Source organism: Camelus dromedarius, chromosome 8, assembly GCF_036321535.1.
Source record: "Camelus dromedarius isolate mCamDro1 chromosome 8, mCamDro1.pat, whole genome shotgun sequence".
In the NCBI taxonomy this organism is placed as follows: Eukaryota; Metazoa; Chordata; class Mammalia; order Artiodactyla; family Camelidae; genus Camelus; species Camelus dromedarius.
The window spans coordinates 12,314,227-12,458,405 of record NC_087443.1 but is presented as its reverse complement, the minus strand read 5'-3'; positions in this window follow the sequence as shown (position 1 = coordinate 12,458,405).

Below are 144,179 nucleotides of genomic sequence, written 5' to 3'. Positions count from 1 at the left end.
TCATCTAGGAAAAAGGGAACCGTATGCAGGAGAAACTATTACTCTGGTTTCTCAGTCTGTTTCCTAGTGCCAGTTTGAAGTTATTGCAGTTTTCACTGTAAAAAAGTGTTGGAGCTACTACCTCCCCATATATATGTATGGAGTGTAGTTTTCAACTGAAAAGGAACATTGTGTTCCAAATAATCCAGTTGAAGTACGGCTTTCACACACACATGTCTCTCAGAACTGAGCATGTGGAGAGACGTTCGCTCATCTAGCACAACGGGAACGGGTTGCAGGAGATACTTTTACACTGGTATCTCAGTTTGTTTAATAGTGCCGGTTTGAAGTTCGTGCAGTTTTCACTGTAAAATAGATTTGGAGCTAGTAACTCCCCATATATATGTATGGAGTGTAGTTTGCAACTGAAAAGGAACTTTGTGTTCCCAACAATCTAGGTCAAGGACGGCTTTCACACACACTTATCTCTCAGAACTGAGCATGTGGAGAGACGTTCGTTCATCTAGCATAAAGGGAACGGGTTGCAGGGGAAACTTTTACTCTGGTTTCTCAGTTTGTTTCCTAGTGCCGTTTTGAAGTTCCTGCAGTTTTCACTGTAAAACCGAGTTGGAGCTAGTACTTCCCCATATAAATGTATGTATTGTAGTTTGCTACTGAAAAGGAACTTTGTGTTCCCAACAATCTAGGTGAAGGACGGCTTACACACACAATAGTCTCTCCGAACTCAGAATGTAGATAGACGTTCGTTCATCTAGCACAAAGGAAACTGTATGCAGGTGAAACTTTTACTCTGGTTTCTCAGTCTGTTTCCTAGTGCCGATTTGAAATTCCTGCAGTTTTCACTGTAAAAAAGGTTTGGAGCTAGTTCCTCCCCATATATATGTATGGAGTGTAGTTTGCAACTGAAAAGGAACTTTGTGTTCCCAACATTCTAGTTGAAGGACAGCTTTCACACACAATTATCTCTCAGAACTTAGCATGTGGAGAGACGTCCGTTCATCTAGAACAAAGGGTACGGGTTGCAGCGGAAACTTTTACTCAGGTTTCTCAGTGTGTTTCTTAGTGCCGGTTTGAAGTTCCTGCAGTTTTCACTGTAAAACCGAGGTGGAGCTACTACCTCCCCATATATATGTAAGGAGTGTATTTGGCAACTGAAAAGGAACTTTGTGTTCCCAAAAATCTAGGTAAAGAACGGCTTTCACACACACATTTCTCTCAGAACTGAGCATGTGGAGAGACGTTCGTTCATCTAGCACAAACAGAAAGGGATGCTGGAAAAATTTTTACTCTGTTTTCTCAGTCTGCTTCCTAGTGCCGGTTTGAAGTTCCTGCATGTTTCAATGTAAAACCAAATTGTAGCTTGTACCTCCACATATATATGTATGGATTTTAGTTTGCAACTGAAAAAGAACTTTGTGTTCCGAACAAGCTAGGTTAAGGACGGCATTCACACACACTAATCTCTCAGAACTGAGCATTTGGAGAGACGTTCGTTTATCTAGCAGAAAGGGAACGGTTGCAGGAGAAACTTTTACTCTGGTTTCTCAGTCTGTTTCCTAGTGCCGGTTTGAAGTTCCTGCAGTTTTCACTGTAAAACAGGGTTGGAGCAAGTACCTCCCCATATATAAGTATGGAGTGCAGTTTGCAACTAAAAAGGAACTTTGTATTCCAAACAGAGTAGGTGTAGTATGGCTTTCACACACACTAATCTCTCAGAACTGAGCATGTGGAGAGACGTTCGTTCATCTAGCTCAAAGGGAACGGGTAGCAGGATAAAATTTTCCTCTGGTTTCTCAGTCTGTTTCCTAGTGCCGGTTTGAATTTCCTGCAGTTTTCAGTGTAAAATCGTGTTGTAGTTAGTACCTCCCCATATATATGTATGGAATGTAGTTGGCCACTGAAAAGAAACTTTGTGTTCCCAACAATCTAGGTGAAGGACGGCTTCCACATGCAATTATCTCTCAGAACTGAGCATGTGGAGAGACGTTCGTTCATCTAGCACAAAGGGAACGGGATGCAGGAGAAACTTTTACTCTGGTTTCTCAGTCTGTATCCTAGTGCCGGTTTGAAGTTCCTGCATTTTTCACTGTAAAACCGAGTTGGAGCTAGTACATCCCCATATATATTTATGGAGTGTAGTTTGCAACTGAAAAGGAGCTTTTTATTCCCAACAAGCTAGGTGAATTATGGCTTTCACACGCACATATCTCTCAGAATTCATCATGAGGAGAGACTTTCGTTCATCTAGCACAAAGGGAACGGGTTGCAGGAGAAAATTTTACTCTGGTTTCTCAGTCTGTTTCCTAGTGCCGGGTTGAAGATCCTGCAGTTTTCACTGTAAAACCGAGTTGGAGCTAGTACCTCCCCATATATATGTATGGAGTTTAATTTGCAACTGAAAAGGAACTTTGTGTTCCCAACAACCTGGGTGAAGGGCGGCTTTCAACACACTTATCTCTCAGAACTGGGCATGTGGAGAAACGTTCGTTCATCTAGCACAAATGGAACAGGTGTCAGGAGAAACTTTTTCTCTGGTTTCTCTGTTTCCTAGTGCCGGTTTGGAGTTCCTGAAGTTTTCACTGTAAAATCGATTTGGAGCTAGTACCTCCCCATATATATGTATGCAGTGTGTTTTGCAACTGAAAAGGAACTTTGTGTTCCCAACAAGCTAGATGAAGGACGGCTTTCACACACACTTTCCTCTCAGAACTGAGCATGTGGAGAGACGTTCATTCATCTAGCAGAAAGGGAATGGTATGCAGGGGAATCTTTTACTCTGGATTCTCAGTCTTTTTACTAGTTCCGGTTTCAAGATCCTGCCGTTTTATCTGTAAAATCGAGATGGAGATAGTAACTAGCCATATATATGTTTGGAGTGTAGTTTGCAACTGGAAAGGAACTTTGGGTTCCCAACAAGATAGTTGAAGGACTGCTTTCACACACACTTATCTCTTAGAACTGAGCATGTGGAGAGACGTTCGTTCATCTAGCAGAAAGGGAAGTCGTTGCAGGAGAAACTTTTTCTCTGGTTTCTAAGTCTGTTTCCTAGTGCCGGGTTGATGTTCTTGCAGTTTTCACTGTAAAACAGGGTTGGATCTAGGACCTCCCCATATATATTTATGGAGTGTTGTTTACAACTGAAAAGGAACTTTGTGTTCCCAACAAGCTAGGTGAAGGACGGCTTTCACACACACATATCTCTCAGAACTGACAATGTGGAGAGAAGTTCGTTCATCTAGCACAAAGGGAAAGGTTTGTACAAGAAATTTTTACTCTGGTTTCTCAGTGTGTTTCATAGTCACGGTTTGATGTTCCTGCAATTTTCACTGTAATAACTTGTTGGAGATCGTACATCCCCATATATATTTATGGAGTGTAGTTTGCAACTGAATAGGAACTTTGTGTTCCCAACAAGCTATTTGAAGGACGGCTTTCACACACACATATTTCTCAGAACTGAGCATGTGTAGAGACTTTCGTTCATCTAGCACAAAGGGTACGGGTTGCAGGGAAACCTTTTACTGTGGTTTCTCAGTCTGTTTCCTAGTGTCGGTTTGAAGATCCTGCAGTTTTCACTGTAAAATCGAGTTGGAGCTAGTACCTCCCCATATATATGTATGGAGTGTAGTTTGCAACTGAAAAGGAACTTTGTGTTCACAACAATCTATGTGAATGACGGCTTTCACACACACTTATTTCTCAGAACTGAGCATGTGGAGATACGTTCGTTCATCTAGCACAAAGGGAACGGTTTGCAGGAGAACATTTTACTGTGGTTTTTCAGTCTGTTTCCTAGTGCCGGTATGAAGTTCCTGGATTTTTCACTGTAAAACAGAGGTGGATCTAGTATCTCCCCATATATATGTATGGAGTCTAGTTTGCAACTGAAAAGGAACATTTTGTTCCAACAAACTTGGTGAATTACGGCATTCTCACACAATTATTTCTCAGATCTGAGCATGTGGAGAGACGTTCGTACATCTAGCACAAAAAGAAAGGGTTGCAGGAGAAACTTTTACTCTGGTTTCTCAGTCTGTTTCCTAGTGCCAGATTGAATTTCCTGACGTTTTCAATGTAAAAAACTTTTGGAGAATGTACTTCCACTTATATATATATGGATGGTAGTTTGCAACTGAAAAGTAAATATGTGTTCCCAACAAGCTAGGTGAAGAACGGTTTTAACACACAGTTAAGTCTCAAAACTGAGCATGTGGTGAGACGTTCGTTCATCTAGCACAAAGGGAACGGGTTGCAGGAGAAACTTTTACTCTGGTTTCTCAGTCTGTTTCCTAGTGCCGGTTTGATGTTCCTTCAGTTTTCAGTGTAAAACCGAGTTGGAACAAGTACAACCCCATATATATATATGGAGTGTAGTTTGCAAATGAAAAGGAAATTTGTGTTCCCAAGAAGCTAAGTGAAGAACGGCTTTCACACACAATTATCTCTCAGAACTGAGCATGTGGGGAGACTTTCGTTCATCTAGCAGAAATTGAAAGGTTTGCAGGAGAAACATTTACTCTGGTTTCTCAGTCTGTATGCATGTGCCACTGTGAATTTCCTGCATTTTTCACAGTAAAACCGATTTGGAAGTACTACCTAACCATATATATGTATGCATTTTATTTTGCAACTGAAAAGGAAGTTTGTTTTCCCAACAAGCTAGGTGAATTACGGCTTTCACACACAATTATTTCTCAGATCTAGGCATGTAGAGAAACGATCGTTCATCTCGCATAAATGGAACGGGTTGCATGAGAAACTTTTACTCTGGTTTCTCAGTCTGTTTCCTAGTGCCGGTTGAATTTCCTGCAGTATTCAATATAAAACCGAGTTGGAGCTTGTACCTCCCCATATATATTTATGGAGTGTAGTTCTCAAATGGAAAGGAACTTTGTGTTCCCAACAAGCTAGTTGTAGGACGGCTTTCACACACACATATGTCTCAGAACTGAGCATGTGGAGAGACGTTCATTCATCTAGCACAAAGGGAACGATTTGCAGGGAAAGTTTTACTCTGGTTTCTCAGTCTGTTTCCTAGTGCCTGTTTGAATTTCCTTCTGTTTTCACTGTAAAACCGAGTTTGAGCTAGTACCTCCCCATATATATATATGGATTGTAGTTTGCAACTGAAAAGGAACTTTGTATTCCCAACAATTTACGTGAAGGACGGCTTTCACACACACTTATCTCTCAGAACTGAGCATGTGGAGAGACATTCATTCATCCAGCACAAAGGGAAAGATTTGCAGGGGAAACTTTTACTCTGCTTTTTCATTCTGTTTCCGTGTGCCGTTTGAAGTACCTGCATTTTTCACTGTAAAAGCGAGTTGGGTCTAGTACCTCCCTATATATATGTATGGAATGTAGTTTCCAACTGAAAAGGAATTTTGTCTTCCCAACAAGCTAGGTGAAGAACGGCTTTCAGACACACTTATCTCGCAGAATGAGCATGTGGAGAGACGTTCGTTCATCTAGCACAAAGGGACAGGGTGGCAGGAGTAACTTTTACTCTGGTTTCTCAGTCTGTTTCCTAGTGCCGTTATGAAGTTCCTGCAGTTTTCACTGTAGAATCGAGTTGGAGCTAGTACCTCCCCATATATATGTATGGAATGTAGTTTGCAACAGGAAAGGAACTTTGTGTTCCCAACAAGCTAAGTGAAGGACAGCTTTCACAAAAACTTATCTCTCAGAACTGAGCATGTGTAGAGACTTTCGTTCATCTAGCACAATGGGAACGGGTTGCAGGAGAAACTTTTACTCTGGTGTCTCAGTCTGTTTATTAGTTCCGGTTTGAAGTTCTTGCAGTTTTCACTGTAAAACCGAGTTGGAGCTAGTACATCCCAATATATATGTATGGAGTGTAGTATGCCACTGAAAGGAACTTTGTATTCCCAACAACTTAGGTGAAGTAAGTCTTTCACAAACAATTGTCTCTCAGAACTGAGCATGTGGGGAGACGTTCGTTCATCTAACAAACAGGGAAATATTGCAGGAGAAAATTTTACTCTGGTTTTTCAGTCTGTTTCCTTTTGCCGGTTTGAAGTTTCTGCAGTTTTCACTGAAAAACAGAGTTGGAGCTAGTACTTCCAAATATAAATTTATGGATTGTAGTTTGAAAATGGAAAGGAACTTTGTGTTCCCAACAAGCTAGGTGAAGGAAAGCTTTCTCACACAATTATCTCTCAGAACAGAGCATGTGGAGAGACGTTCGTTCATTTAGCACAAAGGGAACGGTTTGCAGGAGAATCTTTTACTGTGGTTTTTCAGTCTGTTTCCTAGTGCCGGTATGAAGTTCCTAGATTTTTCACTGTAAAACCGAGGTGGATCTAGTATCTCCCCATATATATGTATGGATTGTAGTTTGCAACAGAATAGGATCTTTGTGTTCACAACAATCTATGTGAATGATGGCTTTCACACACACTTATCTCTTAGAACTGAGAATGTGGAGAGACGTTCGTTCATCTAGCATTACGGGAAAGGTTTGCAGGGGAAACTTTTACTCTGATTTCTCAGTCTGTTTCCTAGTGCTTGTTTCAAGTTCCTGCCGTTTTCTCTGTAAAACCGAGTTGGAGCTTGTACCTACAAATATATATGTATGGAATGTAGTTTGCAAATGAAGAGGAACTTTGTGTTCCCAAAAATCTAGGTGAAGGACGGCTTTCACACACACTTGTCTCTCAGAACCTATCATGTGGAGAGACGTCCGTTCATCTAGCACAAAGGGAACGGGTTGCAGGAGAAACATTTACTCTGGTTTCTCAGTCTGTTTCCTAGTGCCGGTTTGAAGTTCCCGCACTTTTCAATTTAAAACAGGGTTGGATCAAGTACCTCCCCATATATATATGTATGGAGTGTAGTTTGCAACTAAAAATGAACATTGTATTCCCAACAGGGTAGGTGTAGTATGGCTTTCACACACAATTATTTCTCAGAACTGAGCATGTGGAGAGACGTTCGTTCATCTAGCACAAAGGGAACGGGCTGCAGGAGAAACTTTTACTCTGGTTTCTCAGTCTGTTTCCTAGTGCCGGTTTGAAGTTCCTGCAGTATTCACTGTAAAACCGAGTTGGAGCTTGTACCTCCCCATATATATGTATGGAGTGTAGTTTGCAACTGAAAAGGAACTTTGTAGTCATAACAAGCTAGGTGAAGTATGGCTTTCACACGCACATATCTCTCAGAACTCAGCATTTGGATAGACATTCGTTCATCTAGCACAAAGTGAACGGTTTGCAGGAGAAACTTTTACTCTGGTTTCTCAGTCTGTTTCCTAGTGCCGGTTTGAAGTTCCTGCAGTTTTCACTGTAAAAATGAGTTGGAGCTAGTACCTCCCCATATATATGTATGGAGTGTAGTTTGCAACTGAAAAGGAACTTTGTAGTCATAACAAGCTATGTGAAGTATGGCTTTCACACGCACATATCTCTCAGAACTCAGCATTTGGATAGACATTCGTTCATCTAGCACAAAGTGAACGGTTTGCAGGTGAAACTTTTACTCTGGTTTCTCAGTCTGTTTCCTAGTGCCGGTTTGTAGTTCCTGCATTTTTCACTGTAAAACCGAGTTTGAGCTAGTACTTCCCCATATATATTTATGGAGTGCAGTTTACAACTGAAAAGGAACTTTGTGTTCCCAACAATCGAGGTGAAGGACGGCTTTCAAACACACTTATCTCTCAGAACTGAGCATGTGGAGAGACTTTCGTTCATCAAGAAAATAGGGAACGGGTTGCAGGAGAAACTTTTACTCTGGTTTCTCAGTATGTTTCCTAGTGCCGATTTGTAGTTCCTGCAGTTTTCACTGTAAAAACGAGTTGGAGCTAGTACCTCCCCATATATATGTATGGAGTGTAGTTTGCAACTGAAAAGGAACTTTGTGTTCCCAACAATCTAGGTGAAGGACGGCTTTCACAAACTCTTATCTCTCAGAACTGGGCATGTGGAGTGACGTTCGTTCATCTAGCACAATGGGAACAGGTTGCAGTGGAAACTTTTTCTCTGGTCTCTCAGTCTGTTTCCTAGTGCAGTTTTGGAGTTCTTGCAGTTTTCACTGTAAAACCGAGTTGGAGCTAGTACATCCCCATAGATATGTAGGGAGTGTTGTTGGCAACTGTAAAGGAATTTTGTGTTCCCAACATTCTAATTGAAGGACGGCTTTCACACACACTTATCTCTCAGAACTGAGCATGTGGAGAGACGTTCTTTCATCTAGCACAAACTGAACGGGTTGCAGGAAAACTTTACTCTGGTTTCTAATTGTGTTTCTTAGTGCCGGTTTGAAGTTCCTGCAGTTTTCACTGTAAAACAGAGTTGGAGCTAGTACCTCCCCATACATATGTATGGAGTGCAGTTTGCAACTGAAAAGGAACTTTGTTTTCCCAACAATGTGGGTGAAGGACGGCTTTCACACACACTTATCTCTCAGAACTGAGCATGTGGAGAGACGTTCGTTCATCTAGCACAAATGGAACGGTTTGCAGGAGAAACTTTTTCTCTCGTTTCTCAGTCTGTTTCCTAGTGCCGGTTTGAAGTTCCTGCAGTTTTAACTGTAAAACAGAGTTGGAGCTCTTACCACCCCATATATAAGTATGGAGTGTAGTTTGCTACTGAAAAGGAACTTTGTGTTCCCAAAAACCTAGGTGAAGGACGGCTTTCACACACACTAATCTCTCAGAACTGAGCAAGTGGAGAGACTTTCGTTCATGTAGCACAAAGGGAACGGGTTGCTGGAGAAACTTTTACTCTGGTTTCTCAGTGTGTTTCCTAGTGCCGGTTTAAATTTCCTGCAGTTTTCACGGTAAAAACGTGTTGGAGACAGTACCACCCCATATATATGTATGGAGTGCAGTTTGCAACTGAAAAGGTACTTTGTGTTCCCAAAAAGCTAGGTGAAGTTCGGCTTTAACACACACATATCTCTCAGAACTGAGCATGTGGAGAGACGTTCGTTCATCTAGCATTACGGGAAACGTTTGCAGGAGAAACTTTTACTGTGGTTTCTCAGTCTGTTTCCTAGTGCCGGTATGAAGTTCCTGGAATTTTCACTGTAAAACCGAGTTGGAACCAGTACCTCCCCATATATATTTATTGTGTGTAGTTTGCAACTGAAAAGGAACTTTGTGTTCCCAACAAGCTAGGTGAAGGACGGCATTCACACACAATTATCTCTCAGATCTGAGCATGTGGAGAGACGTTCGTTCATCTAACACAAGGGAAAGATTGCAGGAGAAAATTTTACTCTGTTTTTTCAGCCTGTTTCCTAGTTCCGGTTTGAAGTTCCTGCAGTTTTCACTGTAAAACCGAGTTGCAGCTAGAACCTCCCCATATATATGTATGGACTGTAGTTTGAAAATGTAAAGGAACTTTGTGTTCCCAACAATCTAGGTGAAGGACGGCTTTCACACACACTATTCTCTCAGAACTGAGCATGAGGAGAGACTTTCTTTCATCTAGCAAAAAGGGAACGGGTTGCAGGAGAAACTATTACTCTGGTTTCTCAGTGTGTTTCCTAGTGCCGGATTGAAGTTCCTGCCGTTGTCACTGTAAAAAAGATTTGGAGCACTTACCTCCCCATATATATGTATGGAGTGTATTTTGCACCTGAAAAGGAACTTTGTGTTCCAAACAAGCTAGGTGAAGGACGGCTTTCACACACATATATCTCTCAGAACTGAGCATGTGTAGAGACGTTCGTTCATCTAGCCCAAAGGGAAAGGGTTGCAGGGGAACCTTTTAATGTGGTCTCTCAGTGTGTCTCCTAGTGCCGGTTTGAAATTCCTGCAGGTTTCAGTGTAAAATCGTGTTGCAGATAGTACCTCCCCATATATATGTATGGAGTGTAGTTTGCAACTGAAAAGGTACTTTGTGTTCCCAACAAGCTAGGTGAAGATCGGCTTTAACACACACATATCTCTCAGAACTGAGCATGTGGAGAGACGTTCGTTCATCTAGCATTACGGGAAAAGTTTGCAGGTGAAACTTTTATTCTGGTTTCTCAGTCTGTATCCTAGGGCCGGTTTGAATTTCCTGCAGTTTTCACTGTAAAACCGAGTTGGAGCTAGTACCTCCCCATATATATCTATGCAGTGTACTTTTCAAATGGAAAGGAAGTTTCTGTTCCCAACAAGCTAGGTGAAGGACGGCTTTCACACACAATCATCTCTCAGAACAGATCATGTTGGGAGACGTTCGTTCATCTAGCACAAATGGAACGGTTTGCAGGAGAAACTTTTAATCTCGTTTCTCAGTCTGTTTCCTAGTGCCGGTTTGAAGTTCCTGCAATTTTCACTGTAAAACAGTGTTTGAGCTCTTACCTCCCCATATATATATATGGAGTGTAGTTTGCTACTGAAAAGGAACTTTGTGTTCCCAAAAAGCTAGGTGTAGGACGGCTTTCACACACACTAATCTCTCAGAACTGAGCAAGTGGAGAGACTTTCGTTCATGTAGCAAAAAGGGAACGGGTTGCAGGGAAACTTTTACTCTGTTTTGTCAGTCTGTTTCCTAGTGCCGGTTTGAAGTTCCTACATTTTTCACTGTAAATACCAGTTGGATCTTGTACCTCCCCATATATATGTATGGAGTGTAGTTTGCAACTGAAAAGGAACTTTGTTTTCCCAACAATCTAGGTGAAGGACGGCTTTCACACAGACATATCTCTCAGAACTGAGCATGTGTAGAGAAGTTCGTTCATCTAGCAAAAAGGGTACGGATTGCAGGGAAACTTTACTCTGGTTTATCAGTCTGTTTCCTAGGGCCGGTTTGAAGTTCCTGCAGTTTACACTGTAAAACCGAGTTGGAGCTAGTACCTCCCCAAATATATATGTATGGAGTATAGTTTGCAACTGAAAAGGGACTTTGTGTTCCCTTCAAGTTTGGAGAAGGACGGCTTTCACACACACATATCTCTCAGAACTGAGCATGTGTAGAGACTTTCGTTCATCTAACACAATGGGAACGGGTTGCAGGAGAAACCTTTACTGTGGTTTCTCAGTCTCTTTCCTAGTGCCGGTTTGAAGATCCTGCAGTTTTCACTGTAAAACCGAGTTGGAGGTAGTACCTCCCCATATATATGTAAGTAGTGTAGTTTGCAACTGAAAAGTAACTTTGTGTTCCCAACAAGCAACGTGAACAACGGCATTTACCCACAATTTTTTCTCATAACTGAACATGTGGAGAGACGTTCGTTCATCTAGCACAAAAGGAACGTGTTGCTGGAGAAACTTTTACTCTGGTTTCTCAGTGTGTTTCCTAGTGCCGGTTTAAATTTCCTGCAGTTTTCACTGTAAAACCGAGTTGGAGCTAGTACCTCCCCATATATATGTATAGAGTGCAGTTTGCAACTGAAAATGTACTTTGTGTTCCCAACAAGCTAGGTGAAGATCGGCTTTAACACACACATATATCTCAGAACTGATCATGTGGAGAGACGTATGTTCATCTAGCATTACGGGAAAAGTTTGCAGGAGAAACTTTTAGTCTGGTTTCTCAGTCTGTATCCTAGGGCCGGTTTGAATTTCCTGCAGTTTTCACTGTAAAACCGAGTTGGAGCTAGTACCTCCCCATATATATCTATGCAGTGTAGTTTGCAAATGGAAAGGAAGTTTGTGTTCCCAACAAGCTAGGTGAAGTACGGCTTTCACACACAATCATCTCTCAGAACATAACATGTTGGGAGACGTTCGTTCATCTAGCACAAATGGAAAGGTTTGCAGGAGAACCTTTTACTGTGGTTTCTCAGTCTGTTTCCTAGTGCCGGTATGAAGTTCCTGGAATTTTCACTGTAAAACCGGGTTGGAACTAGTACCTCCCCGTATATATTTATTGAGTGTAGTTTGCAACTGAAAAGGAACTTTGTATTCCCAACAAGCTAGTTGAAGGACGGCATTTACACACAATTATCTCTCAGATCTGAGCATGTAGAGAGACGTTCGTTCATCTAACACAAGGGAAAGTTTGCAGGAGAAAATTTTACTCTGTTTTTTCAGTCTGTTTCCTAGTGCCGGTTTGAAGTTCCTGCAGTTTTCACTGTAAAACCGAGTTCTAGCTAGAACCTCCCCATATATATGTGTGGATTGTAGTTTGAAAATGGAAAGGAACTTTGTGTTCCCAAAAATCTAGGTGAAGGACGGCTTTCACACACACTATTCTCTCAGAACTGAGCATTTGGAGAGACTTTCTTTCATCTAGCAAAAAGGGAACGGGTTGCAGGAGAAACTATTACTCTGGTTTCTCAGTGTGTTTCCTAGTGCCGGATTGAAGTTCCTGCCGTTTTCACTGTAAAAAATATTTGGAGCACTTACCTCCCCATATATATGTATGGAGTGTATTTTGCACCTGAAAAGGTACTTTGTGTTCGCAACAAGCTTGGTGAAGGACTGCTTTCACACACATATATCTCTCAGAACTGAGCATGTGTAGAGACGTTCGTGCATCTAGCCCAAAGGGAACGGGTTGCAGGGGAATCTTTTACTGTGGTCTCTCAGTGTGTCTCCTAGTGCCGGTTTGAATTTCCTGCAGGTTTCAGTGTAAAACCGTGTTGGAGCTAGTACCTCCCCATATATATGTAAGGAGTGTTGTTTGCAAGTCAAAAGTAACTTTGTGTTCCCAACAAGCAACGTGAAGAACGGCATTTACCCACAATTATTTCTCATAACTCAACATGTGGAGAGACGTTCGTTCATCTAGCACAAAGGGAACGGGTCGCTGGAGAAACTTTTACTCTGGTTTCTCAGTGTGTTTCCTAGTGCCAGTTTAAAGTTCCTGCAGTTTTCACTGTAAACCCGAGTTGGAGCTAGTACCTCCCCATATATATTTATGGAGTGCAGTTTGCAACTGAAAATGTACTTTGTGTTCCCAACAAGCTAGATGAAGATCGGCTTTAACACACACATATCTCTCAGAACTGATCATGTGGAGAGACGTACGTTCATCTTGCATTACGGGAAAAGTTTGCAGGAGAAACTTTTAGTCTGGTTTCTCAGTCTGTATCCTAGGGCCGGTTTGAATTTCCTGCAGTTTTCACTGTAAAACCGAGTTGGAGCTAGTACCTCCCCATATATATCTATGCAGTGTAGTTTGCAAATGGAAAGGAAGTTTGTGTTCCCAACAAGCTAGGTGAAGTACGGCTTTCACACACAATCATCTCTCAGAACGGAGCATGTTGGGAGACTTTCGTTCATCTAGCACAAATGGAACGGTTTGCAGGAGAACCTTTTACTGTGGTTTCTCAGTCTGTTTCCTAGTGCCGGTATGAAAATCCTGGAGTTTTCACTGTAAAACCGAGTTGGAGCTAGTACCTCCCCATATATATTTATGGAGTGTAGTTTGCAACTGAAAAGGAACTTTGTGTTCCCAACAAGCTAGGTGAAGGACGGCATTCACACACACTTATCTCTCAGATCTGAGCATGTGGAGAGATGTTCGTTCATCTAACACAAGGGAAAGTTTGCAGGAGAAAATTTTACTCTGTTTTTTCAGTCTGTTTCCTACTGCAGGTTTGAGGTTCCTGCAGTTTTCACTGTAAAACCGAGTTGGAGCTAGAACTTCCCCATATATATGTATGGATTTTAGTTTGAAAATGGAAAGGAACTTTGTGTTCCCAACAATCTAGGTGAAGGACGGCTTTCACACACACTATAGTCTCAGAACTGAGCATGTGGAGAGACTTTCGTTCATCTAGCAAAAAGGGAATGGGTTGCAGGAGAAACTATTACTCTTGTTTCTCAGTGTGTTTCCTAGTGCCGGATTGAAGTTCCTGCCGTTTTCACTGTAAAAAAGATTTGGGCACTTACCTCCCCATATATATGTATGGAGTGTATTTGGCACCTGAAAAGGAACTTTGTGTTCCCAACAAGCTAGGTGAAGGACGGCTTTCACACACATATATCTCTCAGAACTGAGCATGTGTAGAGACGTTCGTTCATCTAGCCCAAAGGGAACGGGTTGCAGGGGAAACTTTTACTGTGGTTTCTCAGTCTGTTTCCTAGTGCCGGTTTGAAGTTCCTGCAGTTTTCACTGTAAAACCGAGTTGGAGCTTGTACCTCCCCATATATATGTATGGAGAGTAGTATGCAACTGAAAGGAACTTTGTATTCCCAACAAGCTAGGTGAAGGACGGCTTTCACACACAATTAACTCTCAGAACTGAGCATGTGGAGAGACGTTCTTTCATCTAGCAAAAATGGAACGGGTTGCAGGAAAAACTTTTACTCTTGTTTCTCAGTCTGTTTCCTAGGTCCGGTTTGAAGTTCCTGCCGATTTCACTGTAAAAAAGAGTTGGAGCTCTTTCCTCCCCATATATATGTATGGAGTGTATTTTGCAACTGAAAAGGAACTTTGTGATCCTACCAAGTTAGGTGAAGAACGGCATTTACCCACAATTTTTTCTCATAACTGAACATGTGGAGAGACGTTCGTTCATCTAGCACAAAGGGAACGGGTTGCTGGAGAAACTTTTACTCTGGTTTCTCAGTGTGTTTCCTAGTGCCGGTTTAAATTTCCTGCAGTTTTCACGGTAAAAACGTGTTGGAGACAGTACCACCCCATATATATGTATGGAGTGCAGTTTGCAACTGAAAAGGTACTTTGTGTTCCCAAAAAGCTAGGTGAAGTTCGGCTTTAACACACACATATCTCTCAGAACTGAGCATGTGGAGAGACGTTCGTTCATCTAGCATTACGGGAAACGTTTGCAGGAGATACTTTTACTGTGGTTTCTCAGTCTGTTTCCTAGTGCCGGTATGAAGTTCCTGGAATTTTCACTGTAAAACCGAGTTGGAACCAGTACCTCCCCATATATATTTATTGTGTGTAGTTTGCAACTGAAAAGGAACTTTGTGTTCCCAACAAGCTAGGTGAAGGACGGCATTCACACACAATTATCTCTCAGATCTGAGCATGTGGAGAGACGTTCGTTCATCTAACACAAGGGAAAGATTGCAGGAGAAAATTTTACTCTGTTTTTTCAGCCTGTTTCCTAGTGCCGGTTTGAAGTTCCTGCAGTTTTCACTGTAAAACCGAGTTGCAGCTAGAACCTCCCCATATATATGTATGGACTGTAGTTTGAAAATGTAAAGGAACTTTGTGTTCCCAACAATCTAGGTGAAGGACGGCTTTGACACACACTATTCTCTCAGAACTGAGCATGAGGAGAGACTTTCTTTCATCTAGCAAAAAGGGAACGGGTTGCAGGAGAAACTATTACTCTGGTTTCTCAGTGTGTTTCCTAGTGCCGGATTGAAGTTCCTGCCGTTGTCACTGTAAAAAAGATTTGGAGCACTTACATCCCCATATATATGTATGGAGTGTATTTTGCACCTGAAAAGGAACTTTGTGTTCCAAACAAGCTAGGTGAAGGACGGCTTTCACACACATATATCTCTCAGAACTGAGCATGTGTAGAGACGTTCGTTCATCTAGCCCAAAGGGAAAGGGTTGCAGGGGAACCTTTTAATGTGGTCTCTCAGTGTGTCTCCTAGTGCCGGTTTGAAATTCCTGCAGGTTTCAGTGTAAAATCGTGTTGGAGATAGTACCTCCCCATATATATGTATGGAGTCAGTTTGCAACTGAAAAGGTACTTTGTGTTCCCAACAAGCTAGGTGAAGATCGGCTTTAACACACACATATCTCTCAGAACTGAGCATGTGGAGAGACGTTCGTTCATCTAGCATTACGGGAAAAGTTTGCAGGTGAAACTTTTATTCTGGTTTCTCAGTCTGTATCCTAGTGCCGGTTTGAATTTCCTGCAGGTTTCAGTGTAAAACCATGTTGGATCTAGTACCTCCCCATATATATGTAAGGAGTGTTGTTTGCAAGTCAAAAGTAACTTTGTGTTCCCAACAAGCAACGTGAAGAACGGCATTTACCCACAATTATTTCTCATAACTGAACATGTGGAGAGACGTTCGTTCATCTAGCACAAAGGGAACGGGTCGCTGGAGAAACTTTTACTCTGGTTTCTCAGTGTGTTTCCTAGTGCCAGTTTAAAGTTCCTGCAGTTTTCACTGTAAACCCGAGTTGGAGCTAGTACCTCCCCATATATATTTATGGAGTGCAGTTTGCAACTGAAAATGTACTTTGTGTTCCCAACAAGCTAGGTGAAGTTCGGCTTTAACACACACATATCTCTCAGAACTGATCATGTGGAGAGACGTACGTTCATCTTGCATTACGGGAAAAGTTTGCAGGAGAAACTTTTAGTCTGGTTTCTCAGTCTGTATCCTAGGGCCGGTTTGAATTTCCTGCAGTTTTCACTGTAAAACCGAGTTGGAGCTAGTACCTCCCCATATATATCTATGCAGTGTAGTTTGCAAATGAAAAGGAAGTTTGTGTTCCCAACAAGCTAGGTGAAGTACGGCTTTCACACACAATCATCTCTCAGAACGGAGCATGTTGGGAGACGTTCGTTCATCTAGCACAAATGGAACGGTTTGCAGGAGAACCTTTTACTGTGGTTTCTCAGTCTGTTTCCTAGTGCCGGTATGAAAATCCTGGAGTTTTCACTGTAAAACCGAGTTGGAGCTAGTACCTCCCCATATATATTTATGGAGTGTAGTTTGCAACTGAAAAGGAACTTTGTGTTCCCAACAAGCTAGGTGAAGGACGGCATTCACACACACTTATCTCTCAGATCTGAGCATGTGGAGAGATGTTCGTTCATCTAACACAAGGGAAAGTTTGCAGGAGAAAATTTTACTCTGTTTTTTCAGTCTGTTTCCTACTGCAGGTTTGAGGTTCCTGCAGTTTTCACTGTAAAACCGAGTTGGAGCTAGAACTTCCCCATATATATGTATGGATTTTAGTTTGATAATGGAAAGGAACTTTGTGTTCCCAACAATCTAGGTGAAGGACGGCTTTCACACACACTATAGTCTCAGAACTGAGCATGTGGAGAGACTTTCGTTCATCTAGCAAAAAGGGAACGGGTTGCAGGAGAAACTATTACTCTTGTTTCTCAGTGTGTTTCCTAGTGCCGGATTGAAGTTCCTGCCGTTTTCACTGTAAAAAAGATTTGGGCACTTACCTCCCCATATATATGTATGGAGTGTATTTGGCACCTGAAAAGGAACTTTGTGTTCCCAACAAGCTAGGTGAAGGACGGCTTTCACACACATATATCTCTCAGAACTGAGCATGTGTAGAGACGTTCGTTCATCTAGCCCAAAGGGAACGGGTAGCAGGGGAACCTTTTACTGTGGTTTCTCAGTCTGTTTCCTAGTGCCGGTTTGAAGTTCCTGCAGTTTTCACTGTAAAACCGAGTTGGAGCTTGTACCTCCCCATATATATGTATGGAGAGTAGTATGCAACTGAAAGGAACTTTGTATTCCCAACAAGCTAGGTGAAGGACGGCTTTCACACACAATTAACTCTCAGAACTGAGCATGTGGAGAGACGTTCTTTCATCTAGCAAAAATGGAACGGGTTGCAGGAAAAACTTTTACTCTGGTTTCTCAGTCTGTTTCCTAGGTCCGGTTTGAAGTTCCTGCCGATTTCACTGTAAAAAAGAGTTGGAGCTCTTTCCTCCCCATATATATGTATGGAGTGTATTTTGCAACTGAAAAGGAACTTTGTGATCCTACCAAGCTAGGTGAAGAACGGCATTTACCCACAATTTTTTCTCATAACTGAACATGTGGAGAGACGTTCGTTCATCTAGCACAAAGGGAACGGGTTGCTGGAGAAACTTTTACTCTGGTTCCTCAGTGTGTTTCCTAGTGCCGGTTTAAAGTTCCTGCAGTTTTCACTGTAAAACCGAGTTGGAGCTAGTACCTCCCCATATATATGTATGGAGTGCAGTTTGCAACTGAAAATGTAATTTGTGTTCCCAACAAGCTAGGTGAAGATCGGCTTTAACACACACATATCTCTCAGAACTGATCATGTGGAGAGACGAACGTTCATCTAGCATTACGGGAAAAGTTTGCAGGAGAAACTTTTAGTCTGGTTTCTCAGTCTGTATCATAGTGCCGGTTTGAATTTCCTGCAGTTTTCACTGTAAAACGGTGTTGGAGCTAGTACCTACCCATATATAAGTAGGGATTGTAGTTTGCAACTGAAAAGGAACTTTGTATTCCCAACAAGCTAGGTGTAGTATGGCTTTCACACACACTTATCTCTCAGAACTGAGCATGTGGAGAGACGTTCGTTCATCTAGCACAAAGGGAACGGGTTGAAGGAGAAACTTTTTCTCTGGTTTCTCAGTCTGTTTCCTAGATCCGTTTTGAAGTTCTTGCAGTTTTCACTGTAAAATCGAGTTGGAGCTAGTACATCCCATTATATATGTATGGATTGTAGTATGCCACTGAAAGTAACTTAGTATTCCCAACAAGCTAGATGAAGTACGGCTTTCACACACAATAATCTCTCAGAACTGAGCATGTGGTGGGACCTTCGTTTATATAGCACAAAGGGAAATGGTTGCAGGGGAAACTTTTACTCTGGTTTCTCAGTGTGTTTCCTAGTGCCGGTTTGAATTTCCTGCATTTTTCACTGTAAAACAGAGGTGGAGCTAGTACCTCCCCATATATATGTATGGAGTGTAGTTTGCAATTGGAAAGGAACATTGTGTTCCCAACAAGCTAGTTGAAGGACGGCTTTCACACACACTGATCTCTCAGAAGTGAGCATGTGGAGAGACGTTCGTTAATCTAGCCCCAAGAACGGGTTGCAGGAGAAACTTTTAGTCTGTGTTCTCAGTCTGTATCCAAGGGCCGGTTTGAATTTCCTGCAGTTTTCACTTTAAAACCGAGTTGGAGCTAGTACATCCCCATATATATGTATGGAGTGTAGTTTGCAAATGGAAAGGAAGTTTGTGTTCCCAACAAGCTAGGTGAAGGACGGCTTTCACAAACACTTATCTCTCAGAACTGGGCATGTGGAGTGACGTTCGTTCATCTTGCACAAAGGGAACGGGTTGCAGGAGAAACTTTTTCTCTGGTTTCTCAGTCTGTTTCCTAGATCCGTTTTGATGTTCTTGCAGTTTTCACTGTAAAATCGAGTTGGAGCTAGTACATCCCATTATATATGTATGGATTGTAGTATGCCACTGAAAGGAACTTAGTATTCCCAACAAGCTAGATGAAGTACGGCTTTCACACACAATAATCTCTCAGAACTGAGCATGTGGTGGGACCTTCGTTTATATAGCACAAAGGGAAAGGGTTGCAGGGGAAACTTTTACTCTGGTTTCTCAGTGTGTTTCCTAGTGCCGGTTTGAAGTTCCTGCATTTTTCACTGTAAAACAGAGGTGGAGCTAGTACCTCCCCATATATATGTATGGAGTGTAGTTTGCAATTGGAAAGGAACATTGTGTTCCCAACAAGCTAGTTGAAGGACGGCTTTCACACACACTGATCTCTCAGAAGTGAGCATGTGGAGAGACGTTCGTTAATCTAGCCCAAAGAACGGGTTGCAGGAGAAACTTTTAGTCTGTGTTCTCAGTCTGTATCCAAGGGCCGGTTTGAATTTCCTGCAGTTTTCACTTTAAAACCGAGTTGGAGCTAGTACATCCCCATATATATGTATGGAGTGTAGTTTGCAAATGGAAAGGAAGTTTGTGTTCCCAACAAGCTAGGTGAAGGACGGCTTTCACAAACACTTATCTCTCAGAACTGGGCATGTGGAGTGACGTTCGTTCATGTAGCACAATGGGAACAGGTTGCAGGGGAAACTTTTTCTCTGGTCTCTCAGTCTGTTTCCTAGTGCAGTTTTGGAGTTCTTGCAGTTTTCACTGTAAAACCGAGTTGGAGCTAGTACATCCCCATAGATATGTAGGGAGTGTTGTTGGCAACTGTAAAGGAATTTTGTGTTCCCAACATTCTAATTGAAGCACGGCTTTCACACACACTTATCTCTCAGAACTGAGCATGTGGAGAGACGTTCTTTCATCTAGCACAAAGGGAACGGGTTGCAGGAAAAACTTTACTCTGGTTTCTAATTGTGTTTCTTAGTGCCGGTTTGAAGTTCCTGCAGTTTTCACTGTAAAACAGAGTTGGAGCTAGTACCTCCCCATACATATGTATGGAGTGCAGTTTGCAACTGAAAAGGAACTTTGTTTTCCCAACAATGTGGGTGAAGGACGGCTTTCACACACACTTATCTCTCAGAACTGAGCATGTGGAGAGACGTTCGTTCATCAAGCATTACGGGAAACGTTTGCAGGAGAAACTTTTACTGTGGATTCTCAGTCTGTTTCCTAGTGCCGGTATGAAGTTCCTGGAATTTTCACTGTAAAACCGAGTTGGAACCAGTACCTCCCCATATATATTTATTTTGTGTAGTTTGCAACTGAAAAGGAACTTTGTGTTCCCAACAAGCTAGGTGAAGGACGGCATTCACACACAATTATCTCTCAGATCTGAGCATGTGGAGAGACGTTCGTTCATCTAACACAAGGGAAAGATTGCAGGAGATAATTTTACTCTGTTTTTTCAGTCTGTTTCCTAGTGCCGGTTTGAAGTTCCTGCAGTTTTCACTGTAAAACCGAGTTGGAGCTAGAACCTCCCCATATATATGTATGGATTGTAGTTTGAAAATGTAAAGGAACTTTGTGTTCCCAACAATCTAGGTGAAGGACGGCTTTCACACACACTATTCTCTCAGAACTGAGCATGAGGAGAGACTTTCTTTCATCTAGCAAAAAGGGAACGGGTTGCAGGAGAAACTATTACTCTGGTTTCTCAGTGTGTTTCCTAGTGCCGGATTGAAGTTCCTGCCGTTGTCACTGTAAAAAAGATTTGGAGCACTTACTTCCCCATATATATGTATGGAGTGTATTTTGCACCTGAAAAGGAACTTTGTGTTCCAAACAAGCTAGGTGAAGGACGGCTTCCACACACATATATCTCTCAGAACTGAGCATGTGTAGAGACGTTCGTTCATCTAGCCCAAAGGGAACGGGTTGCAGGGGAACTTTTAATGTGGTCTCTCAGTGTGTCTCCTAGTGCCGGTTTGAAATTCCTGCAGGTTTCAGTGTAAAATCGTGTTGGAGATAGTACCTCCCCATATATATGTATGGAGTGCAGTTTGCAACTGAAAAGGTACTTTGTGTTCCCAACAAGCTAGGTGAAGATCGGCTTTAACACACACATATCTCTCAGAACTGAGCTTGTGGAGAGACGTTCGTTCATTTAGCATTACGGGAAAAGTTTGCAGGTGAAACTTTTAGTCTGGTTTCTCAGTCTGTATCCTAGGGCCGGTTTGAATTTCCTGCAGTTTTCACTGTAAAACCGAGTTGGATCTAGTACCTCCCCATATATATCTATGCAGTGTACTTTGCAAATGGAAAGGAAGTTTCTGTTCCCAACAAGCTAGGTGAAGGACGGCTTTCACACACAATCATCTCTCAGAACAGATCATGATGGGAGACGTTCGTTCATCTAGCACAAGTGAAACGGTTTGCAGGAGAAACTTTTAATCTCGTTTCTCAGTCTGTTTCCTAGTGCCGGTTTGAAGTTCCTGCAGTTTTCACTGTAAAACCGAGTTGGAGCTAGTCCATCCCAATGTATATGTATGGAGTGTAGTATGCCACTGAAAGGAACTTTGTATTCCGAACAAGCTAGGTGAAGTACGGCTTTCACACACAATTATCTCTCAGAACTGAGCATGTGGAGAGACGTTCGTTCATCTAACAAACAGGGAAAGTTTGCAGGAGAAAATTTTACTCTGGTTTCTCAGTCTGTTTCCTAGTGCCGGTTTGAAGATCCTGCAGTTTTCACTGTAAAACCGAGTTGGAGCTAGTACCTCCCCATATGTATGTATGGATTGTAGTTTGCAACAGAATAGGATGTTTGTGTTCATAACAATCTATGTGAATTACGGCTTTCACACACACTTATCTCTTAGAACTGAGCATGTGGAGAGACGTTCGTTCATGTAGCACAACGGGAAAGTTTTGCAGGGGAAACTTTTGCTCTGGTCTCTCAGTGTGTCTCCTAGTGCCGGTTTGAAGATCCTGCAGGTTTCACTGTAAAACCGAGTTGGAGCTAGTACTTCCCCATATATATGTAAGGAGTGCAGTTTGCAACTGAAAAGGATCTTTGTGTTCCCAACAATTTAGGTGAAGGGCGGCTTTCACACACACTTATCTCTCAGAATTGAGCATGAGGAGAGACGTTCGTTCATCTAGCACAAAGGGAACGAGTTGCAGGAGAAACTATTTCTCTGCATTCTCAGTCTGTTTCCTAGTTCCGGTTTGAAGTTCTTGCAGTTTTCACTGTAAAACCGAGTTGGAGCTAGTCCATCCCAATGTATATGTATGGAGTGTAGTATGCCACTGAAAGGAACTTTGTATTCCGAAAAAGCTAGGTGAAGTACGGCTTGCACACACAATTATCTCTCAGAACTGAGCATGTGGAGAGACTTTCGTTCATCTAACAAACAGGGAAAGTTTGCAGGAGAAAATTTTACTCTGGTTTCTCAGTCTGTTTCCTAGTGCCGGATTGAAGTTCCTGCAGTTTTCACTGAAAAACAGAGTTGGAGCTTGTACCTCCCCATATATATGTATGGATTGTAGTTTGAAAATGGAAAGGATCTTTGTGTTCCCAACAAGCTAGGTGAAGGAAAGCTTTCTCACAAAATTATCTCTCAGAACAGAGCATGTGGAGAGACGTTCATTCATTTAGCACAAAGGGAACGGTTTGCAGTAGAAACTTTTACCGTGGTTTTTCATTCTGGTTCCTAGTGAGGGTATGAAGTTCCTGGATATTTCACTGTAAAAACGAGGTGGATCTAGTATCTCCCCAAATATATGTATGGAGTGTAGTTTGCAACTGAAAAGGAACTTTGTGTTCCCAACAAGCTAGGTGAAGTACGGCTTTCACACACATTTATCTCTCAGAACTTAGCAAGGGGAGAGACGTTCGTACATATAGCACAAAAAGAAAGGGTTGCAGGAGAAATTTTACTCTGGTTTCTGAGTCTGTTTCCTACTGCCAGATTGAAGTTCCTGAAGTTTTCAATGTAAAAAACTTTTGGAGATTGTACTTCCACATATATATGTATGGATTGTTGTTTGCAACTGAAAAGGAAGTTTGTTTCCCAACAAGCTAGGTGAATTACGGCTTTCACACACAATTATTTCTCACATCTAGGCATGTAGAGAAACGATCCTTCATCTCGCATAAATGGAATGGGTTGCATGGGTAACTTTTACTCTGGTTTCTCTGTCTGTTTCCTAGTGCCGGTTTGAAGTTCCTGCAGTATTCAATGTAAATCCTAGATGGAGCTTGTACCTCCCAATATATATTTATGGAGTGTAGTTTTCAAATGGAAAGGAACTTTGTGTTCCCAACAAGCTAGGTGAAGGACGGCTTTCACACAAACTTATGTCTCAGAACTGAGCATGTGGAGAGACGTTCATTCATCTAGCACATATGGAACGATTTGCAGGGAAAGTTTTACTGTGGTTTCTCAGTCTGTTTCCTAGTGCCTGTTTGAATTTCCTGCTGTTTTCACTGTAAAACCGAGTTGGAGCTAGAACCTCCCCATATATATTTATGGAGTGTACTTTTCAACAGAAAAGGAACTTTGTCTTCCTAACAACTTACGTGAAGTACGGCTTTCACACACACTTAACTCTCAGAACTGAGCATGTGGAGAGACATTCATTCATCCAGCACAAAGGGAAAGGTTTGCAGGGGAATCTTTTACTCTGCTTTTTCATTCTGTTTCCGTGTGCCGTTTGAAGTTCCTGCAGTTTTCAATGTAAAAGCGAGTTGGAGCTAGTACCTTCCTATATATATGTATGGAATGTAGTTTCCAACTGAAAAGGAACTTTGTCTTCCCAACAAGCTAGGTGAAGAACGGCTTTCAGACACACTTATCTCTCAGAACTGAGCATGTGTAGGGACGTTCGTTCGTCTAGCACAAAGGGACCGGGAGGCAGGAGAAACTTTTACTCTGGTTTCTCAATCTGTTTCCTAGTGCCGTTATGAAGTTCCTGCAGTTTTCACTGTAGAACCGAGTTGGAGCTAGTACCTCCCCATATATATTTATGGAGTGTAGTTGGCAACACGAAAGGAACTTTGTGTTCCCAACAAGCTAAGTGAAGGACAGCTTTCACACAAACTTATCTCTTAGAACTGAGCATGTGGAGAGACGTTCGTTCATCTAACTCAAATGGAACGGATTGCAGGAGAAATTTAAGTCTGGTTTCTCAGACTGTATCCTAGGGCCGGTTTGAATTTCCTGCAGTTTTCACTGTAAAACCGAGTTGGAGCTAGTACCCCAACATATATATATATGGAGTGTAGTTTGCAAATGGAAAGGAAGTTTGTGTTCCCAACAAGCTAGTTGAAGGACGGCTTTCACCCACACTCATCTCTCAGAACAGAGTATGTTGGGAGACGTTCGTTCTTCTAGCACAAATGGAACGGTTTGCAGGAGAACCTTTTACTGTTGTTTCTCAGTCTGTTTCCTAGTGCCGGTATGAAGTTCCTGGAGTTTTCACTGTAAAACCGAGTTGGAGCTTGTACCTCCCCATATATATTATGGAGTGTAGTTTGCAACTGAAAGGAACTTCGTGTTCCCAGCAAGCTAGGTGATGGACGGCATTCACACACACTTATCTCTCAGAACTGAGCATGTGGAGAGACGTTCGTTCATCTAACACAAGGGAAAGTTTGCAGGAGAAACTTTTACTCTGGTTTCTCAGTCTGTTTCCTAGGGCCGGTTTGAAGTTCCTGCCGTTTACACTGTAAAAAAATTTGGAGCACTTACCTCCCCATATATATGTATGGAGGGTATTTTGCAACTGAAAAGGAACTTTGTGTTCCCAACATTCTAGGTGAAGGACGGCTTTCACACACACATATTTCTCAGAACTGAGCATGTGTAGAGACGTTCGTTCATCTAGCATAAAGAGAACGGTTTGCAGGAGAAACTTTTACTCTGGTTTCACAATCTGTTTCCTAGTGCCGGGTTGAAGTTCCTGCAGTTTTCACTGTAAAACTGATTTGGGCTTGTACCTCCCCATATATATGTATGGATTGTAGATTGCAACTGAAAAGGAACTTTGTGTTCGCAACAATCTACGTGTAGGACGGCTTTCAAACACACTTATCTCTCAGAACTGAGCATGTGTAGAGACGTTCGTTCATCTAGCACAAAGAGTATGGGTTGCAGGGAAACTTTTACTCTGGTTTCTCAGTCTGTTTCCTAGTGCCGGTTTGAAGTTCCTGCAGTTTTCACTGTAAAACCGAGTTGGAGCTAGTACCTCCCCAAATATATATGTATGGAGTGTAGTTTGCAACTGAAAAGGAACTTTGTGTTCCCAACAATCTAGGTGAAGTACGGCTTTCACACACACTAATCTCTCAGAAATGAGCATGTGGAGAGACTTTTGTTCATCTAGCAAAAGAGAACGGGTTGCAGGAGAAAATATTACTCTGGTTTCTCAGTGTGTTTCCTAGGGCCGGATTGAAGTTCCTGCAATTTTCACTGTAAAACAGATTTGGAGCTAGTACCTCCCCATATATATGTAAGGAGTGCAGTTTGCAACTGAAAAGGATCTTTGTGTTCCCAACAATTTAGGTGAAGGGCGGCTTTCACACACACTTATCTCTCAGAATTGAGCATGAGGAGAGACGTTCGTTCATCTAGCACAAATGGAACGGAATACAGGAGAAACTTTTACTCTTGTTTCTTAGACTGTTTCCTAGGGCCGGTTTGAAGTTCCTGCCGTTGTCACTGTAAAAAAGATTTGGAGCACTTACTTCCCCATATATATGTATGGAGTGTATTTTGCACCTGAAAAGGAACTTTGTGTTCCAAACAAGCTAGGTGAAGGACGGCTTCCACACACATATATCTCTCAGAACTGAGCATGTGTAGAGACGTTCGTTCATCTAGCCCAAAGGGAACGGGTTGCAGGGGAACTTTTAATGTGGTCTCTCAGTGTGTCTCCTAGTGCCGGTTTGAAATTCCTGCAGGTTTCAGTGTAAAATCGTGTTGGAGATAGTACCTCCCCATATATATGTATGGAGTGCAGTTTGCAACTGAAAAGGTACTTTGTGTTCCCAACAAGCTAGGTGAAGATCGGCTTTAACACACACATATCTCTCAGAACTGAGCTTGTGGAGAGACGTTCGTTCATTTAGCATTACGGGAAAAGTTTGCAGGTGAAACTTTTAGTCTGGTTTCTCAGTCTGTATCCTAGGGCCGGTTTGAATTTCCTGCAGTTTTCACTGTAAAACCGAGTTGGATCTAGTACCTCCCCATATATATCTATGCAGTGTACTTTGCAAATGGAAAGGAAGTTTCTGTTCCCAACAAGCTAGGTGAAGGACGGCTTTCACACACAATCATCTCTCAGAACAGATCATGATGGGAGACGTTCGTTCATCTAGCACAAATGAAACGGTTTGCAGGAGAAACTTTTAATCTCGTTTCTCAGTCTGTTTCCTAGTGCCGGTTTGAAGTTCCTGCAGTTTTCACTGTAAAACCGAGTTGGAGCTAGTCCATCCCAATGTATATGTATGGAGTGTAGTATGCCACTGAAAGGAACTTTGTATTCCGAACAAGCTAGGTGAAGTACGGCTTTCACACACAATTATCTCTCAGAACTGAGCATGTGGAGAGACGTTCGTTCATCTAACAAACAGGGAAAGTTTGCAGGAGAAAATTTTACTCTGGTTTCTCAGTCTGTTTCCTAGTGCCGGTTTGAAGATCCTGCAGTTTTCACTGTAAAACCGAGTTGGAGCTAGTACCTCCCCATATGTATGTATGGATTGTAGTTTGCAACAGAATAGGATGTTTGTGTTCATAACAATCTATGTGAATTACGGCTTTCACACACACTTATCTCTTAGAACTGAGCATGTGGAGAGACGTTCGTTCATGTAGCACAACGGGAAAGTTTTGCAGGGGAAACTTTTGCTCTGGTCTCTCAGTGTGTCTCCTAGTGCCGGTTTGAAGATCCTGCAGGTTTCACTGTAAAACCGAGTTGGAGCTAGTACTTCCCCATATATATGTAAGGAGTGCAGTTTGCAACTGAAAAGGATCTTTGTGTTCCCAACAATTTAGGTGAAGGGCGGCTTTCACACACACTTATCTCTCAGAATTGAGCATGAGGAGAGACGTTCGTTCATCTAGCACAAAGGGAACGAGTTGCAGGAGAAACTATTTCTCTGCATTCTCAGTCTGTTTCCTAGTTCCGGTTTGAAGTTCTTGCAGTTTTCACTGTAAAACCGAGTTGGAGCTAGTCCATCCCAATGTATATGTATGGAGTGTAGTATGCCACTGAAAGGAACTTTGTATTCCGAAAAAGCTAGGTGAAGTACGGCTTGCACACACAATTATCTCTCAGAACTGAGCATGTGGAGAGACTTTCGTTCATCTAACAAACAGGGAAAGTTTGCAGGAGAAAATTTTACTCTGGTTTCTCAGTCTGTTTCCTAGTGCCGGATTGAAGTTCCTGCAGTTTTCACTGAAAAACAGAGTTGGAGCTTGTACCTCCCCATATATATGTATGGATTGTAGTTTGAAAATGGAAAGGATCTTTGTGTTCCCAACAAGCTAGGTGAAGGAAAGCTTTCTCACAAAATTATCTCTCAGAACAGAGCATGTGGAGAGACGTTCATTCATTTAGCACAAAGGGAACGGTTTGCAGTAGAAACTTTTACCGTGGTTTTTCATTCTGGTTCCTAGTGAGGGTATGAAGTTCCTGGATATTTCACTGTAAAAACGAGGTGGATCTAGTATCTCCCCAAATATATGTATGGAGTGTAGTTTGCAACTGAAAAGGAACTTTGTGTTCCCAACAAGCTAGGTGAAGTACGGCTTTCACACACATTTATCTCTCAGAACTTAGCAAGGGGAGAGACGTTCGTACATATAGCACAAAAAGAAAGGGTTGCAGGAGAAATTTTACTCTGGTTTCTGAGTCTGTTTCCTACTGCCAGATTGAAGTTCCTGAAGTTTTCAATGTAAAAAACTTTTGGAGATTGTACTTCCACATATATATGTATGGATTGTTGTTTGCAACTGAAAAGGAAGTTTGTTTCCCAACAAGCTAGGTGAATTACGGCTTTCACACACAATTATTTCTCACATCTAGGCATGTAGAGAAACGATCCTTCATCTCGCATAAATGGAATGGGTTGCATGGGTAACTTTTACTCTGGTTTCTCTGTCTGTTTCCTAGTGCCGGTTTGAAGTTCCTGCAGTATTCAATGTAAATCCTAGATGGAGCTTGTACCTCCCAATATATATTTATGGAGTGTAGTTTTCAAATGGAAAGGAACTTTGTGTTCCCAACAAGCTAGGTGAAGGACGGCTTTCACACAAACTTATGTCTCAGAACTGAGCATGTGGAGAGACGTTCATTCATCTAGCACATATGGAACGATTTGCAGGGAAAGTTTTACTGTGGTTTCTCAGTCTGTTTCCTAGTGCCTGTTTGAATTTCCTGCTGTTTTCACTGTAAAACCGAGTTGGAGCTAGAACCTCCCCATATATATTTATGGAGTGTACTTTTCAACAGAAAAGGAACTTTGTCTTCCTAACAACTTACGTGAAGTACGGCTTTCACACACACTTAACTCTCAGAACTGAGCATGTGGAGAGACATTCATTCATCCAGCACAAAGGGAAAGGTTTGCAGGGGAATCTTTTACTCTGCTTTTTCATTCTGTTTCCGTGTGCCGTTTGAAGTTCCTGCAGTTTTCAATGTAAAAGCGAGTTGGAGCTAGTACCTTCCTATATATATGTATGGAATGTAGTTTCCAACTGAAAAGGAACTTTGTCTTCCCAACAAGCTAGGTGAAGAACGGCTTTCAGACACACTTATCTCTCAGAACTGAGCATGTGTAGGGACGTTCGTTCGTCTAGCACAAAGGGACCGGGAGGCAGGAGAAACTTTTACTCTGGTTTCTCAATCTGTTTCCTAGTGCCGTTATGAAGTTCCTGCAGTTTTCACTGTAGAACCGAGTTGGAGCTAGTACCTCCCCATATATATTTATGGAGTGTAGTTGGCAACACGAAAGGAACTTTGTGTTCCCAACAAGCTAAGTGAAGGACAGCTTTCACACAAACTTATCTCTTAGAACTGAGCATGTGGAGAGACGTTCGTTCATCTAACTCAAATGGAACGGATTGCAGGAGAAATTTAAGTCTGGTTTCTCAGACTGTATCCTAGGGCCGGTTTGAATTTCCTGCAGTTTTCACTGTAAAACCGAGTTGGAGCTAGTACCCCAACATATATATATATGGAGTGTAGTTTGCAAATGGAAAGGAAGTTTGTGTTCCCAACAAGCTAGTTGAAGGACGGCTTTCACCCACACTCATCTCTCAGAACAGAGTATGTTGGGAGACGTTCGTTCTTCTAGCACAAATGGAACGGTTTGCAGGAGAACCTTTTACTGTTGTTTCTCAGTCTGTTTCCTAGTGCCGGTATGAAGTTCCTGGAGTTTTCACTGTAAAACCGAGTTGGAGCTTGTACCTCCCCATATATATTATGGAGTGTAGTTTGCAACTGAAAGGAACTTCGTGTTCCCAGCAAGCTAGGTGATGGACGGCATTCACACACACTTATCTCTCAGAACTGAGCATGTGGAGAGACGTTCGTTCATCTAACACAAGGGAAAGTTTGCAGGAGAAACTTTTACTCTGGTTTCTCAGTCTGTTTCCTAGGGCCGGTTTGAAGTTCCTGCCGTTTACACTGTAAAAAAATTTGGAGCACTTACCTCCCCATATATATGTATGGAGGGTATTTTGCAACTGAAAAGGAACTTTGTGTTCCCAACATTCTAGGTGAAGGACGGCTTTCACACACACATATTTCTCAGAACTGAGCATGTGTAGAGACGTTCGTTCATCTAGCATAAAGAGAACGGTTTGCAGGAGAAACTTTTACTCTGGTTTCACAATCTGTTTCCTAGTGCCGGGTTGAAGTTCCTGCAGTTTTCACTGTAAAACTGATTTGGGCTTGTACCTCCCCATATATATGTATGGATTGTAGATTGCAACTGAAAAGGAACTTTGTGTTCGCAACAATCTACGTGTAGGACGGCTTTCAAACACACTTATCTCTCAGAACTGAGCATGTGTAGAGACGTTCGTTCATCTAGCACAAAGAGTATGGGTTGCAGGGAAACTTTTACTCTGGTTTCTCAGTCTGTTTCCTAGTGCCGGTTTGAAGTTCCTGCAGTTTTCACTGTAAAACCGAGTTGGAGCTAGTACCTCCCCAAATATATATGTATGGAGTGTAGTTTGCAACTGAAAAGGAACTTTGTGTTCCCAACAATCTAGGTGAAGTACGGCTTTCACACACACTAATCTCTCAGAAATGAGCATGTGGAGAGACTTTTGTTCATCTAGCAAAAGAGAACGGGTTGCAGGAGAAAATATTACTCTGGTTTCTCAGTGTGTTTCCTAGGGCCGGATTGAAGTTCCTGCAATTTTCACTGTAAAACAGATTTGGAGCTAGTACCTCCCCATATATATGTAAGGAGTGCAGTTTGCAACTGAAAAGGATCTTTGTGTTCCCAACAATTTAGGTGAAGGGCGGCTTTCACACACACTTATCTCTCAGAATTGAGCATGAGGAGAGACGTTCGTTCATCTAGCACAAATGGAACGGAATACAGGAGAAACTTTTACTCTTGTTTCTTAGACTGTTTCCTAGGGCCGGTTTGAAGTTCCTGCCGTTTTCACTGTAAAAAAGTGTTGGAGCTCTTTCCTCCCCATATATATGTATGGAGTGTATTTTGCAAATGAAAAGGAACTTTGTGTTCCCAGCAAACTAGGTGAAGGACGGCTTTGAAACACACATATCTCTCAGAACTTAGCATGTGTAGAGACTTTCGTTCATCTAGCACAATGGGAACGGGTTGCAGGAGAAAATTTTACTCTGGTTTCTCAGTCTGTTTCCTAGTGCCGGTTTGAATTTCCTGCAGTTTTCACTGTAAAACCGAGTTGGAGCTAGTACCTCCCCATATGTATGTATGGATTGTAGTTTGCAACAGAATAGGATGTTTGTGTTCATAACAATCTATGTGAATTACGGCTTTCACACACACTTATCTCTTAGAACTGAGCATGTGGAGAGACGTTCGTTCATGTAGCACAACGGGAAAGTTTTGCAGGGGAAACTTTTGCCCTGGTCTCTCAGTGTGTCTCCTAGTGCCGGTTTGAAGATCCTGCAGGTTTCACTGTAAAACCGAGTTGGAGCTAGTACTTCCCCATATATATGTATGGAGGGTAGTTTGGAACTGAAAAGGAACTTTGTGTTCCCAACAATCTAGGTGAAGGACGGCTTTCACACACACTTATCTCTCAGAACTGAGCATGTGGAGAGACGTTCGTTCATCTAGCACAAGGGAACGGGTTGCAAGAGAAACTTTATCTCTGGATTCTCAGTCTGTTTCCTAGTGCCGGTTTGAAGTTCCTGCAGTTTTCACTGTAAAACCGATTTGGAGCTAGTACCTCCCCATATATATGTATGGAGTGTAGTTTGCAATTGGAAAGAAACATTGTGTTCAAAACAAGCTAGTTGAAGGACGGCTTTCACGCACACTGATCTCTCAGAAGTGAGCATGTGGAGAGACGTTCGTTCATCTAGCCCAAAGAACGGGTTGCAGGAGAAACTTTTAGTCTGTTTTCTCTGTCTGTATCCTAGGGCCGGTTTGAATTTCCTGCAGTTTTCACTGTAAAACCGAGTTGGAGCTAGTACCCCCCCATATATATATATGGAGTGTAGTTTGCAAATGGAAAGGAAGTTTGTGTTCCCAACAAGCTAGTTGAAGGACGGCTTTCACACACACTCATCTCTCAGAACAGAGTATGTTGGGAGACGGTCGTTGTTCTAGCACAAATGGAACGGTTTGCAGGGGTAACTTTTACTGTGGTTTCTCAGTCTGTTTCCTAGTGCCGGTATGAAGTTCCTGGAGTTTTCACTTTAAACCGAGTTGGAGCTAGTACCTCCCCATATATATTTATGGAGTGTAGTTTGCAACTGAAAGGAACTTCGTGTTCCCAACAAGCTAGGTGAAGGACGGCATTCACACACACTTATCTCTCAAAACTGAGCATGTGGAGAGACGTTCGTTCATCTAACACAAGGGAAAGTTTGCAGGAGAAAATTTTACTCTGGTTTTTGAGTCTGTTTCCAAGTGCCGATTTGAAGTTCCTGCAGTTTTCACTGTAATACCGAGGTGGAGCTTGTACCTCCCAATATATGTGTATGGAGTGTAGTTTGCAACTGAAAAGAACTTTGTTTTCCCAACAAGCTAGGTGAAGGACGGCTTTCACACACAATTATCTCTCAGAAGTGAGCATGTGGAGAGACGTTCGTTCATCTAGCACAAAGGGAACGGGTTGCAGGGGAAACTTTTTCTCTGGATTCTCAGTCTGTTTTCTAGTTCCGGTTTGAAGTTCTTGCAGTTTTCACTGTAAAACATAGTTGGAGCTAGTACATCCCAATATATATGTATGGAGTGTTGTATGCCACTGAAAGACACTTTGTATTCCCAACAAGCTAGGTGAAGTACGGCTTTCACACACAATTATCTCTCAGAACTGAGCATGTGTGGAGACTTTCGTTCATCTAACAAACAGGGAAAGTTTGCAGGAGAAAATTTTACGCTGGTTTTTCAGTCTGTTTCCTAGTGCCGGTTTGAATTTCCTGCAGATTTCACTGAAAAACAGAGTTGGAGCTAGTTCCTCCCCACATATATGTATGGAGTGTAGTTTGAAAATGGAAAGGAACTTTGTGTTCCCAACAAGCTAGGTGAAGGAAAGCTTTCTCACACAATTATCTCTCAGAACAGAGCATGTGGAGAGACGTTCGTTCATTTATCACAAATGGAACGGTTTGCAGGAGAATCTTTTACTGTGGTTTTTCAGTCTGTTTCCTAGTGCCGGTATGAAGTACCTGGATTTTTCACTGTAAAACCGAGTTGGATCTACTATCTCCCCATAAATATGTATGGAGTGTAGTTTGCAACTGAAAAGGAACTTTGTTTTCCCAACAAGCTAGTTGAAGTACGGCTTTCACACAAAGTTATCTCTCAGAAATGAGCATGTGGAGAGACGTTCGTTCATCTAGCACAAAGGGAACGGTTTGCAGGAGAAATTTTTCTCTTGTTTCTCACTCTGTTTCCAAGTTCCGGTTTGAAGTTCTTGCAGTTTTCACTGTAAAAACGAGTTGGAACAATTACATCCCAATATATATGTATGGATTGTAGTATGCCACTGAAAGGAACTTTGAATTCCCAACAAGCTAGGTGAAGTACGGCTTGCACACACAATTATCTCTCAGAACTGAGCATGTGGAGAGACGTTCGTTCATCTAACAAACAGGGAAATTTTGCAGGAGAAAATTTTACTCTGGTTTCTCAGTCTGTTTCCTAGTGCCGGTCTGAAGTTCCTGCAGTTTTCACTGAAAAACAGAGTTGGAGCTATTACCTCCCCATATATATGTATGGAGTGTAGTTTGAAAATGGAAAGGAACTTTGTGTTCCCAACAAGCTAGGTGAAGGAAAGCTTTCTCACACACTTATCTCTCAGAAATGAGCATGTGGAGAGACGTTCGTTCATCTAGCACAAAGGGAACGGTTTGCAGGAGAAACTTTTTCTCTGGATTCTCAGTCTTTTTCCAAGTTCCGGTTTGAAGTTCCTGCATTTTCACTGTAAAATCGAGTTGGATTTAGTACCTCCCCATATATATGTATGGAGTCTAGTTTGCAACTTAAAAGGAACATTGTGTTCCCTACAAACTGGGTGAATTACGGCATTCTCACACAATTATTTCTCAGATCTGAGCATGTGGAGAGACGTTCGTACATCTAGCACAAAAAGAAAGGGTTGCAGGAGAAACTTTTACTCTGGTTTCTCAGTCTGTTTCCTAGTGCCAGATTGATGTTCCTGAAGTTTTCAATGTAAAAAACTTTTGGAGAATATACTTCATCATATATATGTATGGATGGTAGTTTGCAACTGAAAAGGAAATATGTGTTCCAAACAAGCTAGGTGAAGAACGGTTTAAACACAGGGTTAACTCTCAAAACTGAGCATGTGGTCAGACGTTCGTTCGTCTAGCACAAAGGGAACGGTTTGCAGGAGAAACTTTTACTCTGGTTTCTCAGTCTGTTTCCTAGTGCAGATTTGAAGTTTCTGCAGTTTTCACTGTAAAACCGAGTTGGTGCTTGTACCTCCCCATATATATGTATGGAGTGTAGTGTGCAACTGAAAGGAACTTTGTATTCCCAACAAGCTAGGTGAAGGACGGCTTTCACACACAATTATCTCTCAGAAGTGAGCATGTGGAGAGACGTTCGTTCATCTAGCACAAAGGGAACGGGTTGCAGGGGAAACTTTTTCTCTGGATTCTCAGTCTGTTTCCTAGTTCCGGTTTGAAGTTCTTGCAGTTTTCACTGTAAAACGTAGTTGGAGCTAGTACATCCCAATATATATGTATGGAGTGTTGTATGCCACTGAAAGACACTTTGTATTCCCAACAAGCTAGGTGAAGTACGGCTTTCACACACAATTATCTCTCAGAACTGAGCATGTGTGGAGACTTTCGTTCATCTAACAAACAGGGAAAGTTTGCAGGAGAAAATTTTACGCTGGTTTTTCAGTCTGTTTCCTAGTGCCGGTTTGAATTTCCTGCAGATTTCACTGAAAAACAGAGTTGGAGCTAGTTCCTCCCCACATATATGTATGGAGTGTAGTTTGAAAATGGAAAGGAACTTTGTGTTCCCAACAAGCTAGGTGAAGGAAAGCTTTCTCACACAATTATCTCTCAGAACAGAGCATGTGGAGAGACGTTCGTTCATTTATCACAAATGGAACGGTTTGCAGGAGAATCTTTTACTGTGGTTTTTCAGTCTGTTTCCTAGTGCCGATATGAAGTACCTGGATTTTTCACTGTAAAACCGAGTTGGATCTACTATCTCCCCATAAATATGTATGGAGTGTAGTTTGCAACTGAAAAGGAACTTTGTTTTCCCAACAAGCTAGTTGAAGTACGGCTTTCACACACAGTTATCTCTCAGAAATGAGCATGTGGAGAGACGTTCGTTCATCTAGCACAAAGGGAAGGGTTTGCAGGAGAAATTTTTCTCTTGTTTCTCACTCTGTTTCCAAGTTCCGGTTTGAAGTTCTTGCAGTTTTCACTGTAAAAACGAGTTGGAACAATTACATCCCAATATATATGTATGGATTGTAGTATGCCACTGAAAGGAACTTTGAATTCCCAACAAGCTAGGTGAAGTACGGCTTGCACACACAATTATCTCTCAGAACTGAGCATGTGGAGAGACGTTCGTTCATCTAACAAACAGGGAAAGTTTGCAGGAGAAAATTTTACTCTGGTTTCTCAGTCTGTTTCCTAGTGCCGGTCTGAAGTTCCTGCAGTTTTCACTGAAAAACAGAGTTGGAGCTATTACCTCCCCATATATATGTATGGAGTGTAGTTTGAAAATGGAAAGGAACTTTGTGTTCCCAACAAGCTAGGTGAAGGAAAGCTTTCTCACACACTTATCTCTCCGAAATGAGCATGTGGAGAGACGTTCGTTCATCTAGCACAAAGGGAACGGTTTGCAGGAGAAACTTTTTCTCTGGATTCTCAGTCTTTTTCCAAGTTCCGGTTTGAAGTTCCTGCATTTTCACTGTAAAATCGAGTTGGATTTAGTACCTCCCCATATATATGTATGGAGTCTAGTTTGCAACTGAAAAGGAACATTGTGTTCCCTACAAACTGGGTGAATTACGGCATTCTCACACAATTATTTCTCAGATCTGAGCATGTGGAGAGACGTTCGTACATCTAGCACAAAAAGAAAGGGTTGCAGGAGAAACTTTTACTCTGGTTTCTCAGTCTGTTTCCTAGTGCCAGATTGAAGTTCCTGAAGTTTTCAATGAAAAAAACTTTTGGAGAATATACTTCATCATATATATGTATGGATTGTAGTTTGCAACTGAAAAGGAAATATGTGTTCCAAACAAGCTAGGTGAAGAACGGTTTAAACACAGGGTTAACTCTCAAAACTGAGCATGTGGTCAGACGTTCGTTCGTCTAGCACAAAGGGAACGTTTTGCAGGAGAAACTTTTACTCTGGTTTCTCAGTCTGTTTCCTAGTGCAGATTTGAAGTTTCTGCAGTTTTCACTGTAAAACCGAGTTGGTGCTTGTACCTCCCCATATATATGTATGGAGTGTAGTTTGCAACTGAAAGGAACTTTGTATTCCCAACAAGCTAGGTGAAGGACGGCTTTCACACACAATTATCTCTCAGAAGTGAACATGTGGAGAGACGTTCGTTCATCTAGCACAAAGGGAACGAGTTGCAGGAGAAACTTTTTCTCTGCATTCTCAGTCTGTTTCCTAGTTCCGGTTTGAAGTTCTTGCAGTTTTCACTGTAAAACCGAGTTGGAGCTAGTCCATCCCAATGTATATGTATGGAGTGTAGTATGCCACTGAAAGGAACTTTGTATTCCGAACAAGCTAGGTGAAGTACGGCTTTCACACACAATTATCTCTCAGAACTGAGCATGTGGAGAGACGTTCGTTCATCTAACAAACAGGGAAAGTTTGCAGGAGAAAATTTTACTCTGGTTTCTCAGTCTGTTTCCTAGTGCCGGATTGAAGTTCCTGCAGTTTTCACTGAAAAACAGAGTTGGAGCTTGTACCTCCCCATATATATGTATGGAGTGTAGTTTGAAAATGGAAAGGATCTTTGTGTTCCCAACAAGCTAGGTGAAGGAAAGCTTTCTCACAAAATTATCTCTCAGAACAGAGCATGTGGAGAGACGTTCGTTCATTTAGCACAAAGGGAACGGTTTGCAGTAGAAACTTTTACCGTGGTTTTTCATTCTGGTTCCTAGTGAGGGTATGAAGTTCCTGGATATTTCACTGTAAAAACGAGGTGGATCTAGTATCTCCCCAAATATATGTATGGAGTGTCGTTTGCAACTGAAAAGGAACTTTGTGTTCCCAACAAGCTAGGTGAAGTACGGCTTTCACACACATTTATCTCTCAGAACTTAGCAAGGGGAGAGACTTTCGTACATATAGCACAAAAAGAAAGGGTTGCAGGAGAAATTTTACTCTGGTTTCTGAGTCTGTTTCCTACTTCCAGATTGAAGTTCCTGAAGTTTTCAATGTAAAAAACTTTTGGAGATTGTACTTCCACATATATATGTATGGATTGTTGTTTGCAACTGAAAAGGAAGTTTGTTTTCCCAACAAGCTAGGTGAATTACGGCTTTCACACACAATTATTTCTCACATCTAGGCATGTAGAGAAACGATCCTTCATCTCGCATAAATGGAACGGGTTGCATGGGTCACTTTTACTCTGGTTTCTCTGTCTGTTTCCTAGTGCCGGTTTGAAGTTCCTGCAGTATTCAATGTAAATCCTAGATGGAGCTTGTACCTCCCCATATATATTTATGGAGTGTAGTTTTCAAATGGAAAGGAACTTTGTGTTCCCAACAAGCTAGGTGAAGGACGGCTTTCACACAAACTTATGTCTCAGAACTGAGCATGTGGAGAGACGTTCATTCATCTAGCACATATGGAACGATTTGCAGGGAAAGTTTTACTCTGGTTTCTCAGTCTGTTTCCTAGTGCCTGTTTGAATTTCCTGCTGTTTTCACTGTAAAACCGAGTTGGAGCTAGTACCTCCCCATATATATTTATGGAGGGTACTTTTCAACAGAAAAGGAACTTTGTCTTCCTAACAACTTACGTGAAGTACGGCTTTCACACACACTTAACTCTCAGAACTGAGCATGTGGAGAGACATTCATTCATCCAGCACAAAGGGAAAGGTTTGCAGGGGAATCTTTTACTCTGCTTTTTCATTCTGTTTCCGTGTGCCGTTTGAAGTTCCTGCAGTTTTCAATGTAAAAGCGAGTTGGAGCTAGTACCTTCCTATATATATGTATGGAATGTAGTTTCCAACTGAAAAGGAACTTTGTCTTCCCAACAAGCTAGGTGAAGAACGGCTTTCAGACACACTTATCTCTCAGAACTGAGCATGTGTAGGGACGTTCGTTCATCTAGCACAAATGGACCGGGAGGCAGGAGAAACTTTTACTCTGGTTTCTCAATCTGTTTCCTAGTGCCGTTATGAAGTTCCTGCAGTTTTCACTGTAGAACCGTGTTGGAGCTAGTACCTCCCCATATATATTTATGGAGTGTAGTTGGCAACAGGAAAGGAACTTTGTGTTCCCAACAAGCTAAGTGAAGGACAGCTTTCACACAAACTTATCTCTTAGAACTGAGCATGTGAAGAGACGTTCGTTCATCTAACTCAAATGGAACGGATTGCAGGAGAAATTTAAGTCTGGTTTCTTAGTCTGTATCCTAGGGCCGGTTTGAATTTCCTGCAGTTTTCACTGTAAAACCGAGTTGGAGCTAGTACCCCAACATATATATATATGGAGTGTAGTTTGCAAATGGAAAGGAAGTTTGTGTTCCCAACAAGCTAGTTGAAGGACGGCTTTCACACACACTCATCTCTCAGAACAGAGTATGTTGGGAGACGTTCGTTCTTCTAGCACAAATGGAACGGTTTGCAGGAGAACCTTTTACTGTTGTTTCTCAGTCTGTTTCCTAGTGCCGGTATGAAGTTCCTGGAGTTTTCACTGTAAAACCGAGTTGGAGCTTGTACCTCCCCATATATATTATGGAGTGTAGTTTGCAACTGAAAGGAACTTCGTGTTCCCAGCAAGCTAGGTGAAGGACGGCATTCACACACACTTATCTCTCAGAACTGAGCATGTGGAGAGACGTTCGTTCATCTAACACAAGGGAAAGTTTGCAGGAGAAACTTTTACTCTGGTTTCTCAGTCTGTTTCCTAGGGCCAGTTTGAAGTTCCTGCCGTTTACACTGTAAAAAAATTTGGAGCACTTACCTCCCCATATATATGTATGGAGGGTATTTGCAACTGAAAAGGACTTTGTGTTCCCAACATTCTAGGTGAAGGACGGCTTTCACACACACATATTTCTCAGAACTGAGCATGTGTAGAGACGTTCGTTCATCTAGCATAAAGAGAACGGTTTGCAGGAGAAACTTTTACTCTGGTTTCACAATCTGTTTCCTAGTGCCGGGTTGAAGTTCCTGCAGTTTTCACTGTAAAACTGATTTGGGCTTGTACCTCCCCATATATATTTATGGATTGTAGATTGCAACTGAAAAGGAACTTTGTGTTCCCAACAATCTACGTGAAGGACGGCTTTCAAACACACTTATCTCTCAGAACTGAGCATGTGTAGAGACGTTCGTTCATCTAGCACAAAGAGTATGGGTTGCAGGGAAACTTTTACTCTGGTTTCTCAGTCTGTTTCCTAGTGCCGGTTTGAAGTTCCTGCAGTTTTCACTGTAAAACCGAGTTGGAGCTAGTACCTCCCCAAATATATATGTATGGAGTGTAGTTTGCAACTGAAAAGGAACTTTGTGTTCCCAACAATCTAGGTGAAGGACGGCTTTCACACACACTAATCTCTCAGAAATGAGCATGTGGAGAGACTTTTGTTCATCTAGCAAAAGAGAACGGGTTGCAGGAGAAAATATTACTCTGGTTTCTCAGTGTGTTTCCTAGGGCCGGATTGAAGTTCCTGCAATTTTCACTGTAAAACAGATTTGGAGCTAGTACCTCCCCATATATATGTAAGGAGTGCAGTTTGCAACTGAAAAGGAACTTTGTGTTCCCAACAATTTAGGTGAAGGGCGGCTTTCACACACACTTATCTCTCAGAATTGAGCATGTGGAGAGACGTTCGTTCATCTAGCACAAATGGAACGGAATACAGGAGAAACTTTTACTCTTGTTTCTTAGACTGTTTCCTAGGGCCGGTTTGAAGTTCCTGCCGTTTTCACTGTAAAAAAGTGTTGGAGCTCTTTCCTCCCCATATATATGTATGGAGTGTATTTTTCAAATGAAAAGGAACTTTGTGTTCCCAGCAAGCTAGGTGAAGGACGGCTTTGAAACACACATATCTCTCAGAACTGAGCATGTGTAGAGACTTTCGTTCATCTAGCACAATGGGAACGGGTTGCAGGAGAAAATTTTACTCTGGTTTCTCAGTCTGTTTCCTAGTGCCGGTTTGAAGATCCTGCAGGTTTCACTGTAAAACCGAGTTGGAGCTAGTACTTCCCCATATATATGTATGGAGGGTAGTTTGGAACTGAAAAGGAACTTTGTGTTCCCAACAATCTAGGTGAAGGACGGCTTTCACACACACTTATATCTCAGAACTGAGCATGTGGAGAGACGTTCGTTCATCTAGCACAAGGGAACGGGTTGCAAGAGAAACTTTATCTCTGGATTCTCAGTCTGTTTCCTAGTGCCGGTTTGAAGTTCCTGCAGTTTTCACTGTAAAACCGAGTTGGAGCTAGTACCTCCCCATATATATGTATGGAGTGTAGTTTGCAATTGGAAAGAAACATTGTGTTCAAAACAAGCTAGTTGAAGGACGGCTTTCACACACACTGATCTCTCAGAAGTGAGCATGTGGAGAGACGTTCGTTCATCTAGCCGAAAGAACGGGTTGCAGCAGAAACTTTTAGTCTGTTTTCTCTGTCTGTATCCTAGGGCCGGTTTGAATTTCCTGCAGTTTTCACTGTAAAACCGAGTTGGAGCTAGTACCCCCCCATATATATATATGGAGTGTAGTTTGCAAATGGAAAGGAAGTTTGTGTTCCCAACAAGCTAGTTGAAGGACGGCTTTCACACACACTCATCTCTCAGAACAGAGTATGTTGGGAGACGTTCGTTGTTCTAGCACAAATGGAACGGTTTGCAGGAGTAACTTTTACTGTGGTTTCTCAGTCTGTTTCCTAGTGCCGGTATGAAGTTCCTGGAGTTTTCACTTTAAACCGAGTTGGAGCTAGTACCTCCCCATATATATTTATGGAGTGTAGTTTGCAACTGAAAGGAACTTCGTGTTCCCAACAAGCTAGGTGAAGGACGGCATTCACACACACTTATCTCTCAAAACTGAGCATGTGGAGAGACGTTCGTTCATCTAACACAAGGGAAAGTTTGCAGGAGAAAATTTTACTCTGGTTTTTGAGTCTGTTTCCTAGTGCCGATTTGAAGTTCCTGCAGTTTTCACTGTAATACCGAGGTGGAGCTTGTACCTCCCAATATATGTGTATGGAGTGTAGTTTGCAACTGAAAAGGAACTTTGTTTTCCCAACAAGCTAGGTGAAGGACGGCTTTCACACACTATTATCTCTCAGAAGTGAGCATGTGGAGAGACGTTCGTTCATCTAGCACAAAGGGAACGGGTTGCAGGAGAAACTTTTTCTCTGGATTCTCAGTCTGTTTCCTAGTTCCGGTTTGAAGTTCTTGCAGTTTTCACTGTAAAACCTAGTTGGAGCTAGTACATCCCAATATATATGTATGGAGTGTTGTATGCCAATGAAAGACACTTTGTATTCCCAACAAGCTAGGTGAAGTACAGCTTTCACACACAATTATCTCTCAGAAATGAGAATGTGGGGAGACTTTCGTTCATCTAACAAACAGGGAAAGTTTGCAGGTGGAAATTTTACGCTGGTTTTTCAGTCTGTTTCCTAGTGCCGGTTTGAATTTCCTGCAGATTTCACTGAAAAACAGAGTTGGAGCTAGTTCCTCCCCATATATATGTATGGAGTGTAGTTTGAAATGGAAAGGAACTTTGTGTTCCCAACAAGCTAGGTGAAGGAAAGCTTTCTCACACAATTATCTCTCAGAACAGAGCATGTGGAGATACGTTCGTTCATTTATCACAAATGGAACGGTTTGCAGGAGAATCTTTTACTGTGGTTTTTCAGTCTGTTTCCTAGTGCCGATATGAAGCACCTGGATTTTTCACTGTAAAACCGAGTTGGATCTACTATCTCCCCATAAATATGTATGGAGTGTAGTTTGCAACTGAAAAGGAACTTTGTTTTCCCAACAAGCTAGTTGAAGTACGGCTTTCACACACAGTTATCTCTCAGAAATGAACATGTGGAGAGACTTTCGTTCATCTAGCACAAAGGGAACGGTTTGCAGGAGAAATTTTTCTCTTGTTTCTCACTCTGTTTCCAAGTTCCGGTTTGAAGTTCTTGCAGATTTCACTGTAAACCCGAGTTGGAACAATTATATCCCAATATATATGTATGGATTGTAGTATGCCACTGAAAGGAACTTTGAATTCCCAACAAGCTAGGTGAAGTACGGCTTGCACACTCAATTATCTCTCAGAACTGAGCATGTGGAGAGACGTTCGTTCATCTAACAAACAGGGAAAGTTTGCAGGAGAAAATTTTACTCTGGTTTCTCAGTCTGTTTCCTTGTGCCGGTCTGAAGTTCCTGCAGTTTTCACTGAAAAACAGAGTTGGAGCTATTACCTCCCCATATATATGTATGGAGTGTAGTTTGAAAATGGAAAGGAACTTTGTGTTCCCAACAAGCTAGGTGAAGGAAAGCTTTCTCACACACTTATCTCTCAGAAATGAGCATGTGGAGAGACGTTCGTTCATCTAGCACAAAGGGAACGGGTTGCAGGAGAAACTTTTTCTCTGGATTCTCAGTCTTTTTCCAAGTTCCGGTTTGAAGTTCCTGCATTTTCACTGTAAAATCGAGTTGGATTTAGTACCTCCCCATATATATGTATGGAGTCTAGTTTGCAACTGAAAAGGAACATTGTGTTCCCTACAAACTGGGTGAATTACGGCATTCTCACACAATTATTTCTCAGATCTGAGCATGTGGAGAGACGTTCGTACATCTAGCACAAAAAGAAAGGGTTGCAGGAGAAACTTTTACTCTGGTTTCTCAGTCTGTTTCCTAGTGCCAGATTGAAGTTCCTGAAGTTTTCAATGTAAAAAACTTTTGGAGAATATACTTCATCATATATATGTATGGATTGTAGTTTGCAACTGAAAAGGAAATATGTCTTCCAAACAAGCTAGGTGAAGAACGGTTTAAACACAGGGTTAACTCTCAAAACTGAGCATGTGGTCAGACGTTCGTTCGTCTAGCACAAAGGGAACGGTTTGCAGGAGAAACTTTTACTCTGCATTCTCAGTCTGTTTCCTAGTTCCGGTTTGAAGTTCTTGCAGTTTTCACTGTAAAACCGAGTTGGAGCTAGTCCATCCCAATGTATATGTATGGAGTGTAGTATGCCACTGAAAGGAACTTTGTATTCCGAACAAGCTAGGCGAAGTACGGCTTGCACACACAATTATCTCTCAGAACTGAGCATGTGGAGAGACGTTCGTTCATCTAACAAACAGGGAAAGTTTGCAGGAGAAAATTTTACTCTGGTTTCTCAGTCTGTTTCCTAGTGCCGGATTGAAGTTCCTGCAGTTTTCACTGAAAAACAGAGTTGGATCTTGTACCTCCCCATATATATGTATGGAGTGTAGTTTGAAAATGGAAAGGATCTTTGTGTTCCCAACAAGCTAGGTGAAGGAAAGCTTTCTCACAAAATTATCTCTCAGAACAGAGCATGTGGAGAGACGTTCGTTCATTTAGCACAAAGGGAACGGTTTGCAGTAGAAACTTTTACCGTGGTTTTTCATTCTGGTTCCTAGTGAGGGTATGAAGTTCCTGGATATTTCACTGTAAAAACGAGGTGGATCTAGTATCTTCCCAAATATATGTATGGAGTGTAGTTTGCAACTGAAAAGGAACTTTGTGTTCCCAACAAGCTAGGTGAAGTACGGCTTTCACACACATTTATCTCTCAGAACTTAGCAAGGGGATAGACGTTCGTACATATAGCACAAAAAGAAAGGGTTGCAGGAGAAATTTTACTCTGGTTTCTGAGTCTGTTTCCTACTGCCAGATTGAAGTTCCTGAAGATTTCAATGTAAAAAACTTTTGGAGATTGTACTTCCACATATATATGTATGGATTGTTGTTTGCAACTTAAAAGGAAGTTTGTTTTCCCAACAAGCTAGGTGAATTACGGCTTTCACACACAATTATTTCTCACATCTAGGCATGTAGAGAAACGATCGTTCATCTCGCATAAATGGAACGGGTTGCATGGGTAACTTTTACTCTGGTTTCTCTGTCTGTTTCCTAGTGCCAGTTTGAAGTTCCTGCAGTATTCAATGTAAATCCTAGATGGAGCTTGTACCTCCCCATATATATTTATGGAGTGTAGTTTTCAAATGGAAAGGAACTTTGTTTTCCCAACAAGCTAGGTGAAGGACGGCTTTCACACAAACTTATGTCTCAGAACTGAGCATGTGGAGAGACGTTCATTCATCTAGCACATATGGAACGATTTGCAGGGAAAGTTTTACTCTGGTTTCTCAGTCTGTTTCCTAGTGCCTGTTTGAATTTCCTGCTGTTTTCACTGTAAAACCGAGTTGGAGCTAGTACCTCCCCATATATATTTATGGAGTGTACTTTTCAACAGAAAAGGAACTTTGTCTTCCTAACAACTTACGTGAAGTACGGCTTTCACACACACTTAACTCTCAGAACTGAGCATGTGGAGAGACATTCATTCATCCAGCACAAAGGGAAAGGTTTGCAGGGGAATCTTTTACTCTGCTTTTTCATTCTGTTTCCGTGTGCCATTTGAAGTTCCTGCAGTTTTCAATGTAAAAGCGAGTTGGAGATAGTACCTTCCTATATATATGTATGGAATGTAGTTTCCAACTGAAAAGGAACTTTGTCTTCCCAACAAGCTAGGTGAAGAACGGCTTTCAGACACACTTATCTCTCAGAACTGAGCATGTGTAGGGACGTTCGTTCATCTAGCACAAAGGGACCGGGAGGCAGGAGAAACTTTTACTCTGGTTTCTCAATCTGTTTCCTAGTGCCGTTATGAAGTTCCTGCAGTTTTCACTGTAGAACCGAGTTGGAGCTAGTACCTCCCCATATATATTTATGGAGTGTAGTTGGCAACACGAAAGGAACTTTGTGTTCCCAACAAGCTAGGTGAAGGACGGCTTTCACACACAATTATCTCTCAGAAGTGAACATGTGGAGAGACGTTCGTTCATCTAGCACAAAGGGAACGAGTTGCAGGAGAAACTTTTTCTCTGCATTCTCAGTCTGTTTCCTAGTTCCGGTTTGAAGTTCTTGCAGTTTTCACTGTAAAACCGAGTTGGAGCTAGTCCATCCCAATGTATATGTATGGAGTGTAGTATGCCACTGAAAGGAACTTTGTATTCCGAACAAGCTAGGTGAAGTACGGCTTTCACACACAATTATCTCTCAGAACTGAGCATGTGGAGAGACGTTCGTTCATCTAACAAACAGGGAAAGTTTGCAGGAGAAAATTTTACTCTGGTTTCTCAGTCTGTTTCCTAGTGCCGGATTGAAGTTCCTGCAGTTTTCACTGAAAAACAGAGTTGGATCTTGTACCTCCCCATATATATGTATGGAGTGTAGTTTGAAAATGGAAAGGATCTTTGTGTTCCCAACAAGCTAGGTGAAGGAAAGCTTTCTCACAAAATTATCTCTCAGAACAGAGCATGTGGAGAGACGTTCGTTCATTTAGCACAAAGGGAACGGTTTGCAGTAGAAACTTTTACCGTGGTTTTTCATTCTGTTTCCTAGTGAGGGTATGAAGTTCCTGGATATTTCACTGTAAAAACGAGGTGGATCTAGTATCTTCCCAAATATATGTATGGAGTGTAGTTTGCAACTGAAAAGGAACTTTGTGTTCCCAACAAGCTAGGTGAAGTACGGCTTTCACACACATTTATCTCTCAGAACTTAGCAAGGGGATAGACGTTCGTACATATAGCACAAAAAGAAAGGGTTGCAGGAGAAATTTTACTCTGGTTTCTGAGTCTGTTTCCTACTGCCAGATTGAAGTTCCTGAAGATTTCAATGTAAAAAACTTTTGGAGATTGTACTTCCACATATATATGTATGGATTGTTGTTTGCAACTTAAAAGGAAGTTTGTTTTCCCAACAAGCTAGGTGAATTATGGCTTTCACACACAATTATTTCTCACATCTAGGCATGTAGAGAAACGATCGTTCATCTCGCATAAATGGAACGGGTTGCATGGGTAACTTTTACTCTGGTTTCTCTGTCTGTTTCCTAGTGCCGGTTTGAAGTTCCTGCAGTATTCAATGTAAATCCTAGATGGAGCTTGTACCTCCCCATATATATTTATGGAGTGTAGTTTTCAAATGGAAAGGAACTTTGTTTTCCCAACAAGCTAGGTGAAGGACGGCTTTCACACAAACTTATGTCTCAGAACTGAGCATGTGGAGAGACGTTCATTCATCTAGCACATATGGAACGATTTGCAGGGAAAGTTTTACTCTGGTTTCTCAGTCTGTTTCCTAGTGCCTGTTTGAATTTCCTGCTGTTTTCACTGTAAAACCGAGTTGGAGCTAGTACCTCCCCATATATATTTATGGAGTGTACTTTTCAACAGAAAAGGAACTTTGTCTTCCTAACAACTTACGTGAAGTACGGCTTTCACACACACTTAACTCTCAGAACTGAGCATGTGGAGAGACATTCATTCATCCAGCACAAAGGGAAAGGTTTGCAGGGGAATCTTTTACTCTGCTTTTTCATTCTGTTTCCGTGTGCCATTTGAAGTTCCTGCAGTTTTCAATGTAAAAGCGAGTTGGAGATAGTACCTTCCTATATATATGTATGGAATGTAGTTTCCAACTGAAAAGGAACTTTGTCTTCCCAACAAGCTAGGTGAAGAACGGCTTTCAGACACACTTATCTCTCAGAACTGAGCATGTGTAGGGACGTTCGTTCATCTAGCACAAAGGGACCGGGAGGCAGGAGAAACTTTTACTCTGGTTTCTCAATCTGTTTCCTAGTGCCGTTATGAAGTTCCTGCAGTTTTCACTGTAGAACCGAGTTGGAGCTAGTACCTCCCCATATATATTTATGGAGTGTAGTTGGCAACACGAAAGGAACTTTGTGTTCCCAACAAGCTAGGTGAAGGACGGCTTTCACACACAATTATCTCTCAGAAGTGAACATGTGGAGAGACGTTCGTTCATCTAGCACAAAGGGAACGAGTTGCAGGAGAAACTTTTTCTCTGCATTCTCAGTCTGTTTCCTAGTTCCGGTTTGAAGTTCTTGCAGTTTTCACTGTAAAACCGAGTTGGAGCTAGTCCATCCCAATGTATATGTATGGAGTGTAGTATGCCACTGAAAGGAACTTTGTATTCCGAACAAGCTAGGTGAAGTACGGCTTTCACACACAATTATCTCTCAGAAATGAGCATGTGGAGAGACGTTCGTTCATCTAACAAACAGGGAAAGTTTGCAGGAGAAAATTTTACTCTGGTTTCTCAGTCTGTTTCCTAGTGCCGGATTGAAGTTCCTGCAGTTTTCACTGAAAAACAGAGTTGGAGCTTGTACCTCCCCATATATATGTATGGAGTGTAGTTTGAAAATGGAAAGGATCTTTGTGTTCCCAACAAGCTAGGTGAAGGAAAGCTTTCTCACAAAATTATCTCTCAGAACAGAGCATGTGGAGAGACGTTCGTTCATTTAGCACAAAGGGAACGGTTTGCAGTAGAAACTTTTACCGTGGTTTTTCATTCTGGTTCCTAGTGAGGGTATGAAGTTCCTGGATATTTCACTGTAAAAACGAGGTGGATCTAGTATCTCCCCAAATATATGTATGGAGTGTCGTTTGCAACTGAAAAGGAACTTTGTGTTCCAAACAAGCTAGGTGAAGTACGGCTTTCACACACATTTATCTCTCAGAACTTAGCAAGGGGAGAGACGTTCGTACATATAGCACAAAAAGAAAGGGTTGCAGGAGAAATTTTACTCTGGTTTCTGAGTCTCTTTCCTACTTCCAGATTGAAGTTCCTGAAGTTTTCAATGTAAAAAACTTTTGGAGATTGTACTTCCACATATATATGTATGGATTGTTGTTTGCAACTGAAAAGGAAGTTTGTTTTCCCAACAAGCTAGGTGAATTACGGCTTTCACACACAATTATTTCTCACATCTAGGCATGTAGAGAAACGATCCTTCATCTCGCATAAATGGAACGGGTTGCATGGGTAACTTTTACTCTGGTTTCTCTGTCTGTTTCCTAGTGCCGGTTTGAAGTTCCTGCAGTATTCAATGTAAATCCTAGATGGAGCTTGTACCTCCCCATATATATTTATGGAGTGTAGTTTTCAAATGGAAAGGAACTTTGTGTTCCCAACAAGCTAGGTGAAGGACGGCTTTCACACAAACTTATGTCTCAGAACTGAGCATGTGGAGAGACGTTCATTCATCTAGCACATATGGAACGATATGCAGGGAAAGTTTTACTCTGGTTTCTCAGTCTGTTTCCTAGTGCCTGTTTGAATTTCCTGCTGTTTTCACTGTAAAACCGAGTTGGAGCTAGTACCTCCCCATATATATTTATGGAGTGTACTTTTCAACAGAAAAGGAACTTTGTCTTCCTAACAACTTACGTGAAGTACGGCTTTCACACACACTTAACTCTCAGAACTGAGCATGTGGAGATACATTCATTCATCCAGCACAAAGGGAAAGGTTTGCAGGGGAATCTTTTACTCTGCTTTTTCATTCTGTTTCCGTGTGCCGTTTGAAGTTCCTGCAGTTTTCAATGTAAAAGCGAGTTGGAGATAGTACCTTCCTATATATATGTATGGAATGTAGTTTCCAACTGAAAAGGAACTTTGTCTTCCCAACAAGCTAGGTGAAGAACGGCTTTCAGACACACTTATCTCTCAGAACTGAGCATGTGTAGGGACGTTCGTTCATCTAGCACAAATGGACCGGGAGGCAGGAGAAACTTTTACTCTGGTTTCTCAATCTGTTTCCTAGTGCCGTTATGAAGTTCCTGCAGTTTTCACTGTAGAACCGAGTTGGAGCTAGTACCTCCCCATATATATTTATGGAGTGTAGTTGGCAACAGGAAAGGAACTTTGTGTTCCCAACAAGCTAAGTGAAGGACAGCTTTCACACAAACTTATCTCTTAGAACTGAGCATGTGAAGAGACGTTCGTTCATCTAACTCAAATGGAACGGATTGCAGGAGAAATTTAAGTCTTGTTTCTCAGTCTGTATCCTAGGGCCGGTTTGAATTTCCTGCAGTTTTCACTGTAAAACCGAGTTGGAGCTAGTACCCCAACATATATATATATGGAGTGTAGTTTGCAAATGGAAAGGAAGTTTGTGTTCCCAACAAGCTAGTTGAAGGACGGCTTTCACACACACTCATCTCTCAGAACAGAGTATGTTGGGAGAAGTTCGTTCTTCTAGCACAAATGGAACGGTTTGCAGGAGAACCTTTTACTGTTGTTTCTCAGTCTGTTTCCTAGTGCCGGTATGAAGTTCCTGGATTTTTCACTGTAAAACCGAGTTGGAGCTTGTACCTCCCCATATATATTATGGAGTGTAGTTTGCAACTGAAAGGAACTTCGTGTTCCCAGCAAGCTAGGTGAAGGACGGCATTCACACACACTTATCTCTCAGAACTGAGCATGTGGAGAGACGTTCGTTCATCTAACACAAGGGAAAGTTTGCAGGAGAAACTTTTACTCTGGTTTCTCAGTCTGTTTCCTAGGGCCAGTTTGAAGTTCCTGCCGTTTACACTGTAAAAAAATTTGGAGCACTTACCTCCCCATATATATGTATGGAGGGTATTTTGCAACTGAAAAGGAACTTTGTGTTCCCAACATTCTAGGTGAAGGACGGCTTTCACACACACATATTTCTCAGAACTGAGCATGTGTAGAGACGTTCGTTCATCTAGCATAAAGAGAACGGTTTGCAGGAGAAACTTTTACTCTGGTTTCACAATCTGTTTCCTAGTGCCGGGTTGAAGTTCCTGCAGTTTTCACTGTAAAACTGATTTGGGCTTGTACCTCCCCATATATATTTATGGATTGTAGATTGCAACTGAAAAGGAACTTTGTGTTCCCAACAATCTACGTGAAGGACGGCTTTCAAACACACTTATCTCTCAGAACTGAGCATGTGTAGAGACGTTCGTTCATCTAGCACAAAGAGTATGGGTTGCAGGGAAACTTTTACTCTGGTTTCTCAGTCTGTTTCCTAGTGCCGGTTTGAAGTTCCTGCAGTTTTCACTGTAAAACCGAGTTGGAGCTAGTACCTCCCCAAATATATATGTATGGAGTGTAGTTTGCAACTGAAAAGGAACTTTGTGTTCCCAACAATCTAGGTGAAGGACGGCTTTCACACACACTAATCTCTCAGAAATGAGCATGTGGAGAGACTTTTGTTCATCTAGCAAAAGAGAACGGGTTGCAGGAGAAAATATTACTCTGGTTTCTCAGTGTGTTTCCTAGGGCCGGATTGAAGTTCCTGCAATTTTCACTGTAAAACAGATTTGGAGCTAGTACCTCCCCATATATATGTAAGGAGTGCAGTTTGCAACTGAAAAGGAACTTTGTGTTCCCAACAATTTAGGTGAAGGGCGGCTTTCACACACACTTATCTCTCAGAATTGAGCATGTGGAGAGACGTTCGTTCATCTAGCACAAATGGAACGGAATACAGGAGAAACTTTTACTCTTGTTTCTTAGACTGTTTCCTAGGGCCGGTTTGAAGTTCCTGCCGTTTTCACTGTAAAAAAGTGTTGGAGCTCTTTCCTCCCCATATATATGTATGGAGTGTATTTTTCAAATGAAAAGGAACTTTGTGTTCCCAGCAAGCTAGGTGAAGGACGGCTTTGAAACACACATATCTCTCAGAACTGAGCATGTGTAGAGACTTTCGTTCATCTAGCACAATGGGAACGGGTTGCAGGAGAAAATTTTACTCTGGTTTCTCAGTCTGTTTCCTAGTGCCGGTTTGAAGATCCTGCAGGTTTCACTGTAAAACCGAGTTGGAGCTAGTACTTCCCCATATATATGTATGGAGGGTAGTTTGGAACTGAAAAGGAACTTTGTGTTCCCAACAATCTAGGTGAAGGACGGCTTTCACACACACTTATATCTCAGAACTGAGCATGTGGAGAGACGTTCGTTCATCTAGCACAAGGGAACGGGTTGCAAGAGAAACTTTATCTCTGGATTCTCAGTCTGTTTCCTAGTGCCGGTTTGAAGTTCCTGCAGTTTTCACTGTAAAACCGAGTTGGAGCTAGTACCTCCCCATATATATGTATGGAGTGTAGTTTGCAATTGGAAAGAAACATTGTGTTCAAAACAAGCTAGTTGAAGGACGGCTTTCACACACACTGATCTCTCAGAAGTGAGCATGTGGAGAGACGTTCGTTCATCTAGCCGAAAGAACGGGTTGCAGCAGAAACTTTTAGTCTGTTTTCTCTGTCTGTATCCTAGGGCCGGTTTGAATTTCCTGCAGTTTTCACTGTAAAACCGAGTTGGAGCTAGTACCCCCCCATATATATATATGGAGTGTAGTTTGCAAATGGAAAGGAAGTTTGTGTTCCCAACAAGCTAGTTGAAGGACGGCTTTCACACACACTCATCTCTCAGAACAGAGTATGTTGGGAGACGTTCGTTGTTCTAGCACAAATGGAACGGTTTGCAGGAGTAACTTTTACTGTGGTTTCTCAGTCTGTTTCCTAGTGCCGGTATGAAGTTCCTGGAGTTTTCACTTTAAACCGAGTTGGAGCTAGTACCTCCCCATATATATTTATGGAGTGTAGTTTGCAACTGAAAGGAACTTCGTGTTCCCAACAAGCTAGGTGAAGGACGGCATTCACACACACTTATCTCTCAAAACTGAGCATGTGGAGAGACGTTCGTTCATCTAACACAAGGGAAAGTTTGCAGGAGAAAATTTTACTCTGGTTTTTGAGTCTGTTTCCTAGTGCCGATTTGAAGTTCCTGCAGTTTTCACTGTAATACCGAGGTGGAGCTTGTACCTCCCAATATATGTGTATGGAGTGTAGTTTGCAACTGAAAAGGAACTTTGTTTTCCCAACAAGCTAGGTGAAGGACGGCTTTCACACACTATTATCTCTCAGAAGTGAGCATGTGGAGAGACGTTCGTTCATCTAGCACAAAGGGAACGGGTTGCAGGAGAAACTTTTTCTCTGGATTCTCAGTCTGTTTCCTAGTTCCGGTTTGAAGTTCTTGCAGTTTTCACTGTAAAACCTAGTTGGAGCTAGTACATCCCAATATATATGTATGGAGTGTTGTATGCCAATGAAAGACACTTTGTATTCCCAACAAGCTAGGTGAAGTACAGCTTTCACACACAATTATCTCTCAGAAATGAGAATGTGGGGAGACTTTCGTTCATCTAACAAACAGGGAAAGTTTGCAGGTGGAAATTTTACGCTGGTTTTTCAGTCTGTTTCCTAGTGCCTGTTTGAATTTCCTGCAGATTTCACTGAAAAACAGAGTTGGAGCTAGTTCCTCCCCATATATATGTATGGAGTGTAGTTTGAAATGGAAAGGAACTTTGTGTTCCCAACAAGCTAGGTGAAGGAAAGCTTTCTCACACAATTATCTCTCAGAACAGAGCATGTGGAGATACGTTCGTTCATTTATCACAAATGGAACGGTTTGCAGGAGAATCTTTTACTGTGGTTTTTCAGTCTGTTTCCTAGTGCCGATATGAAGCACCTGGATTTTTCACTGTAAAACCGAGTTGGATCTACTATCTCCCCATAAATATGTATGGAGTGTAGTTTGCAACTGAAAAGGAACTTTGTTTTCCCAACAAGCTAGTTGAAGTACGGCTTTCACACACAGTTATCTCTCAGAAATGAACATGTGGAGAGACTTTCGTTCATCTAGCACAAAGGGAACGGTTTGCAGGAGAAATTTTTCTCTTGTTTCTCACTCTGTTTCCAAGTTCCGGTTTGAAGTTCTTGCAGATTTCACTGTAAACCCGAGTTGGAACAATTATATCCCAATATATATGTATGGATTGTAGTATGCCACTGAAAGGAACTTTGAATTCCCAACAAGCTAGGTGAAGTACGGCTTGCACACTCAATTATCTCTCAGAACTGAGCATGTGGAGAGACGTTCGTTCATCTAACAAACAGGGAAAGTTTGCAGGAGAAAATTTTACTCTGGTTTCTCAGTCTGTTTCCTTGTGCCGGTCTGAAGTTCCTGCAGTTTTCACTGAAAAACAGAGTTGGAGCTATTACCTCCCCATATATATGTATGGAGTGTAGTTTGAAAATGGAAAGGAACTTTGTGTTCCCAACAAGCTAGGTGAAGGAAAGCTTTCTCACACACTTATCTCTCAGAAATGAGCATGTGGAGAGACGTTCGTTCATCTAGCACAAAGGGAACGGGTTGCAGGAGAAACTTTTTCTCTGGATTCTCAGTCTTTTTCCAAGTTCCGGTTTGAAGTTCCTGCATTTTCACTGTAAAATCGAGTTGGATTTAGTACCTCCCCATATATATGTATGGAGTCTAGTTTGCAACTGAAAAGGAACATTGTGTTCCCTACAAACTGGGTGAATTACGGCATTCTCACACAATTATTTCTCAGATCTGAGCATGTGGAGAGACGTTCGTACATCTAGCACAAAAAGAAAGGGTTGCAGGAGAAACTTTTACTCTGGTTTCTCAGTCTGTTTCCTAGTGCCAGATTGAAGTTCCTGAAGTTTTCAATGTAAAAAACTTTTGGAGAATATACTTCATCATATATATGTATGGATTGTAGTTTGCAACTGAAAAGGAAATATGTCTTCCAAACAAGCTAGGTGAAGAACGGTTTAAACACAGGGTTAACTCTCAAAACTGAGCATGTGGTCAGACGTTCGTTCGTCTAGCACAAAGGGAACGGTTTGCAGGAGAAACTTTTACTCTGCATTCTCAGTCTGTTTCCTAGTTCCGGTTTGAAGTTCTTGCAGTTTTCACTGTAAAACCGAGTTGGAGCTAGTCCATCCCAATGTATATGTATGGAGTGTAGTATGCCACTGAAAGGAACTTTGTATTCCGAACAAGCTAGGCGAAGTACGGCTTGCACACACAATTATCTCTCAGAACTGAGCATGTGGAGAGACGTTCGTTCATCTAACAAACAGGGAAAGTTTGCAGGAGAAAATTTTACTCTGGTTTCTCAGTCTGTTTCCTAGTGCCGGATTGAAGTTCCTGCAGTTTTCACTGAAAAACAGAGTTGGATCTTGTACCTCCCCATATATATGTATGGAGTGTAGTTTGAAAATGGAAAGGATCTTTGTGTTCCCAACAAGCTAGGTGAAGGAAAGCTTTCTCACAAAATTATCTCTCAGAACAGAGCATGTGGAGAGACGTTCGTTCATTTAGCACAAAGGGAACGGTTTGCAGTAGAAACTTTTACCGTGGTTTTTCATTCTGTTTCCTAGTGAGGGTATGAAGTTCCTGGATATTTCACTGTAAAAACGAGGTGGATCTAGTATCTTCCCAAATATATGTATGGAGTGTAGTTTGCAACTGAAAAGGAACTTTGTGTTCCCAACAAGCTAGGTGAAGTACGGCTTTCACACACATTTATCTCTCAGAACTTAGCAAGGGGATAGACGTTCGTACATATAGCACAAAAAGAAAGGGTTGCAGGAGAAATTTTACTCTGGTTTCTGAGTCTGTTTCCTACTGCCAGATTGAAGTTCCTGAAGATTTCAATGTAAAAAACTTTTGGAGATTGTACTTCCACATATATATGTATGGATTGTTGTTTGCAACTTAAAAGGAAGTTTGTTTTCCCAACAAGCTAGGTGAATTACGGCTTTCACACACAATTATTTCTCACATCTAGGCATGTAGAGAAACGATCGTTCATCTCGCATAAATGGAACGGGTTGCATGGGTAACTTTTACTCTGGTTTCTCTGTCTGTTTCCTAGTGCCAGTTTGAAGTTCCTGCAGTATTCAATGTAAATCCTAGATGGAGCTTGTACCTCCCCATATATATTTATGGAGTGTAGTTTTCAAATGGAAAGGAACTTTGTTTTCCCAACAAGCTAGGTGAAGGACGGCTTTCACACAAACTTATGTCTCAGAACTGAGCATGTGGAGAGACGTTCATTCATCTAGCACATATGGAACGATTTGCAGGGAAAGTTTTACTCTGGTTTCTCAGTCTGTTTCCTAGTGCCTGTTTGAATTTCCTGCTGTTTTCACTGTAAAACCGAGTTGGAGCTAGTACCTCCCCATATATATTTATGGAGTGTACTTTTCAACAGAAAAGGAACTTTGTCTTCCTAACAACTTACGTGAAGTACGGCTTTCACACACACTTAACTCTCAGAACTGAGCATGTGGAGAGACATTCATTCATCCAGCACAAAGGGAAAGGTTTGCAGGGGAATCTTTTACTCTGCTTTTTCATTCTGTTTCCGTGTGCCATTTGAAGTTCCTGCAGTTTTCAATGTAAAAGCGAGTTGGAGATAGTACCTTCCTATATATATGTATGGAATGTAGTTTCCAACTGAAAAGGAACTTTGTCTTCCCAACAAGCTAGGTGAAGAACGGCTTTCAGACACACTTATCTCTCAGAACTGAGCATGTGTAGGGACGTTCGTTCATCTAGCACAAAGGGACCGGGAGGCAGGAGAAACTTTTACTCTGGTTTCTCAATCTGTTTCCTAGTGCCGTTATGAAGTTCCTGCAGTTTTCACTGTAGAACCGAGTTGGAGCTAGTACCTCCCCATATATATTTATGGAGTGTAGTTGGCAACACGAAAGGAACTTTGTGTTCCCAACAAGCTAGGTGAAGGACGGCTTTCACACACAATTATCTCTCAGAAGTGAACATGTGGAGAGACGTTCGTTCATCTAGCACAAAGGGAACGAGTTGCAGGAGAAACTTTTTCTCTGGATTCTCAGTCTGTTTCCTAGTTCCGGTTTGAAGTTCTTGCAGTTTTCACTGTAAAACCGAGTTGGAGCTAGTCCATCCCAATGTATATGTATGGAGTGTAGTATGCCACTGAAAGGAACTTTGTATTCCGAACAAGCTAGGTGAAGTACGGCTTTCACACACAATTATCTCTCAGAACTGAGCATGTGGAGAGACGTTCGTTCATCTAACAAACAGGGAAAGTTTGCAGGAGAAAATTTTACTCTGGTTTCTCAGTCTGTTTCCTAGTGCCGGATTGAAGTTCCTGCAGTTTTCACTGAAAAACAGAGTTGGATCTTGTACCTCCCCATATATATGTATGGAGTGTAGTTTGAAAATGGAAAGGATCTTTGTGTTCCCAACAAGCTAGGTGAAGGAAAGCTTTCTCACAAAATTATCTCTCAGAACAGAGCATGTGGAGAGACGTTCGTTCATTTAGCACAAAGGGAACGGTTTGCAGTAGAAACTTTTACCGTGGTTTTTCATTCTGTTTCCTAGTGAGGGTATGAAGTTCCTGGATATTTCACTGTAAAAACGAGGTGGATCTAGTATCTTCCCAAATATATGTATGGAGTGTAGTTTGCAACTGAAAAGGAACTTTGTGTTCCCAACAAGCTAGGTGAAGTACGGCTTTCACACACATTTATCTCTCAGAACTTAGCAAGGGGATAGACGTTCGTACATATAGCACAAAAAGAAAGGGTTGCAGGAGAAATTTTACTCTGGTTTCTGAGTCTGTTTCCTACTGCCAGATTGAAGTTCCTGAAGATTTCAATGTAAAAAACTTTTGGAGATTGTACTTCCACATATATATGTATGGATTGTTGTTTGCAACTTAAAAGGAAGTTTGTTTTCCCAACAAGCTAGGTGAATTATGGCTTTCACACACAATTATTTCTCACATCTAGGCATGTAGAGAAACGATCGTTCATCTCGCATAAATGGAACGGGTTGCATGGGTAACTTTTACTCTGGTTTCTCTGTCTGTTTCCTAGTGCCGGTTTGAAGTTCCTGCAGTATTCAATGTAAATCCTAGATGGAGCTTGTACCTCCCCATATATATTTATGGAGTGTAGTTTTCAAATGGAAAGGAACTTTGTTTTCCCAACAAGCTAGGTGAAGGACGGCTTTCACACAAACTTATGTCTCAGAACTGAGCATGTGGAGAGACGTTCATTCATCTAGCACATATGGAACGATTTGCAGGGAAAGTTTTACTCTGGTTTCTCAGTCTGTTTCCTAGTGCCTGTTTGAATTTCCTGCTGTTTTCACTGTAAAACCGAGTTGGAGCTAGTACCTCCCCATATATATTTATGGAGTGTACTTTTCAACAGAAAAGGAACTTTGTCTTCCTAACAACTTACGTGAAGTACGGCTTTCACACACACTTAACTCTCAGAACTGAGCATGTGGAGAGACATTCATTCATCCAGCACAAAGGGAAAGGTTTGCAGGGGAATCTTTTACTCTGCTTTTTCATTCTGTTTCCGTGTGCCATTTGAAGTTCCTGCAGTTTTCAATGTAAAAGCGAGTTGGAGATAGTACCTTCCTATATATATGTATGGAATGTAGTTTCCAACTGAAAAGGAACTTTGTCTTCCCAACAAGCTAGGTGAAGAACGGCTTTCAGACACACTTATCTCTCAGAACTGAGCATGTGTAGGGACGTTCGTTCATCTAGCACAAAGGGACCGGGAGGCAGGAGAAACTTTTACTCTGGTTTCTCAATCTGTTTCCTAGTGCCGTTATGAAGTTCCTGCAGTTTTCACTGTAGAACCGAGTTGGAGCTAGTACCTCCCCATATATATTTATGGAGTGTAGTTGGCAACACGAAAGGAACTTTGTGTTCCCAACAAGCTAGGTGAAGGACGGCTTTCACACACAATTATCTCTCAGAAGTGAACATGTGGAGAGACGTTCGTTCATCTAGCACAAAGGGAACGAGTTGCAGGAGAAACTTTTTCTCTGCATTCTCAGTCTGTTTCCTAGTTCCGGTTTGAAGTTCTTGCAGTTTTCACTGTAAAACCGAGTTGGAGCTAGTCCATCCCAATGTATATGTATGGAGTGTAGTATGCCACTGAAAGGAACTTTGTATTCCGAACAAGCTAGGTGAAGTACGGCTTTCACACACAATTATCTCTCAGAAATGAGCATGTGGAGAGACGTTCGTTCATCTAACAAACAGGGAAAGTTTGCAGGAGAAAATTTTACTCTGGTTTCTCAGTCTGTTTCCTAGTGCCGGATTGAAGTTCCTGCAGTTTTCACTGAAAAACAGAGTTGGAGCTTGTACCTCCCCATATATATGTATGGAGTGTAGTTTGAAAATGGAAAGGATCTTTGTGTTCCCAACAAGCTAGGTGAAGGAAAGCTTTCTCACAAAATTATCTCTCAGAACAGAGCATGTGGAGAGACGTTCGTTCATTTAGCACAAAGGGAACGGTTTGCAGTAGAAACTTTTACCGTGGTTTTTCATTCTGGTTCCTAGTGAGGGTATGAAGTTCCTGGATATTTCACTGTAAAAACGAGGTGGATCTAGTATCTCCCCAAATATATGTATGGAGTGTCGTTTGCAACTGAAAAGGAACTTTGTGTTCCAAACAAGCTAGGTGAAGTACGGCTTTCACACACATTTATCTCTCAGAACTTAGCAAGGGGAGAGACGTTCGTACATATAGCACAAAAAGAAAGGGTTGCAGGAGAAATTTTACTCTGGTTTCTGAGTCTCTTTCCTACTTCCAGATTGAAGTTCCTGAAGTTTTCAATGTAAAAAACTTTTGGAGATTGTACTTCCACATATATATGTATGGATTGTTGTTTGCAACTGAAAAGGAAGTTTGTTTTCCCAACAAGCTAGGTGAATTACGGCTTTCACACACAATTATTTCTCACATCTAGGCATGTAGAGAAACGATCCTTCATCTCGCATAAATGGAACGGGTTGCATGGGTAACTTTTACTCTGGTTTCTCTGTCTGTTTCCTAGTGCCGGTTTGAAGTTCCTGCAGTATTCAATGTAAATCCTAGATGGAGCTTGTACCTCCCCATATATATTTATGGAGTGTAGTTTTCAAATGGAAAGGAACTTTGTGTTCCCAACAAGCTAGGTGAAGGACGGCTTTCACACAAACTTATGTCTCAGAACTGAGCATGTGGAGAGACGTTCATTCATCTAGCACATATGGAACGATATGCAGGGAAAGTTTTACTCTGGTTTCTCAGTCTGTTTCCTAGTGCCTGTTTGAATTTCCTGCTGTTTTCACTGTAAAACCGAGTTGGAGCTAGTACCTCCCCATATATATTTATGGAGTGTACTTTTCAACAGAAAAGGAACTTTGTCTTCCTAACAACTTACGTGAAGTACGGCTTTCACACACACTTAACTCTCAGAACTGAGCATGTGGAGATACATTCATTCATCCAGCACAAAGGGAAAGGTTTGCAGGGGAATCTTTTACTCTGCTTTTTCATTCTGTTTCCGTGTGCCGTTTGAAGTTCCTGCAGTTTTCAATGTAAAAGCGAGTTGGAGATAGTACCTTCCTATATATATGTATGGAATGTAGTTTCCAACTGAAAAGGAACTTTGTCTTCCCAACAAGCTAGGTGAAGAACGGCTTTCAGACACACTTATCTCTCAGAACTGAGCATGTGTAGGGACGTTCGTTCATCTAGCACAAATGGACCGGGAGGCAGGAGAAACTTTTACTCTGGTTTCTCAATCTGTTTCCTAGTGCCGTTATGAAGTTCCTGCAGTTTTCACTGTAGAACCGAGTTGGAGCTAGTACCTCCCCATATATATTTATGGAGTGTAGTTGGCAACAGGAAAGGAACTTTGTGTTCCCAACAAGCTAAGTGAAGGACAGCTTTCACACAAACTTATCTCTTAGAACTGAGCATGTGAAGAGACGTTCGTTCATCTAACTCAAATGGAACGGATTGCAGGAGAAATTTAAGTCTTGTTTCTCAGTCTGTATCCTAGGGCCGGTTTGAATTTCCTGCAGTTTTCACTGTAAAACCGAGTTGGAGCTAGTACCCCAACATATATATATATGGAGTGTAGTTTGCAAATGGAAAGGAAGTTTGTGTTCCCAACAAGCTAGTTGAAGGACGGCTTTCACACACACTCATCTCTCAGAACAGAGTATGTTGGGAGAAGTTCGTTCTTCTAGCACAAATGGAACGGTTTGCAGGAGAACCTTTTACTGTTGTTTCTCAGTCTGTTTCCTAGTGCCGGTATGAAGTTCCTGGATTTTTCACTGTAAAACCGAGTTGGAGCTTGTACCTCCCCATATATATTATGGAGTGTAGTTTGCAACTGAAAGGAACTTCGTGTTCCCAGCAAGCTAGGTGAAGGACGGCATTCACACACACTTATCTCTCAGAACTGAGCATGTGGAGAGACGTTCGTTCATCTAACACAAGGGAAAGTTTGCAGGAGAAACTTTTACTCTGGTTTCTCAGTCTGTTTCCTAGGGCCAGTTTGAAGTTCCTGCCGTTTACACTGTAAAAAAATTTGGAGCACTTACCTCCCCATATATATGTATGGAGGGTATTTTGCAACTGAAAAGGAACTTTGTGTTCCCAACATTCTAGGTGAAGGACGGCTTTCACACACACATATTTCTCAGAACTGAGCATGTGTAGAGACGTTCGTTCATCTAGCATAAAGAGAACGGTTTGCAGGAGAAACTTTTACTCTGGTTTCACAATCTGTTTCCTAGTGCCGGGTTGAAGTTCCTGCAGTTTTCACTGTAAAACTGATTTGGGCTTGTACCTCCCCATATATATTTATGGATTGTAGATTGCAACTGAAAAGGAACTTTGTGTTCCCAACAATCTACGTGAAGGACGGCTTTCAAACACACTTATCTCTCAGAACTGAGCATGTGTAGAGACGTTCGTTCATCTAGCACAAAGAGTATGGGTTGCAGGGAAACTTTTACTCTGGTTTCTCAGTCTGTTTCCTAGTGCCGGTTTGAAGTTCCTGCAGTTTTCACTGTAAAACCGAGTTGGAGCTAGTACCTCCCCAAATATATATGTATGGAGTGTAGTTTGCAACTGAAAAGGAACTTTGTGTTCCCAACAATCTAGGTGAAGGACGGCTTTCACACACACTAATCTCTCAGAAATGAGCATGTGGAGAGACTTTTGTTCATCTAGCAAAAGAGAACGGGTTGCAGGAGAAAATATTACTCTGGTTTCTCAGTGTGTTTCCTAGGGCCGGATTGAAGTTCCTGCAATTTTCACTGTAAAACAGATTTGGAGCTAGTACCTCCCCATATATATGTAAGGAGTGCAGTTTGCAACTGAAAAGGAACTTTGTGTTCCCAACAATTTAGGTGAAGGGCGGCTTTCACACACACTTATCTCTCAGAATTGAGCATGTGGAGAGACGTTCGTTCATCTAGCACAAATGGAACGGAATACAGGAGAAACTTTTACTCTTGTTTCTTAGACTGTTTCCTAGGGCCGGTTTGAAGTTCCTGCCGTTTTCACTGTAAAAAAGTGTTGGAGCTCTTTCCTCCCCATATATATGTATGGAGTGTATTTTGCAAATAAAAAGGAACTTTGTGTTCCCAGCAAGCTAGGTGAAGGACGGCTTTGAAACACACATATCTCTCAGAACTGAGCATGTGTAGAGACTTTCGTTCATCTAGCACAATGGGAACGGGTTGCAGGAGAAAATTTTACTCTGGTTTCTCAGTCTGTTTCCTAGTGCCGGTTTGAAGATCCTGCAGGTTTCACTGTAAAACCGAGTTGGAGCTAGTACTTCCCCATATATATGTATGGAGTGTAGTTTGGAACTGAAAAGGAACTTTGTGTTCCCAACAATCTAGGTGAAGGACGGCTTTCACACACACTTATCTCTCAGAACTGAGCATGTGGAGAGACGTTCGTTCATCTAGCACAAGGGAACGGGTTGCAAGAGAAACTTTATCTCTGGATTCTCAGTCTGTTTCCTAGTGCCGGTTTGAAGTTCCTGCAGTTTTCACTGTAAAACCGAGTTGGAGCTAGTACCTCCCCATATATATGTATGGAGTGTAGTTTGCAATTGGAAAGAAACATTGTGTTCAAAACAAGCTAGTTGAAGGACGGCTTTCACACACACTGATCTCTCAGAAGTGAGCATGTGGAGAGACGTTCGTTCATCTAGCCCAAAGAAAAGGTTGCAGGAGAAACTTTTAGTCTGTTTTCTCTGTCTGTATCCTAGGGCCGGTTTGAATTTCCTGCAGTTTTCACTGTAAAACCGAGTTGGAGCTAGTACCCCCCCATATATATATATGGAGTGTAGTTTGCAAATGGAAAGGAAGTTTGTGTTCCCAACAAGCTAGTTGAAGGACGGCTTTCACACACACTCATCTCTCAGAACAGAGTATGTTGGGAGACGTTCGTTGTTCTAGCACAAATGGAACGCTTTGCAGGAGTAACTTTTACTGTGGTTTCTCAGTCTGTTTCCTAGTGCCGGTATGAAGTTCCTGGAGTTTTCACTTTAAACCGAGTTGGAGCTAGTACCTCCCCATATATATTTATGGAGTGTAGTTTGCAACTGAAAGGAACTTCGAGTTCCCAACAAGCTAGGTGAAGGACGGCATTCACACACACTTATCTCTCAGAACTGAGCATGTGGAGAGACGTTCGTTCATCTAACAAACAGGGAAAGTTTGCAGGAGAAAATTTTACTCTGGTTTCTCAGTCTGTTTCCTAGTGCCGGTCTGAAGTTCCTGCAGTTTTCACTGAAAAACAGAGTTGGAGCTATTACCTCCCCATATATATGTATGGAGTGTAGTTTGAAAATGGAAAGGAACTTTGTGTTCCCAACAAGCTAGGTGAAGGAAAGCTTTCTCACACACTTATCTCTCAGAAATGAGCATGTGGAGAGACGTTCGTTCATCTAGCACAAAGGGAACGGTTTGCAGGAGAAACTTTTTCTCTGGATTCTCAGTCTTTTTCCAAGTTCCGGTTTGAAGTTCCTGCATTTTCACTGTAAAATCGAGTTGGATTTAGTACCTCCCCATATATATGTATGGAGTCTAGTTTGCAACTTAAAAGGAACATTGTGTTCCCTACAAACTGGGTGAATTACGGCATTCTCACACAATTATTTCTCAGATCTGAGCATGTGGAGAGACGTTCGTACATCTAGCACAAAAAGAAAGGGTTGCAGGAGAAACTTTTACTCTGGTTTCTCAGTCTGTTTCCTAGTGCCAGATTGAAGTTCCTGAAGTTTTCAATGTAAAAAACTTTTGGAGAATATACTTCATCATATATATGTATGGATTGTAGTTTGCAACTGAAAAGGAAATATGTGTTCCAAACAAGCTAGGTGAAGAACGGTTTAAACACAGGGTTAACTCTCAAAACTGAGCATGTGGTCAGACGTTCGTTCGTCTAGCACAAAGGGAACGGTTTGCAGGAGAAACTTTTACTCTGGTTTCTCAGTCTGTTTCCTAGTGCAGATTTGAAGTTTCTGCAGTTTTCACTGTAAAACCGAGTTGGTGCTTGTACCTCCCCATATATATGTATGGAGTGAAGTTTGCAACTGAAAGGAACTTTGTATTCCCAACAAGCTAGGTGAAGGACGGCTTTCACACACAATTATCTCTCAGAAGTGAACATGTGGAGAGACGTTCGTTCATCTAGCACAAAGGGAACGAGTTGCAGGAGAAACTTTTTCTCTGCATTCTCAGTCTGTTTCCTAGTTCCGGTTTGAAGTTCTTGCAGTTTTCACTGTAAAACCGAGTTGGAGCTAGTCCATCCCAATGTATATGTATGGAGTGTAGTATGCCACTGAAAGGAACTTTGTATTCCGAACAAGCTAGGTGAAGTACGGCTTTCACACACAATTATCTCTCAGAAATGAGCATGTGGAGAGACGTTCGTTCATCTAACAAACAGGGAAAGTTTGCAGGAGAAAATTTTACTCTGGTTTCTCAGTCTGTTTCCTAGTGCCGGATTGAAGTTCCTGCAGTTTTCACTGAAAAACAGAGTTGGAGCTTGTACCTCCCCATATATATGTATGGAGTGTAGTTTGAAAATGGAAAGGATCTTTGTGTTCCCAACAAGCTAGGTGAAGGAAAGCTTTCTCACAAAATTATCTCTCAGAACAGAGCATGTGGAGAGACGTTCGTTCATTTAGCACAAAGGTAACGGTTTGCAGTAGAAACTTTTACCGTGGTTTTTCATTCTGGTTCCTAGTGAGGGTATGAAGTTCCTGGATATTTCACTGTAAAAACGAGGTGGATCTAGTATCTCCCCAAATATATGTATGGAGTGTCGTTTGCAACTAAAAAGGAACTTTGTGTTCCCAACAAGCTAGGTGAAGTACGGCTTTCACACACATTTATCTCTCAGAACTTAGCAAGGGGAGAGACGTTCGTACATATAGCACAAAAAGAAAGGGTTGCAGGAGAAATTTTACTCTGGTTTCTGAGTCTGTTTCCTACTTCCAGATTGAAGTTCCTGAAGTTTTCAATGTAAAAAACTTTTGGAGATTGTTCTTCCACATATATGTGTATGGATTGTTGTTTGCAACTGAAAAGGAAATTTGTTTTCCCAACAAGCTAGGTGAATTACGGCTTTCACACACAATTATTTCTCACATCTAGGCATGTAGAGAAACGATCCTTCATCTCGCATAAATGGAACGGGTTGCATGGGTAACTTTTACTCTGGTTTCTCTGTCTGTTTCCTAGTGCCGGTTTGAAGTTCCTGCAGTATTCAATGTAAATCCTAGATGGAGCTTGTACCTCCCCATATATATTTATGGAGTGTAGTTTTCAAATGGAAAGGAACTTTGTGTTCCCAACAAGCTAGGTTAAGGACGGCTTTCACACAAACTTATGTCTCAGAACTGAGCATGTGGAGAGACGTTCATTCATCTAGCACATATGGAACGATATGCAGGGAAAGTTTTACTCTGGTTTCTCAGTCTGTTTCCTAGTGCCTGTTTGAATTTCCTGCTGTTTTCACTGTAAAACCGAGTTGGAGCTAGTACCTCCCCATATATATTTATGGAGTGTACTTTTCAACAGAAAAGGAACTTTGTCTTCCTAACAACTTACGTGAAGTACGGCTTTCACACACACTTAACTCTCAGAACTGAGCATGTGGAGAGACATTCATTCATCCAGCACAAAGGGAAAGGTTTGCAGGGGAATCTTTTACTCTGCTTTTTCATTCTGTTTCCGTGTGCCGTTTGAAGTTCCTGCAGTTTTCAATGTAAAAGCGAGTTGGATCTAGTACCTTCCTATATATATGTATGGAATGTAGTTTCCAACTGAAAAGGAACTTTGTCTTCCCAACAAGCTAGGTGAAGAACGGCTTTCAGACACACTTATCTCTCAGAACTGAGCATGTGTAGGGACGTTCGTTCATCTAGCACAAATGGACCGGGAGGCAGGAGAAACTTTTACTCTGGTTTCTCAATCTGTTTCCTAGTGCCGTTATGAAGTTCCTGCAGTTTTCACTGTAAAACCGAGTTGGAGCTAGTACCCCAACATATATATATATGGAGTGTAGTTTGCAAATGGAAAGGAAGTTTGTGTTCCCAACAAGCTAGTTGAAGGACGGCTTTCACACACACTCATCTCTCAGAACAGAGTATGTTGGGAGAAGTTCGTTCTTCTAGCACAAATGGAACGGTTTGCAGGAGAACCTTTTACTGTTGTTTCTCAGTCTGTTTCCTAGTGCCGGTATGAAGTTCCTGGAGTTTTCACTGTAAAACCGAGTTGGAGCTTGTACCTCCCCATATATATTATGGAGTGTAGTTTGCAACTGAAAGGAACTTCGTGTTCCCAGCAAGCTAGGTGAAGGACGGCATTCACACACACTTATCTCTCAGAACTGAGCATGTGGAGAGACGTTCGTTCATCTAACACAAGGGAAAGTTTGCAGGAGAAACTTTTACTCTGGTTTCTCAGTCTGTTTCCTAGGGCCAGTTTGAAGTTCCTGCCGTTTACACTGTAAAAAAATTTGGAGCACTTACCTCCCCATATATATGTATGGAGGGTATTTTGCAACTGAAAAGGAACTTTGTGTTCCCAACATTCTAGGTGAAGGACGGCTTTCACACACACATATTTCTCAGAACTGAGCATGTGTAGAGACGTTCGTTCATCTAGCATAAAGAGAATGGTTTGCAGGAGAAACTTTTACTCTGGTTTCACAATCTGTTTCCTAGTGCCGGGTTGAAGTTCCTGCAGTTTTCACTGTAAAACTGATTTGGGCTTGTACCTCCCCATATATATTTATGGATTGTAGATTGCAACTGAAAAGGAACTTTGTGTTCCCAACAATCTACGTGAAGGACGGCTTTCAAACACACTTATCTCCCAGAACTGAGCATGTGTAGAGACGTTCGTTCATCTAGCACAAAGAGTATGGGTTGCAGGGAAACTTTTACTCTGGTTTCTCAGTCTGTTTCCTAGTGCCGGTTTGAAGTTCCTGCAGTTTTCACTGTAAAACCGAGTTGGAGCTAGTACCTCCCCAAATATATATGTATGGAGTGTAGTTTGCAACTGAAAAGGAACTTTGTGTTCCCAACAATCTAGGTGAAGGACGGCTTTCACACACACTAATCTCTCAGAAATGAGCATGTGGAGAGACTTTTGTTCATCTAGCAAAAGAGAACGGGTTGCAGGAGAAAATATTACTCTGGTTTCTCAGTGTGTTTCCTAGGGCCGGATTGAAGTTCCTGCAATTTTCACTGTAAAACAGATTTGGAGCTAGTACCTCCCCATATATATGTAAGGAGTGCAGTTTGCAACTGAAAAGGAACTTTGTGTTCCCAACAATTTAGGTGAAGGGCGGCTTTCACACACACTTATCTCTCAGAATTGAGCATGTGGAGAGACGTTCGTTCATCTAGCACAAATGGAACGGAATACAGGAGAAACTTTTACTCTTGTTTCTTAGACTGTTTCCTAGGGCCGGTTTGAAGTTCCTGCCGTTTTCACTGTAAAAAAGTGTTGGAGCTCTTTCCTCCCCATATATATGTATGGAGTGTATTTTGCAAATAAAAAGGAACTTTGTGTTCCCAGCAAGCTAGGTGAAGGACGGCTTTGAAACACACATATCTCTCAGAACTGAGCATGTGTAGAGACTTTCGTTCATCTAGCACAATGGGAACGGGTTGCAGGAGAAAATTTTACTCTGGTTTCTCAGTCTGTTTCCTAGTGCCGGTTTGAAGATCCTGCAGGTTTCACTGTAAAACCGAGTTGGAGCTAGTACTTCCCCATATATATGTATGGAGGGTAGTTTGGAACTGAAAAGGAACTTTGTGTTCCCAACAATCTAGGTGAAGGACAGCTTTCACACACACTTATCTCTCAGAACTGAGCATGTGGAGAGACGTTCGTTCATCTAGCACAAGGGAACGGGTTGCAAGAGAAACTTTATCTCTGGATTCTCAGTCTGTTTCCTAGTGCCAGTTTGAAGTTCCTGCAGTTTTCACTGTAAAACATAGTTGGAGCTAGTACCTCCCCATATATATGTATGGAGTGTAGTTTGCAATTGGAAAGAAACATTGTGTTCAAAACAAGCTAGTTGAAGGACGGCTTTCACACACACTGATCTCTCAGAAGTGAGCATGTGGAGAGACGTTCGTTCATCTAGCCCAAAGAACGGGTTGCAGGAGAAACTTTTAGTCTGTTTTCTCTGTCTGTATCCTAGGGCCGGTTTGAATTTCCTGCAGTTTTCACTGTAAAACCGAGTTGGAGCTAGTACCCCCCCATATATATATATGGAGTGTAGTTTGCAAATGGAAAGGAAGTTTGTGTTCCCAACAAGCTAGTTGAAGGACGGCTTTCACACACACTCATCTCTCAGAACAGAGTATGTTGGGAGACGTTCGTTGTTCTAGCACAAATGGAACGGTTTGCAGGAGTAACTTTTACTGTGGTTTCTCAGTCTGTTTCCTAGTGCCGGTATGAATTTCCTGGAGTTTTCACTTTAAACCGAGTTGGAGCTAGTACCTCCCCATATATATATATGGAGTGTAGTTTGCAACTGAAAGGAACTTCGTGTTCCCAACAAGCTAGGTGAAGGACGGCATTCACACACACTTATCTCTCAAAACTGAGCATGTGGAGAGACGTTCGTTCATCTAACACAAGGGAAAGTTTGCAGGAGAAAATTTTACTCTGGTTTTTGAGTCTGTTTCCTAGTGCCGATTTGAAGTTCCTGCAGTTTTCACTGTAATACCGAGGTGGAGCTTGTACCTCCCAATATATGTGTATGGAGTGTAGTTTGCAACTGAAAAGGAACTTTGTTTTCCCAACAAGCTAGGTGAAGGACGGCTTTCACACACAATTATCTCTCAGAAGTGAGCATGTGGAGAGACGTTCGTTCATCTAGCACAAAGGGAACGGGTTGCAGGAGAAACTTTTTCTCTGGATTCTCAGTCTGTTTCCTAGTTCCGGTTTGAAGTTCTTGCAGTTTTCACTGTAAAACCTAGTTGGAGCTAGTACATCCCAATATATATGTATGGAGTGTTGTATGCCACTGAAAGACACTTTGTATTCCCAACAAGCTAGGTGAAGTACAGCTTTCACACACAATTATCTCTCAGAACTGAGAATGTGGGGAGACTTTCGTTCATCTAACAAACAGGGAAAGTTTGCAGGTGGAAATTTTACGCTGGTTTTTCAGTCTGTTTCCTAGTGCCGGTTTGAATTTCCTGCAGATTTCACTGAAAAACAGAGTTGGAGCTAGTTCCTCCCCATATATATGTATGGAGTGTAGTTTGAAAATGGAAAGGAACTTTGTGTTCCCAACAAGCTAGGTGAAGGAAAGCTTTCTCACACAATTATCTCTCAGAACAGAGCATGTGGAGAGACGTTCGTTCATTTATCACAAATGGAACGGTTTGCAGGAGAATCTTTTACTGTGGTTTTTCAGTCTGTTTCCTAGTGCCGATATGAAGCACCTGGATTTTTCACTGTAAAACCGAGGTGGATCTTGTATCTCCCCATAAATATGTATGGAGTGTAGTTTGCAACTGAAAAGGAACTTTGTTTTCCCAACAAGCTAGTTGAAGTACGGCTTTCACACACAGTTATCTCTCAGAAATGAACATGTGGAGAGACTTTCGTTCATCTAGCACAAAGGGAACGGTTTGCAGGAGAAATTTTTCTCTTGTTTCTCACTCTGTTTCCAAGTTCCGGTTTGAAGTTCTTGCAGATTTCACTGTAAAACCGAGTTGGAACAATTATATCCCAATATATATGTATGGATTGTAGTATGCCACTGAAAGGAACTTTGAATTCCCAACAAGCTAGGTGAAGTACGGCTTGCACACACAATTATCTCTCAGAACTGAGCATGTGGAGAGACTTTCGTTCATCTAACAAACAGGGAAAGTTTGCAGGAGAAAATTTTACTCTGGTTTCTCAGTCTGTTTCCTTGTGCCGGTCTGAAGTTCCTGCAGTTTTCACTGAAAAACAGAGTTGGAGCTATTACCTCCCCATATATATGTATGGAGTGTAGTTTGAAAATGGAAAGGAACTTTGTGTTCCCAACAAGCTAGGTGAAGGAAAGCTTTCTCACACACTTATCTCTCAGAAATGAGCATGTGGAGAGACGTTCGTTCATCTAGCACAAAGGGAACGGGTTGCAGGAGAAACTTTTTCTCTGGATTCTCAGTCTTTTTCCAAGTTCCGGTTTGAAGTTCCTGCATTTTCACTGTAAAATCGAGTTGGATTTAGTACCTACCCATATATATGTATGGAGTCTAGTTTGCAACTGAAAAGGAACATTGTGTTCCCTACAAACTGGGTGAATTACGGCATTCTCACACAATTATTTCTCAGATCTGAGCATGTGGAGAGACGTTCGTACATCTAGCACAAAAAGAAAGGGTTGCAGGAGAAACTTTTACTCTGGTTTCTCAGTCTGTTTCCTAGTGCCAGATTGAAGTTCCTGAAGTTTTCAATGTAAAAAACTTTTGGAGAATATACTTCATCATATATATGTATGGATTGTAGTTTGCAACTGAAAAGGAAATATGTCTTCCAAACAAGCTAGGTGAAGAACGGTTTAAACACAGGGTTAACTCTCAAAACTGAGCATGTGGTCAGACGTTCGTTCGTCTAGCACAAAGGGAACGGTTTGCAGGAGAAACTTTTACTCTGCATTCTCAGTCTGTTTCCTAGTTCCGGTTTGAAGTTCTTGCAGTTTTCACTGTAAAACCGAGTTGGAGCTAGTCCATCCCAATGTATATGTATGGAGTGTAGTATGCCACTGAAAGGAACTTTGTATTCCGAACAAGCTAGGTGAAGTACGGCTTTCACACACAATTATCTCTCAGAACTGAGCATGTGGAGAGACGTTCGTTCATCTAACAAACAGGGAAAGTTTGCAGGAGAAAATTTTACTGTTGTTTCTCAGTCTGTTTCCTAGTGCCGGATTGAAGTTCCTGCAGTTTTCACTGAAAAACAGAATTGGAGCTTGTACCTCCCCATATATATGTATGGAGTGTAGTTTGAAAATGGAAAGGATCTTTGTGTTCCCAACAAGCTAGGTGAAGGAAAGCTTTCTCACAAAATTATCTCTCAGAACAGAGCATGTGGAGAGACGTTCGTTCATTTAGCACAAAGGGAACGGTTTGCAGTAGAAACTTTTACCGTGGTTTTTCATTCTGGTTCCTAGTGAGGGTATGAAGTTCCTGGATATTTCACTGTAAAAACGAGGTGGATCTAGTATCTCCCCAAATATATGTATGGAGTGTCGTTTGCAACTGAAAAGGAACTTTGTGTTCCCAACAAGCTAGGTGAAGTACGGCTTTCACACACATTTATCTCTCAGAACTTATCAAGGGGAGAGACGTTCGTACATATAGCACAAAAAGAAAGGGTTGCAGGAGAAATTTTACTCTGGTTTCTGAGTCTGTTTCCTACTTCCAGATTGAAGGTCCTGAAGTTTTCAATGTAAAAAACTTTTGGAGATTGTACTTCCACATATATATTTATGGATTGTTGTTTGCAACTGAAAAGGAAGTTTGTTTTCCCAACAAGCTAGGTGAATTACGGCTTTCACACACAATTATTTCTCACATCTAGGCATGTAGAGAAACGATCCTTCATCTCGCATAAATGGAACGGGTTGCATGGGTAACTTTTACTCTGGTTTCTCTGTCTGTTTCCTAGTGCCGGTTTGAAGTTCCTGCAGTATTCAATGTAAATCCTAGATGGAGCTTGTACCTCCCCATATATATTTATGGAGTGTAGTTTTCAAATGGAAAGGAACTTTGTGTTCCCAACAAGCTAGGTGAAGGACGGCTTTCACACAAACTTATGTCTCAGAACTGAGCATGTGGAGAGACGTTCATTCATCTAGCACATATGGAACGATTTGCAGGGAAAGTTTTACTCTGGTTTCTCAGTCTGTTTCCTAGTGCCTGTTTGAATTTCCTGCTGTTTTCACTGTAAAACCGAGTTGGAGCTAGTACCTCCCCATATATATTTATGGAGTGTACTTTTCAACAGAAAAGGAACTTTGTCTTCCTAACAACTTACGTGAAGTACGGCTTTCACACACACTTAACTCTCAGAACTGAGCATGTGGAGAGACATTCATTCATCCAGCACAAAGGGAAAGGTTTGCAGGGGAATCTTTTACTCTGCTTTTTCATTCTGTTTCCGTGTGCCGTTTGAAGTTCCTGCAGTTTTCAATGTAAAAGCGAGTTGGAGCTAGTACCTTCCTATATATATGTATGGAATGTAGTTTCCAACTGAAAAGGAACTTTGTCTTCCCAACAAGCTAGGTGAAGAAAGGCTTTCAGACACACTTATCTCTCAGAACTGAGCATGTGTATGGAATTTCGTTCATCTAGCACAAATGGACCGGGAGGCAGGAGAAACTTTTACTCTGGTTTCTCAATCTGTTTCCTAGTGCCGTTATGAAGTTCCTGCAGTTTTCACTGTAGAACCGAGTTGGAGCTAGTACCTCCCCATATATATTTCTGGAGTGTAGTTGGCAACAGGAAAGGAACTTTGTGTTCCCAACAAGCTAAGTGAAGGACAGCTTTCACACAAACTTATCTCTTAGAACTGAGCATGTGAAGAGACGTTCGTTCATCTAACTCAAATGGAACGGATTGCAGGAGAAATTTAAGTCTGGTTTCTCAGTCTGTATCCTAGGGCCGGTTTGAATTTCCTGCAGTTTTCACTGTAAAACCGAGTTGGAGCTAGTACCCCAACATATATATATATGGAGTGTAGTTTGCAAATGGAAAGGAAGTTTGTGTTCCCAACAAGCTAGTTGAAGGACGGCTTTCACACACACTCATCTCTCAGAACAGAGTATGTTGGGAGAAGTTCGTTCTTCTAGCACAAATGGAACGGTTTGCAGGAGAACCTTTTACTGTTGTTTCTCAGTCTGTTTCCTAGTGCCGGTATGAAGTTCCTGGAGTTTTCACTGTAAAACCGAGTTGGAGCTTGTACCTCCCCATATATATTATGGAGTGTAGTTTGCAACTGAAAGGAACTTCGTGTTCCCAGCAAGCTAGGTGAAGGACGGCATTCACACACACTTATCTCTCAGAACTGAGCATGTGGAGAGACGTTCGTTCATCTAACACAAGGGAAAGTTTGCAGGAGAAACTTTTCCTCTGGTTTTTCAGTCTGTTTCCTAGGGCCAGTTTGAAGTTCCTGCCGTTTACACTGTAAAAAAATTTGGAGCACTTACCTCCCCATATATATGTATGGAGGGTATTTTGCAACTGAAAAGGAACTTTGTGTTCCCAACATTCTAGGTGAAGGACGGCTTTCACACACACAAATTTCTCAGAACTGAGCATGTGTAGAGACGTTCGTTCATCTAGCATAAAGAGAACGGTTTGCAGGAGAAACTTTTACTCTGGTTTCACAATCTGTTTCCTAGTGCCGGGTTGAAGTTCCTGCAGTTTTCACTGTAAAACTGATTTGGGCTTGTACCTCCCCATATATATTTATGGATTGTAGATTGCAACTGAAAAGGAACTTTGTGTTCCCAACAATCTACGTGAAGTACGGCTTTCAAACACACTTATCTCTCAGACCTGAGCATGTGTAGAGACGTTCGTTCATCTAGCACAAAGAGTATGGGTTGCAGGGAAACTTTTACTCTGGTTTCTCAGTCTGTTTCCTAGTGCCGGTTTGAAGTTCCTGCAGTTTTCACTGTAAAACCGAGTTGGAGCTAGTACCTCCCCAAATATATATGTATGGAGTGTAGTTTGCAACTGAAAAGGAACTTTGTGTTCCCAACAATCTAGGTGAAGGACGGCTTTCACACACACTAATCTCTCAGAAATGAGCATGTGGAGAGACTTTTGTTCATCTAGCAAAAGAGAACGGGTTGCAGGAGAAAATATTACTCTGGTTTCTCAGTGTGTTTCCTAGGGCCGGATTGAAGTTCCTGCAATTTTCACTGTAAAACAGATTTGGAGCTAGTACCTCCCCATATATATGTAAGGAGTGCAGTTTGCAACTGAAAAGGAACTTTGTGTTCCCAACAATTTAGGTGAAGGGCGGCTTTCACACACACTTATCTCTCAGAATTGAGCATGTGGAGAGACGTTCGTTCATCTAGCACAAATGGAACGGAATACAGGAGAAACTTTTACTCTTGTTTCTTAGACTGTTTCCTAGGGCCGGTTTGAAGTTCCTGCCGTTTTCACTGTAAAAAAGTGTTGGAGCTCTTTCCTCCCCATATATATGTATGGAGTGTATTTTGCAAATGAAAAGGAACTTTGTGTTCCCAGCAAGCTAGGTGAAGGACGGCTTTGAAACACACATATCTCTCAGAACTGAGCATGTGTAGAGACTTTCGTTCATCTAGCACAATGGGAACGGGTTGCAGGAGAAAATTTTACTCTGGTTTCTCAGTCTGTTTCCTAGTGCCGGTTTGAAGATCCTGCAGGTTTCACTGTAAAACCGAGTTGGAGCTAGTACTTCCCCATATATATGTATGGAGGGTAGTTTGGAACTGAAAAGGAACTTTGTGTTCCCAACAATCTAGGTGAAGGACGGCTTTCACACACACTTATCTCTCAGAACTGAGCATGTGGAGAGACGTTCGTTCATCTAGCACAAGGGAACGGGTTGCAAGGTAAACTTTATCTCTGGATTCTCAGTCTGTTTCCTAGTGCCGGTTTGAAGTTCCTGCAGTTTTCACTGTAAAACCGAGTTGGAGCTAGTACCTCCCCATATATATGTATGGAGTGTAGTTGGCAATTGGAAAGAAACATTGTGTTCAAAACAAGCTAGTTGAAGGACGGCTTTCACACACACTGATCTCTCAGAAGTGAGCATGTGGAGAGACGTTCGTTCATCTAGCCCAAAGAACGGGTTGCAGGAGAAACTTTTAGTCTGTTTTCTCTGTCTGTATCCTAGGGCCGGTTTGAATTTCCTGCAGTTTTCACTGTAAAACCGAGTTGGAGCTAGTACCCCCCCATATATATATATGGAGTGTAGTTTGCAAATGGAAAGGAAGTTTGTGTTCCCAACAAGCTAGTTGAAGGACGGCTTTCACACACACTCATCTCTCAGAACAGAGTATGTTGGGAGACGTTTGTTGTTCTAGCACAAATGGAACGGTTTGCAGGAGTAACTTTTACTGTGGTTTCTCAGTCTGTTTCCTAGTGCCGGTATGAAGTTCCTGGAGTTTTCACTTTAAACCGAGTTGGAGCTAGTACCTCCCCATATATATTTATGGAGTGTAGTTTGCAACTGAAAGGAACTTCGTGTTCCCAACAAGCTAGGTGAAGGACGGCATTCACACACACTTATCTCTCAAAACTGAGCATGTGGAGAGACTTTCGTTCATCTAACACAAGGGAAAGTTTGCAGGAGAAAATTTTACTCTGGTTTTTGAGTCTGTTTCCTAGTGCCGATTTGAAGTTCCTGCAGTTTTCACTGTAATACCGAGGTGGAGCTTGTACCTCCCAATATATGTGTATGGAGTGTAGTTTGCAACTGAAAAGGAACTTTGTTTTCCCAACAAGCTAGGTGAAGGACGGCTTTCACACAAAATTATCTCTCAGAAGTGAGCATGTGGAGAGACGTTCGTTCATCTTGCACAAAGGGAACGGTTTGCAGGAGAAATTTTTCTCTTGTTTCTCACTCTGTTTCCAAGTTCCGGTTTGAAGTTCTTGCAGATTTCACTGTAAAACCGAGTTGGAACAATTATATCCCAATATATATGTATGGATTGTAGTATGCCACTGAAAGGAACTTTGAATTCCCAACAAGCTAGGTGAAATACGGCTTGCACACACAATTATCTCTCAGAACTGAGCATGTGGAGAGACGTTCGTTCATCTAACAAACAGGGAAAGTTTGCAGGAGAAAATTTTACTCTGGTTTCTCAGTCTGTTTCCTTGTGCCGGTCTGAAGTTCCTGCAGTTTTCACTGAAAAACAGAGTTGGAGCTATTACCTCCCCATATATATGTATGGAGTGTAGTTTGAAAATGGAAAGGAACTTTGTGTTCCCAACAAGCTAGGTGAAGGAAAGCTTTCTCACACACTTATCTCTCAGAAATGAGCATGTGGAGAGACGTTCGTTCATCTAGCACAAAGGGAACGGGTTGCAGGAGAAACTTTTTCTCTGGATTCTCAGTCTTTTTCCAAGTTCCGGTTTGAAGTTCCTGCATTTTCACTGTAAAATCGAGTTGGATTTAGTACCTACCCATATATATGTATGGAGTCTAGTTTGCAACTGAAAAGGAACATTGTGTTCCCTACAAACTGGGTGAATTACGGCATTCTCACACAATTATTTCTCAGATCTGAGCATGTGGAGAGACGTTCGTACATCTAGCACAAAAAGAAAGGGTTGCAGGAGAAACTTTTACTCTGGTCTCTCAGTCTGTTTCCTAGTGCCAGATTGAAGTTCCTGAAGTTTTCAATGTAAAAATCTTTTGGAGAATATACTTCAACGCAGCGCTCGACTGTTTGTAGTTTGCAACTGAAAAGGAAATATGTCTTCCAAACAAGCTAGGTGAAGAACGGTTTAAACACAGGGTTAACTCTCAAAACTGAGCATGTGGTCAGACGTTCGTTCGTCTAGCACAAAGGGAACGGTTTGCAGGAGAAACTTTTACTCTGCATTCTCAGTCTGTTTCCTAGTTCCGGTTTGAAGTACTTGCAGTTTTCACTGTAAAACAGAGTTGGAGCTAGTCCATCCCAATGTATATGTATGGAGTGTAGTATGCCACTGAAAGGAACTTTGTATTCCGAACAAGCTAGGCGAAGTACGGCTTGCACACACAATTATCTCTCAGAACTGAGCATGTGGAGAGACGTTCGTTCATCTAACAAACAGGGAAAGATTGCAGGATAAAATTTTACTCTGATTTCTCAGTCTGTTTCCTAGTGCCGGATTGAAGTTCCTGCAGTTTTCACTGAAAAACAGAGTTGGATCTTGTACCTCCCCATATATATGTATGGAGTGTAGTTTGAAAATGGAAAGGAACTTTGTGTTCCCAACAAGCTAGGTGAAGGAAAGCTTTCTCACAAAATTATCTCTCAGAACAGAGCATGTGGAGAGACGTTCGTTCATTTAGCACAAAGGGAACGGTTTGCAGTAGAAACTTTTACCGTGGTTTTTCATTCTGGTTCCTAGTGAGGGTATGAAGTTCCTGGATATTTCACTGTAAAAACGAGGTGGATCTAGTATCTTCCCAAATATATGTATGGAGTGTCGTTTGCAACTGAAAAGGAACTTTGTGTTCCCAACAAGCTAGGTGAAGTACGGCTTTCACACACATTTATCTCTCAGAACTTAGCAAGGGGAGAGACGTTCGTACATATAGCACAAAAAGAAAGGGTTGCAGGAGAAATTTTACTCTGGTTTCTGAGTCTGTTTCCTACTGCCAGATTGAAGTTCCTGAAGATTTCAATGTAAAAAACTTTTGGAGATTGTACTTCCACATATATATGTATGGATTGTTGTTTGCAACTGAAAAGGAAGTTTGTTTTCCCAACAAGCTAGGTGAATTACGGCTTTCACACACAATTATTTCTCACATCTAGGCATGTAGAGAAACGATCCTTCATCTCGCATAAATGGAACGGGTTGCATGGGTAACTTTTACTCTGGTTTCTCTGTCTGTTTCCTAGTGCCGGTTTGAAGTTCCTGCAGTATTCAATGTAAATCCTAGATGGAGCTTGTACCTCCCCATATATATTTATGGAGTGTAGTTTTCAAATGGAAAGGAACTTTGTGTTCCCAACAAGCTAGGTGAAGGACGGCTTTCACACAAACTTATGTCTCAGAACTGAGCATGTGGAGAGACGTTCATTCATCTAGCACATATGGAACGATTTGCAGGGAAAGTTTTACTCTGGTTTCTCAGTCTGTTTCCTAGTGCCTGTTTGAATTTCCTGCTGTTTTCACTGTAAAACCGAGTTGGAGCTAGTACCTCCCCATATATATTTATGGAGTGTAATTTTCAACAGAAAAGGAACTTTGTCTTCCTAACAACTTACGTGAAGTACGGCTTTCACACACACTTAACTCTCAGAACTGAGCATGTGGAGAGACATTCATTCATCCAGCACAAAGGGAAAGGTTTGCAGGGGAATCTTTTACTCTGCTTTTTCATTCTGTTTCCGTGTGCCGTTTGAAGTTCCTGCAGTTTTCAATGTAAAAGCGAGTTGGAGATAGTACCTTCCTATATATATGTATGGAATGTAGTTTCCAACTGAAAAGGAACTTTGTCTTCCCAACAAGCTGGGTGAAGAACGGCTTTCAGACACACTTATCTCTCAGAACTGAGCATGTGTAGGGACGTTCGTTCATCTAGCACAAATGGACCGGGAGGCAGGAGAAACTTTTACTCTGGTTTCTCAATCTGTTTCCTAGTGCCGTTATGAAGTTCCTGCAGTTTTCACTGTAGAACCGAGTTGGAGCTAGTACCTCCCCATATATATTTATGGAGTGTAGTTGGCAACACGAAAGGAACTTTGTGTTCCCAACAAGCTAAGTGAAGGATAGCTTTCACACAAACTTATCTCTTAGAACTGAGCATGTGGAGAGACGTTCGTTCATCTAACTCAAATGGAACGGATTGCAGGAGAAATTTAAGTCTGGTTTCTCAGTCTGTATCCTAGGTCCGGTTTGAATTTCCTGCAGTTTTCACTGTAAAACCGAGTTGGAGCTAGTACCCCAACATATATATATATGGAGTGTAGTTTGCAAATGGAAAGGAAGTTTGTGTTCCCAACAAGCTAGTTGAAGGACGGCTTTCACACACACTCATCTCTCAGAACAGAGTATGTTGGGAGAAGTTCGTTCTTCTAGCACAAATGGAACGGTTTGCAGGAGAACCTTTTACTGTTGTTTCTCAGTCTGTTTCCTAGTGCCGGTATGAAGTTCCTGGAGTTTTCACTGTAAAACCGAGTTGGAGCTTGTACCTCCCCATATATATTATGGAGTGTAGTTTGCAACTGAAAGGAACTTCGTGTTCCCAGCAAGCTAGGTGAAGGACGGCATTCACACACACTTATCTCTCAGAACTGAGCATGTGGAGAGACGTTCGTTCATCTAACACAAGGGAAAGTTTGCAGGAGAAACTTTTACTCTGGTTTCTCAGTCTGTTTCCTAGGGCCGGGTTGAAGTTCCTGCCGTTTACACTGTAAAAAAATTTGGAGCACTTACCTCCCCATATATATGTATGGAGGGTATTTTGCAACTGAAAAGGAACTTTGTGTTCCCAACATTCTAGGTGAAGGACGGCTTTCACACACACTTATCTCTCAGAACTGAGCATGTGTAGAGACGTTCGTTCATCTAGCACAAAGAGTATGGTTTGCAGGGAAACTTTTACTCTGGTTTCTCAGTCTGTTTCCTAGTGCCGGTTTGAAGTTCCTGCAGTTTTCACTGTAAAACCGAGTTGGAGCTAGTACCTCCCCAAATATATATGTATGGAGTGTAGTTTGCAACTGAAAAGGAACTTTGTGTTCCCAACAATCTAGGTGAAGGATGGCTTTCACACACACTAATATCTCAGAAATGAGCATGTGGAGAGACTTTTGTTCATCTAGCAAAACAGAACGGGTTGCAGGAGAAAATATTACTCTGGTTTCTCAGTGTGTTTCCTAGGGCCGGATTGAAGTTCCTGCAATTTTCACTGTAAAACAGATTTGGAGCTAGTACCTCCCCATATATATGTAAGGAGTGCAGTTTGCAACTGAAAAGGAACTTTGTGTTCCCAACAATTTAGGTGAAGGGCGGCTTTCACACACACTTATTTCTCAGAACTGAGCATGTGGAGAGACGTTCGTTCATCTAGCACAAATGGAACGGAATACAGGAGAAAATTTTACTCTTGTTTCTTAGACTGTTTCCTAGGGCCGGTTTGAAGTTCCTGCCGTTTTCACTGTAAAAAAGTGTTGGAGCTCTTTCCTCCCCATATATATGTATGGAGTGTATTTTGCAAATGAAAAGGAACTTTGTGTTCCCAGCAAGCTAGTTGAAGGACGGCTTTCAAACACACATATCTCTCAGAACTGAGCATGTGTAGAGACTTTCGTTCATCTAGCACAATGGGAACGGGTTGCAGGAGAAAATTTTACTCTGGTTTCTCAGTCTGTTTCCCAGTGCCGGTTTGAAGATCCTGCAGTTTTCACTGTAAAACCGAGTTGGAGCTAGTACCTCCCCATATGTATGTATGGATTCTAGTTTGCAACAGAATAGGATCTTTGTGTTCATAACAATCTATGTGAATGACGGCTTTCACACACACTTATCTCTTAGAACTGAGCATGTGGAGAGACGTTCGTTCATGTAGCACAACGGGAAAGTTTTGCAGGGGAAACTTTTGCTCTGGCCTCTCAGTGTGTCTCCTAGTGCCGGTTTGAAGATCCTGCATGTTTCACTGTAAAACCGAGTTGGAGATAGTACTTCCCCATATATATGTATGGAGGGTAGTTTGGAACTGAAAAGGAACTTTGTGTTCCCAACAATCTAGGTGAAGGACTGCTTTCACACACACTTATCTCTCAGAAATGAGAATGTGGAGAGACGTTCGTTCATCTAGCACAAGGTAACGGGTTGCAAGATAAACTTTATCTCTGGTTTCTCAGTCTGTTTCCTAGTGCCGGTTTGAAGTTCCTGCAGTTTTCACTGTAAAACCGAGTTGGAGCTTGTACCTCCCCATATATATGTATGGAGTGTAGTTTGCAATTGGAAAGAAACATTGTGTTCAAAACAAGCTAGATTAAGGACGGCTTTCACACACACTGATCTCTCAGAAGTGAGCATGTGGAGAGACGTTCGTTCATCTAGCCCAAAGAACGGGTTGCAGGAGATACTTTTAGTCTGTTTTCTCTGTCTGTATCCTAGGGCCGGTTTGAATTTCCTGCAGTTTTCACTGTAAAACCGAGTTGGAGCTAGTACCTCCCCATATATATGTATGGAGTGTAGTTTGCAAATGAAAAGTAACTTTGTTTTCCCAACGAGCTAGGTGAAGTACGGCTTTCACACACAATTATCTCTTAGAAGTGAGCATGTGGAGAGACTTTCGTTCATCTAGCACAAAGGGAACGGTTTGCAGGAGAAACTTTTTCTCTGGATTCTCAGTCTGTTTCCTAGTTCCGGTTTGAAGTTCTTACAGTTTTCACTGTAAAACCTAGTTGGAGCTAGTACATCCCAATATATATGTATGGAGTGTTGTATGCCACTGAAAGACACTTTGTATTCCCAACAAGCTAGATGAAGTACGGCTTTCACACACAATTATCTCTCAGAACTGAGCATGTGGGGAGACTTTCGTTCATCTAACAAACAGGGAAAGTTTGCAGGAGAAAATTTTACGCTGGTTTTTCAGTCTGTTTCCTAGTGCCGGTTTGAATTTCCTGCAGATTTCACTGAAAAACAGAGTTGGAGCTAGTTCCTCCCCATATATAAGTATGGAGTGTAGTTTGAAAATGGAAAGGAACTTTGTGTTCCCAAGAAGCTAGGTGAAGGAAAGCTTTCTCACACAATTATTTCTCAGAACAGAGCATGTGGAGAGACGTTCGTTCATTTATCACAAATGGAACGGTTTGCAGGAGAATCTTTTACTGTGGTTTTTCAGTCTGTTTCCTAGTGCCGGTATGATGTACCTGGATTTTTCACTGTAAAACCGAGGTGGATCTAGTATCTCCCCATAAATATGTATGGAGTGTAGTTTGCAACTGAAAAGGAACTTTGTTTTCCCAACAAGCTAGTTGAAGTACGGCTTTCACACACAGTTATCTCTCAGAAATGAGCATGTGGAGAGACGTTCGTTCATCTAGCACAAAGGGAACGGTTTGCAGGAGAAATTTTTCTCTTGTTTCTCATTCTTTTTCCAAGTTCCGGTTTGACGTTCTTGCAGTTTTCACTGTAAAACCGAGTTGGAACAATTACATCCCAATATATATGTATGGATTGTAGTATGCCACTGAAAGGAACTTTGAATTCCCAACAAGCTAGGTGAAGTACGGCTTGCACACACAATTATCTCTCAGAACTGAGCATGTGGAGAGACGTTCGTTCATCTAACAAACAGGGAAAGTTTGCAGGAGAAAATTTTACTCTGGTTTCTCAGTCTGTTTCCTTGTGCCGGTCTGAAGTTCCTGCAGTTTTCACTGAAAAACAGAGTTGGAGCTATTACCTCCCCATATATATGTATGGAGTGTAGTTTGAAAATGGAAAGGAACTTTGTGTTCCCAACAAGCTAGGTGAAGGAAAGCTTTCTCACACACTTATCTCTCAGAAATGAGCATGTGGAGAGACGTTCGTTCATCTAGCACAAAGGGAACGGGTTGCAGGAGAAACTTTTTCTCTGGATTCTCAGTCTTTTTCCAAGTTCCGGTTTGAAGTTCCTGCATTTTCACTGTAAAATCGAGTTGGATTTAGTACCTCCCCATATATATGTATGGAGTCTAGTTTGCAACTGAAAAGGAACATTGTGTTCCCTACAAACTGGGTGAATTACGGCATTCTCACACAATTATTTCTCAGATCTGAGCATGTGGAGAGACGTTCGTACATCTAGCACAAAAAGAAAGGGTTGCAGGAGAAACTTTTACTCTGGTTTCTCAGTCTGTTTCCTAGTGCCAGATTGAAGTTCCTGAAGTTTTCAATGTAAAAAACTTTTGGAGAATATACTTCATCATATATATGTATGGATTGTAGTTTGCAACTGAAAAGGAAATATGTGATCCAAACAAGCTAGGTGAAGAACGGTTTAAACACAGGGTTAACTCTCAAAACTGAGCATGTGGTCAGACGTTCGTTCGTCTAGCACAAAGGGAACGGTTTGCAGGAGAAACTTTTTCTCTGGATTCTCAGTCTGTTTCCTAGTTCCGGTTTGAAGTTCTTGCAGTTTTCACTGTAAAACCTAGTTGGAGCTAGTACATCCCAATATATATGTATGGAGTGTTGTATGCCACTGAAAGACACTTTGTATTCCCAACAAGCTAGGTGAAGTACGGCTTTCACACACAATTATCTCTCAGAACTGAGCATGTGGGGAGACTTTCGTTCCTCTAACAAACAGGGAAAGTTTGCAGGAGAAAATTTTACGCTGGTTTTTCAGTCTGTTTCCTAGTGTCAGTTTGAATTTCCTGCAGATTTCACTGAAAAACAGATTTGGAGCTAGTTCCTCCCCATATATATGTATGGAGTGTAGTTTGAAAATGGAAAGGAACTTTGTGTTCCCAACAAGCTAGGTGAAGGAAAGATTTCTCACACAATTATCTCTCAGAACACAGCATGTGGAGAGACGTTCGTTCATTTATCACAAATGGAACGGTTTGCAGGAGAATCTTTTACTGTGGTTTTTCAGTCTGTTTCCTAGTGCCGGTATGAAGTACCTGGATTTTTCACTGTAAAACCGAGGTGGATCTAGTATCTCCCCATAAATATGTATGGAGTGTAGTTTGCAACTGAAAAGGAACTTTGTTTTCCCAACAAGCTAGTTGAAGTACGGCTTTCACACACAGTTATCTCTCAGAAATGAGCATGTGGAGAGACGTTCGTTCATCTAGCACAAAGGGAACGGTTTGCAGGAGAAATTTTTCTCTTGTTTCTCACTCTGTTTCCAAGTTCCGGTTTGAAGTTCTTGCAGTTTTCACTGTAAAACCGAGTTGGAACAATTATATCCCAATATATATGTATGGATTGTAGTATGCCACTGAAAATAAACTTTGAATTCCCAACAAGCTAGGTGAAGTACGGCTTGCACACACAATTATCTCTCAGAACTGAGCATGTGGAGAGACGTTCGTTCATCTAACAAACAGGGAAAGTTTGCAGGAGAAAATTTTACTCTGGTTTCTCAGTCTGTTTCCTTGTGCCGGTCTGAAGTTCCTGCAGTTTTCACTGAAAAACAGAGTTGGAGCTATTACCTCCCCATATATATGTATGGAGTGTAGTTTGAAAATGGAAAGGAACTTTGTGTTCCCAACAAGCTAGGTGAAGGAAAGCTTTCTCACACACTTATCTCTCAGAAATGAGCATGTGGAGAGACGTTCGTTCATCTAGCACAAAGGGAACGGGTTGCAGGAGAAACTTTTTCTCTGGATTCTCAGTCTTTTTCCAAGTTCCGGTTTGAAGTTCCTGCATTTTCACTGTAAAATCGAGTTGGATTTAGTACCTCCCCATATATATGTATGGAGTCTAGTTTGCAACTGAAAAGGAACATTGTGTTCCCTACAAACTGGGTGAATTACGGCATTCTCACACAATTATTTCTCAGATCTGAGCATGTGGAGAGACGTTCGTACATCTAGCACAAAAAGAAAGGGTTGCAGGAGAAACTTTTACTCTGGTTTCTCAGTCTGTTTCCTAGTGCCAGATTGAAGTTCCTGAAGTTTTCAATGTAAAAAACTTTTGGAGAATATACTTCATCATATATATGTATGGATTGTAGTTTGCAACTGAAAAGGAAATATGTGATCCAAACAAGCTAGGTGAAGAACGGTTTAAACACAGGGTTAACTCTCAAAACTGAGCATGTGGTCAGACGTTCGTTCGTCTAGCACAAAGGGAACGGTTTGCAGGAGAAACTTTTTCTCTGGATTCTCAGTCTGTTTCCTAGTTCCGGTTTGAAGTTCTTGCAGTTTTCACTGTAAAACCTAGTTGGAGCTAGTACATCCCAATATATATGTATGGAGTGTTGTATGCCACTGAAAGACACTTTGTATTCCCAACAAGCTAGGTGAAGTACGGCTTTCACACACAATTATCTCTCAGAACTGAGCATGTGGGGAGACTTTCGTTCATCTAACAAACAGGGAAAGTTTGCAGGAGGAAATTTTACGCTGGTTTTTCAGTCTGTTTCCTAGTGCCGGTTTGAAGTTCCTGCAGATTTCACTGAAAAACAGAGTTGGAGCTAGTTCCTCCCAATATATATGTATGGAGTGTAGTTTGAAAATGGAAAGGAACTTTGTGTTCCCAACAAGCTAGGTGAAGGAAAGCTTTCTCACACAATTATCTCTCAGAACAGAGCATGTGGAGAGACGTTCGTTCATTTATCACAAATGGAACGGTTTGCAGGAGAATCTTTTACTGTGGTTTTTCAGTCTGTTTCCTAGTGCCGGTATGAAGTACCTGGATTTTTCACTGTAAAACCGAGGTGGATCTAGTATCTCCCCATAAATATGTATGGAGTGTAGTTTGCAACTGAAAAGGAACTTTGTTTTCCCAACAAGCTAGTTGAAGTACGGCTTTCACACACAATTATCTCTCAGAAGTGGGCATGTGGAGAGACGTTCGTTCATCTAGCACAAAGGGAACGGTTTGCAGGAGAAATTTTTCTCTTGTTTCTCACTCTGTTTCCAAGTTCCGGTTTGAAGTTCTTGCAGTTTTCACTGTAAAACCGAGTTGGAACAATTATATCCCAATATATATGTATGGATTGTAGTATGCCACTGAAAAGAAACTTTGAATTCCCAACAAGCTAGGTGAAGTACGGCTTGCACACACAATTATCTCTCAGAACTGAGCATGTGGAGAGACGTTCGTTCATCTAACAAACAGGGAAAGTTTGCAGGAGAAAATTTTACTCTGGTTTCTCAGTCTGTTTCCTTGTGCCGGTCTGAAGTTCCTGCAGTTTTCACTGAAAAACAGAGTTGGAGCTATTACCTCCCCATATATATGTATGGAGTGTAGTTTGAAAATGGAAAGGAACTTTGTGTTCCCAACAAGCTAGGTGAAGGAAAGCTTTCTCACACACTTATCTCTCAGAAATGAGCATGTGGAGAGACGTTCGTTCATCTAGCACAAAGGGAACGGGTTGCAGGAGAAACTTTTTCTCTGGATTCTCAGTCTTTTTCCAAGTTCCGGTTTGAAGTTCCTGCATTTTCACTGTAAAATCGAGTTGGATTTAGTACCTCCCCATATATATGTATGGAGTCTAGTTTGCAACTGAAAAGGAACATTGTGTTCCCTACAAACTGGGTGAATTACGGCATTCTCACACAATTATTTCTCAGATCTGAGCATGTGGAGAGACGTTCGTACATCTAGCACAAAAAGAAAGGGTTGCAGGAGAAACTTTTACTCTGGTTTCTCAGTCTGTTTCCTAGTGCCAGATTGAAGTTCCTGAAGTTTTCAATGTAAAAAACTTTTGGAGAATATACTTCATCATATATATGTATGGATTGTAGTTTGCAACTGAAAAGGAAATATGTGATCCAAACAAGCTAGGTGAAGAACGGTTTAAACACAGGGTTAACTCTCAAAACTGAGCATGTGGTCAGACGTTCGTTCGTCTAGCACAAAGGGAACGGTTTGCAGGAGAAACTTTTTCTCTGGATTCTCAGTCTGTTTCCTAGTTCCGGTTTGAAGTTCTTGCAGTTTTCACTGTAAAACCTAGTTGGAGCTAGTACATCCCAATATATATGTATGGAGTGTTGTATGCCACTGAAAGACACTTTGTATTCCCAACAAGCTAGGTGAAGTACGGCTTTCACACACAATTATCTCTCAGAACTGAGCATGTGGGGAGACTTTCGTTCATCTAACAAACAGGGAAAGTTTGCAGGAGAAAATTTTACGCTGGTTTTTCAGTCTGTTTCCTAGTGCCAGTTTGAATTTCCTGCAGATTTCACTGAAAAACAGAGTTGGAGCTAGTTCCTCCCCATATATATGTATGGAGTGTATTTTGAAAATGGAAAGGAACTTTGTGTTCCCAACAAGCTAGGTGAAGGAAAGATTTCTCACACAATTATCTCTCAGAACACAGCATGTGGAGAGATGTTCGTTCATTTATCACAAATGGAACGGTTTGCAGGAGAATCTTTTACTGTGGTTTTTCAGTCTGTTTCCTAGTGCCGGTATGAAGTACCTGGATTTTTCACTGTAAAACCGAGGTGGATCTAGTATCTCCCCATAAATATGTATGGAGTGTAGTTTGCAACTGAAAAGGAACTTTGTTTTCCCAACAAGCTAGTTGAAGTACGGCTTTCACACACAGTTATCTCTCAGAAATGAGCATGTGGAGAGACGTTCGTTCATCTAGCACAAAGGGAACGGTTTGCAGGAGAAATTTTTCTCTTGTTTCTCACTCTGTTTCCAAGTTCCGGTTTGAAGTTCTTGCAGTTTTCACTGTAAAACCGAGTTGGAACAATTATATCCCAATATATATGTATGGATTGTAGTATGCCACTGAAAGGAACTTTGAATTCCCAACAAGCTAGGTGAAGTACGGCTTGCACACACAATTATCTCTCAGAACTGAGCATGTGGAGAGACGTTCGTTCATCTAACAAACAGGGAAAGTTTGCAGGAGAAAATTTTACTCTGGTTTCTCAGTCTGTTTCCTAGTGCCGGTCTGAAGTTCCTGCAGTTTTCACTGAAAAACAGAGTTGGAGCTATTACCTCCCCATATATATGTATGGAGTGTAGTTTGAAAATGGAAAGGAACTTTGTGTTCCCAACAAGCTAGGTGAAGGAAAGCTTTCTCACACACTTATCTCTCAGAAATGAGCATGTGGAGAGACGTTCGTTCATCTAGCACAAAGGGAACGGGTTGCAGGAGAAACTTTTTCTCTGGATTCTCAGTCTTTTTCCAAGTTCCGGTTTGAAGTTCCTGCATTTTCACTGTAAAATCGAGTTGGATTTAGTACCTCCCCATATATATGTATGGAGTCTAGTTTGCAACTGAAAAGGAACATTGTGTTCCCTACAAACTGGGTGAATTACGGCATTCTCACACAATTATTTCTCAGATCTGAGCATGTGGAGAGACGTTCGTACATCTAGCACAAAAAGAAAGGGTTGCAGGAGAAACTTTTACTCTGGTTTCTCAGTCTGTTTCCTAGTGCCAGATTGAAGTTCCTGAAGTTTTCAATGTAAAAAACTTTTGGAGAATATACTTCATCATATATATGTATGGATTGTAGTTTGCAACTGAAAAGGAAATATGTGTTCCAAACAAGCTAGGTGAAGAACGGTTTAAACACAGGGTTAACTCTCAAAACTGAGCATGTGGTCAGACGTTCGTTCGTCTAGCACAAAGGGAACGGTTTGCAGGAGAATCTTTTACTCTGGTTTCTCAGTCTGTTTCCTAGTACCGGTTTGAAGTTCCTGCAGTTTTCAGTGTAAAACCGAGTTGGAACAAGTAAAACCCCATATATATATATGGAGTGTAGTTTGCAAATGAAAAGGAAATTTGTGTTCCCAAGAAGCTAGGTGAAGAACGGCTTTCACACACACTTATCTCTCAGAAATGAGCATGTGGGGAGACGTTCGTTCATCTAGCAGAAATGGAAAGGGTTGCAGGAGAAACTTTTACTCTATTTTCTCAGTCTGTATGCATGTGCCGCTGTGAATTTCCTGCATTTTTCACAGTAAAACCGATTTGGTAGTAGTACCTACCCATATATATGTATGCATTGAAGTTGGCAACTTAAAAGGAAGTTTGTTTTCCCAACAACCTAGGTGAATTACGGCTTTCACACACAATTATTTCTCAGATCTAGGCATGTAGAGAAACGATCGTTCATCTCGCATAAATGGAACGGGTTGCATGAGAAACTTTTACTCTATTTTCTCAGTCTGTTTCCTAGTGCCGGTTTGAAGTTCCTGCAGTATTCAATGTAAATCCGAGTTGGAGATTGTACCTCCCCATATATATTTATGGAGTGTAGTTTTCAAATGGAAAGGAACTTTGTGTTCTCAACAAGTTAGGTGAATTACGGCTTTCACACACACTTATGTCTCAGACCTGAGCATGTGGAGAATCGTTCGTTCATCTAGCACAAAGGGACCGGATGGCAGGAGAAACTTTTACTCTGGTTTCTCAGTCTGTTTCCTAGTGCCGTTATGAAGTTCCTGCAGTTTACACTGTAGAACCGAGTTGGAGCTAGTACCTCCCCATATATATGTATGGAATGGAGTTTGCAACTGAAAAGAAACTTTGAGTTCCCAACAAGCTAGGTGAAGGACGGCTTTCATACACACATATCTCTCAGAACTGAGCATGTGTAGAGACGTTCGTTCATCTATCCCAAAGGGAACGGGTTGCAGGAGAAACTTTTACTGTGGTTTCTCAGTCTGTTTCCTAGTGCCGGTTTGAAGATCCTGCAGTTATCACTGTAAAACAGATGTGGAGCTAGTACCTCCCCATATAAATGTATGGAGTGTAGTTTGCAACTGAAAAGGAACTTTGTGTTCACAACAATCTATGTGAATTACGGCTTTCACACACTCTTATGTCTCAGAACTGAGCATGTGTAGAGACTTTCGTTCATCTAGCACAACGGGAAAGTTTTGCAGGGGAAACTTTTACTCTGGTTTCTCAGTGTGTTTCCTAGTGCCGGTTTGAAGTTCCTGCAGTTTTCACTGTAAAACAGAGGTGGAGCTAGTACCTCCCCATATATATGTATGGAGTGTAGTTTGCAACTGAAAAGGAACTTTGTATTCCCAACAAGCTTGGTGAAGTATGGCTTTCACACGCACAGATCTCTCAGAACTCATCTTGTGGATAGACATTCGTTCATCTAGCACAAAGTGAACGGTTTGCAGGAGAAACTTTTACTCTGGTTTCTCAGTCTGTTTCCTAGTGTCGGGTTGAATTTCCTTCAGTTTTCCCTGTAAAACCGTGTTGGAGCTAGTTCCTCCCCATATATATGTATGGAGTATAGTTTGTAACTGAAAAGGAACTTTGTGTTCCCAACAATCTTGGTGGAGGACGGCTTTCACACACAATTATCTCTCATAACTGAGCATGAGGAGAGACGTTCGTGCATCTAGCACAACGGGAACGGGTTGCAGGGGGAACTTTTACTTTGGTTTCTCAGTCTGTTTCCTAGTGCCGTTTTGTAGTTCCTGCAGTTTTCACTGTAATACCGAGGTGGAGCTTGTACCTCCCAATATATGTGTATGGAGTGTTGTATGCCACTGAAAGACACTTTGTATTCCAAACAAGCTAGGTGAAGTACGGCTTTCACACACAATTATCTCTCAGAACTGAGCATGTGGGGAGACTTTCGTTCATCTAACAAACAGGGAAAGTTTGCAGGAGGAAATTTTACGCTGGTTTTTCAGTCTGTTTCCTAGTGCCGGTTTGAAGTTCCTGCAGATTTCACTGAAAAACAGAGTTGGAGCTAGTTCCTCCCAATATATATGTATGGAGTGTATTTTGAAAATGGAAAGGAACTTTGTGTTCCCAACAAGCTAGGTGAAGGAAAGCTTTCTCACACAATTATCTCTCAGAACAGAGCATGTGGAGAGACGTTCGTTCATTTATCACAAATGGAACGGTTTGCAGGAGAATCTTTTACTGTGGTTTTTCAGTCTGTTTCCTAGTGCCGGTATGAAGTACCTGGATTTTTCACTGTAAAACCGAGGTGGATCTAGTATCTCCCCATAAATATGTATGGAGTGTAGTTTGCAACTGAAAAGGAACTTTGTTTTCCCAACAAGCTAGTTGAAGTACGGCTTTCACACACAATTATCTCTCAGAAGTGGGCATGTGGAGAGACGTTCGTTCATCTAGCACAAAGGGAACGGTTTGCAGGAGAAATTTTTCTCTTGTTTCTCACTCTGTTTCCAAGTTCCGGTTTGAATTTCTTGCAGTTTTCACTGTAAAACCGAGTTCGAACAATTACATCCCAATATATATGTATGGATTGTAGTATGCCACTGAAAGGAACTTTGAATTCCCAACAAGCTAGGTGAAGTACGGCTTGCACACACAATTATCTCTCAGAACTGAGCATGTGGAGAGACGTTCGTTCATCTAACAAACAGGGAAAGTTTGCAGGAGAAAATTTTACTCTGGTTTCTCAGTCTGTTTCCTAGTGCTGGTCTGAAGTTCCTGCAGTTTTCACAGAAAAACAGAGTTGGAGCTATTACCTCCCCATATATATGTATGGAGTGTAGTTTGAAAATGGAAAGGAACTTTGTGTTCCCAACAAGCTAGGTGAAGGAAAGCTTTCTCACACACTTATCTCTCAGAAATGAGCATGTGGAGAGACGTTCGTTCATCTAGCACAAAGGGAACGGGTTGCAGGAGAAACTTTTTCTCTGGATTCTCAGTCTTTTTCCAAGTTCCGGTTTGAAGTTCCTGCATTTTCACTGTAAAATCGAGTTGGATTTAGTACCTCCCCATATATATGTATGGAGTCTAGTTTGCAACTGAAAAGGAACATTGTGTTCCCTACAAACTGGGTGAATTACGGCATTCTCACACAATTATTTCTCAGATCTGAGCATGTGGAGAGACGTTCGTACATCTAGCACAAAAAGAAAGGGTTGCAGGAGAAACTTTTACTCTGGTTTCTCAGTCTGTTTCCTAGTGCCAGATTGAAGTTCCTGAAGTTTTCAATGTAAAAAACTTTTGGAGAATATACTTCATCATATATATGTATGGATTGTAGTTTGCAACTGAAAAGGAAATATGTGTTCCAAACAAGCTAGGTGAAGAACGGTTTAAACACAGGGTTAACTCTCAAAACTGAGCATGTGGTCAGACGTTCGTTCGTCTAGCACAAAGGGAACGGTTTGCAGGAGAATCTTTTACTCTGGTTTCTCAGTCTGTTTCCTAGTACCGGTTTGAAGTTCCTGCAGTTTTCAGTGTAAAACCGAGTTGGAACAAGTAAAACCCCATATATATATATGGAGTGTAGTTTGCAAATGAAAAGGAAATTTGTGTTCCCAAGAAGCTAGGTGAAGAACGGCTTTCACACACACTTATCTCTCAGAAATGAGCATGTGGAGAGACATTTGTTCATCTAGCAAAAGAGAACGGGTTGCAGGAGAAAATATTACTCTGGTTTCTCAGTGTGTTTCCTAGGGCCGGATTTAAGTTCCTGCAATTTTCACTGTAAAACAGATTTGGAGCTAGTACCTCCCCATATATATGTAAGGAGTGCAGTTTGCAACTGAAAAGGAACTTTGTGTTCCCAACAATTTAGGTGAAGGGCGGCTTTCACACACACTTATCTCTCAGAACTGAGCATGTGGAGAGACGTTCGTTCATCTAGCACAAATGGAACGGAATACAGGAGAAACTTTTACTCTTGTTTCTTAGACTGTTTCCTAGGGCCGGTTTGAAGTTCCTGCCGTTTTCACTGTAAAAAAGTGTTGGAGCTCTTTCCTCCCCATATATATGTATGGAGTGTATTTTGCAAATGAAAAGGAACTTTGTGTTCCCAGCAAGCTAGGTGAAGGACGGCTTTCAAACACACATATCTCTCAGAACTGAGCATGTGTAGAGACTTTCGTTCATCTAGCACAATGGGAACGGGTTGCAGGAGTAAATTTTACTCTGGTTTCTCAGTCTGTTTCCTAGTGCCGGTTTGAAGATCCTGCAGTTTTCACTGTAAAACCGAGTTGGAGCTAGTACCTCCCCATATGTATGTATGGATTGTAGTTTGCAACAGAATAGGATCTTTGTGTTCATCACAATCTATGTGAATGACGGCTTTCACACACACGTATCTCTTAGAACTGAGCATGTGGAGAGACGTTCGTTCATGTAGCACAACAGGAAAGTTTTGCAGGGGAAACTTTTGCTCTGGTCTCTCAGTGTGTCTCCTAGTGCCGGTTTGAAGATCCTGCAGGTTTCACTGTAAAACCGTGTTGGAGCTAGTACTTCCCCATATATATGTATGGAGTGTAGTTTGCAACTGAAAAGGAACTTTGTGTTCCCAACAATCTAGGTGAAGGACGGCTTTCACACACACTTATGTCTCAGAACTGAGCATGTGGAGAGACGTTCGTTCATCTAGCACAAGGGAATGGGTTGCAAGAGAAACTTTATCTCTGGATTCTCAGTCTGTTTCCTAGTGCCGGTTTGAAGTTCCTGCAGTTTTCACTGTAAAACCGAGTTGGAGCTAGTACCTCCCCATATATATGTATGGAGTGTAGTTTGCAATTGGAAAGAAACATTGTGTTCAAAACAAGCTAGTTGAAGGACGGCTTTCACACACACTGATCTCTCAGAAGTGAGCATGTGGAGAGACGTTCGTTCATCTAGCCCAAAGAACGGGTTGCAGGAGTAACTTTTAGTCTGTTTTCTCTGTCTGTATCCTACGGCCGGTTTGAATTTCCTGCAGTTTTCACTGTAAAACCGAGTTGGAGCTAGTACCCCCCCATATATATATATGGAGTGTAGTTTGCAAATGGAAAGGAAGTTTGTGTTCCCAACAAGCTAGTTGAAGGACGGCTTTCACACACACACATCTCTCAGAACAGAGTATGTTGGGAGACGTTCGTTGTTCTAGCACAAATGGAACGGTTTGCAGGAGAAACTTTTACTGTGGTTTCTCAGTCTTATTCCAAGTGCCGGTATGAAGTTCCTGGAGTTTTCACTTTAAACCGAGTTGGAGCTAGTACCTCCCCATATATATTTATGGAGTGTAGTTTGCAACTGAAAGGAACTTCGTGTTCCCAACAAGCTAGGTGAAGGACGGCATTCACACACACTTATCTCTCAAAACTGAGCATGTGGAGAGACGTTCGTTCATCTAACACAAGGGAAAGTTTGCAGGAGAAAATTTTACTCTGGTTTTTGAGTCTGTTTCCTAGTGCCGATTTGAAGTTCCTGCAGTTTTCACTGTAATACCGAGGTGGAGCTTGTACCTCCCAATATATGTGTATGGAGTGTTGTATGCCACTGAAAGACACTTTGTATTCCCAACAAGCTAGGTGAAGTACGGCTTTCACACACAATTATCTCTCAGAACTGAGCATGTGGGGAGACTTTCGTTCATCTAACAAACAGGGAAAGTTTGCAGGAGGAAATTTTACGCTGGTTTTTCAGTCTGTTTCCTAGTGCCGGTTTGAAGTTCCTGCAGATTTCACTGAAAAACAGAGTTGGAGCTAGTTCCTCCCAATATATATGTATGGAGTGTAGTTTGAAAATGGAAAGGAACTTTGTGTTCCCAACAAGCTAGGTGAAGGAAAGCTTTCTCACACAATTATCTCTCAGAACAGAGCATGTGGAGAGACGTTCGTTCATTTATCACAAATGGAACGGTTTGCAGGAGAATCTTTTACTGTGGTTTTTCAGTCTGTTTCCTAGTGCCGGTATGAAGTACCTGGATTTTTCACTGTAAAACCGAGGTGGATCTAGTATCTCCCCATAAATATGTATGGAGTGTAGTTTGCAACTGAAAAGGAACTTTGTTTTCCCAACAAGCTAGTTGAAGTACGGCTTTCACACACAATTATCTCTCAGAAGTGGGCATGTGGAGAGACGTTCGTTCATCTAGCACAAAGGGAACGGTTTGCAGGAGAAATTTTTCTCTTGTTTCTCACTCTGTTTCCAAGTTCCGGTTTGAATTTCTTGCAGTTTTCACTGTAAAACCGAGTTCGAACAATTACATCCCAATATATATGTATGGATTGTAGTATGCCACTGAAAGGAACTTTGAATTCCCAACAAGCTAGGTGAAGTACGGCTTGCACACACAATTATCTCTCAGAACTGAGCATGTGGAGAGACGTTCGTTCATCTAACAAACAGGGAAAGTTTGCAGGAGAAAATTTTACTCTGGTTTCTCAGTCTGTTTCCTAGTGCTGGTCTGAAGTTCCTGCAGTTTTCACAGAAAAACAGAGTTGGAGCTATTACCTCCCCATATATATGTATGGAGTGTAGTTTGAAAATGGAAAGGAACTTTGTGTTCCCAACAAGCTAGGTGAAGGAAAGCTTTCTCACACACTTATCTCTCAGAAATGAGCATGTGGAGAGACGTTCGTTCATCTAGCACAAAGGGAACGGGTTGCAGGAGAAACTTTTTCTCTGGATTCTCAGTCTTTTTCCAAGTTCCGGTTTGAAGTTCCTGCATTTTCACTGTAAAATCGAGTTGGATTTAGTACCTCCCCATATATATGTATGGAGTCTAGTTTGCAACTGAAAAGGAACATTGTGTTCCCTACAAACTGGGTGAATTACGGCATTCTCACACAATTATTTCTCAGATCTGAGCATGTGGAGAGACGTTCGTACATCTAGCACAAAAAGAAAGGGTTGCAGGAGAAACTTTTACTCTGGTTTCTCAGTCTGTTTCCTAGTGCCAGATTGAAGTTCCTGAAGTTTTCAATGTAAAAAACTTTTGGAGAATATACTTCATCATATATATGTATGGATTGTAGTTTGCAACTGAAAAGGAAATATGTGTTCCAAACAAGCTAGGTGAAGAACGGTTTAAACACAGGGTTAACTCTCAAAACTGAGCATGTGGTCAGACGTTCGTTCGTCTAGCACAAAGGGAACGGTTTGCAGGAGAATCTTTTACTCTGGTTTCTCAGTCTGTTTCCTAGTACCGGTTTGAAGTTCCTGCAGTTTTCAGTGTAAAACCGAGTTGGAACAAGTAAAACCCCATATATATATATGGAGTGTAGTTTGCAAATGAAAAGGAAATTTGTGTTCCCAAGAAGCTAGGTGAAGAACGGCTTTCACACACACTTATCTCTCAGAAATGAGCATGTGGGGAGACGTTCGTTCATCTAGCAGAAATGGAAAGGGTTGCAGGAGAAACTTTTACTCTATTTTCTCAGTCTGTATGCATGTGCCGCTGTGAATTTCCTGCATTTTTCACAGTAAAACCGATTTGGTAGTAGTACCTACCCATATATATGTATGCATTGAAGTTGGCAACTTAAAAGGAAGTTTGTTTTCCCAACAACCTAGGTGAATTACGGCTTTCACACACAATTATTTCTCAGATCTAGGCATGTAGAGAAACGATCGTTCATCTCGCATAAATGGAACGGGTTGCATGAGAAACTTTTACTCTATTTTCTCAGTCTGTTTCCTAGTGCCGGTTTGAAGTTCCTGCAGTATTCAATGTAAATCCGAGTTGGAGATTGTACCTCCCCATATATATTTATGGAGTGTAGTTTTCAAATGGAAAGGAACTTTGTGTTCTCAACAAGTTAGGTGAATTATGGCTTTCACACACACTTATGTCTCAGACCTGAGCATGTGGAGAATCGTTCGTTCATCTAGCACAAAGGGACCGGATGGCAGGAGAAACTTTTACTCTGGTTTCTCAGTCTGTTTCCTAGTGCCGTTATGAAGTTCCTGCAGTTTACACTGTAGAACCGAGTTGGAGCTAGTACCTCCCCATATATATGTATGGAATGGAGTTTGCAACTGAAAAGAAACTTTGAGTTCCCAACAAGCTAGGTGAAGGACGGCTTTCATACACACATATCTCTCAGAACTGAGCATGTGTAGAGACGTTCGTTCATCTATCCCAAAGGGAACGGGTTGCAGGAGAAACTTTTACTGTGGTTTCTCAGTCTGTTTCCTAGTGCCGGTTTGAAGATCCTGCAGTTATCACTGTAAAACAGATGTGGAGCTAGTACCTCCCCATATAAATGTATGGAGTGTAGTTTGCAACTGAAAAGGAACTTTGTGTTCACAACAATCTATGTGAATTACGGCTTTCACACACTCTTATGTCTCAGAACTGAGCATGTGTAGAGACTTTCGTTCATCTAGCACAACGGGAAAGTTTTGCAGGGGAAACTTTTACTCTGGTTTCTCAGTGTGTTTCCTAGTGCCGGTTTGAAGTTCCTGCAGTTTTCACTGTAAAACAGAGGTGGAGCTAGTACCTCCCCATATATATGTATGGAGTGTAGTTTGCAACTGAAAAGGAACTTTGTATTCCCAACAAGCTTGGTGAAGTATGGCTTTCACACGCACAGATCTCTCAGAACTCATCTTGTGGATAGACATTCGTTCATCTAGCACAAAGTGAACGGTTTGCAGGAGAAACTTTTACTCTGGTTTCTCAGTCTGTTTCCTAGTGTCGGGTTGAATTTCCTTCAGTTTTCCCTGTAAAACCGTGTTGGAGCTAGTTCCTCCCCATATATATGTATGGAGTATAGTTTGTAACTGAAAAGGAACTTTGTGTTCCCAACAATCTTGGTGGAGGACGGCTTTCACACACAATTATCTCTCATAACTGAGCATGAGGAGAGACGTTCGTGCATCTAGCACAACGGGAACGGGTTGCAGGGGGAACTTTTACTTTGGTTTCTCAGTCTGTTTCCTAGTGCCGTTTTGTAGTTCCTGCAGTTTTCACTGTAATACCGAGGTGGAGCTTGTACCTCCCAATATATGTGTATGGAGTGTTGTATGCCACTGAAAGACACTTTGTATTCCCAACAAGCTAGGTGAAGTACGGCTTTCACACACAATTATCTCTCAGAACTGAGCATGTGGGGAGACTTTCGTTCATCTAACAAACAGGGAAAGTTTGCAGGAGGAAATTTTACGCTGGTTTTTCAGTCTGTTTCCTAGTGCCGGTTTGAAGTTCCTGCAGATTTCACTGAAAAACAGAGTTGGAGCTAGTTCCTCCCAATATATATGTATGGAGTGTAGTTTGAAAATGGAAAGGAACTTTGTGTTCCCAACAAGCTAGGTGAAGGAAAGCTTTCTCACACAATTATCTCTCAGAACAGAGCATGTGGAGAGACGTTCGTTCATTTATCACAAATGGAACGGTTTGCAGGAGAATCTTTTACTGTGGTTTTTCAGTCTGTTTCCTAGTGCCGGTATGAAGTACCTGGATTTTTCACTGTAAAACCGAGGTGGATCTAGTATCTCCCCATAAATATGTATGGAGTGTAGTTTGCAACTGAAAAGGAACTTTGTTTTCCCAACAAGCTAGTTGAAGTACGGCTTTCACACACAATTATCTCTCAGAAGTGGGCATGTGGAGAGACGTTCGTTCATCTAGCACAAAGGGAACGGTTTGCAGGAGAAATTTTTCTCTTGTTTCTCACTCTGTTTCCAAGTTCCGGTTTGAATTTCTTGCAGTTTTCACTGTAAAACCGAGTTCGAACAATTACATCCCAATATATATGTATGGATTGTAGTATGCCACTGAAAGGAACTTTGAATTCCCAACAAGCTAGGTGAAGTACGGCTTGCACACACAATTATCTCTCAGAACTGAGCATGTGGAGAGACGTTCGTTCATCTAACAAACAGGGAAAGTTTGCAGGAGAAAATTTTACTCTGGTTTCTCAGTCTGTTTCCTAGTGCTGGTCTGAAGTTCCTGCAGTTTTCACAGAAAAACAGAGTTGGAGCTATTACCTCCCCATATATATGTATGGAGTGTAGTTTGAAAATGGAAAGGAACTTTGTGTTCCCAACAAGCTAGGTGAAGGAAAGCTTTCTCACACACTTATCTCTCAGAAATGAGCATGTGGAGAGACGTTCGTTCATCTAGCACAAAGGGAACGGGTTGCAGGAGAAACTTTTTCTCTGGATTCTCAGTCTTTTTCCAAGTTCCGGTTTGAAGTTCCTGCATTTTCACTGTAAAATCGAGTTGGATTTAGTACCTCCCCATATATATGTATGGAGTCTAGTTTGCAACTGAAAAGGAACATTGTGTTCCCTACAAACTGGGTGAATTACGGCATTCTCACACAATTATTTCTCAGATCTGAGCATGTGGAGAGACGTTCGTACATCTAGCACAAAAAGAAAGGGTTGCAGGAGAAACTTTTACTCTGGTTTCTCAGTCTGTTTCCTAGTGCCAGATTGAAGTTCCTGAAGTTTTCAATGTAAAAAACTTTTGGAGAATATACTTCATCATATATATGTATGGATTGTAGTTTGCAACTGAAAAGGAAATATGTGTTCCAAACAAGCTAGGTGAAGAACGGTTTAAACACAGGGTTAACTCTCAAAACTGAGCATGTGGTCAGACGTTCGTTCGTCTAGCACAAAGGGAACGGTTTGCAGGAGAATCTTTTACTCTGGTTTCTCAGTCTGTTTCCTAGTACCGGTTTGAAGTTCCTGCAGTTTTCAGTGTAAAACCGAGTTGGAACAAGTAAAACCCCATATATATATATGGAGTGTAGTTTGCAAATGAAAAGGAAATTTGTGTTCCCAAGAAGCTAGGTGAAGAACGGCTTTCACACACACTTATCTCTCAGAAATGAGCATGTGGGGAGACGTTCGTTCATCTAGCAGAAATGGAAAGGGTTGCAGGAGAAACTTTTACTCTATTTTCTCAGTCTGTATGCATGTGCCGCTGTGAATTTCCTGCATTTTTCACAGTAAAACCGATTTGGTAGTAGTACCTACCCATATATATGTATGCATTGAAGTTGGCAACTTAAAAGGAAGTTTGTTTTCCCAACAACCTAGGTGAATTACGGCTTTCACACACAATTATTTCTCAGATCTAGGCATGTAGAGAAACGATCGTTCATCTCGCATAAATGGAACGGGTTGCATGAGAAACTTTTACTCTATTTTCTCAGTCTGTTTCCTAGTGCCGGTTTGAAGTTCCTGCAGTATTCAATGTAAATCCGAGTTGGAGATTGTACCTCCCCATATATATTTATGGAGTGTAGTTTTCAAATGGAAAGGAACTTTGTGTTCTCAACAAGTTAGGTGAATTACGGCTTTCACACACACTTATGTCTCAGACCTGAGCATGTGGAGAATCGTTCGTTCATCTAGCACAAAGGGACCGGATGGCAGGAGAAACTTTTACTCTGGTTTCTCAGTCTGTTTCCTAGTGCCGTTATGAAGTTCCTGCAGTTTACACTGTAGAACCGAGTTGGAGCTAGTACCTCCCCATATATATGTATGGAATGGAGTTTGCAACTGAAAAGAAACTTTGAGTTCCCAACAAGCTAGGTGAAGGACGGCTTTCATACACACATATCTCTCAGAACTGAGCATGTGTAGAGACGTTCGTTCATCTATCCCAAAGGGAACGGGTTGCAGGAGAAACTTTTACTGTGGTTTCTCAGTCTGTTTCCTAGTGCCGGTTTGAAGATCCTGCAGTTATCACTGTAAAACAGATGTGGAGCTAGTACCTCCCCATATAAATGTATGGAGTGTAGTTTGCAACTGAAAAGGAACTTTGTGTTCACAACAATCTATGTGAATTACGGCTTTCACACACTCTTATGTCTCAGAACTGAGCATGTGTAGAGACTTTCGTTCATCTAGCACAACGGGAAAGTTTTGCAGGGGAAACTTTTACTCTGGTTTCTCAGTGTGTTTCCTAGTGCCGGTTTGAAGTTCCTGCAGTTTTCACTGTAAAACAGAGGTGGAGCTAGTACCTCCCCATATATATGTATGGAGTGTAGTTTGCAACTGAAAAGGAACTTTGTATTCCCAACAAGCTTGGTGAAGTATGGCTTTCACACGCACAGATCTCTCAGAACTCATCTTGTGGATAGACATTCGTTCATCTAGCACAAAGTGAACGGTTTGCAGGAGAAACTTTTACTCTGGTTTCTCAGTCTGTTTCCTAGTGTCGGGTTGAATTTCCTTCAGTTTTCCCTGTAAAACCGTGTTGGAGCTAGTTCCTCCCCATATATATGTATGGAGTATAGTTTGTAACTGAAAAGGAACTTTGTGTTCCCAACAATCTTGGTGGAGGACGGCTTTCACACACAATTATCTCTCATAACTGAGCATGAGGAGAGACGTTCGTGCATCTAGCACAACGGGAACGGGTTGCAGGGGGAACTTTTACTTTGGTTTCTCAGTCTGTTTCCTAGTGCCGTTTTGTAGTTCCTGCAGTTTTCACTGTAAAACAGAGTTGGAGCTAGTACCTCCCCATATATATGTATGGATTGTAGTTTGCAACTGAAATGAACTTTGTGTTCCCAACGATCTAGGTGAAAGAGGGCATACACACACAATTATCTCTCAGAACTGAGCATGTGGAGAGACGTTCGTTCATCTAGCACAACAGGAACGGGTTGCAGGTGAAACTTTACTCAGGTTTCTAAGTGTGTTTCCTAGTGCCGGTATGTAGTTCCTGCAGTTTTCTCTGTAAAACCGAGTTGGAGCTAGTACTTCCCATATATATGTATGGATTGTAGTTTGCAACAGAATAGGATCTTTTTGTTCACAACAATCTATGTGAATGACGGCTTTCACACACACTTATCTCTTAGAACTGAGCATGAGGAGAGACGTTCGTGCATCTAGCACAACGGGAAAGTTTGCAGGGGAAACTTTTACTCTGGTATCTCAGTGTGTCTCCTAGTGCCGGTTTGAATTTCCTGCAGATTTCACTGTAAAACCGAGTTGGAGCTAGTACCTCCCCATATATATGTATGGAGTATAGTATGCAACTGAAAGGAACTTTGTATTCCCAACAAGCTAGGTGAAGGACGGCTTTCACACACAATTATCTCTCAGAACTGAGCATGTGGAGAGACGTTCGTTTATCTAGCACAAATGGAAAGGGTTGCAGGGGAAACAAATACTCTGGTTTTTCAGTCTGTTTCCTAGTGCCGATTTGAAGTTCCTGCAGTTTTCAGTGTAATACCGAGGTGGAGCTTGTACCTCCCCATATATATGTATGGTATGTAGTTTGCAACTGAAAAGGAACTTTGTTTTCCCAACAAGCTAGGTGAAGGACGGCTTTCACACACAATTATCTCTCAAAACTGAGCATGTGGAGATATGTTCGTTCATCTAGCACAAAGGGAACGGTTTGCAGGAGGAACTTTTCCTCTGGTTTCTCAGTCGGTTTCCTATATCCGGTTTGAAGTTCTTGCAGTTTTCACTGTAAAACAGAGTTGGAGCTAGTACCTCCCCATATATATGTATGGGGTGTAGTTTGAAATTGGAAAGGAACATTGTGTTCCCAACAAGCTGGTTGAAGGACGGCTTTCCCACACACTTAACTCTCTGAAGTGAGCATGTGGGGAGACGTTCGTTCATCTAACCCAAAGTACAGTTTGCAGGAGAAACTTTTAGTGTGGTTTCTCAGTCTGTATCCTAGGGCCGGTTTGAATTTCCTGCAGTTTTCACTGTAAAACCGAGTTGGAGCTAGTACCTCCCCATATATATGCATGGAGCGTAGTTTGAAAATGGAAAGGAACTTTGTGATCCCAACAATCTAGGTGAAGGACGGCTTTCACACACACTTATCTCTCAGAACTGAGCATGTGGAGAGACTTTCGTTCATCTAGCACAAATGGAACGGTTTGCAGGAGAAACTTTTACTGTGGTTTCTCAGTCTGTTTCCTAGTGCCGGTATGAAGTTCCTGGTATTTTCACTGTAAAACGGAGTTGGAGCTAGTAGCACCCCATATATATTTATGGAGTGTAGTTTGCAACTGAAAAGGAACTTTGTGTTCCCAAAAAGCTAGGTGAAGTACGGCATTCACACACACTTATCTCTCAGAACTGAGCATGTGGAGAGACGTTCGTTCATCTAACATAAGGGAAAGTTTGCAGGAGAAAATTTTACTCTGGATTTTCAGTCTGTTTCCTAGTGCCGGTTTGAATTTCCTGCAGTTTTCACTGTAAAACCGAGTTGGAGCTAGTACCTCCCCATATATATGTATGGATTGTAGTTTGAAAATGGAAAGGAACTTTGTGATCCCAACAATCTAGGTGAAGGTCGGCTTTCACACACACTTATCTCTCAGAACTGAGCATGTGGAGAGACGTTCGTTCATCTAGCACAAAAGGAAAGGGTTGTAGGAGAAACTTTTTCTCTGGTTTCTCAGTCTGTTTCCTAGGGTCGGTTTGAAGTTCCTGCCGTTTTCACTGTAAAAAAGATTTGGAGCACTTACCTCCCCATATATATGTATGGAGTGTATTTTGCAACTGAAAAGGAACTTTGAGTTCCCAACAAGCTAGGTGAAGGACGGCTTTCATACACACATATCTCTCAGAACTGAGCATGTGTAGAGACGTTCGTTCATCTATCCCAAAGGGAACGGGTTGCAGGAGAAACTTTTACTGTGGTTTCTCAGTCTGTTTCCTAGTGCCGGTTTGAAGATCCTGCAGTTATCACTGTAAAACAGATGTGGAGCTAGTACCTCCCCATATATATGTATGGAGTGTAGTTTGCAACTGAAAAGGAACTTTGTATTCCCAACAAGCTTGGTGAAGTATGGCTTTCACACGCACAGATCTCTCAGAACTCATCTTGTGGATAGACATTCGTTCATCTAGCACAAAGTGAACGGTTTGCAGGAGAAACTTTTACTCTGGTTTCTCAGTCTGTTTCCTAGTGTCGGGTTGAATTTCCTTCAGTTTTCCCTGTAAAACCGTGTTGGAGCTAGTTCCTCCCCATATATATGTATGGAGTATAGTTTGTAACTGAAAAGGAACTTTGTGTTCCCAACAATCTTGGTGGAGGACGGCTTTCACACACAATTATCTCTCATAACTGAGCATGAGGAGAGACGTTCGTGCATCTAGCACAACGGGAACGGGTTGCAGGGGGAACTTTTACTTTGGTTTCTCAGTCTGTTTCCTAGTGCCGTTTTGTAGTTCCTGCAGTTTTCACTGTAAAACCGAGTTTGAGCTAGTACCTCCCCATATATATGTATGGATTGTAGTTTGAAACTGAAATGAACTTTGTGTTCCCAACGATCTAGGTGAAAGACGGCATACACACACACTTATCTCTCAGAACTGAGCATGTGGAGAGACGTTCGTTCATCTAGCACAACAGGAACGGGTTGCAGGTGAAAATTTACTCAGGTTTCTAAGTGTGTTTCCTAGTGCCGGTTTGTAGTTCCTGCAGTTTTCTCTGTAAAACCGAGTTGGAGCTAGTACTTCCCCATATATATGTATGGATTGTAGTTTGTAACAGAATAGGATCTTTTGTTCACAACAATCTATGTGAATGACGGCTTTCACACACACTTATCTCTTAGAACTTAGCATGTGGAGAGACGTTCGTTCATCTAGCAAAACGGGGAAGGTTTGCAGGGGAAACTTTTACTCTGGTCTCTCAGTGTGTCTCCTAGTGCCGGTTTGAATTTCCTGCAGATTTCACTGTAAAACCGAGTTGGAGCTAGTACCTCCCCATATATATGTATGGAGTATAGTATGCAACTGAAAGGAACTTTGTATTCCCAACAAGCTAGGTGAAGGACGGCTTTCACACACAATTATCTCTCAGAACTGAGCATGTGGAGAGACGTTCGGTTATCTAGCACAAATGGAAAGGGTTGCAGGGGAAACAAATACTCTGGTTTTTCAGTCTGTTTCCTAGTGCCGATTTGAAGTACCTGCAGTTTTCAGTGTAATACCGAGGTGGAGCTTGTACCTCCCCATATATATGTATGGTTTGTAGTTTTCAACTGAAAAGGAACTTTGTTTTCCCAACAAGCTAGATGAAGGACGGCTTTCACACACAATTATCTCTCAAAACTGAGCATGTGGAGATATGTTCGTTCATCTAGCAGAAAGGGAATGGTTTGCAGGTGAAACATTTTCTCTGGTTTCTCAGTCGGTTTCCTAGATCCGGTTTGAAGTTCTTGCAGTTTTCACTGTAAAACCGAGTTGGAGCTAGTACATCCCATTATATATATATGGAGTGTATTATGCCACTGTAAGGAACTTTGTATTCCCAACAACCTAGGTGAAGGACGGCTTTCACACACACTCATCTCTCAGAAGTGAGCATGTGGAGAGACGTTCGTTCATCTAGCCCAAAAAACGGGTTGCAGGAGAAACTTTTAGTCTGGTTTCTCAGTCTGTATCCTATGGCCGGTTTGAATTTCCTGCAGTTTTCACTGTAAAGCCGAGTTGGAGCTAGTACCAACCCATATATATGTATGGAGTGTAGTTTGCAAATGGAAAGGAATTTTGTGTTCCCAACAAGCTAGTTGAAGTACGGCTTTCACACACACTCATCTCTCAGAACAAATCATGTTGTGAGACGTTCGTTCATCTAGCCAAATGGAACGGTTCGCAGGATAAAATTTTACTGTGGTTTCTCAGTCTGTTTCCTAGTGCCGGTATGAAGTTCCTGGAGTTTTCAGTGTAAAACGGTGTTGGAGCTAGTACCACCCCATACATATTTATGTAGTGTAGTTTGCAACTGAAAAGGAACTTTGTGTTCCCAACAAGCTAGGTGAAGGACGGCATTCACACACACTTATCTCTCAGAACTGAGCATGTTGAGAGACGTTCGTTCATCTAACATAAGGGAAAGTTTGCAGGAGAAAGTTTTACTCTGGTTTCTCAGTCTGTTTCCTAGTGCCTGTTTGAATTTCCTGCTGTTTTCACTGTAAAACCGAGTTGGAGCTAGTGCCTCCCCATATATATATAAGGAGTGTAGTTTGCAACTGAAAAGGAACTTTGTCTTCCTAACAACTTACGAGAAGGACGGCTTTCACACACACTTATCTCTCAGAACTGAGCATGTGGAGAGACATTCATTCATCCAGCACAAAGAGAAAGGTTTTCAGGGGAATCTTTTACTCTGATTTTTCATTCTGTTTCTGTGTACCGTTTGAAGTTCCTTCAGTTTTCACTGTAAAAAAGAGATGGAGCTAGTACATCCCTATATATATTTATGGAATGTAGTTTCCAACTTAAAAAGAACTTTGTCTTCCCAACAAGCTAGGTGAAGTACGGCATTCACACACACTTATCTCTCAAAACTGAGCATGTGGAGAGACGTTCGTTCATCTAACATAAGGGAAAGTTTGCAGGAGAAAATTTTACTCTGGATTTTCAGTCTGTTTCCTAGTGCCTGTTTGAAGTTCCTGCAGTTTTCACTGTAAAACCGAGTTGGAGCTAGTACTTCCCCATATATATGTATGGATTGTAGTTTGAAAATGGAAAGGAACTTTGTGATCCCAAGAATCTAAGTGAAGGTTGGCTCTCACACACACTTATCTCTCAGAACTGAGCATGTGGAGAGACGTTCGTTCATCTAGCACAAAGGGAAATGGTTGCAGGAGAAACTTTTTCTCTGGTTTCTCAGTCTGTTTCCAAGGGTCGGTTTGAAGATCCTGCCGTTTTCACTGTAAAAAAGATTTGGAGCACTTACCTCCCCATATATATGTATGGAGTGTATTTTGCAACTGAAAATGAACTTTGTGTTCCCAACAAGCTAGGTGAAGGACGGCTTTCACACACACATATCTCTCAGAACTGAGCATGTGTAGAGACGTTCGTTCATCTAGCCCAAAGGGAACGGGTTGCAGGAGAAACTTTTACTGTGGTTTCTCAGTCTGTTTCCTAGTGCCGGTTTGAAGATCCTGCAGTTATCACAGTAAAACAGATGTGGAGCTAGTACCTCCCCATATATATGTATGGAGTGTAGTTTGCAACTGAAAAGGAACTTTGTGTTCACAACAATCTATGTGAATGACGGCTTTCACACACACTTATGTCTCACAACTGAGCATGTGTAGAGACGTTCGTTCATCTAGCACAACGGGAAAGGTTTGCATGGGAAACTTTTACTCTGGTTTCTCAGTGTGTTTCCTAGTGCCGGTTTGAAGTTCCTGCAGTTTTCACTGTAAAACAGAGGTGTAGCTAGTACCTCCCCATATATATGTATGGATTGTAGTTTGAAATTGGAAAGGAACATTGTGTTCCCAACAAGCAAGTTGAAAGACGGCTTTCACACACACTGATCTCTCAGAAGTGAGCATGTGGAGAGACGTTCGTTCATCTAGCCCAAAGAACGGGTTGCAGGAGAAACTTTTAGTCTGCTTTCTCAGTCTGTATCCTGTGGCCGGTTTGAATTTCCTGCAGTTTTCACTGTAAAACCGAGTTGGAGCTAGTACCACCCCATATATATGTATGGAGTGTAGTTTGCAAATGGAAAGGAATTTTGTGTTCCCAACAAGCTAGTTGAAGTACGGCTTTCACACACACTCATCTCTCAGAACAAAGCATGTTGTGAGACGTTCGTTCATCTAGCCAAATGGAACGGTTCGCAGGATAAAATTTTACTGTGGTTTCTCAGTCTGTTTCCTAGTGCCTGTTTGAATTTCCTGCTGTTTTCACTGTAAAACCGAGTTGGAGCTAGTGCCTCCCCATATATATATAAGGAGTGTAGTTTGCAACTGAAAAGGAACTTTGTCTTCCTAACAACTTACGAGAAGGACGGCTTTCACACACACTTATCTCTCAGAACTGAGCATGTGGAGAGACATTCATTCATCCAGCACAAAGAGAATGGTTTTCAGGGGAATCTTTTACTCTGATTTTTCATTCTGTTTCTGTGTGCCGTTTGAAGTTCCTTCAGTTTTCACTGTAAAAAAGAGATGGAGCTAGTACATCCCTATATATATGTATGGAATGTAGTTTCCAACTTAAAAAGAACTTTGTCTTCCCAGCAAGCTAGGTGAAGTACGGCATTCACACACACTTATCTCTCAGAACTGAGCATGTGTAGAGACGTTCGTTCATCTAACATAAGGGAAAGTTTGCAGGAGAAAATTTTACTCTGGATTTTCAGTCTGTTTCCTAGTGCCTGTTTGAAGTTCCTGCAGTTTTCACTGTAAAACCGAGTTGGAGCTAGTACCTCCCCATGTATATGTATGGATTGTAGTTTGAAAATGGAAAGAAACTTTGTGATCCCAAGAATCTAAGTGAAGGACGGCTTTCACACACACTTATGTCTCAGAACTGAGCATGTGGAGAGACGTTCGTTCATCTAGCACAAGGGAATGGGGTGCAAGAGAAACTTTATCTCTGGATTCTCAGTCTGTTTCCTATTGCCGGTTTGAAGTTCCTGCAGTTTTCACTGTAAAACCGAGTTGGAGCTAGTACCTCCCCATATATATGTATGGAGTGTAGTTTGCAATTGGAAAGAAACATTGTGTTCAAAACAAGCTAGTTGAAGGACGGCTTTCACACACACTGATCTCTCAGAAGTGAGCATGTGGAGAGACGTTCGTTCATCTAGCCCAAAGAACGGGTTGCAGGAGTAACTTTTAGTCTGTTTTCTCTGTCTGTATCCTAGGGCCGGTTTGAATTTCCTGCAGTTTTCACTGTAAAACCGAGTTGGAGCTAGTACCCCCCCATATATATATATGGAGTGTAGTTTGCAAATGGAAAGGAAGTTTGTGTTCCCAACAAGCTAGTTGAAGGACGGCTTTCACACACACACATCTCTCAGAACAGAGTATGTTGGGAGACGTTCGTTGTTCTAGCACAAATGGAACGGTTTGCAGGAGAAACTTTTACTGTGGTTTCTCAGTCTGTTTCCAAGTGCCGGTATGAAGTTCCTGGAGTTTTCACTTTAAACCGAGTTGGAGCTAGTACCTCCCCATATATATTTATGGAGTGTAGTTTGCAACTGAAAGGAACTTCGTGTTCCCAACAAGCTAGGTGAAGGACGGCATTCACACACACTTATCTCTCAAAACTGAGCATGTGGAGAGACGTTCGTTCATCTAACACAAGGGAAAGTTTGCAGGAGAAAATTTTACTCTGGTTTTTGAGTCTGTTTCCTAGTGCCGATTTGAAGTTCCTGCAGTTTTCACTGTAATACCGAGGTGGAGCTTGTACCTCCCAATATATGTGTATGGAGTGTAGTTTGCAACTGAAAAGGAACTTTGTTTTCCCAACTAGCTAGGTGAAGGACGACATTCACACACAATTATCTCTCAGAGTTGAGCATGTGGAGAGACGTTCGTTCATCTAGCACAAAGGGAACGGGTTGCAGGAGAAACTTTTTCTCTGGATTCTCAGTCTGTTTCCTAGTTCCGGTTTGAAGTTCTTGCAGTTTTCACTGTAAAACCTAGTTGGAGCTAGTACATCCCAATATATATGTATGGAGTGTTGTATGCCACTGAAAGACACTTTGTATTCCCAACAAGCTAGGTGAAGTACGGCTTTCACACACAATTATCTCTCAGAACTGAGCATGTGGGGAGACTTTCGTTCATCTAACAAACAGGGAAAGTTTGCAGGAGGAAATTTTACGCTGGTTTTTCAGTCTGTTTCCTAGTGCCGGTTTGAAGTTCCTGCAGATTTCACTGAAAAACAGAGTTGGAGCTAGTTCCTCCCAATATATATGTATGGAGTGTAGTTTGAAAATGGAAAGGAACTTTGTGTTCCCAACAAGCTAGGTGAAGGAAAGCTTTCTCACACAATTATCTCTCAGAACAGAGCATGTGGAGAGACGTTCGTTCATTTATCACAAATGGAACGGTTTGCAGGAGAATCTTTTACTGTGGTTTTTCAGTCTGTTTCCTAGTGCCGGTATGAAGTACCTGGATTTTTCACTGTAAAACCGAGGTGGATCTAGTATCTCCCCATAAATATGTATGGAGTGTAGTTTGCAACTGAAAAGGAACTTTGTTTTCCCAACAAGCTAGTTGAAGTACGGCTTTCACACACAATTATCTCTCAGAAGTGGGCATGTGGAGAGACGTTCGTTCATCTAGCACAAAGGGAACGGTTTGCAGGAGAAATTTTTCTCTTGTTTCTCACTCTGTTTCCAAGTTCCGGTTTGAATTTCTTGCAGTTTTCACTGTAAAACCGAGTTCGAACAATTACATCCCAATATATATGTATGGATTGTAGTATGCCACTGAAAGGAACTTTGAATTCCCAACAAGCTAGGTGAAGTACGGCTTGCACACACAATTATCTCTCAGAACTGAGCATGTGGAGAGACGTTCGTTCATCTAACAAACAGGGAAAGTTTGCAGGAGAAAATTTTACTCTGGTTTCTCAGTCTGTTTCCTAGTGCTGGTCTGAAGTTCCTGCAGTTTTCACAGAAAAACAGAGTTGGAGCTATTACCTCCCCATATATATGTATGGAGTGTAGTTTGAAAATGGAAAGGAACTTTGTGTTCCCAACAAGCTAGGTGAAGGAAAGCTTTCTCACACACTTATCTCTCAGAAATGAGCATGTGGAGAGACGTTCGTTCATCTAGCACAAAGGGAACGGGTTGCAGGAGAAACTTTTTCTCTGGATTCTCAGTCTTTTTCCAAGTTCCGGTTTGAAGTTCCTGCATTTTCACTGTAAAATCGAGTTGGATTTAGTACCTCCCCATATATATGTATGGAGTCTAGTTTGCAACTGAAAAGGAACATTGTGTTCCCTACAAACTGGGTGAATTACGGCATTCTCACACAATTATTTCTCAGATCTGAGCATGTGGAGAGACGTTCGTACATCTAGCACAAAAAGAAAGGGTTGCAGGAGAAACTTTTACTCTGGTTTCTCAGTCTGTTTCCTAGTGCCAGATTGAAGTTCCTGAAGTTTTCAATGTAAAAAACTTTTGGAGAATATACTTCATCATATATATGTATGGATTGTAGTTTGCAACTGAAAAGGAAATATGTGTTCCAAACAAGCTAGGTGAAGAACGGTTTAAACACAGGGTTAACTCTCAAAACTGAGCATGTGGTCAGACGTTCGTTCGTCTAGCACAAAGGGAACGGTTTGCAGGAGAAACTTTTACTCTGGTTTCTCAGTCTGTTTCCTAGTACCGGTTTGAAGTTCCTGCAGTTTTCAGTGTAAAACCGAGTTGGAACAAGTAAAACCCCATATATATATATGGAGTGTAGTTTGCAAATGAAAAGGAAATTTGTGTTCCCAAGAAGCTAGGTGAAGAACGGCTTTCACACACACTTATCTCTCAGAAATGAGCATGTGGGGAGACGTTCGTTCATCTAGCAGAAATGGAAAGGGTTGCAGGAGAAACTTTTACTCTAGTTTCTCAGTCTGTATGCATGTGCCGCTGTGAATTTCCTGCATTTTTCACAGTAAAACCGATTTGGTAGTAGTACCTACCCATATATATGTATGCATTGAAGTTGGCAACTTAAAAGGAAGTTTGTTTTCCCAACAACCTAGGTGAATTACGGCTTTCACACACAATTATTTCTCAGATCTAGGCATGTAGAGAAACGATCGTTCATCTCGCATAAATGGAACGGGTTGCATGAGAAACTTTTACTCTATTTTCTCAGTCTGTTTCCTAGTGCCGGTTGGAAGTTCCTGCAGTATTCAATGTAAATCCGAGTTGGAGATTGTACCTCCCCATATATATTTATGGAGTGTAGTTTTCAAATGGAAAGGAACTTTGTGTTCTCAACAAGTTAGGTGAATTACGGCTTTCACACACACTTATGTCTCAGACCTGAGCATGTGGAGAATCGTTCGTTCATCTAGCACAAAGGGACCGGATGGCAGGAGAAACTTTTACTCCGGTTTCTCAGTCTGTTTCCTAGTGCCGTTATGAAGTTCCTGCAGTTTACACTGTAGAACCGAGTTGGAGCTAGTACCTCCCCATATATATGTATGGAGTGTAGTTTGCAACAGGAAAGGAACTTTGTGTTCCCAACAAGCTAAGTGAAGGTCAGCTTTCACACAAAATTTTCTCTCAGAAATGAGCATGTGGAGAGACGTTCGTTCATTTGGCATTACGGGAAAGGTTTGCACTGGAAATATTTACTCTGGTTTCTCAGTCTGTTTCCTAGTGCCGGTTTGAAGTTCCTGCAGTTTTCAATTTAAAACAGGGTTGGAGCAAGTACCTCCCCATATATATATGTATGGAATGTATTTTGCAACTAAAAAGGAACTTTGTATTCCCAAAAGGATAGGTGTAGTATGGCTTTCACACACACTTAACTCTCAGAACTGAGCATGTGGAGAGACGTTCGTTCATCTAGCACAAAAGGAACGGGTTGCAGGAGAAACTTTTACTCTGGTTTCTCAGTCTGTTTCCTAGTGCCGGTTTCAAGTTCCTGCAGTTTTCACTGTAAAACCGAGTTGGAGCTAGTACCTCCCCATATATATGTATGGAGTGTAGTTTGCAACTGAAAAGGAAATTTGTATTCCCAACAAGCTTGGTGAAGTATGGCTTTCACACGCACATATCTCTCAGAACTCATCTTGTGGATAGACATTCGTTCATCTAGCACAAAGTGAACGGTTTGCAGGAGAAACTTTTACTCTGGTTTCTCAGTCTGTTTCCTAGTGTCGGGTTGAATTTCCTTCAGTTTTCCCTGTAAAACCGTGTTGGAGCTAGTTCCTCCCCATATATATGTATGGAGTATAGTTTGTAACTGAAAAGGAACTTTGTGTTCCCAACAATCTTGGTGGAGGACGGCTTTCACACACAATTATCTCTCATAACTGAGCATGAGGAGAGACGTTCGTGCATCTAGCACAACGGGAACGGGTTGCAGGGGGAACTTTTACTTTGGTTTCTCAGTCTGTTTCCTAGTGCCGTTTTGTAGTTCCTGCAGTTTTCACTGTAAAACAGAGTTGGAGCTAGTACCTCCCCATATATATGTATGGATTGTAGTTTGCAACTGAAATGAACTTTGTGTTCCCAACGATCTAGGTGAAAGACGGCATACACACACAATTATCTCTCAGAACTGAGCATGTGGAGAGACGTTCGTTCATCTAGCACAACAGGAACGGGTTGCAGGTGAAACTTTACTCAGGTTTCTAAGTGTGTTTCCTAGTGCCGGTATGTAGTTCCTGCAGTTTTCTCTGTAAAACCGAGTTGGAGCTAGTACTTCCCATATATATGTATGGATTGTAGTTTGCAACAGAATAGGATCTTTTTGTTCACAACAATCTATGTGAATGACGGCTTTCACACACACTTATCTCTTAGAACTGAGCATGAGGAGAGACGTTCGTGCATCTAGCACAACGGGAAAGGTTTGCAGGGGAAACTTTTACTCTGGTATCTCAGTGTGTCTCCTAGTGCCGGTTTGAATTTCCTGCAGATTTCACTGTAAAACCGAGTTGGAGCTAGTACCTCCCCATATATATGTATGGAGTATAGTATGCAACTGAAAGGAACTTTGTATTCCCAACAAGCTAGGTGAAGGACGGCTTTCACACACAATTATCTCTCAGAACTGAGCATGTGGAGAGACGTTCGTTTATCTAGCACAAATGGAAAGGGTTGCAGGGGAAACAAATACTCTGGTTTTTCAGTCTGTTTCCTAGTGCCGATTTGAAGTTCCTGCAGTTTTCAGTGTAATACCGAGGTGGAGCTTGTACCTCCCCATATATATGTATGGTATGTAGTTTGCAACTGAAAAGGAACTTTGTTTTCCCAACAAGCTAGGTGAAGGACGGCTTTCACACACAATTATCTCTCAAAACTTAGCATGTGGAGATATGTTCGTTCATCTAGCACAAAGGGAACGGTTTGCAGGAGGAACTTTTTCTCTGGTTTCTCAGTCGGTTTCCTAGATCCGGTTTGAAGTTCTTGCAGTTTTCACTGTAAAACCGAGTTGAAGCTAGTACATCCCATTATACATATATGGAGTGTATTATGCCACTGAAAGGAACTTTGTATTCCCAACAAGCTAGATGAAGTATGGCTTTCACACACAATTGTCTCTCAGACCTGAGCATGTGGAGGGACGTTCGTTCATCTAGCCCAAAGGGAACGGGTTGCAGGAGAAACTTTTACTGTGGTTTCTCAGTCTGTTTCCTAGTGCCGGTTTGAAGATCCTGCAGTTATCACTGTAAAACAGATGTGGAGCTAGTACCTCCCCATATATATGTATGGAGTGTAGTTTGCAACTGAAAAGGAACTTTGTGTTCACAACAATCTATGTGAATGACGGCTTTCACACACACTTATGTCTCACAACTGAGCATGTGTAGAGACGTTCGTTCATCTAGCACAACGGGAAAGGTTTGCATGGGAAACTTTTACTCTGGTTTCTCAGTGTGTTTCCTAGTGCCGGTTTGAAGTTCCTGCAGTTTTCACTGTAAAACAGAGGTGTAGCTAGTACCTCCCCATATATATGTATGGATTGTAGTTTGAAATTGGAAAGGAACATTGTGTTCCCAACAAGCAAGTTGAAAGACGGCTTTCACACACACTGATCTCTCAGAAGTGAGCATGTGGAGAGACGTTCGTTCATCTAGCCCAAAGAACGGGTTGCAGGAGAAACTTTTAGTCTGGTTTCTCAGTCTGTATCCTATGGCCGTTTTGAATTTCCTGCAGTTTTCACTGTAAAACCGAGTTGGAGCTAGTACCACCCCATATATATGTATGGAGTGTAGTTTGCAAATGGAAAGGAATTTTGTGTTCCCAACAAGCTAGTTGAAGTACGGCTTTCACACACACTCATCTCTCAGAACAAAGCATGTTGTGAGACGTTCGTTCATCTAGCCAAATGGAACGGTTCGCAGGATAAAATTTTACTGTGGTTTCTCAGTCTGTTTCCTAGTGCCTGTTTGAATTTCCTGCTGTTTTCACTGTAAAACCGAGTTGGAGCTAGTGCCTCCCCATATATATATAAGGAGTGTAGTTTGCAACTGAAAAGGAACTTTGTCTTCCTAACAACTTACGAGAAGGACGGCTTTCACACACACTTATCTCTCAGAACTGAGCATGTGGAGAGACATTCATTCATCCAGCACAAAGAGAATGGTTTTCAGGGGAATCTTTTACTCTGATTTTTCATTCTGTTTCTGTGTGCCATTTGAAGTTCCTTCAGTTTTCACTGTAAAAAAGAGATGGAGCTAGTACATCCCTATATATATGTATGGAATGTAGTTTCCAACTTAAAAAGAACTTTGTCTTCCCAGCAAGCTAGGTGAAGTACGGCATTCACACACACTTATCTCTCAGAACTGAGCATGTGGAGAGACGTTCGTTCATCTAACATAAGGGAAAGTTTGCAGGAGGAAATTTTACTCTGGATTTTCAGTCTGTTTCCTAGTGCCTGTTTGAAGTTCCTGCAGTTTTCACTGTAAAACCGAGTTGGAGCTAGTACCTCCCCATATATATGTATGGATTGTAGTTTGAAAATGGAAAGGAACTTTGTGATCCCAAGAATCTAAGTGAAGGTCGGCTTTCACACACACTTATCTCTCAGAACTGAGCATGTGGAGAGACGTTCGTTCATCTAGCACAAAGGGAAAGGGTTGCAGGAGAAACTTTTTCTCTGGTTTCTCAGTCTGTTTCCTAGGGTCGGTTTGAAGTTCCTGCCGTTTTCACTGTAAAAAAGATTTGGAGCACTTACCTCCCCATATATATGTATGGAGTGTATTTTGCAACTGAAAAGGAACTTTGTGTTCCCAACAAGCTAGGTGAAGGACGGCTTTCACACACACATATCTCTCAGAACTTAGCATATGTAGAGACGTTCGTTCATCTAGCCCAAAGGGAACGGGTTGCAGGAGAAACTTTTACTGTGGTTTCTCAGTCTGTTTCCTAGTGCCGGTTTGAAGATCCTGCAGTTATCACTGTAAAACAGATGTGGAGCTAGTACCTCCCCATATATATGTATGGAGTGTAGTTTGCAACTGAAAAGGAACTTTGTGTTCACAACAATCTATGTGAATGACGGCTTTCACACACACTTATGTCTCACAACTGAGCATGTGTAGAGACGTTCGTTCATCTAGCACAACGGGAAAGGTTTGCATGGGAAACTTTTACTCTGGTTTCTCAGTGTGTTTCCTAGTGCCGGTTTGAAGTTCCTGCAGTTTTCACTGTAAAACAGAGGTGGAGCTAGTACCTCCCCATATATATGTATGGATTGTAGTTTGAAATTGGAAAGGAACATTGTGTTCCCAACAAGCAAGTTGAAGGACGGCTTTCACACACACTGATCTCTCAGAAGTGAGCATGTGGAGAGACGTTCGTTCATCTAGCCCAAAGAACGGGTTGCAGGAGAAACTTTTAGTCTGGTTTCTCAGTCTGTATCCTATTTCCGGTTTGAATTTCCTGCAGTTTTCACTGTAAAACCGAGTTGGAGCTAGTACCACACCATATATATGTATGGAGTGTAGTTTGCAAATGGAAAGGAATTTTGTGTTCCCAACAAGCTAGTTGAAGTACGGCTTTCACACACACTCATCTCTCAGAACAAAGCATGTTGTGAGACGTTCGTTCATCTAGCCAAATGGAACGGTTCGCAGGATAAAATTTTACTGTGGTTTCTCAGTCTGTTTCCTAGTGCCGGTATGAAGTTCCTGGAGTTTTCAGTGTAAAACGGTGTTGGAGCTAGTACCACCCCATACATATTTATGGAGTGTAGTTTGCAACTGAAAAGGAACTTTGTGTTCCCAACAAGCTAGGTGAAGGACGGCATTCACACACACTTATCTCTCAGAACTGAGCATGTGGAGAGACGTTCGTTCAACTAACATAAGGGAAAGTTTGCAGGAGAAAGTTTTACTCTGGTTTCTCAGTCTGTTTCCTAGTGCCTGTTTGAATTTCCTGCTGTTTTCACTGTAAAACCGAGTTGGAGCTAGTGCCTCCCCAAATATATATAAGGAGTGTAGTTTGCAACTGAAAAGGAACTTTGTCTTCCTAACAACTTACGAGAAGGACGGCTTTCACACACACTTATCTCTCAGAACTGAGCATGTGGAGAGACATTCATTCATCCAGCACAAAGAGAATGGTTTTCAGGGGAATCTTTTACTCTGATTTTTCATTCTGTTTCTGTGTGCCGTTTGAAGTTCCTTCAGTTTTCACTGTAAAAAAGAGATGGAGCTAGTACATCCCTATATATATGTATGGAATGTAGTTTCCAACTTAAAAAGAACTTTGTCTTCCCAACAAGCTAGGTGAAGTACGGCATTCACACACACTTATCTCTCAGAACTGAGCATGTGGAGAGACGTTCGTTCATCTAACATAAGGGAAAGTTTGCAGGAGAAAATTTTACTCTGGATTTTCAGTCTGTTTCCTAGTGCCTGTTTGAAGTTCCTGCAGTTTTCACTGTAAAACCGAGTTGGAGCTAGTACCTCCCCATATATATGTATGGATTGTAGTTTGAAAATGGAAAGGAACTTTGTGATCCCAAGAATCTAAGTGAAGGTCGGCTTTCACACACACTTATCTCTCAGAACTGAGCATGTGGAGAGACGTTCGTTCATCTAGCACAAAGGGAAAGGGTTGCAGGAGAAATTTTTTCTCTGGTTTCTCAGTCTGTTTCCTAGGTTCGGTTTGAAGTTCCTGCCGTTTTCACTGTAAAAAAGATTTGGAGCACTTACCTCCCCATATATATGTATGGAGTGTATTTTGCAACTGAAAAGGAACTTGGTGTTCCCAACAAGCTAGGTGAAGGACGGCTTTCACACACACATATCTCTCAGAACTGAGCATGTGTAGAGACGTTCGTTCATCTAGCCCAAAGGGAACGGGTTGCAGTAGAAACTTTTACTGTGGTTTCTCAGTCTGTTTCCTAGTGCCGGTTTGAAGATCCTGCAGTTATCACTGTAAAACAGATGTGGAGCTAGTACCTCCCCATATATATGTATGGAGTGTAGTTTGCAACTGAAAAGGAACTTTGTGTTCACAACAATATATGTGAATGACGGCTTTCACACACACTTATTTCTCACAACTGATCATGTGTAGAGACGTTCGTTCATCTAGCACAACGGGAAAAGTTTGCATGGGAAACTTATACTCTGGTTTCTCAGTGTGTTTCCTAGTGCCGGTTTGAAGTTCCTGCAGTTTTCACTGTAAAACTGAGGTGGAGCTAGTACCTCCCCATATATATGTATGGATTGTAGTTTGAAATTGGAAAGGAACATTGTGTTCCCAACAAGCAAGTTGAAGGACGGCTTTCACACACACTGATCTCTCAGAAGTGAGCATGTGGAGAGACGTTCGTTCATCTAGCCCAAAGAACGGGTTGCAGGAGAAACTTTTAGTCTGGTTTCTCAGTCTGTATCCTATGGCCGGTTTGAATTTCCTGCAGTTTTCACTGTAAAACCGAGTTGGAGCTAGTACCACCCCATATATATGTATGGAGTGTAGTTTGCAAATGGAAAGGTATTTTGTGTTCCCAACAAGGTAGTTGAAGTACGGCTTTCACATACACTCATCTCTCAGAACAAAGCATGTTGTGAGACGTTCGTTCATCTAGCCAAATGGAACGGTTCGCAGGATAAAATTTTACTGTGGTTTCTCAGTCTGTTTCCTAGTGCCGGTATGAAGTTCCTGGAGTTTTCAGTGTAAAACGGTGTTGGAGCTAGTACCACCCCATACATATTTATGGAGTGTAGTTTGCAACTGAAAAGGAACTTTGTGTTCCCAACAAGCTAGGTGAAGGACGGCATTCACACACACTTATCTCTCAGAACTGAGCATGTGGAGAGACGTTCGTTCATCTAACATAAGGGAAAGTTTGCAGGAGAAAGTTTTACTCTGGTTTCTCAGTCTGTTTCCTAGTGCCTGTTTGAATTTCCTGCTGTTTTCACTGTAAAACCGAGTTGGAGCTAGTGCCTCCCCATATATATATAAGGAGTGTAGTTTGCAACTGAAAAGGAACTTTGTCTTCCTAACAACTTACGAGAAGGACGGCTTTCACACACACTTATCTCTCAGAACTGAGCATGTGGAGAGACATTCATTCATCCAGCACAAAGAGAATGGTTTTCAGGGGAATCTTTTACTCTGATTTTTCATTCTGTTTCTGTGTGCCGTTTGAAGTTCCTTCAGTTTTCACTGTAAAAAAGAGATGGAGCTAGTACATCCCTATATATATGTATGGAATGTAGTTTCCAACTTAAAAAGAACTTTGTCTTCCCAACAAGCTACGTGAAGAATGGCTTTCAGACACACTTATCTCTCAGAATGAGCATGTGGAGAGACGTTCGTTCATCTAGCACAAAGGGACAGGGGGGCAGGAGAAACTTTTACTCAGGTTTCTCAGTCTGTTTCCTAGTGCTGTTATGAAGTTCCTGCAGTTTTCACTGTAGAACCGATTTGGAGCTAGTACCTCCCCATATATATCTATGGAGTGTAGTTTGCAACAGGAAAGGAACTTTGTGTTCCCAACAAGCTAAGTGAAGGATAGCTTTCACACAAACTTATCTCTCAGAACTGAGCATGTGGAGAGACGTTCGTTCATCTAACACAAATGGAACGGGTTGCAGGAGAAACTTTTACTCTGGTTTCTCATTCTGTTTCCGAGGGCCGGTTTGAAGTTCCTGCAGTTTTCACTGTAAGATCGAGTGTGAAGCTAGTAACTCCCAATATATATGTATGGAGTGTAGTTTGCAAATGGAAAGGAACTTTGTGTTCCAAACAAGCTGGGTGAAGGACGGCTTTCACACACACTTATCTCTCAGAACTGAGCATGTGTAGAAGCTTTCGATCATCTAGCACAATGGGAAAGGATTGCAGGAGAAACTTTTACTCTGGTTTCTCAGTCTGTTTCCTAGTGCCGATTTGAAGATTCTGCAGTTTTCACTGTAAAATCGAGTTGGAGCTAGTACTTTACCATATATATGTATGGATTGTAGTTTGCAACAGAATAGGATCTTAGTGTTCACAACAATCAATGTGAACCACGGCTTTCACACACACTTATCTCTTAGAACTAAGCATGTGGAGAGACGTTCGTTCATCTAGCACAACGGGAAAGGTTTGCAGGGGAAACTTTTACTCTGGTCTCTCAGTGTGTCTCCTAATGCCGGTTTGAAGTTCCTGCAGGTTTCACTGTAAAACCGAGTTGGAGCTAGTACCTCCCCATATATACGTAAGGAATGTAGTTTGCAACTGAAAAGTAACTTTGTGTTCCAAACAAGCAAGGTGAAGAACGGCATTTACCCACAATTATTTCTCATAACTGAACATGTGGAGAGACTTTCGTTCATCTAGCACAAAGGGAACGGGTTGCTGGTGAAACTTTTACTCTGGTATCTCAGTGTGTTTCCTAGTGCCGGTTTGAAGTTCCTACAGTTTTCACTGTAAAACCGAGTTGGAGCTAGTACCTCCCCATATATATTTATGGAGTGAGGTTTGCAACTGAAAAGGTACTTTGTGTTCCCAACAAGCTAGGTGAAGATCGGCTTTAACACACACATATCTCTCAGAACTGAACATGTGGAGAGACATTCGTTCATCCAGCACAAAGGGAACGGGTTGCTGGTGAAACTTTTACTCTGGTATCTCAGTGTGTTTCCTAGTGCCGGTTTGAAGTTCTTGCAGTTTTCACTGTAAAATTGAGTTGGAGCTAGGACCTCCCCATTTATATGTATGAATTGTAATTTGCAACTATAATGGAACTTTGTATTCCCAACAAGTTAGTTGAAGTATGGATTTCACACACATTTATCTCTCAGAACTGAGCATGTGGAGAGACATTCGTTCATCTAGCACAAAGGGAACGGGTTGCAGGTGAAACATTTACTGTGTTTTCTCAGTCTGTTTCCTAGTGCCGGTTTGAAGTTCCTGCACGTTTCACTGTAAAAACGAGTTGGAGATATTACCTACCCATATATATGTAAGGACTGTAGTTTGCAACTGAAAAGGAACTTTGTTTTCCCAACAAGCTAGTTGAAGGACGGCTTTCACACACAATTATCTCTCAAAATTGAGCATATGGAGAGACGTTCGTTCATCTAGCACAAAGGGAACGGTTTGCAGGAGAAAATTTTTCTCTGGTTTCTCAGTCTGTTTCCTAGATCCGGTTTGAAGTTCTTGCAGTTTTCAATGTAAAACCGAGTTGGAGCTAGTACATCCCATTATATATGTATGAAGTGTAGTATGCCACTTAAAGGAACTTTGTATTCCCAACAACCTAGATGAAGTACGGCTTTGACAAACACTCATCTCTCAGAACAGAGCATGTTGGGAGACGTTCGTTCATCTAGCCCAAATGGAACGGTTTGCATGAGAACCTTTTACTGTGGTTTCTCAGTCTGTTTCCTAGTGCCGGTATGAAGTTCCTGGAGTTTTCACTGTAAAACCGTGTTGCAGTAAGTACCACCCCATATATATTTATGGAGTGTAGTTTGCAACTGAAAAGGAACTTTGTGTTCCCAACAAGCTAGATGAAGAACGGCATTCACACTCACTTATCTCTCAGAACTGAGCATGTGGAGAGACGTTCGTTCATCTAACACAAGGGAAAGTTTGCAGAACAAAATTTTACTCTGGTTTTTCAGTCTGTTTCCTAGTGCCGGTTTGAAGTTCCTGCAGTTTTCACTGTAAAACCGAGTTGGAATAGTACCTCCCCATATATATGCATGGATTGTAGTTTGAAAATGGAAAGGAAATTTGTGTTCCCAACAAGCTAGGTGAAGTACGGCTTTCACACAACATTAACTCTCAAAACTGAGCATTTGGAGATACGTTCGTTCATCAAGCAAAAAGGGAACGGGTTGCAGGGGAAACTTTTGCTCTGGTTTCTCAGTGTGTTTCCTAGGGCCGGTTTGAAGTTCCTGCCGTTTTCACTGTAAAAAAATTTGGAGCACTTACCTCCCCATATATATGTATGCAGTGTATTTTGCAACTGAAAAGGAACTTTTAGTTCCGAACTAGCTAGGTGAAGGACGGCTTTCACACACACATATCTCTCAGAACTGATCATGGGTAGAGACGTTCGTTCATCTAGCACAAAGGGAACGGGTTGCAGGTGAAACTTTTACTCAGGTTTCTCAGTCTGTTTCCTAGTGCCGTTATGAAGTTCCTGCAGTTTTCACTGTAGATCCGCTTTGGAGCTAGTACCTCCCCATATATATGTATGGAGTGTAAATTGCAACAGGAAAGGAACTTTGTGTTCCCAACAAGCTAAGTGAAGGACAGCTTTCACACAAAATTATCTCTCAGAACTGAGCATGTGGAGAGACGTTCGTTCATCTAACACAAATGGAACGGGTTGCAGGAGAAACTTTTACTCTGGTTTCTCAGTCTGTTTCCTAGGGCCGGTTTGAAGTTCCTGCAGTTTTCACTGTAAAACCGAGTGTGGATCTAGAACCTCCCAATATATATATGTGGAGTGTAGTTTGCAAATGGAAAGGTACTTTGTGTTCCAAACAAGCTGGGGGAAGGACGGCTTTCACACACACTTATCTCTCAGAACTGAGCATGTGTAGAGGCTTTCGTTCATCTAGCACAATGGGAAAGGGTTGCAGGAGAAACTTTTACTCTGGTTTCTCAATCTGTTTCCTAGTGCCGGTTTGAAGATTCTGCAGTTTTCACTGTAAAAACGAGTTGGAGCTAGTACCTCCCATATATATTTATGGATTGTAGTTTGCAACAGAATAGGATCTTTGTGTTCACAACAATCTATGTGAACGTCGGCTTTCACACACACTTCTCTTAGAACTAAGCATGTGGAGAGCTGTTCGTTCATCTAGCACAACGGGAAAGTTTTGCAGGGGAAACTTTTACTCTGGTCTCTCAGTGTGTCTCCTAATGCCGGTTTGAAGTTCCTGCAGGTTTCACTGTAAAACCGAGTTGAAGCTAGTACCTCCCCATATATATGTAAGGAATGTAGTTTGCAACTGAAAAGTAACTTTGTGTTCCAAACAAGCAAGGTGAAGTACGGCATTTAACCACAATTATTTCTCATAACTTAACATGTGGAGAGACGTTCGTTCATCTAGCACAAAGGGAACGGGTTGCTGGTGAAACTTTTACTCTGGTATCTCAGTGTGTTTCCTAGTGCCGGTTTGAAGTTCCTAAAGTTTTCACTGTAAAACCGAGTTGGAGCTATTACTTCCCCATATATATTTATGGAGTGAGGTTTGCAACTAAAAAGGTACTTTTTGTTCCCAACAAGCTAGGTGAAGATCGGCTTTAACACACACATATCTCTCAGAACGGAGCATGTGGAGAGACTTTCGTTCATCTAGCATTACGGGAAAGGTTTGCAGGGGAAAATTTTACTCTGGTTTCTCAGTCTATTTCCTAGTGCCGGTTTGAAGTTCCTGCAGTTTTCACTGTAAAATGGAGTTGGAGGTAGAACCTCCCCATATATATGTATGGATTGTAATTTGCAACTATAAAGGAACTTTGTATTCCCAACAAGTTAGTTGAAGTATGGATTTCAAACACATTTATCTCTCAGAACTGAGCATGTGGAGAGACATTCGTTCATCTAGCACAAAGGGAACGGGTTGCAGGTGAATCATTTTCTCTGGTTTCTCAGTATGTTTCCTAGTGCCGGTTTGAAGTTCCTGCAGTTTTCACTGTAAAACAGAGTTGGAGCTAGTACCTCCCCATTTATATGTATGGAGTGTAGTTTGAAATTGGAAAGGAACATTGTGTTCCCAACAAGCTAGTTGAAGGACGGCATTCCCACACACTTAACTCTCTGAAGTGAGCATGTGGGGAGACGTTCGTTCATCTAACCCAAAGTACGGTTTGCAGGAGAAACTTTTAGTGTGGTTTCTCAGTCTGTATCCTAGGGCCGGTTTGAATTTCCTGCAGTTTTCACTGTAAAACCGAGTTGGAGCTAGTACCTCCCCATATATATGCATGGAGTGTAGTTTGAAAATGGAAAGGAACTTTGTGATTCCAACAATCTAGGTGAAGGACGGCTTTCACACACACTTATCTCTCAGAACTTAGCATGTGGAGAGACGTTCGTTCATCTAGCACAAATGGAACGGTTTGCAGGAGAAACTTTTACTGTGGTTTCTCAGTCTGTTTCCTAGTGCCGGTATGAAGTTCCTGGTATTTTCACTGTAAAACGGAGTTGGAGCTAGTACCACCCCAGATATATTTATGGAGTGTAGTTTGCAACTGAAAAGGAACTTTGTGTTCCCAACAATCTAGGTGAAGTACGGCATTCACACACACTTATCTCTCAGAACTGAGCATGTGGAGAGACGTTCGTTCGTCTAACATAAGGGAAAGTTTGCAGGAGAAAATTTTACTCTGGATTTTCAGTCTGTTTCCTAGTGCCGGTTTGAAGTTCCTGCAGTTTTCACTGTAAAACCGAGTTGGAGCTAGTACCTCCCCATATATATTTATGGATTGTAGTTTGAAAATGGAAAGGAACTTTGTGATCCCAACAACCTAGGTGAAGGTCTGCTTTCACACACACTTATCTCTCAGAACTGAGCATGTGGAGAGACGTTCGTTCATCTAGCACAAAGGGAACTGGTTGCAGGAGAAACTTTTTCTCTGGTTTCTCATTCTGTTTCCTAGGGTCGGTTTGAAGTTCCTGCCTTTTTCACTGTAAAAAAGATTTGGAGCACTTACCTCCCCTTATATATGTATGGAGTGTATTTTGCAACTGAAAAGGAACTTTGTGTTCCCAACAAGCTAGGTGAAGGACGGTTTTCAAACACACATATCTCTCAGAACTGAGCATGTGTAGAGACGTTCGTTCATCTAGCCCAAAGGGAACGGGTTGCAGGAGAAACTTTTTCTGTGGTTTCTCAGTCTGTTTCCTAGTGCCGGTTTGAAGATCCTGCAGTTATCACTGTAAAACAGATGTGGAGCTAGTACCTCCCCATATATATGTATGGAGTGTAGTTTGCAACTGAAAAGGAACTTTGTGTTCACAACAATCTATGTGAATGACGGCTTTCACACACTCTTATGTCTCAGAACTGAGCATGTGTAGAGACTTTCGTTCATCTAGCACAACGGGAAAGGTTTGCAGGGGAAACTTTTACTCTGGTTTCTCAGTGTGTTTCCTAGTGCCGGTTTGAAGTTCCTGCAGTTTTCACTGTAAAACAGAGGTGGAGCTAGTACCTCCCCATATATATGTATGGAGTGTAGTTTGCAACTGAAAAGGAACTTTGTATTCCCAACAAGCTTGGTGAAGTATGGCTTTCACACGCACATATCTCTCAGAACTCATCTTGTGGATAGACATTCGTTCATCTAGCACAAAGTGAACTGTTTGCAGGAGAAACTTTTACTCTGGTTTCTCAGTCTGTTTCCTACTGTCGGGTTGAATTTCCTTCAGTTTTCCCTGTAATACCGTGTTGGAGCTAGTTCCTCCCCATATATATGTATGGAGTATAGTTGGTAACTGAAAAGGAACTTTGTTTTCCCAACAATCTTGGTGGAGGACGGCTTTCACACACAATTATCTCTCATAACTGAGCATGAGGAGAGACGTTCGTGCATCTAGCACAACGGGAACGGGTTGCAGGGGGAACTTTTACTTTGGTTTCTCAGTCTGTTTCCTAGTGCCGTTTTGTAGTTCCTGCAGTTTTCACTGTAAAACCGAGTTTGAGCTAGTACCTCCCCATATATTTGTATGGATTGTAGTTTGAAACTGAAATTAACTTTGTGTTCCCAACGATCTAGGTGAAAGACGGCATACACACACACTTATCTCTCAGAACTGAGCATGTGGAGAGACGTTCGTTCATCTAGCACAACAGGAACGGGTTGCAGGTGAAACTTTACTCAGGTTTCTAAGTGTGTTTCCTAGTGCCGGTTTGTAGTTCCTGCAGTTTTCTCTGTAAAACCGAGTTGGAGCTAGTACCTCCCCATATATATGTATGGATTGTAGTTTGCAACAGAATAGGATCTTTTTGTTCACAACAATCTATGTGAATGACGGCTTTCACACACACTTATCTCTTAGAACTGAGCATGTGGAGAGACGTTCGTTCATCTAGCACAAAGGGGAAAGGTTTGCAGGGGAAACTATTACTCTGGTATCTCAGTGTGTCTCCTTGTGCCGGTTTGAATTTCCTGCAGATTTCACTGTAAAACCGAGTTGGAGCTAGTACATCCCCATATATATGTATGGAGTATAGTATGCAACTGAAAGGAACTTTGTATTCCCAACAAGCTAGGTGAAGGACGGCTTTCACACACAATTATCTCTCAGAACTTAGCATGTGGAGAGACGTTCGGTTATCTAGCACAAATGGAAAGGGTTGCAATGGAAACAAATACTCTGGTTTTTCAGTCTGTTTCCTAGTGCCGATTTGAAGTTCCTGCAGTTTTCAATGTAATACCGAGGTGTAGCTTGTACCTCCCCATATATATGTATGGTTTGTAGTTTTCAACGGAAAAGGAACTTTGTTTTCCCAACAAGCTAGATGAAGAACGGCTTTCACACACAATTATCTCTCAAAACTGAGCATGTGGATATATGTTCGTTCATCTAGCAGAAAGGGAACGGTTTGCAGGAGAAACTTTTACTGTGGTTTCTCAGTCTGTTTCCTAGTGCCGGTATGAGGTTCCTGGTATTTTCACTGTAAAACGGAGTTGGAGCTAGTACCACCCCATATATATTTATGGAGTGTAGTTTGCAACTGAAAAGGAACTTTGTGTTCCCAACAAGCTAGGTGAAGTACGGCATTCACACACTTATCTCTCAGAACTGAGCATGTGGAGAGACGTTCGTTCATCTAACATAAGGGAAAGTTTGCAGGAGAAAATTTTACTCTGGATTTTCAGTCTTTTTCCTAGTGCCTGTTTGAAGTTCCTGCAGTTTTCACTGTAAAACCGAGTTGGAGCTAGTACCTCCCCATATATATGTATGGATTGTAGTTTGAAAATGGAAAGGAACTTTGTGTTCCCAACAAGCTAGGTGAAGGACGACTTTCACACACACATATCTCTCAGAACTGAGCATGTGTAGAGACGTTCATTCATCTAGCCCAAAGGGAACGGGTTGCAGGAGAATCTTTTACTGTGGTTTCTCAGTCTGTTTCCTAGTGCCGGTTTGAAGGTCCTGCAGTTATCACTGTAAAACAGATGTGGAGCTAGTACCTCCCCATATATATGTATGGAGTGTATTTTGCAACTGAAAAGGAACTTTGTGTTCACAACAATCTATGTGAATGACGGCTTTCACACACACTTATGTCTCACAACTGAGCATGTGTAGAGACGTTCGTTCATCTAGCACAACGGGAAAGGTTTGCAGGGGAAACTTTTACTCTGGTTTCTCAGTGTGTTTCCTAGTGCCGGTTTGAAGTTCCTGCAGTTTTCACTGTAAAACAGATGTGGAGCTAGTACCTCCCCATATATATGTATGGATTGTAGTTTGAAATTGGAAAGGAACATTGTGTTCCCAACAAGCAAGTTGAAGGACGGCTTTCACACACACTGATCTCTCAGAAGTGAGCATGTGGAGAGACGTTCGTTCATCTAGCCCAAAGAACGGGTTGCAGGAGAAACTTTTAGTCTGGTTTCTCAGACTGTATCCTATGGCCGGTTTGAATTTCCTGCAGTTTTCACTGTAAAACCGAGTTGGAGCTTGTACCAACCCATATATATGTATGGAGTGTAGTTTGCAAATGGAAAGGAATTTTGTGTTCCCAACAAGCTAGTTGAAGTACGGCTTTCACACACACTCATCTCTCAGAACAAAGCATGTTGTGAGACGTTCGTTCATCTAGCCAAATGGAACGGTTCGCAGGATAAAATTTTACTGTGGTTTCTCAGTCTGTTTCCTAGTGCCGGTATGAAGTTCCTGGAGTTTTCACTGTAAAACGGTGTTGGAGCTAGTACCACCCCATACATATTTATGGAGTGTAGTTTGCAACTGAAAAGGAACTTTGTGTTCCCAACAAGCTAGGTGAAGGACGGCATTCACACACACTTATCTCTCAGAACTGAGCATGTGGAGAGACGTTCGTTCATCTAACATAAGGGAAAGTTTGCAGGAGAAAGTTTTACTCTGGTTTCTCAGTCTGTTTCCTAGTGCCTGTTTGATTTTCCTGCTGTATTCACTGTAAAACCGAGTTGGAGCTAGTGCCTCCCCATATATATATAAGGAGTGTAGTTTGCAACTGAAAAGGAACTTTGTATTCCTAACAACTTACGAGAAGTACGGCTTTCACACACACTTATCTCTCAGAACTTAGCATGTGGAGAGACGTTCGGTTATCTAGCACAAATGGAAAGGGTTGCAATGGAAACAAATACTCTGGTTTTTCAGTCTGTTTCCTAGTGCCGATTTGAAGTTCCTGCAGTTTTCAATGTAATACCGAGGTGGAGCTTGTACCTCCCCATATATATGTATGGTTTGTAGTTTTCAACTGAAAAGGAACTTTGTTTTCCCAACAAGCTAGATGAAGGACGGCTTTCACACACAATTATCTCTCAAAACTGAGCATGTGGAGATATGTTCGTTCATCTAGCAGAAAGGGAACGGTTTGCAGGAGAAACTTTTACTGTGGTTTCTCAGTCTGTTTCCTAGTGCCGGTATGAAGTTCCTGGTATTTTCACTGTAAAACGGAGTTGGAGCTAGTACCACCCCATATATATTTATGGAGTGTAGTTTGCAACTGAAAAGGAACTTTGTGTTCCCAACAAGCTAGGTGAAGTACGGCATTCACACACTTATCTCTCAGAACTGAGCATGTGGAGAGACGTTCGTTCATCTAACATAAGGGAAAGTTTGCAGGAGAAAATTTTACTCTGGATTTTCAGTCTTTTTCCTAGTGCCTGTTTGAAGTTCCTGCAGTTTTCACTGTAAAACCGAGTTGGAGCTAGTACCTCCCCATATATATGTATGGATTGTAGTTTGAAAATGGAAAGGAACTTTGTGTTCCCAACAAGCTAGGTGAAGGACGACTTTCACACACACATATCTCTCAGAACTGAGCATGTGTAGAGACGTTCATTCATCTAGCCCAAAGGGAACGGGTTGCAGGAGAATCTTTTACTGTGGTTTCTCAGTCTGTTTCCTAGTGCCGGTTTGAACATCCTGCAGTTATCACTGTAAAACAGATGTGGAGCTAGTCCCTCCCCATATATATGTATGGAGTGTAGTTTGCAACTGAAAAGGAACTTTGTGTTCACAACAATCTATGTGAATGACGGCTTTCACACACACTTATGTCTCACAACTGAGCATGTGTAGAGACGTTCGTTCATCTAGCACAACGGGAAAGGTTTGCAGGGGAAACTTTTACTCTGGTTTCTCAGTGTGTTTCCTAGTGCCGGTTTGAAGTTCCTGCAGTTTTCACTGTAAAACAGAGGTGGAGCTTGTACCTCCCCATATATATGTATGGATTGTAGTTTGAAATTGGAAAGGAACATTGTGTTCCCAACAAGCAAGTTGAAGGACGGCTTTCACACACACTGATCTCTCAGAAGTGAGCATGTGGAGAGACGTTCGTTCATCTAGCCCAAAGAACGGGTTGCAGGAGAAACTTTTAGTCTGGTTTCTCAGTTTGTATCCTATGGCCGGTTTGAATTTCCTGCAGTTTTCACTGTAAAACCGAGTTGGAGCTTGTACCAACCCATATATATGTATGGAGTGTAGTTTGCAAATGGAAAGGAATTTTGTGTTCCCAACAAGCTAGTTGAAGTACGGCTTTCACACACACTCATCTCTCAGAACAAAGCATGTTGTGAGACGTTCGTTCATCTAGCCAAATGGAACGGTTCGCAGGATAAAATTTTACTGTGGTTTCTCAGTCTGTTTCCTAGTGCCGGTATGAAGTTCCTGGAGTTTTCACTGTAAAACGGTGTTGGAGCTAGTACCACCCCATACATATTTATGGAGTGTAGTTTGCAACTGAAAAGGAACTTTGTGTTCCCAACAAGCTAGGTGAAGGACGGCATTCACACACACTTATCTCTCAGAACTGAGCATGTGGAGAGACGTTCGTTCATCTAACATAAGGGAAAGTTTGCAGGAGAAAGTTTTACTCTGGTTTCTCAGTCTGTTTCCTAGTGCCTGTTTGAATTTCCTGCTGTATTCACTGTAAAACCGAGTTGGAGCTAGTGCCTCCCCATATATATATAAGGAGTGTAGTTTGCAACTGAAAAGGAACTTTGTCTTCCTAACAACTTACGAGAAGGACGGCTTTCACACACACTTATCTCTCAGAACTGAGCATGTGGAGAGACATTCATTCATCCAGCACAAAGAGAATGGTTTTCAGGGGAATCTTTTACTCTGATTTTTCATTCTGTTTCTGTGTGCCGTTTGAAGTTCCTTCAGTTTTCACTGTAAAAAAGAGATGGAGCTAGTACCTCCCTATATATATGTATGGAATGTAGTTTCCAACTTAAAAAGAACTTTGTCTTCCCAACAAGCTAGGTGAAGAATGGCTTTCAGACACACTTATCTCTCAGAATGAGCATGTGGAGAGACGTTCGTTCATCTAGCACAAAGGGACAGTGGGGCAGGAGAAACTTTTACTCAGGTTTCTCAGTCTGTTTCCTAGTGCCGTTATGAAGTTCCTGCAGTTTTCACTGTAGAACCGATTTGGAGCTAGTACCTCCCCATATATATCTATGGAGTGTAGTTTGCAACAGGAAAGGAACTTAGTGTTCCCAACAAGCTAAGTGAAGGATAGCTTTCACACAAACTTATCTCTCAGAACTGAGCATGTGAAGAGACGTTCGTTCATCTAACACAAATGGAACGGGTTGCAGGAGAAATTTTACTCTGGTTTCTCATTCTGTTTCCGAGGGCCGGTTTGAAGTTCCTGCAGTTTTCATTGTAAGACCGAGTGTGGAGCTAGTAATACCCAATATATATGTATGGAGTGTAGTTTGCAAATGGAAAGGAACTTTGTGTTCCAAACAAGCTGGGTGAAGGACGGCTTTCACACACACTTATCTCTCAGAACTGAGCATGTGTAGAAGCTTTCGATCATCTAGCACAATGGGAAAGGGTTGCAGGAGAAACTTTTACTCTGGTTTCTCAGTCTGTTTCCTAGTGCCGGTTTGAAGATTCTGCAGTTTTCACTGTAAAATGTAGTTGGAGCTAGTACTTCCCCATATATATGTATGGATTGTAGTTTTCAACAAAATAGAATCTTAGTGTTCACAACAATCAATGTGAACCACGGCTTTCACACACACTTATCTCTTAGAACTAAGCATGTGGAGAGACGTTCGTCCATCTAGCATTACGGGAAATGTTTGCAGGGGAAAATTTTACTCTGGATTCTCAGTCTGTTTCCTAGTTCCGGTTTGAAGTTCTTGCAGTTTTCACTGTAAAATTGAGTTGGAGCTAGAACCTCCCCATATATATGTATGGATTGTAATTTGCAACTATAATGGAACTTTGTATTCCCAACAAGTTAGTTGAAGTATGGATTTCACACACATTTATCTCTCAGAACTGAGCATGTGGAGAGACATTCGTTCATCTAGCACAAAGGGAACGGGTTGCAGGTGAAACATTTACTCTGTTTTCTCAGTCTGTTTCCTAGTGCCGGTTTGAAGTTCCTGCACGTTTCACTGTAAAAACGAGTTGGAGATAGTACCTACCCATATATATGTAAGGACTGTAGTTTGCAACTGAAAAGGAACTTTGTTTTCCCAACAAGCTAGTTGAAGTGCGGCTTTCACACACAATTATCTCTCAAAACTGAGCATATGGAGAGACGTTCGTTCATCTAGCACAAAGGGAACGGTTTGCAGGAGAAACTTTTTCTCTGGTTTCTCAGTCTGTTTCCAAGATCCGGTTTGAAGTTCTTGCAGTTTTCAATGTAAAACCGAGTTGGAGCTAGTACATCCCATTATATATGTATGAAGTGTAGTATGCCACTTAAAGGAACTTTGTATTCCCAACAACCTAGATGAAGTACGGCTTAGACACACACTCATCTCTCAGAACAGAGCATGTTGGGAGACGTTCGTTCATCTAGCCCAAATGGAACGGTTTGCATGAGAACCTTTTACTGTGGTTTCTCAGTCTGTTTCCTAGTGCCGGTATGAAGTTCCTGGAGTTTTCACTGTAAAACCGTGTTGCAGTAATTACCACCCCATATATATTTATGGAGTGTAGTTTGCAACTGAAAAGGAACTTTGTGTTCCCAACAAGCTAGGTGAAGAACGGCATTCACACTCACTTATCCCTCAGAACTGAGCATGTGGAGAGACGTTCGTTCATCTAACACAAGGGAAAGTTTGCAGAACAAAATTTTACTCTGGTTTTTCAGTCTGTTTCCTAGTGCAGGTTTGAAGTTCCTGCAGTTTTCACTGTAAAACCGAGTTGGAATAGTACCTCCCCATATATATGTATGGATTGTAGTTTGAAAATGGAAAGGAAATTTGTGTTCCCAACAAGCTAGGTGAAGTACGGCTTGCACACACACTCATCTCTCAGAACAAAGCATGTTGTGAGACGTTCGTTCATCTAGCACAAATGGAACGGTTTGCAGGATAATCTTTTACTGTGGTTTCTCAGTCTGTTTCCTAGTGCCAGTATGAAGTTCCTGGAGTTTTCACTGTAAAACGGTGTTGGAGCTAGTACATCCCAATATATATGCATGGAGTCTAGTATGCCACTGAAAGGAACTTTGTATTCCCAACAAGCTAGGTGAAGTACGGCTTGCACACACACTCATCTCTCAGAACAAAGCATGTTGTGAGACGTTCGTTCATCTAGCACAAATGGAACGGTTTGCAGGATAACCTTTTACTGTGGTTTCTCAGTCTGTTTCCTAGTGCCGGTATGAAGTTCCTGGAGTTTTCACTGTAAAACGGTGTTGGAGCTAGTACCACCCCATACATATTTATGGAGTGTAGTTTGCAACTGAAAAGGAACTTTGTGTTCCCAACAAGCTAGGTGAAGGACGGCATTCACACACACTTATCTCTCAGAACTGAGCATGTGGAGAGACGTTTGTTCATCTAACATAAGGGAAAGTTTGCAGGAGAAAGTTTTACTCTGGTTTCTCAGTCTGTTTCCTAGTGCCTGTTTGAATTTCCTGCTGTTTTCACTGTAAAACCGAGTTGGAGCTAGTGCCTCCCCATATATATATAAGGAGTGTAGTTTGCAACTGAATAGGAACTTTGTCTTCCTAACAACTTACGAGAAGGACGGCTTTCACACACACTTATCTCTCAGAACTGAGCATGTGGAGAGACATTCATTCATCCAGCACAAATAGAATGGTTTTCAGGGGAATCTTTTACTCTGATTTTTCATTCTGTTTCTGTGTGCCGTTTGAAGATCCTTCAGTTTTCACTGTAAAAAAGAGATGGAGATAGTACCTCCCTATATATATGTATGGAATGTAGTTTCCAACTTAAAAAGAACTTTGTCTTCCCAACAAGCTAGGTGAAGAATGGCTTTCAGACACACTTATCTCTCAGAATGAGCATGTGGAGGGACGTTCGTTCATCTAGCACAAAGGGACAGGGGGGCAGGAGAAACTTTTACTCAGGTTTCTCAGTCTGTTTCCTAGTGCCGTTATGAAGTTCCTGCAGTTTTCACTGTAGATCCGATTTGGAGCTAGTACCTCCCCATATATATGTATGGAGTGTAGATTGCAACAGGAAAGGAACTTTGTGTTCCCAACAAGCTAAGTGAAGGACAGCTTTCACACAAAATTATCTCTCAGAACTGAGCATGTGAAGAGACGTTCGTTCATCTAACACAAATGGAACGGGTTGCAGGAGAAACTTTTACTCTGGTTTCTCAGTCTGTTTCCTAGGGCCGGTTTGAAGTTCCTGCTGTTTTCACTGTAAAACCGAGTGTGGAGCTAGTACCTCCCAATATATATGTATGGAGTGTAGTTTGCAAATGGAAAGGTACTTTGTGTTCCAAACAAGCTGGGTGAAGTACGGCTTTCACACACACTTATCTCTCAGAACTGAGCATGTGTAGAGGCTTTCGTTCGTCTAGCAGAATGGGAAAGGTTTGCAGGAGAAACTTTTTCTCTGGTTTCTCAATCTGTTTCCTAGTGCCGGTTTGAAGATTCTGCAGTTTTCACTGTAAAAACGAGTTGGAGCTAGTACCTCCCATATATATGTATGGATTGTAGTTTGCAACAGAATATGATCTTTGTGTTCACAACAATCTATGTGAACGACGGCTTTCACACACACTTCTCTTAGAAATAAGCATGTGGAGAGACGTTCGTTCATCTAGCACAACAGGAAAGTTTTGCAGGGGAAACTTTTACTCTGGTCTCTCAGTGTGTCTCCTAATGCCGGTTTGAAGTTCCTGCAGGTTTCACTGTAAAACCGAGTTGGAGCTAGTACCTCCCCATATATATGTAAGGAATGGGGTTTGCAACTGAAAAGTAACTTTGTGTTCCAAACAAGCAAGGTGAAGAACGGCATTTACCCACAATTATTTCTCATAACTTAACATGTGGAGAGACGTTCGTTCATCTAGCACAAAGGGAACGGGTTACTGGTGAAACTTTTACTCTGGTATCTCAGTGTGTTTCCTAGTGCCGGTTTGAAGTTCCTACAGTTTTCACTGTAAAACCGAGTTGGAGCTATTACTTCCCCATATATATGTATGGAGATTGGTTTGCAACTGAAAAGGTACTTTGTGTTCCCAACAAGCTAGGTGAAGACCGGCTTTAACACACACATATCTCTCAGAACGGAGCATGTGGAGAGACTTTCGTTCATCTAGCATTACGGGAAAGGTTTGCAGGGGAAAATTTTACTCTGGGTTCTCAGTCTGTTTCCTAGTGCCGGTTTGAAATTCCTGCAGTTTTCACTGTAAAATTGAGTTGGAGGTAGAACCTCCCCATATATATGTATGGATTGTAATTTGCAACTATAAAGGAACTTTGTATTCCCAACAAGTTAGTTGAAGTATGGATTTCAAACACATTTATCGCTCAGAACTGAGCATGTGGAGAGACATTCCTTCATCTAGCACAAAGGGAACGGGTTGCAGGTGGAACATTTACTCTGGTTTCTCAGTCTGTTTCCTAGTGACGGTTTGAAGTTCCTGCACGTTTCACTGTAAAAACGAGTTGGAGATAGTACCTACCCATATATATGTAAGGACTGTAGTTTGCAACTGAAAAGGAACTTTGTTTTCCCAACAAGCTAGTTGAAGGACGGCTTTCACACACACTAATTTCTCAGAACTGAGCATGTGGAGAGACTTTCGTTCATCTAGCACAACGGGAAAGGTTTGCAGGGGAAACTTTTACTCTGGGTTCTCAGTGTGTTTCCTAGTGCCGGTTTGAAGTTCCTGCAGTTTTCACTGTAAAACAGATTTGGAGCTAGTACCTCCCCATATAAATGTATGGAGTGTAGTTTGAAATTGGAAAGGAACATTGTGTTCCCAACAAGCTAGTTGAAGGACGGCTTTCCCACACACTTAACTCTCTGAAGTGAGCATGTGGGGAGACGTTCGTTCATCTAACCCAAAGTACGGTTTGCAGGAGAAACTTTTAGTGTGGTTTCTCAGTCTGTATCCTAGGGCCGGTTTGAATTTCCTGCAGTTTTCACTGTAAAACCGAGTTGGAGTTAGTACCTCCCCATATATATGCATGGAGTGTAGTTTGAAAATGGAAAGGAACTTTGTGATCCCAACAATCTAGGTGAAGGACGGCTTTCACACCCACTTATCTCTCAGAACTGAGCATGTGGAGAGACGTTCGTTCATCTAGCACAAATGGAACGGTTTGCAGGAGAAACTTTTACTGTGGTTTCTCAGTCTGTTTCCTAGTGCCGGTATGAAGTTCCTGGTATTTTCACTGTAAAACGGTGTTGGAGCTAGTACCACCCCATATATATTTATGGAGTGTAGTTTGCAACTGAAAAGGAACTTTGTGTTCCCAACAAGCTAGGTGAAGTACGGCATTCACACACACTTATCTCTCAGAACTGAGCATGTGGAGAGACGTTCGTTCATCTAACATAAGGGAAAGTTTGCAGGAGAAAATTTTACTCTGGATTTTCAGTGTGTTTCCTAGTGCCGGTTTGAAGTTCCTGCAGTTTTCACTGTAAAACCGAGTTGGAGCTAGTACCTCCCCATATATATGTATGGATTGTAGTTTGAAAATGGAAAGGAACTTTGTGATCCCAACAATCTAGGTGAAGGTCGGCTTTCACACACACTTATCTCTCAGAACTGAGCATGTGGAGAGACGTTCGTTCATCTAGCACAAAAGGAACGGGTTGCAGGAGAAACTTTTACTGTGGTTTCTCAGTCTGTTTCCTAGTGCCGGTTTGAAGATCCTGCAGTTATCACTGTAAAACAGATGTGGAGCTAGTACCTCCCCATATATATGTATGGAGTGTAGATTGCAACTGAAAAGGAACTTTGTGTTCACAACAATCTATGTGAATGATGGCTTTCACAAACTCTTATGTCTCAGAACTGAGCATGTGTAGAGACTTTCGTTCATCTAGCACAACGGGAAAGGTTTGCAGGGGAAACTTTTACTCTGGTTTCTCAGTGTGTTTCCTAGTGCCGGTTTGAAGTTCCTGCAGTTTTCACTGTAAAACAGAGGTGGAGCTAGTACCTCCCCATATATATGTATGGCGTGTAGTTTGCAACTGAAAAGGAACTTTGTATTCCCAACAAGCTTGGTGAAGTATGGCTTTCACACGCACATATCTCTCAGAACTCATCTTGTGGATAGACATTCGTTCATCTAGCACAAATTGAACGGTTTGCAGGGGAAACTTTTACTCTGGTTTCTCAGTCTTTTTCCTAGTGTTGGGTTGAATTTCCTTCAGATTTCCCTGTAAAACCGTGTTGGAGCTAGTTCCTCCCCATATATATGTATGGAGTATAGTTTGTAACTGAAAAGGAACTTTGTGTTCCCAACAATCTTGGTGGAAGACGGCTTTCACACACAATTATCTCTCATAACTGAGCATGAGGAGAGACGTTCGTGCATCTAGCACAACGGGAACGGGTTGCAGGGGGAACTTTTACTTTGGTTTCTCAGTCTGTTTCCTAGTGCCGTTTTGTAGTTCCTGCAGTTTTCACTGTAAAACCGAGTTTGAGCTAGTACCTCCCCATATATATGTATGGATTGTAGTTTGAAACTGAAATGAACTTTGTGTTCCCAATGATCTAGGTGAAAGACGGCATACACACACACTTATCTCTCAGAACTGAGCATGTGGAGAGACGTTCGTTCATCTAGCACAACAGGAACGGGTTGCAGGTGAAACTTTACTCAGGTTTCTAAGTGTGTTTCCTAGTGCCGGTTTGTAGTTCCTGCAGTTTTCTCTGTAAAACCGAGTTGGAGCTAGTACCTCCCCATATATATGTATGGATTGTAGTTTGCAACAGAATAGGATCTTTTTGTTCACAACAATCTATGTGAATGACGGCTTTCACACACACTTATCTCTTAGAACTGAGCATGTGGAGAGACGTTCGTTCATCTAGCACAACGGGAAAGTTTTGCAGGGGAAACATTTACTCTGGTCTCTCAGTGTGTCTCCTAGTGCCGGTTTGAATTTCCTGCAGATTTCACTGTAAAACCGAGTTGGAGCTAGTACCTCCCCATATATATATATGGATTATAGTATGCAACTGAAAGGAACTTTGTATTCCCAACAAGCTAGGTGAAGGACGGCTTTCACACACAATTATCTCTCAGAACTGAGCATGTGGAGAGACGTTCGTTTATCTAGCACAAATGGAAAGGGTTGGAGGGGAAACAAATACTCTGGTTTTTCAGTCTGTTTCCTAGTGCCGATTTGAAGTTCCTGCAGTTTTCAGTGTAATACCGAGGTGGAGCTTGTACCTCCCCATATATATGTATGGTTTGTAGTTTTCAACTGAAAAGGAACTTTGTTTTCCCAACAAGCTAGATGAAGGACGGCTTTCACACACAATTATCTCTCAAAACTGAGCATGTGGAGATATGTTCGTTCATCTAGCAGAAAGGGAACGGTTTGCAGGGGAAACTTTTTCTCTGGTTTCTCAGACGGTTTCCTAGATCCGGTTTGAAGTTCTTGCAGTTTTCACTGTAAAACCGAGTTGGAGCTAGTACATCCCATTATATATATATGGAGTGTATTATGCCACTGAAAGGAACTTTGTATTCCCAACAAGCTAGATGAAGTACGGATTTCACACACAATTATCTCTCAGAACTGAGCATGTGGAGGGAGGTTCGTTTATATAGCACAAAGGGAAAGTGTTGCAGGGGAAACTTTTACTCTGGTTTATCAGTCTGTTTTCTATTGCCGGTTTGAAGTTCCTGCAGTTTTCACTGTAAAACAGAGGTGGACCTAGTACCTCCCCATATATATTTATGTATTGTAGTTGCAATTGGAAAGGATCATTGTGTTCCCAACAAGCTAGGTGAAGAACGGCATTCACACTCACTTATCTCTCAGAACTGAGCATGTGGAGAGACATTCGTTCATCCAGCACAAAGGGAACGGGTTGCAGGTGAAACATTTACTCTGTTTTCTCAGTCTGTTTCCTAGTGCCGGTTTGAAGTTCCTGCACGTTTCACTGTAAAAACGATTTGGAGATAGTACCTACCCATATATATGTAAGGACTGTTGTTTGCAACTGAAAAGGAACTTTGTTTTCCCAACAAGCTAGTTGAAGGACGGCTTTCACACACAAATATCTCTCAAAACTGAGCATATGGAGAGACTTTCGTTCATCTAGCACAAAGGGAACGGTTTGCAGGAGAAACTTTTTCTCTGGTTTCTCAGTCTGTTTCCTAGATCCGGTTTGAAGTTCTTGCAGTTTTCAATGTAAAACCGAGTTGGAGCTAGTACATCCCATTATATATGTATGAAGTGTAGTATGCCACTTAAAGGAACTTTGTATTCCCAACAACCTAGATGAAGTACGGCTTTGACACACACTCATCTCTCAGAACAGAGCATGTTGGGAGACGTTCGTTCATCTAGCCCAAATGGAACGGTTTGCATGAGAACCTTTTACTGTGGTTTCTCAGTCTGTTTCCTAGTGCCCGTTTGAAGATCCTGCAGTTTTCACTGTAAAACCGAGTTGGATCTAGTACATCCCAATATATATGTATGGAGTGTAGTATGCAACTGAAAGGAACTTTGAATTCCCAACAAGCTAGGTGAAGGACAGCTTTCACACACAATTATCTCTCAGAACTTAGCATGTGGAGAGACGTTCGTTTATCTAGCACAAATGGAAAGGGTTGCAGGGGAAACATTTACTTTGGTTTTTCAGTCTGTTTCCTAGTGCAGATTTGAAGTTCCTGCACTTTACACTGTAATACCGAGGTGGAGCTAGTACCTCCCCATGTATATGTATGGAGTGTAGTTTGCAACTGAAAAGGAACTTTGTTTTCCCAACAAGCTAGGTGAAGGACGGCTTTCACACACAATTATCTCTCAAAACTGAGCATATGGAGAGACTTTCGTTCATCTAGCACAAAGGGAACGGTTTGCAGGAGAAACTTTTTCTCTGGTTTCTCAGTCTGTTTCCTAGATCCGGTTTGAAGTTCTTGCAGTTTTCAATGTAAAACCGAGTTGGAGCTAGTACATCCCATTATATATGTATGAAGTGTAGTATGCCACTTAAAGGAACTTTGTATTCCCAACAACCTAGATGAAGTACGGCTTTGACACACACTCATTTCTCAGAACAGAGCATGTTGGGAGACGTTCGTTCATCTAGCCCAAATGGAACGGTTTGCATGAGAACCTTTTACTGTGGTTTCTCAGTCTGTTTCCTAGTGCCGGTATGAAGTTCCTGGAGTTTTCACTGTAAAACCGTGTTGCAGTAAGTACCACCCCATATATATTTATGGAGTGTAGTTTGCAACTGAAAAGGAACTTTGTGTTCCCAACAAGATAGGTGAAGAACGGCATTCACACTCACTTATCTCTCAGAACTGAGCATGTGGAGAGACGTTCGTTCATCTAACACAAGGGAAAGTTTGCAGAACAAAATTTTACTCTGGTTTTTCAGTCTGTTTCCTAGTGCCGGTTTGAAGTTCCTGCAGTTTTCACCGTAAAACCGTGTTGGAATAGTACCTCCCAATATATATGTATGGATTGTTGTTTGAAAATCGAAAGGAACTTTCTGTTCCCAACAAGCTAGTTGAAGTACGGCTTTCACACAACCTTAACTCTCAAAACTGAGCATTTGGAGATACGTTCGTTCATCTAGCAAAAAGGGAACGGGTTGCAGGGGAAACTTTTACTCTGCTTTCTCAGTGTGTTTCCTAGGGCCGGTTTGAAGTTCCTGCCGTTTTCACTGTAAAACAATTTGGAGCACTTACCTCCCCATATATATGTATGCAGTGTATTTTGCAACTGAAAAGGAACTTAGTGTTCCCAACAAGCTAGGTGAAGGACGGCTTTCACACACACATATCTCTCAGAACTGAGCATGGGTAGAGACGTTCGTTCATCTAGCACAAAGGGAACGGGTTTCAGGTGAACCTTTTACTGTGGTTTCTCAGTCTGTTTCCTAGTGCCCGTTTGAAGATCCTGCAGTTTTCACTGTAAAACCGAGTTGGAGCTAGTACATCCCAATATATATGTATGGAGTGTAGTATGCAACTGAAAGGAACTTTGAATTCCCAACAAGCTAGCTGAAGGACAGCTTTCACACACAATTATCTCTCAGAACTTAGCATGTGGAGAGACATTCGTTTATCTAGCACAAATGGAAAGGGTTGCAGGGGAAACATTTACTTTGGTTTTTCAGTCTGTTTCCTAGTGCAGATTTGAAGTTCCTGCAGTTTACATTGTAATACCGAGATGGAGCTAGTACCTCCCCATGTATATGTATGGAGTGTAGTTTGCAACTGAAAAGGAACTTTGTGTTCCCAACAAGCTAGGTGAAGAACGGCATTCACACTCACTTATCTCTCAGAACTGAGCATGTGGAGAGACGTTCGTTCATCTAACACAAGGGAAAGTTTGCAGAACAAAATTTTACTCTGGTTTTTCAGTCTGTTTCCTAGTGCCGGTTTGAAGTTCCTGCAGTTTTCACTGTAAAACCGAGTTGGAATAGTACCTCCCCATATATATGTATGGATTGTAGTTTGAAAATGGAAAGGAACTTTGTGTTCTCAACAAGCTAGGTGAATGACGGCTTTCACACACAATTATCTCTCAGAAGTGAGCATGTGGAGAGACGTTCGTTCATCTAGCACAAAGGGAACGGTTTGCAGGAGAAACTTTTTCTCTGGATTCTCAGTCTGTTTCCTAGTTCCGGTTTGAAGTTCTTGCAGTTTTCACTGTAAAACCGAGTTGGAGCTAGTACATCCCAATATATATGCATGGAGTCTAGTATGCCACTGAAAGGAACTTTGTATTCCCAACAAGCTAGGTGAAGTACGGCTTGCACACACACTCATCTCTCAGAACAAAGCATGTTGTGAGACGTTCGTTCATCTAGCACAAATGGAACGGTTTGCAGGATAACCTTTTACTGTGGTTTCTCAGTCTGTTTCCTAGTGCCGATATGAAGTTCCTGCAATTTTCACTGTAATACCGGGGTGGAGCTAGTACCTCCCCATATATATGTATGGATTGTAGTTTGCAACTGAAAAGGAACTTTGTTTTCCCAACAAGCTAGGTGAATGACGGCTTTCACACACAATTATCTCTCAGAAGTGAGCATGTGGAGAGACGTTCGTTCATCTAGCACAAAGGGAACGGTTTGCAGGGGAAACTTTTTCTCTGGATTCTCAGTCTGTTTCCTAGTTCCGGTTTGAAGTTCTTGCAGTTTTCACTGTAAAACCGAGTTGGAGCTAGTACATCCCAATATATATGCATGGAGTCTAGTATGCCACTGAAAGGAACTTTGTATTCCCAACAAGCTAGGTGAAGTACGGCTTGCACACACACTCATCTCTCAGAACAAAGCATGTTGTGAGACGTTCGTTCATCTAGCACAAATGGAACGGTTTGCAGGATAACCTTTTACTGTGGTTTCTCAGTCTGTTTCCTAGTGCCTTTATGAAGTTCCTTTAGTTTTCACTGTAAAACGGTGTTGGAGCTAGTACCACCCCATATATATTTATGGAGTGTAGTTTCCAACTGAAAAGGAACTTTGTGTTCCCAACAAGCTAGGTGAAGGACGGCATTCACACACACTTATCTCTCAGAACTGAGCATGTGGAGAGACGTTCGTTCATCTAACATAAGGGAAAGTTTGCAGGAGAAAGTTTTACTGTGGTTTCTCAGTCTGTTTCCTAGTGACTGTTTGAATTTCCTGCTGTTTTCACTGTAAAACCGAGTTGGAGCTAGGGCCTCCCCATATATATATAAGGAGTGTAGTTTGCAACTGAAAAGGAACTTTGTCTTCCTAACAACTTACGAGAAGGACGGCTTTCACACACACTTATCTCTCAGAACTGAGCATGTGGAGAGACATTCATTCATCCAGCACAAAGAGAATGGTTTTCAGGGGAATCTTTTACTCTGATTTTTCATTCTGTTTCTGTGTGCCGTTTGAAGTTCCTTCAGTTTTCACTCTAAAAAAGAGATGGAGCTAGTACCTCCCTATATATATGTATGGAATGTAGTTTCCAACTTAAAAAGAACTTTGTCTTCCCAACAAGCTAGGTGAAGAATGGCTTTCAGACACACTTATCTCTCAGAATGAGCATGTGGGGAGACGTTCGTTCATCTAGCACAAAGGGACAGGGGGGCAGGAGAAACTTTTACTCAGGTTTCTCAATCTGTTTCCTAGTGCCGTTATGAAGTTCCTGCAGTTTTCACTGTAGATCCGATTTGGAGCTAGTACCTCCCCATATATATGTATGGAGTGTAGTTTGAAAATGGAAAGGAACTTTGTGTTCCCAACAAGCTAGGTGAAGGAAAGCTTTCTCACACAATTATCACTCAGAACAGAGCATGTGGAAAGACGTTCGTTCATTTAGCACAAAGGGAACGGTTTCCAGGAGAATCATTTACTGTGGTTTTTCAGTCTGTTTCCTAGTGCCGGTATGAAGTTCCTGGAGTTTTCACTGTAAAACCGTGTTGGAGATAGTACCACCCCATATATATTTATGGAGTGTAGTTTGCAACTGAAAAGGAACTTTGTGTTCCCAACAAGCTAGGTGAAGAACGGCATTCACACTCACTTATCTCTCAGAACTGAGCATGTGGAGAGACGTTCGTTCATTTAGCACAAAGGGAACGGTTTGCAGGAGAATCATTTACTGTGGTTTTTCAGTCTGTTTCCTAGTGCCGGTTTGAAGTTCCTGCAGTTTTCACCGTAAAACCGTGTTGGAATAGTACCTCCCAATATATATGTATGGATTGTTGTTTGAAAATCGAAAGGAACTTTCTGTTCCCAACAAGCTAGTTGAAGTACGGCTTTCACACAACCTTAACTCTCAAAACTGAGCATTTGGAGATACGTTCGTTCATCTAGCAAAAAGGGAACGGGTTGCAGGGGAAACTTTTACTCTGGTTTCTCAGTGTGTTTCCTAGGGCCGGTTTGAAGTTCCTGCCGTTTTCACTGTAAAACAATTTGGAGAACTTACCTCCCCATATATATGTATGCAGTGTATTTTGCAACTGAAAAGGAACTTTGTGTTCCCAACAAGCTAGGTGAAGGACGGCTTTCACACACACATATCTCTCAGAACTGAGCATGGGTAGAGACGTTCGTTCATCTAGCACAAAGGGAACGGGTTGCAGGTGAAACTTTTACTGTGGTTTCTCAGTCTGTTTCCTAGTGCCCGTTTGAAGATCCTGCAGTTTTCACTGTAAAACCGAGTTGGAGCTAGTACATCCCAATATATATGTATGGAGTGTAGTATGCAACTGAAAGGAACTTTGAATTCCCAACAAGCTAGGTGAAGGACAGCTTTCACACACAATTATCTCTCAGAACTTAGCATGTGGAGAGACGTTCGTTTATCTAGCACAAATGGAAAGGGTTGCAGGGGAAACATTTACTTTGGTTTTTCAGTCTGTTTCCTAGTGCAGATTTGAAGTTCCTGCAGTTTACACTGTAATACCGAGGTGGAGCTAGTACCTCCCCATGTATATGTATGGAGTGTAGTTTGCAACTGAAAAGGAACTTTGTTTTCCCAACAAGCTAGGTGAAGGACGGCTTTCACACACAATTATCTCTCAAAACTGAGCATATGGAGAGACTTTCGTTCATCTAGCACAAAGGGAACGGTTTGCAGGAGAAACTTTTTCTTTGGTTTCTCAGTCTGTTTCCTAGATCCGGTTTGAAGTTCTTGCAGTTTTCAATGTAAAACCGAGTTGGAGCTAGTACATCCCATTATATATGTATGAAGTGTAGTATGCCACTTAAAGGAACTTTGTATTCCCAACAACCTAGATGAAGTACGGCTTTGACACACACTCATCTCTCAGAACAGAGCATGTTGGGAGACGTTCGTTCATCTAGCCCAAATGGAACGGTTTGCATGAGAATCTTTTACTGTGGTTTCTCAGTCTGTTTCCTAGTGCCGGTATGAAGTTCCTGGAGTTTTCACTGTAAAACCGTGTTGCAGTAAGTACCACCCCATATATATTTATGGAGTGTAGTTTGCAACTGAAAAGGAACTTTGTGTTCCCAACAAGCTAGGTGAAGAACGGCATTCACACTCACTTATCTCTCAGATCTGAGCATGTGGAGAGACGTTCGTTCATCTAACACAAGGGAAAGTTTGCAGAACAAAATTTTACTCTGGTTTTTCAGTCTGTTTCCTAGTGCCGGTTTGAAGTTCCTGCAGTTTTCACTGTAAAACCGAGTTGGAATAGTACCTCCCCATATATATGTATGGATTGTAGTTTGAAAATGGAAAGGAACTGTGTGTTCCCAACAAGCTAGGTGAAGTACGGCTTTCACACAACCTTAACTCTCAAAACTGAGCATTTGGAGATACGTTCGTTCATCTAGCAAAAAGGGAACGGGTTGCAGGGGAAACTTTTACTCTGGTTTCTCAGTGTGTTTCCTAGGGCCGGTTTGAAGTTCCTGCCGTTTTCACTGTAAAAAAATTTGGAGCACTTACCTCCCCATGTATATGTATGCAGTGTATTTTGCAACTGAAAAGGAACTTTTAGTTCCGAACTAGCTAGGTGAAGGACGGCTTTCACACACACATATCTCTCAGAACTGATCATGGGTAGAGACTTTCGTCATCTAGCACAAAGGGAACGGTTTGCAGGTGAAACTTTTACTGTGGTTTCTCATTCTGTTTCCTAGTGCCCGTTTGAAGATCCTGCAGTTTTCACTGTAAAACCGAGTTGGAGCTAGTACATCCCAATATATATGTATGGAGTGTAGTATGCAACTGAAAGGAACTTTGAATTCCCAACAAGCAAGGTGAAGGACGGCTTTCACACACAATTATCTCTCAGAACTGAGCATGTGGAGAGACGTTCGTTTATCTAGCACAAATGGAAAGGGTTGGAGGGGAAACATTTACTCTGGTTTTTCAGTGTGTTTCCTAGTGCCGATATGAAGTTCCTGCAGTTTTCACTGTAATACCGAGGTGGAGCTATTACCTCCCCATATATATGTATGGATTGTAGTTTGCAACTGAAAAGGAACTTTGTTTTCCCAACAAGCTAGGTGAATGACGGCTTTCACACACAATTATCTCTCAGAAGTGAGCATGTGGAGAGACGTTCGTTCATCTAGCACAAAGGGAACGGTTTGCAGGAGAAACTTTTTCTCTGGATTCTCAGTCTGTTTCCTAGTTCCGGTTTGAAGTTCTTGCAGTTTTCACTGTAAAACCGAGTTGGAGCTAGTACATCCCAATATATATGCATGGAGTCTAGTATGCCACTGAAAGGAACTTTGTATTCCCAACAAGCTAGGTGAAGTACGGCTTGCACACACACTCATCTCTCAGAACAAAGCATGTTGTGAGACGTTCGTTCATCTAGCACAAATGGAACGGTTTGCAGGATAACCTTTTACTGTGGTTTCTCAGTCTGTTTCCTAGTGCCGGTATGAAGTTCCTGGAGTTTTCACTGTAAAACGGTGTTGGAGCTAGTACCACCCCATATATATTTATGGAGTGTAGTTTGCAACTGAAAAGGAACTTTGTGTTCCCAACAAGCTAGGTGAAGGACGG